Raw genomic sequence first — 144,179 nt, 5'->3', positions numbered from 1 at the left:
CCTAACATCTCCTTATTAAAAATAAATATAAGGAGAATTTAGCATTTTTCTATCTTAGGAAAGGTCATTCCTTTTTATAACCTTTTTTTTTTGTAGTTTGGAAATAAACCAAAGTGAAAGGAAGTTCAGGCACAAGAGGTTACTTTGTAAATCTATCCTCAAAATAAAATGTTGAATGAAGATATTTTAACACTTCCACAAGTACTGAGCTATTTCTTCAGATATGATGATTATTTAACTTAAGTAATCCTAGACTTAAGTATCCTATCTCCTTGTTTGACAAAATTTTTAATTAGTTATAATTGGGAAAAGAGCAAAACAAAAAAATTCAGATCTCAAAACCCTAAGGCAAACTCCTGTTACTCTTTCTCTGGGATCCTATTTCCCAACTATTAAAGTGACACACATTGATGATAAACACTTCACACATACAACACATTACACTGAGGCACTGTAAACACTAAAGACTTGATTTTGGCTCAGGTCATGAACCCAGGGTGGCAGATCCAACCGCGCATCTGCTCCATGCTGACTGAGTGTGGAACCTGCTTAAGATTCTGTCCCGCTCCCTCTGACCCTACCCTGCTCATGCTCTCTCTGAAATAAATAAAAATAAAAATAAAAATAAAAATAAATGCTGAATACAAATGCTGTATTTATAAGTGATACCTTAACCTCCAACTACAAAGTCTAAAAAAAAAAAAAAAAAAAAAGGAAGGAAGGAAGAAAGAAAAGATGGAAGGAAAGAAAGGACTGCCCCCCTTCTCCCTCCAGGGCTGGTAAACACCATGTGTGCGCGGAGTGCCAGAACACTCCTTTTTTAAAGACTAAATATTTTTCCTAGGATTAAATGTAACAGACAGACTTAGCATATGAAAAATTATTCAGGCTCTGCTAAAACATTTTTTAAAGACAGGACCCCAGATTGGCCCAAGAGCTATTGAAAACAGAAGTTATCTGGCACAGAGAACCCACCTTGTTCCCAAAGCCTAGGCAGTTGAAAAAGTGTAGTGTAGCTTTTCCTGCTTTATCTGGGTTGGGCAAACTAACCTTCTAGAAAACTAATCCACAGTTGCTTAACTGTAGAGTGGGCGCACGTGGGTGATTTTGCAAACTCCAAGGCAAGGGCTCCCAAAGAAAGTTTCTTAAAGCGCCTAAGTGCATGCCCCAAGGGAACCCAAGGACGCGACTGGCCTGTCCCCGTATGGCAGCCTGACAGGGTCCCTTAGCCTGTCGCCCCTTACCTCCCGGGCGACTGCGAGTGGTCCCGCGGCGGCGACGCTGAAGACAAGGCACGCGGGACTGGGGTTCTCCAGGAACTCTCCCAGGACCTGCCGGTTTTCCTCGCTCTCCAAATGCTGGCTCCATTTCTCCGCTGAGAGCCCTAGCATCAGCTCCAGGCGGCCGCCGAGAAAGCGCACCCGCGCGTCTCGGGCGAAACTCCGAGCTCTCCTGGCCGCCGCCGCCTCTTCCTCCTCTTCCTCTTCCTCCTCCTCCACCCCTTCCTCCTCCAGCTCCTTCATGCCCACCACCTCCAGGCCAGCGCCCGGAGTTAGGCGAAGGGCTGCGTCTTCTGGAATCCCGAACACCTCCCGGGCTGCCATCACGCACGTCCAAGAGAATGCTGGGTCGGTCTGCTCCACACGCTCGCGTCCCTGCCCAGCCTGGGGTGGGCGAGGACACTTTTCCCCACACGCGCCGCGGCAGACGCCCACCCCCTCCGGCGACTGCAAGCAGCGTGGCCGCTGGCCCACACCTGCTGCTACTTGGCTGCGGGCGTGGCACGCACTGCTAGTCCCACCGGCTGAGGCTCCGACCCAAGCGGAGCTGCGCGTCCAGTTTCCCGGGAGACGGCGTCCCCGCCCCAGTCAGCTGTGGGCGGGGTCAGCGCCCGGCTGAGGCCTTCCGGCTCAGGGCTCCTCCCATTGGGGCGGCTCTGGAGGGCGTGTCCTCCTCGTGTCTCAGCCGCTGAGTGGGTGGCTTCTTCTGCCCAACGACACCTTGTCCTACTGGACGTTCCGTGGGGTTCCCAGGGAGCGAGAGTAACAGCCCATCACTGATTAATATAGTTTATGCAGTGCTGTCTTGTGCCGAGCTCCGCGCTAAATCCTTAGCCTTATTTCATATAATCCCTAGAAAGTCAGGGCTTCGACTGCTCAGTTTGTCTTATGAGCAAGGGAACCAAGTCACAAAGTGGCTGCGCGACAAGGAGAAAGTGGAACCGGCATTCAGACCTAGTGCTGAGGGCTTTTATTCACCTTACTGCAGGTTGTCTGAGTAGTACCAGAAAAGAGCTAACCCGGCAGTGCGACTTCTCTGGTTGTGGAAATAAAGATCTAGGTATTCGAAGCCCTGATTCTGATCCTCGCCTGCTACTTAGAATGTTAATATGCCCAATAAGAGAATGGATAGCGCTCTTTGTGCATTGCAAAGCAGTACTAGAATTATCGTGCAATCCAAAAGTAAATAAAAGATCATGGGAGAAAAGTTCCAGACTAAAAACAGTCCCCATGATATTGCAATGGAAATTCAATATGGCATATTGACATCTGTTGAGTCTATTAAATAAACTTGGATTACTGAAATAGCCAGAATTCTGTGGGAGGAGTCCTTGAACTAAAACTTTTTTTAATGGGTCCGCTTTAATTGTTCATTTCAAAACAAAAACTTCATCCCCATTCCTTTCATGGGAGCTATGGAGGAGTGTTGCCCTCAATCCATTATAATAACTAATTATTGAAGGAACCCTTCTAGCTCAGTCAGTTGACCTTGGGATTCTTGATTTCCAGTAAGTCATGATCCCAGGTGGTAGGATCAAGCCTCCAGTGGGCTCTGAGCATGGAGCCTACTTGAGATTCGCTCTCCTCTCTCCCTCTGCTGCCTCCTCCCCCCCACCCCCCTCACGAACTAGCTCTTTCAAAACAGACAAAAAAACCCTCATTTTGATAAATAGGTGTTTCTAGCAAGATTTAGAGATTCAATTATTTCTCTTTTTGGAATTTAGTCTGATAACCATCTGTAAGCTTTTCTAGTAACATAATCAGATTCCTGAATTAGCATATGCTCCTGGAAAGCCTTTATAATGACTTTAAGCCATTAAGGGTGGTATGTATGGGCCACAGCAATCCTTGATCCTCCAAAAGCAGTCTAGGAATCACTGCAAACACCTTACAATGGACTTAAAAAAAAAAAACTTTAAAAAAATGTTTTTATTTATTTTTGAGACAGAAAGAGACACAGCATGAGCAGGGGAGGGGCAGAGAGAAAAGGAGACACAGAATCTGAAGCAGGCTCCAGGCTCTGAGCTGTCAGCACAGAGCCAGACAAGGGGATCAAACTCATGGACTGTGAGATCATGACCTGAGCTGAAGTCGGACGCCCAACCTACTGAGCCACCCAGGCACCCCTACAATGGACTTTTTAGTGTCTCCCGTCACCCCTGTATTCCAGCTTTGCATCCCCCCCTCAGAAGAGAAACAAACATGCCGAAATAAGAGATGACTTAACTTGAAAGTGAAAAACCACTTTCAGACTCTGAAGAAAAAAAAAAAAAACCTAGATGATAGTGCTAGTATTAAAGTACAATTTTCAAAAAGTTAAATCTATAACTCAAAATACAGAATGAAGACATGTCAAAGATTTATTCAACCCATTATTGAGGAAACCAACAAAATGGTGACACTGGTTCCACAGGGAATTAGAGAAAAAGATTTCTAGTCAGTGGTGAAAGACTGTTGGAATAAAATTACTAGGTTAGATACAATACTTCCTAATGTCCTCCAGGACACTATAATGTTAACTTTTGTTTGAGTTTTTTTTTAAATAATTCCATTTCAGAAATTAATTTACATCTCTAATGAACAAAAATCTATAAATAAAAATAGAACTTTATAGAGTTTAGAGTTTAGTTAACCAGTAGCAAATAATGATTCAAAGAAGGGACATTCCTGTAGATAATTAAGTAATCTTTTGGTGGACCAGTTAAATGATGTTCCAGTGTGACACTGAAAAGACATGCTGCCTTTCCTTTACCTTAGGTAATTCCCAAGTTTTGAATAAATGTTCTTATTAATAGCTAACATATATCAAGTACCAACCAATCAAGGGCTATGTACTGTGCTGAGTTCATTTATCTGCTCTGCAAATATTTATTGAATGCCAAGTAAGTGCCAAGCACTTTTCCAGGGGCTGAGGATACAACAGACTGAGTTCTTGCTCTCATATTACTGGTATAAACCAGATGTATATTGGCTACATGAGAGCTATACCAACTGGGTGCACTTTCCACTCCTACCACTACTGAGTATGGGACTCTGACCAGCTACTTACCTTCTCAGTTTCCTCATCTACAATAGGAATAATAAAATGACAGATTTGATGATTTTTCAGTAAATATTCCCTCTCCCTCATCTTTCTGCTCCTTTGAAGTTGTATTTGACCATATGACTTGCTTTGGTCAATGGGATGTTAGCAGGCATGACACAAAGGCTTGAAATGTGTTTGCATGGTGGGGCTTGCCCTCTTGTGCCCCTGCCATTGTCATGATCAGCACATCCCCAGCTAGCTCTCTGATGCAAGGAACCAACCTGGACCCAACTTGAGCTCAGAGTTAAGTCCAGCTAAGCCTGGTCTAGATCAATCTACTCTCAATCAACCTACAGATACAGGAATAATAATAAATGATTATTATTTTAAGCCACATAATTGTGGTAGGTTTGGGATTCAGCAATAATAGCATGGCAATAGTCAACCAGAGGGTTGTTGTGAGAATTAAATTAACTCAGTTTACATATATGGAAAGTATAAACACTTGGGTCAGTGCCTTGTACACTTAAGCATTACAAGGAGTTTATCATTAGTTAGGGAGTAAAAAACATGAGAAACTAAACAAGCAAAGGTGTAGTATGTTTATTATGTCACATAATGATAGGTTCTAAGAAGAAAAGCAAAGGAGGGTAAAAAGTGGGGGAGGACAATGCTAATTAGTATCAGTGTTCAAGAAAACCTCAGTTTTGAGCAGAAATCTAAGTGAGGAAGTGAGCCACGGATTCTGGGAGAAGACTATTCCATGCAGAGCAAAGAGCACATAGATCCGTAGAGATGATGCTTGGTGTTTGGACAAACAGCAGGGCCAGTAAGAAGGAAAATAGTAGGAGAAGGGGAGAAAGAAGAAACATGCGACCAAATCTTGTAGGGCTACGGTAATGGCTGGGTTATTCTTAAACCGAGATGGTGTGGTAGAAACTGCTAACTGTCCCCAGTGTGCACTCACCCTTTATTCCTTCAGGTAATAGGACACTTACCCCATTCCAAGTTTTAATGGAACTCATGGTCACCCAACTGGAAATTTCATTTCCTAGTTACTCTTGTAACTAATGGAAAGTGAAAGTAATGAGGTACGACTTTTGTGTCATGTTCTTAAAAAGAATCTGCCAACCCTCCGTTTCTTCTCTCTTCCCAGCTTGCTCGCTAATATACGGACATGGTATGCTGAGTCATGTTCAATCACGCAAATAATCATTAAGCATATGAAAAGATGGTCAACCTCCCTCACAAAAGAAAAATATAAATTTAAACTATAGTACAATACTATTTTCTTACTTGCTAGCTTTAAGATTAACATATTCTTGGTATAACTAGGGAAACAGGCACTCACATCACTGCTGGGCATTCAAACTGATACGATCCCAGAGAGTTAGTTAATTTCTAGAAAAATTACATGTGCATTTGCCCTTTGACGCAGCAATCTCTCTTCTAGGAATCTATACACAAAGCTGGTTATCACAACACTATTTATAAGAAGAAAAGCTAGAAGCAACTTATATGCCCAGGAGTAGAAGACTGGTTCAATAAACTACAGAGCATCCAAGCAATGGAGTAATATGCAGCTACAAAAAGGAATGAGGATACCTCTATATGTGTTAGTGGAATGATTTCCAAAATACATTTTCAAGTGCAAAATGAAAGGGAGAGAAAAATCTATATATTTTTCTGCCATTCATCTGTAAAAAAAAAGAGATGCTGTACCCTTGCACCACCCCCCTCCACACACACAGTATTTGTTTATTTTTTGAGAGAGACAGAGAGCATGAGCAGGGGAGGAGCAGAGAGAGAGGGAGACAGAGCATCCAAAGCGGGCTTTATACTGAGAACAGAAAGCCCCAATGCAGGACTCAAACTCACAAACCGTGAGATCATGACCTGGGCTGAAGTCGGACACTTAACTGACTCAGCCACCCAGGCACCCCATATTTATGGGAAAATAAAATTACCATAATGGAAGAATAAGCCAAAAATGTTTAAAATTATTTACACATGAGAAAGGGTAGAGAAAACAAGGACAGAAGCTAGACTTCTGAAAATATACATCATTTTCCATAGTTGATAGGAATCGTGTAAATATTTTACATAATCAAAAAATGAGTTTAAACTTAAAAAAAACCTCTAAAAATAAAAAACGAAATGAACCAAATGAATTTATCTGTATATTGAGTTAATTGGCATAGCCATAGAGAGAGGAACTATTTTAAGTGATTTTAAAACAGTAATTAGTGTATCCCTAAAAAGATAAAACCTAAGAACAAAAAGAAACACACAAAATAAAAGAAAAATGATGTAAAAAAATAATTTTAAATTGTTTTCAGTAAGTATGTTTCCAGTAATTGTGTGGGTAATATTATTATAAAAATGACTATGCATTATGAGAATAAAGCTATCATGGATTGGATTCTTAGATAAATAGACTCTAAGACTCTTTGGGGGATTTGCATGCAGATCACTTATTATGGAGTGTGCTTTAAATGAAAAAAAAAAAAAAATACTTGTAAGGGAATAGAAGAGCCAGACTGGGCAGAAGAAGAAGTTGAGTCGTCAGGAAGTTGCAAGAGAAGATTTGGTTGATCCCATGAGGAGCTCTTAAACCGTGATAGCCCTTTATGGATGTCCCAAATTGAAGCAAGAGAACCACAACTTTGTAGCCCCATATTTCACCAGGAGAAGTGGTATAACCTTGGCCAAGGAAGCATCCTCTGGCTGAAGCAATTTCTGGGGAAAGACTTAGCATGAGGCTTCAACAGGCAATATTTCCAGCAGATGAGTGAATGAGTTCCTTGTTCCTGAGGGGAAAGATCTGGGCAGCACCCACTACAAAAGCAAATGAATGATTATGCTGGTGTCCTTGGAAACCAGGAATTTGGGCAGAGTGAGAAAGAATAATTGACAGAAGACAGATGAGGTTAAGTAAAAACCCTTTAGACTTGATTTTAAAATTAAAGTTTTAACATATAGTCATGATCTCCTGTTTTTTATAAACTATCCATCACCTAGTTTTGCTCACTGAAGAGTCTGAAACAAGAAGTAACCCTTTGCCATGAGCATCCTTGGTGCTTAGACATTGGTCTCTAAATACCATTTTCTACTCATAGAAACAAGGAAACTTTGAGAAACGGCTGTTTCTAGCTGTGGGACAGAAAAAGCACAAGTTGGTTTTGGAACATGCTGTAATAGCAGAAAGCAAGGAAGCTATCAAATACTTATGAGAGTGTGACAGAATTTTTCAGAAGCCAACTTGAAGAGGCTTCCACTACCTTAAATTTGAGCTCCGGTGAAAATAAAAACTACAACAGCTTGAAATGTTTCAAGTATGTGGCAGTCCACGAATATGTGATGGAATATGCTTCCGGCTTCTGCTTATGATATAGAAATTTAAGAAGAACTTCCCTCCCACCCTTATGACAACAGTGACAAAATATGTAGAGAAATCTGCAAAAATCACAACATTGCTTGAACTCATCAGAGACCTAAGATTGCAGGGCGATGAACTACACTGAAGAGATGGGGCATGAGTACTTGATTACCTAGAGGTGATACCTCTAGAATACAGAGACTGTTGGGGCCACAGATGTGAGGAGGATCTGTAGCCACTCACAGGCTTCTTTCCATGGACATGGCAGAATTCTCACTAAAACAGTTTGGTGAGAGCCCTGAGATAACATCCTTGCAGCTCAGGCCTGGAGAAGGGAAGCAAGACCCCATTTCACCCCATCTCTCCTGTCTCTTCTGTGCTAGTTTCCACCAGTATCCCTCATCCTCCAAAGAAAATCATATCATCATACATAAAGGTACCAAATCAACACACTATACATCTAAAACTCACACAACGTCATATGTCAGTTACATTTCCATTTTTATATACAAATAAATACCCTCCCTTGACCCCCACAATTAAGTAATTAATTAATTGATTATTCAACACTCCTTCTATCCAAAAGATGTAGCCTAATTCCCCTCTCCTTGAAGCTAAGACTGCATTTAGTGACTCTTGCATTGAATAGAGTATGGCAGAAAGATTGAATGGTGAGGCAGACATTGAAAAATACTTTCTGGCAAATCAGCTCCACCCTAAACACAAACTAACATTACAGGAATTTGAAGGGGTGTCCTAAGCATAATCAGAGCAACATTAAACCTCAAGCCAGGTCAATTACACACACCATAAAAGAGCTGAAGAATGCTTATGATAAATTCATCAGTAGACTCGACACATCTGAGCAAAGAATCAGTGAACTTGAAGATAGGTCAATAGGAATTACCCAAAATGAAACACAAAGCGAAAAAAAGAGTATAAAAAGGATGACAGGAAATCCAAATGCTGTGGGACATTATCAAACAGTCTCAAACATGTAGTTGGAATCTCGGAAAGAGAGAGAGAATGAGGCCAAATAAATAGTTCTTAAAAAAATGGCTGAGACATGGGGTGCCTGGGTGGCTCAGTCAGTTAAGCGTGTGACTTCAGCTCGGGTCATGATTTTGCGGTCCGTGAGTTCGAGCCCCATGTCAGGCTCTGTGCTGACAGCTCAGAGCCTGGAGCCTGTTTCAAATTCTGTGTCTCCCTCTCTCTCTGCCCCTCCCCTGCTCATGCTCTGTCTCTCTCTGTCTCAAAATAAATAAAAATATTTAAAAAAAATGGCTGAGACTTAATTTTTCAACATTAATGAACAATGCTAAGCATAGTTCTAAAAAACTCAAAGGGCAGCAAGCAAGATACATACCAACAAAGTAAAACGAAGCAAAATAAACAAAACCCTACATACACACCTAGGCATATCCTACTCAAAATGTTTTAAACAGAAGACAAAGAGAAAAATCTTAGAAGCAACCAGATTGCGGAGGGGGGGGTGGGGGTGGGGGGAGGTGGTGGTGGTGTGGGGAACCAAGTGGCATAAAGGAAAGAAGTACAACAGATTTACTTTCAAGCCATAAGATAGTGGAGTGACATCTATGGGAGAAAAAAGGGTTAAACCAGAATTCTATAGCCAGCAACAGTATCTTTCTAATTGAAGAAAAAATTTAGAAAAACGTTCTCAGATCAACAAAAACCGAGAGAATTCATTGTCTGCAGACCTGCATTATAGGAAGGTGGCAGAACAAGATAGAGGAAACCTGGTTTTCAGGACAAATTGTTGGAGCAGTGCTGGAGCAGTAGAGCAGTACTGTCCTCAAAGCTTTGAACTTGTACATAAAAAACAGAAATAACTATTTTTTTTTTTTTTTTACTGTGTTTTGGGCCTCTGTGTTGAAGCGTTTTAGTCTATATTCTAATGTGTGCAGATGGGAGCCAATAAGGGTTCTTTAAGGAAAAGAGTGACATGGTTTCACTAAGGTTTTAAAAGGATGATTCTGTTTGCTGTGACTAGGCAATGAAGAATCAAGGATTATAGCAATAACCCGGAAGAGAGATAATGGTGGTGATATTTAGCAGTGGAAGTGGTGAGAAGTTATGAGAAGTGGTTAGATTTTAAAGGTGTTTTTAAGTTTTTTTTTGATGTTTGTTCATTTATTTATTTATTTATTTTGAGAGAGAGATAGAATGCTAATGGGAGAGGTGCAGAGAGAGAGAGGGAGACACAGAATCTGAAGCAGGCTCCAGGCTCTGAGCTATCAGCACAGAGTCTGACTCAGGGCCTGAACCCAGAACAATGAGATGATGACCTGAGCCGAAGTCAGATGCTTAAACAACTGAGCCACACAGGTACCCCTAAATTTTTAATATGTTTTGAAGATGAAGCCAACAGGATTTGTTGAAAGTGTGGATGTGGGATATACAAAAAGAAAAAAAATTATGGATTAATAGGATTTTTTTTTCTGACAAGAGATTTATTCGAGATGTGCTAAGATAAAGGAACCTGGAGGTAAAACACATTTGAGGAAGGAAACCAGGACGCTGGGTTTGGACATGTGAAATGTCAGATGTCTAGTAAATGTCCAGCTGGAGGTATTGAAATGTCCGTTGGATATATAGTCTAGGTTAAGGGGACAGGTGAAGCTAGAGAAATAAACTTGAGAGTCTTCGGCAAGGGACAATGTTTAAAGTTATGAGACTAGAAGAGATCACCTGGGGTTATCTGAGGACCAAACGCTGGGACTAAGGAGGAACCAGCAAAGGAGACAGAGAAGGAGAATCTAATGGTGCAGGAGGAGAAACAAGGAGAAAGCAGAGTTCTAGAAGTCAAGACAGGAAAAAGAAAAAACAAAAAAGTTTCCAGAAAAAGGGAGTAGCCAACTATACCAAATGCTTTCGACAGGCCAAGTGAGGTGAAGACTGAGAATCAGTTGTTGGACTTACACAAAGTGGTCATTAATGACCTTGAAAAGGGGTTTGTCAAAGGAGTGATGAAGTCAAAAAACTTGGTTGGAATGAGTTTAAAAGAGGATGGAATAAGAAAATTTGGAGACAATGAGTACAGGAAACTCTGTTTAGGAGGAGCAGAGAAATGGAGTAGGAAGTTGGTGTGGGAAGAATTTTCTTTTTCTAGATGTTTTCTTGTTTTCTAAATATATCATTGCACTTTTTTTATGATAATGGTTTACTAGAGAGGGAAACGCTGATGATGAAGAAAAAGGGAAGGGATTGCTGTCTTTGAGCAGGAAAGAAGAGGATGGAATCTAGCGTTACATAGGGATTCGCCTTAAATAGGAATGCAGAGATTTCATCCACAAAAGCAGAAGAGAAGGCAGAGTAAGATATGGGTAGCTTGATACATGGAGGGATGGGAACGTATGGAGGCTCTCTTCTGACTGCCTATTTTCTGATGAAGTAGCAGCAAAGTCATCAAATGAGAATGCCAAGCAGGGAGGAGATGTTCAAGGTTTAAGATCAGTGAAGGTGTGCAAGAGTGGTTGGGGAGACAGGAAAAGTGAATCAAATATGGAAATACAGTAGGTTTGCAGAGTAACACCAAGGGCCCACTTGAGTTTAATTGATATGATTTTCAGTATTTCTTTTCAGCCATATTCAACTGCATGGTTTTTGAAGCTAACTTGCTTGGATTTTACCATGATTGGTTGGTTTTTGTCAGGATAGTTTGATGAAGGGAGATTGGGGCAGGAGAGTTGAGGGTGTATGGAAATTAGTCATTAATATTTTACTACAAATGCAATATCACCTTACACCTGTTAGAAAGTCTATTTTTAAAAAAGATAACAAGTATTGGAGAGAATGTGGAGGAAAGAGAATTCTTGTGCACTGTTGGTGGGAATGTAAATTGGTGCAGCCACTACGGAAAACAGAAGTTCCTCAGAAAATTGAAAACAGAATTACTTGGGATGCCTGAGTGGCTCAGTTGGTTGAGGGTCTGACTTCGGCTTAAGTCATGATCTCAGTGGACATGGGTTCCAGCCCCATGTCAGGCTCTGTGCTGAAGGCTCAGAGCCTGGAGGCTGCTTCGGATTCTGTGCCTCCCTCTCTGCCCCTCCCCCACTCTCTCTCTCTCTCTCTCTCTCTCTCTCTCAAAAATAAATAATTAAAAACAGAACTACCATATGATCCTGAAATCCAACTTCTGGGTATATATCTGAAGGAAATGAAATCACTGTCTATCTGGAAGAGATATCTGCACTCCCATGTACATTGCAGTATTATTCACAGTAGCCAAGACATGGGAACAACCTAAATGTCCATCTATGGATGAATGGATAAAAACAGTTGATACACACACATACACACACACACACACACACATACACATAAGCACAACACACATATATAAAGAAGGAAATCCTGTCTTTCAAGACAACATGAATGGACCTCGAGGGTATTACGTTAAGAGAAAAAAGTCAGATAGAGAAAGCTAAATATTGTATAGTATCACTTATATGTGGAATCTAAAAAAACTGAACCTATAGAAAAAGAGAGTAGAATAGTGGTTACCAGGGCTGGGGTTGGGGAAAATAAGCAGATGTGGTCAAAGGGTACAAATTCCCATGCATAAGATGAATAAATTCTGAGGATCTAATGCACAGCATGGTGACCATGGTTGACAATACTGTCCTGAACACCTGCCAAGAGAGTAGATCTTGAATGTTCTCACCACACCTAAAACAACAACGGAAAAGGTAATTATGTAGACGATGGAGGTGTTAACTAACTTCATTATGGTAATCATTCCTTACCTATATAGGTGTATCAAATCATGACACTGTACATCTTAAAGTTACACAATGTTACCTGTCAATAAGGCTGGAAGAAATATTTTATTAGGGTACCTAAGCTAAGTAAGGAGAGAAATGAGGGGCAGTAAAAAGGTAATAGAATTAATGGATTCTGACATGGAGAAAAGTGAAAAGTTTGCCTAGAATATTCAATTTCTCCTCTGGGAAAGTACGGTTTCTGCTAAACACCTCCAAGGATGAATTCAGACTTAGCATTCAGGACCAGCCTCACAAGTAAGAGTATGTGACTGTTTTCAATCTCCTAAAAAGGTTTCCTCTACCGTTTGCCAATGCCTAAAGTCCCCTCATTTGCTCCAATCACACAATTATTCTGTGCGGATAAGTAACACATTTTCACAACTTTTTTTCAAGTAAATAGAGTACTTAAAAGAGTAGGGGGATACCCAACAAATGAAGGAGAAAAGAGCGCCCTGAGGAGAACAGTAGAGGGAAACAGTGAAAATGGAAGATAATTTATCGATCCCCTGATCCCACCAAAAGGGATATGTCAGGAATGCTTCAGTTCCCAACTGCAGTTAACCAAAACCCAACTGACAGTGGCATACTATAAGGACGTTTATAACCTCACATAGGTGAAAATGTCCAGAGGTAAGAAAAGGAAACATCTTCATTTTTGAGCGGAGAAAACTTTCCAAAGCCTTCCACAAGACTTCCCCTTACATCTAATCAGCTAGAATTATATCTCAGGCCCACATCTAATCCTTGCACTTCTCCAGGAAAATGAGAACTTCTTGGTTAGTTAAGCTAATCAAGGTCCAACTCCAGCCTCCTCTTAAGGATATGGCCACTAGGAGGAGCCTGAACAAAATCTGGGTTCTGTTAGTGAGGAAAAAGGGAAAAGTGTTCATTTGGTAGTTAACCAATAGACATATTAACCGTGTTTTTTTTCTCAGATGCCACTAATAACATAAGACATTATGGGAAATACCACCTTACACTAACGCAATTTCCCATGAATTACAAAGACTTTAGCACTTTTTTTTTAAATTGTGGCTGAACATTAAAAGAAATTTACCTTGGAGAAGCCCTTGACTGAGGCCATCTTAAGATTTTGGAAGGAGAAAAAGAAAAACAGGACAACACTGAAAAACTATGCAATTTGAGGGATTTTATTATCTGGATATTCAGAGATATTGAGACATTGAAACCAGTTGGTGAAGGACAAATAGAACAAGAAACTGCTAAGCCCTAAGATACAAAACAGGGGAGGTGAGAAGGGTGATACACCAATGAAGAGACAAATGCAAATCACAGACAGGAATATCAACTCATAAGGTCAAGATTATTCAAAGCAGATATAAAACAATAGTTATATTTTCTTAAGACTGTTGGTTTTGATTTAAAAAAAAAACAACTTGGGGCACCTGGGTGGCTCAGTTGGTTAAGCGTCTGACTTTGGTTCAAGTCATGATCTCGCAGTTTGTGACTTGGAGCCCCACATCAGGCTCTGTGCTGACAGCTCAGAGCCTGGAACCTGCTTCGGATTCTATGTCTCCCTCTCTCTCTGCTCCTCCCTTGCTCATGCTCTGTCTCTTTGTCTCTCTCTCTCTCTCTCTCTCTCTCTCTCAAGAATAAACATTAAAACAATTTTTTTTAATTAAAAAAAAAAACAACTTAAAATCTTAGCGGAAAGAAATCTTAGCAGCATTACAATGGGTACATCAGCAATGTAAATATAATAGGCAAAAGGAGATTTTTCTGACCTAAATATATGCATGAATTTTCTAGAATATATGCATGAATTTCAGAGTCAAAGGGGGGAAATATAGTAGAAAGCCAAAGGATTTGCAGAAAGAATCATCTCATAGTATTTAGGCAGAAAATACCAAGCTGTACTGGAAATGACTGACAAAAACAAGTAAGCAAGCAAACAACAACCACAAGGCTCTCAGGAAATCCTCACCCGGTACTTGGTGTAATCTCTTCCTGTACCAGTACAATGCACTCTACTTAACATTATAGTTACTTATGCAGCTTTCTTCTCGTTTTCTCATTAGCAACTGAACCAGTTGAGCGCAGGAACTGTCAGGGCCTGTGGCGTTTATTTATTTATCTCCTACAGCATCCAGCATTGACTCTCTAGCAACACTTTTGTTCAAATACTTGTTGAATTGGAGCAAGCCCTTCAAAACAAGGCCAGCAAAAGGAAGGACTTCTGTTCTCGGAGAGATTTTAGTCAGGGCAAACGTGAGGGTCTCTGAAGGAAGACGAAAAAAATAAATCTGTGGAAGGAGATTAATTAAATTGCAGGTGATCCGAACAAGAAAGCAGCTTTATTCTAGGTGCACTCGTTCCAGAGAAGGAAGATTTAGAGATTAAATAAATTCATCACAAGAATATGAAAAGGAGTGAAGCTGTGGGGGGTATAAACACAATTATTTCTGAATATCTTCTAAATCGTATTAAACATTATTATTTCTATTCCTGTCTATCAAGCCTTGCCTTGAAATGAGAGATGAGGAGGAAGCCCTGAGAAGGTGCTGGGCCTCGGGCACAGGTGGGAATTCAGTGAGGATTAGTGACCTCTCCCAGCGCGGAGGCAGCAGACATGTATAATTAAGCCTCTCGTTTGTTTAGCGCATAACAGTTTACAAAGCCCTTTCCTAGGAGCTATCCTACTTAGTGGAGAAAGATGTAAGGAGGAGAGCCGTGTGCTTTAGGTCAGAAAAATCTCCTTTTGCCTTTTATATTTACATTGCTGATGTACCCATTGTAATGCTGCTAAGATTTCTTTCTGAACCAGTAAGCATTGCTTGCTTTTCTCCCTAAGTATACACATGTATATATACACATTCCTAATATGTTGGTAGTGAATTGTTACAGGATATAGAATTCCACATCAAACTAGAACATTCCCAAATTCCGAAGGACAGCGTGTCCTCTTTAATGCCCAAATTCTGTCAGCACCAAAAAGCTGCCACCACTTTCCCTGCAATTCCAGTCCCTTACAAAGAGGGCATCATCTTTGTGACTCTCTGGAAGGCTGCTAAGGGCTGGGACAGGTTAGAGATAATAAAGCATTCTTTCAGTTCACACCAGGGGCCCCTTTCTCAGCCACCCAAGCCCTGCACACCCCCCCCCCCATGCCAACGAGGATGCAAATACAGTAATCCTCCATGAACTTCAGTATCTTTGTCTTAAAATGGTCAGTAAAACTGTCATTGACAAAATCAAGATCTTTAAGAAGACAGTGTGTTTTTGGGGTGGGGGGGTGGTGGTTGGGGAAGGCAGAAGGGAAATCACAAAAATAGCTTAAAGTGTAATTCTTTGTCAATTCTGTGGTACGCGTTTTGCTCACATCTCTAAAATTGGGGCATGTCTTACATTTGTGGTCTGCCCAGAGTCCTGTCGTTGTTACTCATGCCCCACCATACATCTGCGGCAAAGCTTGCAGAGAAATTCCTGGAGTTCTTTTATGAAATGCTGCATCATTAGTGCCGTTAATGTCACAGAAGATGATACTGGTTGAAAACTGAGGACTCCTGGTATGTTAGTTAGCTACTGAGGTGAAACCTGTCCCCAAATGTTGCAGCCCGAAACAACAAACACGTGTTACTTAGCTCACAGGGTCCCTGTTGGTCAAGAATCTGAAGGAGTTTAGCTGGGTGCTGTGGCTCAGAGCCTGTGAGGAGGTTGTAGTCAAGATGGGGTCTGGGGCGGTAGTCATCTGAATGCTTGACTGGGCTGAAGATGCGCGTCAAGCTCACTTATTTGACGGTTGTCCAGAGGTCTTAGTTCCTTACCACGTGGGCCTCTCTCGACGACTGCTTATACCATGGCAGCTGGTTTCCTCCGAAGTGGAGAATCCAGGAGGAGAAGAATTAGAAGGAAGCCACAGTGACTTTCTATGTCCCAGTCTCAGAAGTCCCACCTGGTCACATTCCACTTTATTCTGTTCATTAGAAGCAGTCATGAAGTCCAGCCCACACTCAAGGGGATAGAATTAGGCTCCACTTATTGAAGGAAGGAATATCAAAGAATTTATGAACATAGTTTTAAAATTACCACTCTTGGGCACAAACATGATTGAAAAGTTAGTCACTGAATATGAAGAAGCTATTTCATTTAGATTTTTTTGAAGATTTTATTTTTTTTAAGTAATTTCTACACCTAATGTGGGGCTCGATCTCACAACCCTGAGGTCAAAGGTCGCATGTTCCACTTATTGGGCCAACCAGCCCCCCCCTCATTTAGATTCTTAATGTAGGTACAGGAGAGATGCATGGGAAAATACCTGTCTAAATAAGTCTAATAGAGCTCTCAAGTATAAAAGAAAAATTTTAAGAATAATAAATCATTGTATTGTAGTGTTATTGGCAGGGGTATTTTAGTGATATACAAATTAATATATATAAATCACTGATCATGTCTCAGATTCAATAAATATTATTAACAGGCTTTTAAAGACCAGTGAAAATAAAGTGTAGGAAGCAATCACCTTTGTTGATGTAACAAACCCTTTCTCTTTTAAAATTCCTTTTAAAATTATTTAAGGGGCCCCTGGATGGCTCAGTGGGTTAAGCATCCAACTCTTGATCTTAGCTCAGATCTTGATCTTACGGTCATGCCCTGAGTTGGAACCCAATGCAGGGCATGAAGCCTACTTAAAAAAAAATTACTTAAGGGGCGCCTGGCTGGCAGGCTCAGTCAGTTGAGCGTCCAACTTCGGTTCAGTTCATGATCTCCCGGTTCATGAGTTTGAGCCCCGCATCGGGCTTTGTGTGGACAGCTCAGAGCCTGGAGCCTGCTTTGGATTCTGTGTCTCCCTCTCTCTCTGCTCCTCCCCCACTTGTGCTCTGTCTCTCTCAAAAATAAACAAACATTAAAAAATTAAAAAAAATTACTTAAGTCATCATAATCCACAGAAAATGTATCTTATGCAAATATTACAAGAAGTTTTAAAATCAGTCCTATCTTTAAGTGAAATAACTTTTCCACTTGTATTTGTCTTTGATTTTGTGTGTCTAAGTACAATGCTTATGTAACTGCTTGAGTTTTTCATAAATTCAGCAATTAAAACGATGTTTTGGGGACTGGGTTTTTCTATCCCTATATTGAAAGTGTGAAGAACCCACTGTGCAGGGTTCACATTCAGCTGTATAGCCACAATGGTTATTAAGATATTGAAATAATTCCATGCCAAGAAGTAAATAGGCACTGTGGTTCCTGATCTCTCTACTTCTATCCCATGACTTCCCCAGGATCCAGCAACTGAAACAGTAAAGGCCAGCACTGAGGGGTTGGGTAGGAGTGTGTGGGGATGAAGGGTCAGGGGAACTCTGGGGCCTTCCTCCATCACTACGTCTAGCATCCTTTCTGACCTGATACATGCTGTGCTGTAACTGTTATAAATACTGTGACTATCAAACATGTATCTATGCTAATGAAAACCAATAATTACTTTTATATTTTTGTTTAAGGGGAATGAACTGAACTTGGGAATAGGGTAACTCTTAGTTTGATATCTAAATATGTCTGAATTTTGATTGAGGTGTTGATTCTGGAAAACAAAGCCGTGTCCCCTGGATTCATAAGCTGGATGTATTTTAAGCCAAGTTATATCTCAGCTACAAAAAATTAAAGCAGGAGGGTTACTTGATCTTTTTATAGCTCATAATTATTTTTGGGAGTATTCTGAACAATGCTAGAATTTAAAAACACCTTATATATTTCTAAGTAAGAGATGTAAGTACTCAAATCATAAATCTGACCAGTATTGCCATTACAATGAAATGTATAACGTAAAGATGAATATTTTATTTGAATATATTCTTTAGTGATTATCAGCTCTTTTCTCATACCATTAATTCTTTATAGAATTTTTCAAGATCATGGATTCAAATAAAGATAATATTTAAAAGAAAACTAATATTTTAAAAGCATTTGACAAACAAGGTAACACTTCTCCTGAAAATGCAGAACGATTATTTTATATCTGCAAAATGATCAATTTAATACAATTCTTTAGGTAGGTTTGCCCTTTTATCCTTTTTTTTTTTTATGATTTTATCCTTAAGTAATCTCTATACCCAATGTGGGGCTTGAACCCACAACCTCGAGGTCAAGAGTTGCACACTCCACAGCAAAGGACACAATCAACAAAACTAAAAGGCAACCAAAGGAATAGAAGATCTTTGCAAATGACATATCACATAAACTCAACACACAAAAAACAAATAATCCAGTGAAGACATGGGCAGAAGACATGAATAGACACTTTTCTAAAGAAGACGTCCAGATGGCTAAAAGACAGATGAAAAGATGCTCAACATTGCTCATCGTCAGGGAAATACAAACCAAAACCACAATGAGATACCACCTCACACCTGTCAAAATGGCTAAAATTAACAAGTCAGGAAACAACAAATGTTGGCAAGGATGCAGAGAAAGGGGAACCCTCTTGCACTGCTGGTGGGAATGCAAACTGGTGTAGGTACTCTGGAAACTAGCACGGAGGTTTCTCAAAAAATTAAAAATAGAACTACCCTATCACCCAGAAATTTCACTACTAGTAACTTGTCCAAAGGATACAAAAATGCTGATTCAAAGGGGCACATACACCCCAGTGTTGATAGCACTATCAACAATAGCCAAAGTATGGAAAGAACCAAAATGTCCATCAACTGCTGAATGGATTAAGAAGATGTGGTATATGGATATATAATGGAATACTACTCGGTGATTAAAAAGAATGAAATCTTGCCATTTGCAACAATGTGGATGGAACTGGAGGGTATTATGCTAAGTGAAATAAGTCAGATAAAGATATATGATTTCACTCATATGTGGGATTTGAGAAACTCAATAGATGAACATAGGGGAAGGGAAGGAAAAAGAAGATAAAAACAGCAAGGGAAGCAAACTACAAGAGACTCTTAAATACAGAGAACAAACTGAGGGCTGCTGGAGTGGAGATGGGTGGGGGGGTGGATTAAATGGGTGACGGGCATTAAGGAGGGCACTTGTTGGGATGAGCACTGGGTGTCATATGTGACAGATGAAACACTGGGTTCTACTCCTGAAGCCAAGACTACACAGTATGTTAACTAACTTGAAAATAAATTAGGGGCACCTGGGTGGCTCAGTCGACCTTCAGCTCAGGTCCGTGAGTTCGAGCCCTGCGTCGGGCTCTGGGCTGATGGCTCAGAGCCTGGAGCCTGCTTCCGATTCTGTGTCTCCCTCTCTCTCTGCCCCTCCCCCGTTCATGCTCTGTCTCTCTCTGTCTCAAAAATAAATAAAACGTTAAAAAAAAAATTAAAAAAAAAAAAGAAAATAAATTAAAAAAAAAAAAAGAGTTGCATACTCTACCCACTGAGCCAGCCAGGCATTAACCTATTTTTTTTTTATGTCAAAGTGTACATTTGTAATTAGATACAAGAATAAAAGCAGAATAAAAGGAATTGGTGGACATACTTATATAGATTTTTAATACAAATTGGCATCCCCGTGTTTTGAAAATCATAACAAACAGAAAAACATAGAAAGACCTGAGACTCTTTCCATAGGTCTCTAAACCCTATTCTACTCATGATTTATTCTATAAAAATGGGAAGTAAAATAAGGTTATATATTGTCATCAGCATAGGGCTTATTTTTCTAACAGTCTTTTTGTTCACATAATTATAGAAGTGAACTACAATACAAAACCACGGTAACTTATAAATTTACTTATGACTTATGAACTGTAGTTAGAAATAGACATGATGCTTCACCAAACACGAACGTGCTCGCGCACGCACACACACACACACACACACACACATTTCACGTATGCATATACAAATTTGACAAAGAATAAGCTGACATAAAGAAAGATTCAAAGACCTAAAACAGTTAAGTTAAAGTTGTAACCATTTGCAATATTCCTGAACTGAGTTGGAATCTTTTTTCAGTAAGCTTCCTGTTTGCCTTTAAATTATTTTCCTCAACAGTGTAGTTCAAACTTGTTGTTTCAAACTCAGATTCTCAGAAGCCATGATGCCCTTTACATAACACCATGAATTACCGATGTATTTAATTCTAGCATAAAATTATACAAGCTAGGAATGATTTTACCAGCAGAAAATATAACCTTTATTATGGCTCCCACATCTCAAAAATAATACTACTATCAATAAAATATTTATTAAACCACATTTCATAGCAAGGTAATAAATAATACAATTTAGGCCAAGCCAACCATCTAGAAAGGCATGATTCAAAGATGGATGGGTGATTGAGACAACTTACATTTAATTTCCTCCTCTTCCCTGTATTTGCTTTTGTCTGATCTTTGCTCCCAGGGTCTGACTTCCTGGCTCTCTGACTCTGACTTGAGATGAACCTGTTCATCTTAACTTGGCCCAACATGATCTGAGCCTTGGCTCCTCCCCATGGATTCAGGCTTAATACACTCCCACATCTGCAAGCTCTGGCCAACCGGTCCCTAGGATTGTGGCAAGAGGATCTTGAGGTGCTCTAGAAATCTAGCTGAGGTAGAGATCCAGGGAAACAGGGTTAGTTCAGAAAAGAGGAACAGCATCCCTTGTGCCTGAACCTGGCATGCAATAGGTGGTCAGTAAAGTACCACCTGATTGGAAAAAGCATCCTCAAAAGTCAGCTTGGGAATGAGAAAGCAAGTCAGAGTTAAGAACAGGATCTGGAAGCCAAGGTAAGACACTAAGGACAAGGTGGCCGGACGTGGAGAGCAGGAAGTAGCCAGAGGTGCCCCTGAGGATGACAGGACACTAAGCCAGTTTGGACAATGCATTTATTTATATCCTAATTCCACAAAGAAATCAGAACAGCTATGTGAAAGTAGCTTGGAGCTCATAAATTCTTTTTCTGAGAGACTGAAAGGTAGCTTGTTTAGAGTAAGAAAACCTTTGGAAATCAAATTGCACATTTTCTTTTTTGTGGCTATAAGTTGATAGGAAGCTGGAAAACACAGGAGTGCTTTTTCCCTGAGGGCTCAGATTCATTTTGTGTATTTAATAAATATAGGAAATGATTTTAAATATAGAAAACTTTCCATTCATGTCTACAAAAAAGTTGAACACATGAGCAGCTGTTTTTTTCACCAATTGGTTTGCTTCTCGTTCACTTGTTTGGTTGTCAGCTATCACTTCGAGGTAGGCAAATTGTAGTTGGAACGAACATTTTAAAATTAGGATATAACTGATTTGAAACTCTCATTTTGTTGAATAGCATTGGGAAAAGATGACTATCCTCTAATTTTGAGATAGAGCACCCCAAACTGGCTCATAAGCAGATAGTTTGAGGAAAACATGCAATTGAATCAAGAAATTCCTACTGAATTTCTCCCTTTTTCCTTTTGGGATATTGAGAATTAACTTTTCAATGCATTGTCCACTTCCAAAGCTTTTCAGCTTTTCAGCATTGGTCCAACTAGGAAATATTCCATGCTCTTCCCCCCCACCTTTTGGATTAATTTATAATTAACAATAACTTCTACTGAAAACTGTATCAGAAGCTTGGGAGATTTATCTTTTTTTTTTTTTTTTTTAAGTTTGTTTATTCTGAGCACAAGCTGGAAAGGGGCAGAGTGGGGCAGAGGGAGGGCAGAGGGAAAGGGAGAGAGAGAATCCCAAGCCGGCTCTGTGCTGTCTGATGAAGCTGGACGCTTTAACCGACGGAGCTGCCCAGGTGCCCCTTGGTAGAGATATCTTATTTGGTCCTCTTAACAGACCTGTGAGGCATTACCCTCACTGTGCCAAAGAGGAAAAGAGGATGCAGGACAGTTAATTTGCCCAAGGTTGTGCAGTTAATTAAGCGGCCAAACCAGGAATGAAGCCCACAGTCCTCTGCCTCCTAGTTGGTGATCTCTGCATCACAGGGCTTTGCTGTTACCAGGGAGATCAACCCGCCCCACCGTCACCATCACCAGGCTTTTCCACTCAAGTGGTGAAGATTACAGGGTCTACAGGATGTTGCTGTTCTGCCACCTTACCTCTCTCCTGCTGCCTTTTTGGCTTCTCTAGACTGTCGTGCTTTAGCTACAATCCAACCTTCAGGCTCATCCCTCTTGTTGGATTCCTCTTCCTCCAACTTTTCCTCAGATACTGATTGGCAAGGCTCGTTTCCTCATTTCAAGTTTTGCTCAGGTATCACTCGGGAAGGCTCTCTGGACAATTGCAGCCTTAGCACTCATCACCTTTTTTCTGCTTGTCCTCCCCACTCTGTAATACGTGTGACCTCTATAAGGGCAGGGATAGGGCTTTCTGTTGTTCTCGATCGATCTCTGATACCCAGATTTGTGCCTGGCACCAAGTAAACAGTATTTGTTCAATGAGAGGAGAATCAAAATTTAACCTCTTACCCTTTGCCACTGTTAAGTTTTATAGCAAATTCAGGTCCAGAAATGGGGGGGTGGGGAGGAGGATAGGTAAAAATGCAATTTCATGGAAACTGTTGGTACAAATCTTCAGAGCATTTATTTTAGGCCAAGTGTGTACATTTAGGCCTATCTGTAATTTCTTACGGATTCTTCTTTTTGTTTAAACAGCTTTAGAAACAAAAGTTTTATTTTGAAGTTTGAACTTCTTAACCCACCCCAAATGTTATGCTGATATATATCTACAATGCTACACACAGCATAGATCTTTAAAAATGTTAATTTCATTAAGATCTAGGAAAAAACCCCTCTATGGATTGTGTTTACATTGAGCAAAAATTTTAAATAGTGCCAGTTATGCAAGGGGAGTATTGGTAATTGGGGGAAACACATCTATTGTTTCCTTGAATTAAATTTTTTATTATGGTATTTTTGTTTTTATGAAATATTTCAAAACAAGCGTATGTGAAAATTTTGCTTGACTTTCACCCAATTTTCGTGGTTGACTTCTCTAGGAAATGCACAATGTACTTAAGGCTTCAGTATCTGCACTTAATTGTAGGCCGGATAGTGATACATGATTTAGCATAAAAATGCCTTTTCTGTTTAAAGAGAACAGGTTTTATGTCACTATGGTCTAATAAATGTACTAATTCAAATCCTTACTATAAACAGTTGCACTCTATGTACATGCAAACATAAATTGCTTTTCTGGGCCAAAGTATTATAAGCAGCATTGTGTTTTTTGTGTTTAAATACATGAAAACTTGGAATATAATTAAAATTCTAAAATCTAGTAATAACCCTATTAATTGGAACATTTTTTTTCTTCCAGGAGAAATTATCCCAGCATTATCCAAACTATTAGCTCAGACAAAAATAAAGGTTTTCAAGATCTGTCTTCCTTCCTCTCTTCTCCCCTCCTTCTTTCTCACTATTTGTACTTGAGATTACTCTCAGGTATCCACAAATAAATGATTTGATTGCCACCTGCTGCTAGGAGGAACACAGCTGGAGGCCTATGCTAATTAGCTACTCTGCAAAGAACCAAAATACAGTACCTTAAAAATCCTGCGACACAATTACAAGTTGGTTGTGTGCACAGTAAAGTTATTATTGCTTGGGTAATAAATACAGTTAACACATTATTCAGATATATTGAATAAAGTATTTTGCGCTTCTTGCACATACCTTAAGTTCTTGCATCCCTTAAGCATCTGAATTTTTAAATAAAAATACTCAACATGCGATCCTTTCTTCTGGACTTGAAATCATCCTCACCAACAGCACTGTGAACCACACTATATTAGTCTTGCTCCCAGCACCGCTTCACCTTTCCCTGCTCATTACCCCAAATGTTTTACATCAATAATCTGTGATAAAGTAAAAAACATTACTTTCGATTTTCTTCCATTCAGTCTTGTTCATAGTTATGTGGTTGAAGTCCCAAGAATCAAACTGGTATTATCATACTAAAAATTAAAAAAAAAAAAAAAATTTTAATGTTCCAATTTCACAATCATTTCTTTTATGCAGTATCATCCTGAAGCTTCCAAATGTGACTTTTTCTGGTAAGTTTATCATCTTTAATTTGACACAAATTTCTTGAACAATTTATTCCGTAACTGGTCCTGTTTGGCATAATAGCACAAATTTAACCGTTTCTTGATTCAGTTATTGTTATGAACACACAGATATTACACTACACTGAGCTGTAACATAAACATACCTTTACCTTTGGGCTCTCCTGTACAAGGCAACCTATAGAGCTAGCTCCGGATTACTAGATGTAAAAAGACTCTTTCTGGAGTCTTCTGTCAGTGAGCCAGGGGACTTCCCCTGCTGCCTAACTGCCCCCTCGCCCCCCCCCCCCCCCCCCGTCCCCAGCCCCCGCCCCTCACTTGGCCATATCATCTAATCTGGCCTGAGCTTGGAAATCTGATAAGTGAAGTTGTTACAATAATGTATTCATCATGTTAGTAAGGTTCTTTATGAGATCTGTAGGGCTCTCCCCGGAGGAAAAGACAACAGCTTTTGCTTACAGATTTTGTGGCATTTATGTGGCATACTCTGCTTCTTAGTATTTCTGTGAGCTTAAATAGTATTTTAATTATGTGTTCGTTTTTAGCTCTTCCTACAATTTCCTAACATTTACTGCTTTAAAAACATTTAAGTAAAAAATGTCCTAAATCAAATTTTAATTTCCATAAATGTCTAGGGCAATGGCTACAAATTAACATGAAATCTGCATCGGTGTTCTCTGGCAGTATGTTCAGAGAAATGGTGACCAGATCTTATACCAGGAATTATGAAGAGTTGCCAATACGTTTTCTAGTGAGAAGCATTTACTTCCCAGTGTTCACCGTGATAAGAAGGTTGATACTTCAAATAATTTATTGCTGCTTTATAGTATACATAATTAAATGAAGAAACATGTTAAACTCAAGGGAATTTTTAATAGGTTACTTGCAATTGTTATTGCAGGCAACAACTTGTACATGATTTTATTTCCAAATCCACAAAAAACAAATTTTATACAAATCAGCACTGTAAAAATGTCAATTACAGCCCCAGAGGCTTTGCTGGCAGAATAATTGTCTAAATTCTAGGATATGGGAAACAGGTTTTTTTCTGGATTCATCTTTTTTTTTTCATTTTCTTTTTTTTTTTTTTTTTACAAAAAAAATTTACAAGTGAAATGTTACTACAAAACTTTTTATAAGGAATTTTTGCAAAACATTTACATTTTACCATCAACTATTTCTGTTTTAAAATCATTATGTAGATTTAATACCCTATGCTGCACATCAATTTATGTGGGATGACAACTTAGTGACATGCATAAAAAAACACCACAAGGCATTAAAATGAAGACTTAAATACAAATATTGTTGCAATAAAACAGTTATAAAATTGAAAAATAGGACCTAAACATCATGCTTATCTAAGTTTGACAAATTAACTTTTTCTCCTAGATTACACACTTTTATTACTGCTCTCATGAGAGTGTGATAAATAATGACTTAACATCAAGTTCTAATGTAATCAGCAACACATACACAAACCTAACCAAAGAAAGTATACTGTAAGAAAAAACTATTCTAACACTGGAGTTCTACCATGATAAATACATAGCTTTGCACTGATAATTACAATAAAGAAAAGTTTTATAACGGTGGCAAAGGGAATGAACAGTGAAATGCCATTAAATATGACTCTACTGCACATCTGTGCCCTATTACTTATAACAGCTATATCCCACTGAGTCAAATAAAGGACATTGAAATTTACGATTCTTATAAGACAGAAAAGTGGATTCAGAATGGTATGCAGAACAGACTGTCAAAATAGTTCTCATTTCAGTGGTGAAATGTGCACCTGCTAACACAAATTAATGTATTTTATATGCTATAAAGCTATCCAGATTCAGTTTGTTAAATTTATAATAGGCCTCATTGTTGATTAAAAAATAACTTCCATTTCTGATGAGCATACACAGGTATGCATTAAAACCGGTTCATGGAATAACGGTGCAGAGAGCTCATACTTGGTATTAACAACAACGAAAAGTGTCACTTTGAGGAAACATGATTCAAACATTAGGAAAGTTTCTTTGCATAAAAAAATTTATAGCACTGATTGTGTAGCATAATGATAGATAAAATATATATTTGATGTTTCAGCTCCTATATAATAAAATTAAAATTCACACGACCAAATGCTCCTCTGTACCAAACAAAACAACAAACTGATTCTGATGTTTTAAAGCCAGTTACATCAGTTGTTAAGAGTACATTAAATAAAATATACAAAACAATTTACAAAATCCAACTAAAATTTAAAGACTTTGTTACAAGTCTACAAAAGCTTTAAGAAACTTGAAATTTATAACCACAGTGTAAAAATTTTTTTTTCCTTTAATCTCAAAGCTTTTTTATACAAACTGAAAGCACAAAAGGCCTCCAGCTTTACAGAGCGCTACAAAGGGCTGGCCCGAAGTGTGCACAGTGTAAACAGTGATCGCTACAGTATTTCTCCTTCATCGAAAAGACAAGAAACACCACGATTCTGGAAGAGAATTCGCAGGAGTAGTACTTTTCCTGAAATAATAGAGAAATGCACAAGAAAACACGTACCTTTATTCAAACGGTCCCCAAACTAATAATGTTAATAAACCAGGCAGTTAAAAGTTTTAGTTTTCAAACGGTCAATTCCAATTCCATTATGTTTCCAGGTAAACACATTTTTAAAGTGAGAAATATCTTACTAATACTTAAACCGTTGGTATAATCCAAATTTGTTTCACAGGAGACTTTTGGCCACCTTTCCTAGAAGATCCTTGCATAAACAATAAAATATAATTTTTTTCCTTAGTCATTTATTTGAAAGTTATTCTGATTTTTAAAAAATAACGTGCTTCATAGTATCACATCATTATATATCTGTTAGGCTGTCTCTTTAGGGAAAATTCAGTTATTGGCATAACATAAAGATATTTCTATGTTATAAATTCGTAACCAGCCTTCTAACACAGTACTAGAAATAAAATGGGGTTGGCGAAATTTTAGTAGAGAGGAAAACGGAAATTGTAACGTAGTTAAAAGATAATTTTCTGCTGGCCTTAAAAAAAAAGTGTGATAATTCTTTCTTTGGCTACCAAGTCAAAGCATAAAGAATTCTGCACATTGTCAACATAACTCATATTTACAGAATATGAAACTACAGAATGATTTATACTCTAGGCAAATATTTCCAATATAAACATTTAAAATGAATTTTGTGGTTCAACCTAGGGTTAGGAATATCATCAATCCTAACTTCAAAACTTACATATGTTAGGTTGCCTCATTTTATTTTCCTGAAACTATTATGAGTTTGTTTTAACCACCCTCCCCACCCCAGTATTTTCCTAAGGTTTCAATCTAAAATTTAACCTAAAGTTTAGCTCTAAGTTCCTCTTGTGTCTCCAAATGGAGAAAGTAATTGGACTTCACTGATTGTCTGCATACACACTACTATAATGTAGTGGTAATAAAGATCTGAGATGCATCTCAGATTACTTTTGTGGAACTTACCTAATTCAACTGTTGAAGAATTTCTAACATTTAGAAAAGACGGCCAAAACTATTTTCGGTTGATTTTCCAAAAAACAAGCTAAGGAAATAAAATATTATCCCTATCATCAGTTAACTGTTTTCTGTGCTATAGAAAAAAAATCTACATAAAATTATTACTGACTGAATTTATAACAAAGTACTTCCAAAGAAAACAAGTCCACTTAAGGTCCAGCCTGCAAACTACTGAGGTCTGTCTTTTTAAACATGTTAACACATGATGTTAAGAGAGGGGGAAATTCAGTTTAAAGATTATGTGATATATTTCCAAATGGCTACAACTTATAGTATGGAGGAAATACTTTTCTGTTACCAGTACATCAGTTTGCTTTTTGTATTTCTAAAAATTCAACACTTCACATGTTGACCCCAAATCTTGGAATATATAAAGAAGCCAAGAATGAAAACATGATTGATTTCCTACTCTGTAATCCACTTGACCAGCCCATTTCCAGATTTTCAAAGGTGTGTAAACTTAAGTGCAGCACTAGAGGTCTCTGTTATAAATAACTTTTCAGAATTCTTCCATGTTGGTTGAAACATTGGGAGTTGCTGGGTTTGAATCTTGAGAAATGGCTGCAACTGTGACAATTCTTGGGGAGCCAAGCACCTCTGTAACAGATGAGTCCAGTTCTCCCGAGGTAACAATGGCAAGAGCTGTCCCACCACCTTTCTTATTCTGGTGCGTTTTGACATGTTTGGAGAGATGATCACTCCGCATAAACCTTTTAGAACATTCCGGGCATTCAAACCTCTTTTCACCTAAACAAAAAAACAGTGAATAAAGTCATACATACTTTATTTATTTATTTTAATTTTTTTTAACGTTTATTTATTTTTGAGACAGAGACAGAGCATGAATGGGGGTCAGAGAGAGAGGGAGACACAGAATCAGAAGCAGGCTCCAGGCTCTGAGCCATCAGCCCAGAGCCCGACGCGGGGCTCGAACTCACGGACTGCGAGATCGTGACCTGAGCTGAAGTCGGACGCTTAACCGACTGAGCCACCCAGGCGCCCCAAATACATACTTTATTTAAATGAAATAATAATGTTAAATAATTTCTCTTCTGGTCATACCATACTTTTGTTTAACTTTTGACCAGATGCAAAATACTTTCATTCTGTTTTATTTTAAAACGCTATCAAACAAGCAGTGCAGAACAGGAAAAAGAGCATGTGACTAGGAATCAATGAGTTGAGTTAAAGTCTTGGTTCTGCTAAGAACTGGAAGTAAAAGCTGAAGCAAGTTAAAGAGCCACTCTGTGCCTCAGTTTCCCCATTTACGAAATGAGGATTTCTTTCTTTTTTTTATTTTTTTTGAATATTTATTTATTTTGGGGAGCAGAGAGAGAGGACAGAGGATCCAAAGCAGGATCCGGGCAGACAGTGAGTCTGACGCAGGGCTCAAAATCCAGAACCGTGAGATCATGACCTGAGCCGAAGTTGGGCGCTCAACTGACTGAGCCACCCAGACGAGTTGAAAGTAAGAGGATTTCTAACAGAACCTCAAAAATCTCTTCCAGGTATAACAATATATAGTTCAAGGCTCATGTCTACTCTTTACTACCTACTGTCTCTGTTTCAATTATAATGCCTAGAGGCAAGGGCACCTGGATGGCTCAGCCGGTTGAGTGTCTGACTTTGGCTCAGGTCATGATCTCGCGGTTCCTGAGTTCAAGCCCCGCGTTGGGCTCTGTGCTGACAGCTCGGAGCCTGGAGCCTGCTTCGGATTCTATGTTTCCCTCTCTCTGCCCCTCCCCCACTCATGATCTGTCCCTCTCTGTCTCTCAAAGACGAATAAACGTTAAAAAAGAAATTTAATAATGCCTGGAGGCAGAAAAACTATCTTAGAACTACCTCAAATAAAATCAGTTAATAATTTAATAGTGCACTGAGTTTCTTCACAAGGCAAAAATGAGAGGAGAATACTGCGTTTCAAATTTAATAATTTGTACGTCTCACAGAATAAGGCTGTCAGGTTCTCGTATACAAAGTGACCCTGAAATATGCTCTCCTTAAGATGTAAGATAGCTCCACAGGAACTAACTACTTCTCTGTTTTGGAATAAAAACAAATTAAATGTTACCTTAAAAGAAAAAAGACATTTCACTTCTGTGTATAATGGATGGGGCACAAAAAAATGTGCTTAAGTGGTGTGTCGTCGTGTTCACAACAGATCAACTATTAGCTTCAGTCCTTTCCTCTAAGTTTGTTACTTAAGGGAAAGAAATGTTTTCCAAGTCTGATACTAGGACTTGAATAATAAGGAAATTCAGTTTGGCTGACTTCTTTACTTGGCCTTGCTTTTGACTTACCAATAGAAAATCTATAGGTTCAAGTCCATCCATATCAGATAATTCCCACACATCTTTGTGTTTGCTTCTATTTTCTAAAACAATTACATTGGCAATATCTCATTTAAACTTTCTCTTTCAGTCTTGAAAAATTAAATGAAAGGATAAGTACATGGTTTAGACAAAATTCTCAAAAACATTTATTCTTCCTGAATGCTGATACACAGAAAAGGCCAAAAAATGATTAAATGAGGGTGTTAGGTTAAGATCAACCTTGAACTCCTCTATTTCAAGTCTCCCATTTTACTTCAAAAGAAAAATTCATAATTTACAAATTTTAAAGCTTCAAGATCTTATTTCACATTTTCATTTTATAAATGTGTGAGCTGAGGCTCAGAAATTAATTAATCTTCTTGGGAAATCAAAGAACTTATTAGTATCACAGCAGGATTCAAGGCACTGTATTTCTAGTTTGGGTTTTTAATGCTACACCATCAAAGTGCAATTACAGTCCTCTGTTCTTTTATAACAACAATGGCCAGTAATAATCACAAGAAATCAGGTGGTGATGGCTTGAAGACACAAGATCATTTAGTAAGCCCTGAATCAAATGGGTGATCAACCTGTACAAGGTAGTTGTTTAAGAAGTCTTTGTTAGCTGTGGTGATGTTTGTGAACTCATTTTTCAACAAATATTTGTTCAGTATCCACAATGTGCCAAGCAACAGTGATACAAAAATGAACAAGTGAGAGTCTCTGACATTTTAACATCCCATTACCTTAAGATAGTCATTTGCAACCACATGGAGCTATCAGTAACAATTAAGAAATTCAAGTCCTAGATACTCTAGTGGCAAACTGTAAGATACGTGAAATATCATGGTGACAGCATTTGTATGAGGACCTTTTAGTCTGTCTACTTCTAACTGGTGTGGGTGTCAATTAATTTTAAGCAATGAAAGTTGGCTAGAATCTCAAAATAAGTAAATTACGCTACGCAATTAAACTAATGTTAGGGAAATGACATTTTATTGTGCTATCCTTTTCCACAAAGAAGTGTTTTCTGTGGTGTCAATTTCTAAGTTTCTTATTGTTGGCCAAAATTATCATTACTCTTTATTGCAAGGAAGTCAGAGTTCCTGTACTAATGTAATACAGTATCTTCCTTATATTTATAATTATGTTATTTTATAATTATTCTTAGGAGATTAATACTTTTATAGTTAGTACAAATAAAAACTGAAACTTGATACTAGATTACTTATGACGGGCAGGAATGGCTCCCAAAGGTGTCCATGCCCTAATCCCTTGGAACTTGTGAATATGTTTTATTACACGGCAAGGGATGTAACAAAGATAACAGAGGTTAATATGGGAAGATTATTCTGATTTAACTGAGCGGGCCCAATCTAATCACATGAGCTATTAAAAGCTAAGTTTTCTTCAGGTGGAGTCAGAGTTGCAGAAGGAAAAATCAGAGAGATTAGAAATGAAAGGGATTTGACCTGCTATTGGTGAAGGGTGCCACGTGGAAAGTATGGGAAAGAATGTGGACAGCCTCCAGGAGCAAACAACAGCCCACAGCTGAAAGCCAGCAAGGAAACAGGGACTTGTGTCCTTCAAGAGCAAAAACAATTTGGTGGACAGTGTCAGTGAGTTTGGAAGCAGCTTTTCTCCTACAGCTGTCAGTAAGGAATAGCCCAGCTGACACCCGAGTTTGACTTTGTGAGGCACTAAGTGGAGGACCCAGACCAAGCCTACTCAGACTTCTGACTTAAAGAAATTGTGATACAATAAATGTGTGTTCTTTTGAGCTGTTAAATTTGAGACAGTTTGTTATGGCAGCAATAGAAAACTAAGAGTTACTTAAGTCAGAACCTCGAAAAAAATTAAAGCATAATAAGGAAATAAATGATGGCTGATCTATATGGTTCAAAATCTGTGAAGTATCTTCATTACAGGTACCCAAAGCATGTTAAGGACAAATTCCAAATTTCATTTCTTTTTTTATTAAACTTTATTTATTTTGAGGGAGGGAGAGAGAGAGAACGAGTGGGGCAGGGGGAGAGGGAGACAGAGAATCCCAAGTAGGCTTTGCACCTTGTCAGTGTGAAGTCAGTGCAGAACTTTAACTCACAAACTGTGAGATGATGATCTGAACCAAAATCAAGGGTCAGATGCTTAACCGACTGAGCCACCCAGATGCCCCCCAAATTTTATTTCTACCACAAAATATCAAGAACATAACTCAAACAATTTTGGTTTAACTGAGTATAGATAAAAGAATTGCTTCTTTTACCTAGGTTATTAAGAGAAGGCCATGTTGTATTACATGATGGTTAAAAGGATTTTAAAAGGATTTAAGTAGAAGATTCATATTTAGAAACTACATTAGATTACTTCTTAGCATAATATTCTCAACAGTAATCTCTCTCAGAAAAAAACCTGATTGTCAAATGAAATCACAGATGTGAATGAATGCAATAAATCAGCTCTTTTAAGCTTTATTTGAAGTACCATCAAGAGCCAATTATCTTGCTATCATAGTTCTGCCTTTCATCTGTTTTCAACATGTTACCCTCAAATCTAAGCTAATATAATGCATAAAACATACTTTATGAATTAATGTTATTTCTAAATTTGTCATTTGATAATATATTTAGAAATTAAAATTAGTTTTTTAGGGGCGTCTGGGTGGCTCAGTCGGCTAAGCAACCAACTCCTGATTTTGGCTCAGATTATAACCTCACAGTTCATGGGTTTGAGCCCTGTATCGGGCTCCACACTGTCAGTGTGGAGCCTGCTTGGGATTCTTTCTTTCCCTCTCTCTCTCTCTCTCACTCTGTCTGCCCCTCTGGAGCACGCTCACTCACTGTCTCTCAGACTAAATAAACTTGAAAAAAAAAATAAATTTTTTATATTTAAATTAAAATTAATTTCAGGAACTAAGTGACTGTATTAGTTTCCCTGGGCTTTTGTAAGAAAGCCCATACAAACTGGGTAGCTCCAAATGACAGGTATCTATTCTCTCAAGTTCTGGATGCCAGAAGTCGAAAATGAAGGTGTCAGTAGGGCAATGCTCCCACCAAAGGCTCTAGAGAAGAATTTTTTCTTGCCTTATCCCAGCTTTGGTGACTTCTGGGAATCCTTGGAATTCACTGGCTTGTAGCTGCATCTCTCTAATCTCTCCCTCTGTCTTCACGTGGGAAGTGTCTCTGTGTCGTCTTCCCTTCTTACAAAGACATTACTCAGTAATTGGATTTAGGGTCCACTAGGTCCTAAATCTTAGTCACTGTGTGTAGTATGACCTCATCTTTATTTAATCTGCAAAAAAACCTATTTCCAAATAAGGTCACATTCACCAGAGGTTAGGACTTGAACATATCCCTCTGAGACACACAATTTAACACACGACAGGGACATTTTTAAATGTCTGGCATTTGTTATAACTAAGTAAAAAACATACCCCTTTGCTCATGAATAACTTTTATCAAATATCCATGTGTAGCATATACAGTTTGACCCTTGAAAAACAGAGGGGTTAGGAGCACCGACCCCCATACCTGCACAAATGAAAATTTGCGTGTAACATTTCACTGCCCCAAACTTAACTACTAATAGCCTATTGTTGATCAGATGCCTTACCAATAGCATAAATAATCAATTAACACATATTTTGTGTTAAAAAATATTATATACCGTATTCTAACAATAAAGTAAACTAGAGGGACGCCTGGGTGGCTCAGTCAGTTAAGCATCTGATTTCGGCTCAGGTCATGATCTCACGGTTCATGAGTTCAAGCCCAGCATCAGGTTCTGTGCTGACAGCTCAGACCCTGGAGCCTGCTTCGGATTCTGTGTTTCCCTCTCTTTCTGCCTCTCCCCCACTCATGTTGTCTCTCTCTCTCTCTCTTAAAAATAAATAAACATTAAAAAATTTAAAAAGTAAACTAGAAGAAAGAAAACATTATGAAGAATATCATAAGGAAGAGAAAAATATATTTATAGTACTTTACAGTATTTATATATAAAAAAAAAAATCCACATATAAGTGGACCTGAGCAGGTCAAAACTGTGCTGTTCAAGGGTCAACCATACACAATTTCTTAGTAACAATAACACCATTTATTTACAACCCACATTAAATAAACAATTTTTCAATTTTTTTCTAAGAAGGCTAGTTATTCAAACTGGGAGGCCTGTTGGCTCCTGTAACCCTCGCCTCCAACACCTTTATAACCTATTGGTCCCTCTGGATACTCTTTTTTACCTACCCAGCCTAGAATATCTAAATGAATCTTTCATGAGTACCTTCATTTCTCCTCTGTCATTACCTGTAGATAAAAGTAAATTAAAAGGGGGAGGAAAAATAATTTCAAATAAGTCATGTGGCTTACATCTTCCCAAATTAGAGAAACTAGGAGTAAAGGGAGGTTGAGTATGAAGGACAATGGAAATAAGACTCAAAAAGACTGAGATGATGATTACTATTATTAAGATTTTATTGTTAAGTAATCTCTACACTCAACACAGGGCTTAAACTCACAACCTGAGACCAAGTCACATGCTTCACTGGTCAAGATAGCCAGGCGCTCCACGTAGATTTAGATAATTATTAAAATAATGTGGAAGCTGGGGCATCTGGGTGCCTTAAGTCGGTTAAGCATCTGACTTCTACTCAAGTCACGATCTCACAGTTTGGTTTGTGAATTTAAGACCCGCATCGGACTCTGATGTCAGCACAGAGCCTTCTTTGGATCCTCTGTCTCCCTCTCTGCTCCTCCCCTGCTCGCACGTGCTCACTCTCTCAAAAATAAGTAAACATTTAAAAAAAAAAAAAAAAGTGGAATCTGACCCCCAAAAAATAGGCTTGCAAGGCTGTTCTGAGTGATGGGCTGAGACTTGAGACTTATAAGGACATCAATTTGCATTATGAGTAAGTTTTCATTTCTTCACTCAGCAATTATCTATTTGAATATAGGAATCATATGGTCAGTTTTATCACAAATGCTTTTTTAAAGCAATCTTATCTACTCTAATAGTTTTAACTGTGATCTATAAATGAACAATGGCATCAAGATCCAGATTTCTAAACCCAACTGGGAATTCAACATCTCTGAGATATGCCATTTACATCATTTAAAATATCACAAAATTCATCATTGTTTATTAAAAAAAATGGCTGAATCTTGATTAGAACAGCTAATTTTATGGTATTTTAACTTCCGTAATTCCATCTTAAACTCCCCAGAAGGCCCACTAGCTACCAGAGGGAGAAGAGAGCTGGAACTCTTTCAAAACCTCATTTCCAAGGAATTGCCTTATGTGACCTGTCTAATCTGTCTAGTGGTTCTTTGGAGGGCTTCACTTGAAAACTATTGTACTGAACCTGACCTGGAGGTAGTCCAATGTGAAAAGTCTTTTCAGGGCCAGAAAGGAACAGGTGTTTGTCTAAACAATTGTAGGTAAGTGTTTTACCTTCATGGATGCCCCAGGCAATGGATTAACACTTGGGACAAACAAAAAGACTGAACAAAAAGCTTAAAAGGAGGAGCTGGGAGATAAAATATCCATAGTCGCTTTGAAAAAAAGCTCTGTCATTTCCTTGGAATCTAGATGGCCACATATATACTTTAAAGCATGAGCCTAGGGGCACCTGGGTGGCTTAGGTTGAGGGTCTGACTCTTGATTTCGGCTCAAGTCATGGTCCTCAGGTTGTGGGATCCAGCCCTGCAGTGTCCTATATGTGGAATGTGAAGCCTGCTTGAGATTCTCTCTTCTTCTACCGCCCTCCCCAGCTTACACACTCTCTCTCTCTAAAATAAAAAATGAAATGAAATGAAATGAAAATGGAAATGAAAGCTGTGAGCCTGCTCAGGAAAAGCCTGAGAAGGCCCAAACTCTCATGTGTGCTTAACTTTTGAGGCTCTGCATAAGCAGAAAGTGAAGGCTAAAACAGAGTCGTCAACTGTCTGGGTGAGTACTGAAGGGCACTCCAACATACAAACAAAGAGTGAGAGATTTATTGTTCCAAGATATATAAAGAGAGAATATATGCAGAAAGGATAACTGAAAACTTCCCACATCTGATGAAAAACATTAATGTACACATCTAAGAAACTCCATAAGCTCCAAATAGGTTAAATGGAAAGAGATTACCAGTTAGACATATCACAAACTGCTTAAAGTAAAAAACAAAGAGAATCTACAAAGTAGCAAGAGAAGTGATGCATTACCTACAAAGGATTGTCAAATAATAGCAGCTGATTTTTTTTTTTTTTATCAGAGCTCATAGAGGCCAGAAAGCACTGAGATGATACAAGGAAAGTCCTGTCAACCAAGAATTCTATATACAGCAAAACTATTTTTCAAAAATGAGGAGAAATTCAGATATTCCCAGATTAATAAAAACTTGAAGAATTTATTGCTAGTAGATTTGTACACCTAGATTATTATAATATGTGAACTGTAATCCCCAAAGCAGGCAATCACTAAGAAAATAATATATTAACATTATTATAAAGAAATGACATTAAAATAATACACAAGGTCTATTTATTTATTTAACACCAAATGCCAATAACAGAGGAATACAGGAACAAAAAAGAACCATACAGAAAACAAATACCAAAATGGTGGAAGCCCTCATCAGTAATTCCATCAAATGAATGTATTAATGCTCCAATTAAAAGGCAGAGGTTGCCAGAATAAATTAAAGACAAACATGATCCAACTATTATGCTGTCTAAAAGACGCTCACTTTAAACTCAAGCATGAATGGGCTAAAAGTAAAAGGATGGAAAAAAGATATAACATGCAAACGAGAGCTGAAATAGTTGTTTTAACAGACCAATATGATAAAAATAGTAACTACAAACAAGGACACTTTATGATAAAAGACTCATTCCCATCAAGAAGATATAGCAATCATACATATACATGCACATAACAATAGACCCCTGAAGCATAAGAAACAAAACTGAGAGAAGTGAAGGGAGATAGAAAATTCTACAACATACTTATTCTTCTCCTGTATTCTCCATTTCATTTGGTAGCAGTTATCATTGGTACCAATTATCTCTTTTCTCACATTTAATAATCACCATGTCCTGTCAATTTTATTACACAAACATTTCCTGGAATGGGTCCCTATATATTGTTACAACTTCTGTTTTACTTAGGATCTTAACAATTGTCTTTGATAATTGGTCTCAATATTACTCCCTGTGAATTTATTCTCCATACAAATACCAAATGGTCTAACATAAAAAGATGACTACCTGATTAACTGCTGGAAACTTTCAGGTTTCCTATTTCCTATGGCTGTGGAAGAAAAATTAAATAGTATATAATATAACATCCTACAGTAACTGGCCTCTGCCAACCTTTTTTGTTTAATCTATTGTCACAAATATTATGGTTCCCAAACACTGAACTGTTTATAGGTCTTGACATATGCTACTTTCTTTTTTTGTATGAATTGGATCCTAGATCAGGATAAAAATTTTTTGATTTTGCTTCACCTACTAGCCATGAACTTTGGGCAACTTCTCTATCCAATTCTTAGTTTCTTCATTTAAAACTAGGAATAACAGAGATACCTATTTTATGTTATTGCTCAAAGGATTAAATTAGAAAATGAATGCAAAAAAGCATTTAGAAAAATCCCTGCACACTGAAAGGACCCAGAAATTTTAGTTACTACATTTACTGCCTGTCTCAATTTGTTTACTACTCCCATGGCTTATTCTTATTAATCATGAATCTCTCAACTTGGCTCAAGGAACTAAGTTTGGGCCTTAGTAAAGAAATCAATCAACCTCCTAAGACTTCAGGTTAGTCCTTATTTATAAAATGATAGGGTTGCACATAATCCTTTTTAGAAGTTCCTCTGGCTCAAATCCTATTATCCTTGGAAGAGTTAAGAGAAGTGTATGATATTGAAGCATATGTATGAAGCATATGAAAATAGCTTTGGATTCTTAAAAAAAAAATTTCCCTTTTTTCAATTTAATTTCTCAAAGATAAGACTTTGTCTCACACTTTAAAAACTTTGTTTTAATTTATATACAGTAAAATTATTCTTGGTACATAGCTCTGTGAATTTTGACAAATGTATTAAATCATTTAGTCATCAACAAAGTAAACATATGGAAGAGTTGCTATCACTTCCAAAAATTCCTTCACAAAGCCTTTCTATAGTTAAATTCTCTTTTTCACCCTTTTTCACCCTAGAAAACAATAATCTGTTCTCTGTCTCTATAGTTTTTACTTTTCCATAATGTCATATAAATGAAGTCATATAATAGGTAGGCTTTTGATGCTAGGATCATTCACTTAACATAATGCATCTGAATTTTATCCCTGTGGTTGTGTATATTAATAATGCATTTCTCTGTGTTGAAGGGTGGTACTCTCTTGTATAGATATGTGTTGGTTCACAAATTGGCCCTTTACACAAAGGGCAAGAAGAAACCAAAAGAGGCAGACCATTCCACATTGGTAGGTGCAAGTTTTAACTTACAACAAAGGGAACTTACTTATGAGGCTTGTTTTGGATAGCCTTCAGATGAATAGATCTCTGTACCTACTTGCCAAATCTTAAAAGTTTACACAGAAGTCTTAACTGGGTTCAGTGACATACACTGTCCAGATGGTTTCAACACCGCTCTCTCTCAAGGCTACATCCTTAGAATAGCTCCCAGTGTGGGAAGAGTGGGCACAATGTATATTACAAGGACATGGGAGGGAGGTGAGAAGCCTCTGATTACACAGGTTCAGCTTGCAGGTCAACCAGCAGTCAAGTCCTCTCAATTACCTCTTCCAACAATATAACACAGTTTTTTATCCATTTACCAGTTGAATATTTGGATTATTTCCAATTTAAGGTGATTATAAATAAAATCTGCTATACATATATACATAGCTTTTTGTGTGAACATAGTTTTTATTTCTTTGGGGTGAATACTCAAGAGTAGATTGCTAGGTCGTATTTGCTAAATATATGTTTAACTTTATAGGAAAATTCCAAAATGTTTCCAAAGATGCTGTACCATTTTGCATTTCCAATGGCTTGGCATTCTTGCCAATGCTTCTAATTGTCAGAATTTTGGTGTCCTTGTCTTTAATTTTAGCCATGTTAACAGAAGTGTGCTGTTATTTTGTTGCAATTTTAATTTGCATTCCTCAAATAACAGGTGATGTGGAATATTTTCATGTGCTTTTCACATGTATATCCTCTTTGGTGAAATGTCCAAATCCTTTGCCAATTTTTAAAAACTGGGTTTTTTGTTTACAAATTGTTGAGCTGTGAGAATCCCTTATATATTCTAGATGAAAGTACATGTCAGATATGTTTTTTTTTCCAAATATTTTCTCAGTGTGTGTCTCGTGTTTTCATTTTCTTAAGAAAATGTTTAACAGAGCAAAAGTTTTTGTCTTTATCAAGTCCAATTTATCAGTTCTTTTATGGATTGTACTTTTGGTGTTGTATTAAAAACATTTATTTGTATGAACAGCCTTTTTTATAGATACCAGGGTTTTTCTAAATAGACAACCAGGGTGTCTGCAAATAAAGACACTTAATTCTTTCATTACAATCTATATGTCTTTTCCTGCTTTAGTGTACTGGGTAGGACTTCCAGTACAATGGTGAAGAAGATTGATTAAAAAAAAAAAAAAGAAAAAGCAGACATCTCTGCCTTGTTCCTTATCCTATGGGTATTAGGTCCTCCATCATTAAGTAAAAACTTAACTATAAGTTTTTAACAAATACCCCTTACCTGGTTAAGGATATAACCTTTAATTCTTAAGTTTGCTGAGAGTTCTTATCAAACCAAATGTAGATTTTCCCATATGCTTTTGGTGTATGTATTTAAGTAATCATATGATTTTTTTTCCTTTTCTTGTTAATATGGTAAATTACATTGACTGATTTTGGAATGTTCAATCAGCCTTCATTCTTGGAATAAACACAACTGAGTCATGATATATTAGTCTTTTTAATATATTACTGGACTTGGTTTAATATTTTGTTGAGGATTTTGACATTTGTATTTATGAGGATACTGGTCTGTTAAGTTTTTTTCTTCTTCACTAGTAATGTCTTTCTCTGGTTTTAGTATCAAGTTAATGAAGGCCTCATAAAATACTTGAGTATTCCCTCATTTATTTTCTAAAAATGACTGCAGAATTGGTATCATTTACTGCTTAATAGAGTAGAATTTGCCAATAAGGTTTTCTTTCTGAGCCTAGGGTTTTGTCAAATGTTTTTAGTTAAAATTCAATTTCTTTAATACATATGGTGCTATTCATATTATTTATTTCTTCTTGAGCAAGTATTGATCATTTGTGTCTTTTAAGAGTTGATCCACTTCACCTTAGTCATCTAATTCAGAGTGTAGAATTATTCATAGCATTCCTTTACTATTACATTGTCTGTAGGAGCTCTAATAATATCTCCCTTTTCCATTCCTGGCATTGATAAATTTTCTTGGCCAATCTGGCTAGACTTCTCAATTCTACCTTTTCAAAGAAAACTTAGCTTTGGTTTGAATGATCTTATTTTCTATTTTCAATTTTATTTGTCCTCTTTATTGCTTTGTAACTTCCTGTTTTGCGTTTGATTCATTTGTTTTCTAGCTCTTTAAGGTACAAGCTCATTCTATTTAAGAATTATTGACTTAAAACCTTTCTTTGTTACTAATAAAAGCATTCAATGCCATAAATTCCCTCCAAGCACTATTTTATCTACATCCCACAAATTTTGATATGTATTTTCATTCAACTGAAAATATTTTGTAGTATCCTTTGAGATATCCTCTTGACGCACAGGGTTAGTCAGAAATGTGTTGGTTAGTTTCCAAAATTTGGAGGTTTCCCAGATATTTTTGTTACTGACTTACAGTTTAATTCTATTATGATCTGAGAACATACTTTGTGTGATTTCTATTCTTTTAATTTGTTAAGGTGTATATCATGGCAAAGAACATAATTTATCTTCAAGAATGCTCCATGTACTCATATATAAAATATTCTGTTGCAATTGGCTAAAGTGTTCTATGAACGTCAGTTAGTGCAATTTGACTGATAATGTTCTATATCCTTTCTACTTTTCTGTCTACTTGTAACAATTACTAAGAAAAGAGTGTCAACTCTACAAGACTAATTGTGGATTGGTCTATGTTTCCTTTTAGTTCCATCAGTTCTTGCTTCATAGATTTTAGAGCTCTGTTGTTAAGTGCCTATTGTATTTAGAATTGTTATGCCTACGTGGAAAGTGAGCCATTCCATCATTAAGAAATGTCTTGTCATATCCAGTAATTTTCATTGTTTTATGAAGTCTATTTTGTCTGTATTATACATAATTATTGATTATATTTAAGTCTATCATTTTGGTATCTGTTTTCCATTTCTGTCCTGTTTTTCATTTTTGTTTTTCCCTTCTCTCCTTTCTTTTGGGTTATTTATTATTTAGCATTCTATTTTAATTTATTCTCCTTACCCCCCCCATCTCTGTATTTTTAGTAGCCGATAAAAGGGATTACAATATGCATATCTAACTTTTCATAACACATATACCAAGTTCTAGATTTTCACAGTAAAACAAAGAAGTTTCAACCATATAGACTCTTTACCCTCTCCACTTCACACTGTATTTACCACATATATTACATTCACATACAATGAAATATACCTGTATTAAGATTTTTATTTTAAACAAACATTTTTTAAAAATTTAAGCAGAGGAATAATAGTCTGCTGTATTTACCCAAGTATTTACCATTTATTTTGCTTTTTTTTTTTTTTAAATTAAATTTCTCTGGTATGATTTCCTTTCAGCCTAAAAAACTTTTAGCATTTTTTTTGAGTAGATAAATATCATAAATATTTAGCAGATAAAGATCATAAAATGTCATAAAACATGACAACAAATTCGTAGATTTTCTTCATCTGAAAATCCCTTTGTTTTGCCTTTCTTATTGAGGATACTTTCACTGGATATAAAATGCTGAGTTGGCAATTCTTTTCTTTTTCTGGCCTCCATATTCTCTGAAGAGAAATCATTCATTGTTCAAATTTCTGTTCTTCTGTATAATGTGTCATTTTTTCAGACTCCTTTCCAGATTTTTTCTTTACCTTTGATTTTTAGCAAATTGATTATCATGTATCTGGGCATGATTTCTTGTCAATTCCTGTTTGGAATTCAACGAGCATCTTAAATCTATAATTTACACCTAATAATGGCTGAAGTCTCAGTTCATTATTTTGTCAAAGATTTTTCTACATCACACTTTTCCTCTTCTCCTCCTGGAACTCCAATGACAACCAACTTTGTAAGTTCCACAAGTCCCTAAGACCTAGTTCATGTTTTTCCCCTCATCTTTTTTCTTTTCTGTTCTTTACACTGTATAATTTCTAGTGAACTATCTTCAACTTCAGTGACTCTTCTCTGTTATCTCTATTTGCTGTTGAGCACATATAATGAATTTTTAACTTTGCATAATGCATTTTTTTTCAGTTCCAAAATTACCATTTAGTTCTTTTTTATTTTTTTATTTTTTTTATTTTTTTTTTTAAACTAATTTTTTTTTTTTAATATTTATTTATTTTTGACAGAGAGAGAGAGACAGGGCATGAGTGGGGGAGGGGCAGAGAGAGGGAGACACAGAATCTGAAACAGGCTCCAGGCTCTGAGCTGTCAGCACAGAGCCCGACACGGGGCTCGAACTCACAGACTGTGAAATCGTGACCTGAGCCGAAGTCAGACGCTCAACCGACTGAGCCACCCAGGTGCCCCAATTTAGTTCTTTTTTAGAGTTTCAATTTTGCTTCTGAAAACTTCTGCCTTTCTTTTTATTTCAAACATGTCTACCTTTAGTCCACGAATGATGGTTATAATAGCTGCTTTAAAGTCATTGATAATTCTAACACGTGGATCATCTTGACACAGTCACAAAGTCAACTTTACTTGAGTCATAGTATGTTGAATAATTTTGGGTTGTATCCCAGACATTTTGGATATTACGTTGTGGTGACTTTGCATCCTGTTAAAGAATCCTCTGGGGAATGTTAAGTTTTTGTTTTAGTAGGCAACTGACCTATCTGGTTTCAGACTAGTTCTATCTTGCCCTCTTTACGGGTTCCCATATTAAATCATTTTCAAAGACTTTGTTATGTTTAGGTCTGCTCAGCACATTCTGGCAATCAGGTAGTGGTTTATAAGACAGTTCACTTCTTGAAGCATTTGCTATGGTTCTTTGGGTCTATTCTGTGCATGTGCAGCTCACGGGTGAGCCCAGAATTTATTGTGTTCCATACATGAAATTAGGGAATCACCTTTCACAGATCTCTCCAAAATTTCCCTCATACTTTCCAACTGATATCCCTTCTTCTTGGTTCCTCCTGCCAGAAAGCCAGAATTCTTGAGGCATCCTACACCATTCTGCACATACACAATAGTGCCAGGGCCTTCAGATTAAAATAGCAACGGAGTAAAATAATAATGACCCTCCTCATATTCAACAGAAACCAAGGGCCCCATTTCTGGGTTTCTTTGGCCAGAGATGGCAGGTATTTTCTCAGGTTTTCAGGTCTCTGCTGCCACTACTGCAGCACAACCTACAAATAGAGTTGGCCTCAGGGTAGAGAGGCCTCTCTTCTCAGTTCTCAGGATGGATGTACATGGTGTTTGCTATGTATTACAGCTATTCAGTGCCCACAGGGTCATTGCTAGGAGACAAAGGAGGAAAAATTCCTATGAAACTCACTTGTGTTATGCAATGCTATATAAGTTTTGATTTTATCAAATTTCTGCAGACTAGAATACAGATTATTAAGGAAGAAGATATATCTAGAAGAGAGCCAATCTGTCTTCTATAGAATTGTGTAGAAATATTGGACTCAAAATGGTGAGAGGGAAACATGGAACATAAAAGAGTAAATTGAAGTCTGTACATGGATCATTAATCCTACTATCAAAAAATTGGGTCAAAACATTTGATGATTTTTATCTACAGAAATGTGCCCCCACAAAACATAAATGACTCTTAAATATAGAGAACAAACAGCGGGTTGCTGGAGGGGTTGTAGGAGGGGGCAAATGATCTAAATGGGTAAAAAGGGCATCCTAAATTCATTGTTGCACCATATGCTAACTAACTTGGATGTAAATTAAACAATAAATTAAAAAAAAAAAAAAAAAGAAATGTTGCCCCACAGTACATTACAGTATTTTGGTAATTAGGTATCTTGCATTATAACACAGTATCCCTGCCCAGTTGCCTAAAATGAAAGCCACCAGTTCATAAAACTTCCTTAATCCTTCATTCCAACATAGTTACCAATCACCATCATCAACTTGAATAAAGGCCAAGGACCACTGGACAATTCAGGAAAGCCTATAACATGGGAAAAAGCAAGGTACAGACAAAAAAAAAAAAAAAAAATTACCTTGGAGGAAACATAAATATTAAAAAAAATACTTAGCTGGAAAACTCTGATTTTCAGCAAACTCCTGCATCCATACAATGAGAAGAGTATGCTATAAAAAAGAAACAGTAGAAAAGCACTCTTGGAAAAAAAAAAAAAAAATCAGAAGACATATCTGAGTATAAACTTAAGAAATCTCACAGGAAATTAAAAGGTAAAAAGCCAAAAAAAGCTGTAAGATGTTAAAAAAAAAAATCAATGTAGGGGCATCCCACTTAGACAAAGTAAGACTGAAAAAAGAATAGAGAATAAAAAAGGGAAAATGAGGGAAAAGGTGGAAAGGGGATGAAGGTGAACCCTGAGTGGAAAAGTCCAACAGGTCTGCACAATAAATGAAGAACTATGCAAACATACATAATTATGCAATTAAAAAAACAAAGATTAAAAGAGGCTCTTACAGTTAAAAAAACAAGACAAAACAAAAGAATGGGGGCATGTCAAAAAGGATAGAGGCAGCAATCTAAAACAACTTCCAACTGGCCAAAGATGGAACAATGTGAGCCAGAAAATAATGACAATATTGGATTATAATCCACAAAATAAAATAAATACTCATGAGTCCATGCTGGATTACAAATAAACAAATAATTGGGGAAGAAGGTATAAATCTTCCTTGTATAAGAATCAAAACTAAAAACTGGAGAAGCAAAAAAGGGAAATAAAAAATGGCCTTTAACACAATAAAGTAATTGCTGCAGGCAAGAAACAATGAGGAATACTAAAAGGGAAACAGGATTTTCTTTACAGAGAAACAGGATAATTGCATAGCCTTGAAGAATACGACCTTCCCCCTGCCCTACCCCTTCTCGAGAAATATTTACTCATTACAGTGGTTGTTTTACAGTACATCCAAAAATTCTTTGTCACTCTTCCCTCCAAGAGGTAGAGTTTACTTCACCGCCCCTTTAGTGTAGACCGGACTTAATAACTTGCTTCCAATAAACAGTGTGTGGAAAGAAGAAACAACTTCACAGTGGAGCTACCTGGCACACAATATCTTAACCAATTCACCAACAATAAGATACACGGACATCGTGTACTTCCTGATGCAATGTGATGAAGAAGGGCAATGATACCTGTGATATTCTTCCCAACAACATTTCATAACTTCACTCTAATCATGAGCAAATACCAGACAAACACAAATTGAGGGATATTCTACAAAATACCTAACTTTCAAAAGTGTCAAGGTGAGCCAAAAAAAAAAAAAAAAGTACATAAATAAAAAAAAGAGTAAGGAAATTTCAGATTACAGGAGACTCAACAGCCACGACAAATAAATAGAATGTGGTGTTATGGATTGAATCCTGGAACAGAAAAGGTATCATTTGTGGAAAAGTCTGTAATTTAATTACTAGTATTATACCAATATCAACTTCTTAGTTTTCATAAATTACAGGAATATGGAAGAGGTTAGCATTAGAGGAAGCTGGGTGAAAGGGATGTAAGAACTCTCTATGCTATCTTCACAACTTCTTCTGTAAAACTATTTCAAGGTAAAAATTACAAGTAAATAAGAAAACAAGCTTTTAAAAGCTAACAGGGGAAATTAGGTCACCCACAAAAAAGGAAGAGAAGAATAACAATGGACTTCAAATTAATAAAACAAATGCAAGAAAATGATAGAGCAGTGCCACTAATGTTTTAAGTATCATTTTCAACCTACAATTCTGTTATATCAGCCAAGCCATCTATTAACTGGGAAAGCAATATAAAGACATTTTCAGACAGGGGTCCAGGATGGCTCAGTCGGTTGAGGATCTGACTCTTGATTTTGGCTCAGATCACGATCTCTTGGTTGTGGGATCATGGCCCACGTTAGGCTCTGAGCTGAGCGTGCAACCTGTTTGAAATTCTCTTCCTCCCTATCCCTCCTCTGTTTGTGCGCACATGCGAGGTCTCTCTCAAAAACTTTTTTTTTTTTTAATGAAGAAAGACATTTTCAGACAAATTTACTTCCTAGAGCTTTACTGTAGGAAGCATTTCAGAATGTTTTCTGGCAATCAAGTAAACTAAGAAAAATGAAGAGAGGAGATCTTGAGAACACTGGATCAAAACCAATACAGCAGGGAAGAAAAGTCTCAAGATTATAGTGTGCAGCAGCCTTACAGAAGAATCTGACTGATTAGAAAGCTGGAACCTCCAAGTGAAAGGATAAATTGGACGGAATTAATACTATTTTTGAAAAGGCTAAATAACAAAAGGAGGTGATAAAGTTAGCCAATGCAAGGGTAAAAAAAGGAATTTAGGCACTTGAAGAAAAAAACAGGAAAAGATATATAATCAGACTCATCACATCACAGTCATAACATTATTATTTACTGGTTTTCTACTTTAAGAACTAAGCTACAAAAAAACGGAAACAGTGCTTATTTAAGAGAAAGTAAACATTTTAACATGAAGAAAAAGAGAAGAGAAATAGGTAAGAGAAGTTAAGAGGTGAATGCTAGTATCTCTAACACAGGGTAGTAAGGTCAAGAGACAGTGTCAGGCCGGCCCTCAGTTAAAAAAAAACCTGAATGTCAAAAGATGATGTAAAGTGAGGTAATTTCTTAACTCTTAATGTAAGAAGTCAAGAGACAGTGCCTAATATTGACAGATCAATAACAACATAAGCATATTATTTAGATATACAACAACCATCAGAAGAAGAATAAAAATGTAAGAATAGTTAACAAGACTAAATACAGTCCTCTCGGGGTTAGAACAGGGGATGTGGCAAAGATTCCCCTTAAATGTTTGTAAATGATGTATCTGATAAGGGGGTTAACATCCAAAATATATAAGGAACTCCTACAACTCAACACCAAAAAAAAAAACAAACCTTATTAATAAATGGGCAGAGAACCAGAAAAGACATTTTTCCAAAGAAGACATAGAGATGGACAACAGATAACATGAAAAGATGCTCAACATCACTAATTGTCAAGGAAATGCAAACCAAAACTCCAATGAGCTATCACCTCACAACTGTCAGAATGACTAATATCAAAAAGACAAAAAAATAATTGTTGATGAGAATGGAGGAAAAAGGGAACTGTTGGTGGGAATATAAATTGGTGTAAGCACTGTAAAAAATAATATGAAGGTTCCTTAACAAATTAAAATAGAAATACCATACAATTCAGTAACTGCACTTCTGGGAAGAAAAAGAACACTAATTTGAAAAGACATACACACTCCTATGCCAAGATCTGAAAGCAACCCAAGTGACCACTGATAAACAGACAAAGGATATGGTATATACTGACAACAGAATATTACTCAGCCATAAAATAAGAAAGAAATCCTGCCATTTATAAAAGATGGATGAAACTAGACGGTATTATGCTAAGTGAAGTAAGTCTGATCAAAGACAAAATACCGTATGATTTCACTTATGTGTGGAATCTAAAAAACGAAACAAATGAACAAGCAAAACAAAACAGAAACAGACTCATAAATCCAGACAGCAAACTGGCAGTTGCCCAAAGGGAATGAGATAGAGAGATGGGCTTAAATGAAGGGGATTAAAAGGTACAAACTTACAATTATAAAATAAAAAGTCACAGGGATGTAAAGTAAAGCACAGAGAATATAGTCATAATCTTATACAGTGACAGATGGTAACCACTTACTATGGTAAGCATTTCATAATGTATACAAGTGTCAAATCACTATGTTGTACACCTGAAACTAATGTGTCAACTATCCTTCAAATAAAGATAATTTTAAAAATAATCCCCTTAACATTGTAACCTCTTTTACAATTTAATTTTTTTTAAATATTTTTTGAAGTAAGCTCTATGCCAGGCATGGGGCTTGAACTCATGACCCTGAGATCAAGAGTCAAGTGCTCTGCCAACTGAGCCACCATGGTAACCCTATGACTTGATTTTTAAATACCATATACATGTGACATTTGGAAATTAAAAAGGGGTGCCTGGGTGGCTCACCCAGGTTAAGCATCTGACTTCACCTCAGGTAATGATCTCACGGTTTGTGAGTTCAAGCCCTGCATCATGCTCTGTGCTGACAGCTCAGAGCCTGGAGCTTGCTTTGGATTCTGGGTCTCCCTCTCTCTCTGCCCCTCTCCCACTCATAAATAATAATAAATGAATAAGCTTTAAAAAAAAATTCCCAAAAAAGCAAAAATAATTGGCACTATTTTCAGCAGTAAATAAAAATAACTCATATATTCATTTGTAGTAAGGTACTGAATTTCTACTTAGTGTAGTGGTTGCCCCTTAAGAAAAAAATAGTTCAACAATTTTGTGCATGATGTATTGAAGATGTTCGAAACACTGAAAGTAAGCTTAAAATACATTCAATTCTGATTATTCAGGCTAGTAGGTTACAATGGTATTAATAGTTAAAAAAAAAAAAAGAAAATATGCCTCCAAATCATTAGTAATTTGGTTTTGAAGTATATGTGTATTAAAGTCCTTGAATAAATTTGTTTTGTATATCTGTATGAATGTGGATATGTGAGACAAGACTTTAGAGACTCATTACTTCTCAAATAAAATGATGAAATCACAATGTGCAGTTCCAAATTCAAAGAAAGCGGCAATTTTTCTTGGCTTCTCTAACTTGTCCCACTGCTAATCCACAGCGGAAACATTGCATCCTGTCATACTGACATAAACGGCAGAGCACTTTTTTAAAACAGACATCAACACTATTATGGGATTAATCACACCATATTTGCCAATATCAATGGTGAGGTGGCACTATTAAAAGTCCTAATGCAGGAGCGCCTGGGTGGCTCAGCCGGTTAAGTGTCTGACTTTGGCTCAGGTCATGACCTCACTGTTTGTGGGTTTGAGCCCTACACTGGGCTCAGATTGTGTCTCCCCCTCTCTCTTGCCCCTCCCCTGCTCACATTCTGTCTCTGTCTCTCTCTCTCTCTCACAGAAATAAACATTAAAAAATGTTTTAAAAAATTAAAAAAAAAATCCTAATGCAATACCATATGGAAACCTTTTAAAACTTTTTTCAAACTATGCTAACTCAGGGACTCAGCCACTATTACTAAGATTCTGCCTACTAATTTATGTACATATCAAACTAAGTAACTTTATCACTTTTAAATTTAACTATTTTTTCTTCTCTGACACTATTTTCTAATCCATACAATGGAGCTAATTTCTATCTCAGTGTTACTGTTAGAATCAAATGAGACAATTTATTTCAAACATGTGATGTATGGTAGCTGATCAATACATGCCAATTCTATTTCCTCTTTTGTCCCACATGTACCTTGGTACAAGTTAAAGGTTAGTCTAATTTGAAAATTTATCCGAATTACTAATTTATTCAACAATTAAATACTGAAACCCAGATGTATACAGGCATTCTAAGTAGAGAGGGTGGTTGTTCTATGCAAAACTTAGAAAAAGAAGATGAAACTTACACGAAAACTTTAAAACCATTAGAAGAAAATATTTTTAAAAACTTTATGATCTTGGGATAGGAGAGGATTTCATTAAAAATAAAAAAAGGAGGGGTGCCTGGGTGGCTCAGTTGGTTAAGTGTCCGACTCTTGATTTCAGCTCAGGTCATGATCTATCTCCCGGTTCATGCGATTGAACCCCATGTCTACCTCTGCGCTGGCAGCATGGAGCCTGCTTGGGATTTGCTCTTTCCACCCCTCTTCCGCTTATGCGCATGCTCCTTCTCGCTCCCTCCCTCTCAAAATAAATAAACGTTTAAAAAAAATAAGAAAAACAAAGGACAAAAGAAAAAACATATTTGACTAAAAAATGTAAAACTTCCATGTGACAAAAAATAGCAAGAAGTTCAAATACTAGCAATATAGGGGGAAATTACAACACATAAATCAGTAAGAAAAATAACCCAAAAGAAAAGTGAGCAAGGAAATAATCAACAGAAAGTGAAATATAAATGATCAATCAACAAGAAAAGATGCTTAATCTCATGGATAACCAGGAAAACTGCTACTTAAAAAAATAAGGAAACCAGGGACACTTGGGTGCTTGGTCGGTTAAGTGTACGACATCGGCTCAGGTCACGATCTCACGGTTCGTGGGTTCAAGCCCCGCGTCAGGCTCTGTGCTGACAGCTCAGAGCCTGGAGCCTGCTTTGGATTCTGTGTCTCCCTCTCTCTCTACCTCTCCCCTGCTCGTGCTCTGTCTCTCTCTCTCTCTGTCTCACTCAAAATTAAAAAAAATAAATAAATAAAATAAGGAAACCATTTTAGATATACAAAAATTTTCTTTTTTTTAAAGCAATAAGCATGTTTTTATTTATTTATTTTTTAAAGTACGCTTCACAGCCAACATGGGGCTTGAACTCACAATCCTGAGATAAAGAGTCACATGCTCTACCAAGTAAGCCAGCCAGATGCCACAAACTGACAAAAATTTTCAAAAGTCAACACCAGTCAGTACTGGTGAACACACAGCAAAGTGGAAACTCTCAGTCACTGCTAGTGAAATAGAAATGGTTACCAGCCACTTTAGAGATTCTTTAGCACTTATTTAGCAAAACACATTAAATTCTCTGTGATCCAAAAATTCTATTTGGCACACATGTTCACTGTTCACAGTAGCAAAGTTCATGATAGTAAAAAAAACTAATGATAATTTAAGCAGCACAAGGAATGGATAAACAGTATGGCAGTCATATAACAAAATACTACATAGCAAACATGTATACATACATTTGTATGTACACATATGAACTTGGATAGATCTCAAGACATAATGATAAATGAAATTATGATACTGTATCATTTATGTGAAATTTCACAACACACAAAACGGTATTTTACATACACATGCATGAATAATATATGTAAGAGTATTAAAACTGTACTAGAAACCTACATTTTAAATGCATGGGGGCTGTTGTCTTTGAGAGGACAAAGACGATGTCAACTTTGTAGGATTTGTTTTATTAAAAAATAACAAATATAACATCAACAGCTGTCAATTCTGAGAGGCGTATATTTGTTATATTATTCTTGATACTTTAGTCAATTTTCTAAATTGTTAAAAAACCAAAAACTAATAAAGGTCACCAGTAAGATCATAATTCAACTCTCTTCACCTATGTAAATACTGACGAAAAATAATATATGTGAATTCAACATGCTAAGAATACAACAGGTTAAGTAAACGGAATATATTCCTTGTTATGTAATTACTCTAATAAACCTCACAAAAAGTGGAATAAAACGTATCCTGGAAATGAGGTAACGATTTTGATTTTTTTTTTTTTTTAACGTTTATTTTTGAGACAGAGAGAGACAGAGCATGTATGGGGGAGGGTCAGAGAGAGAGTGAGACACAGAATCCAAAGCAGGCTCCAGGCTCTGAGCTGTCAGCACAGAGCCCGACGTGGGGCTCAAACTCACAGACTGTGAGATCATGACCTGAGCTGAAGTCGGACGCTTAACCGACTGAGCCACTCAAGCGTCCCATGAATTTTGATCTTAAAGAACTTTCATAAAATCAGTAAAGTGAATTGTCTTTCATTTGCATATTTCCAATTTTCATCTAAGCATTAAAAACATACAAACCCTGCAATAAACCAACTAACCTGTATGGGTTCTTCTATGTCTCTGGAGTTCATCACTCCTTGTGAATCTTTTGCCACAAAACATCCAGTTGCATACAAAAGGTCTTTCTCCAGTATGCCAGCGAAGATGTGCTCGTAGGTGAGATGTTTTGCCATAAACTTTTCCACATCCTTCAATATGACAGATATGCTGTTTCTTTTTTCCTGGTTCATTACTGCCTCTAACAAAAACAAAAAACAAACATTAATTATACTCTTAGACACCAAGCTTATAATTACAGAAAAACAAAAGGGAATCAACGTTCTTTTAAAAATTTTTTTTTTTCAACGTTTATTTATTTTTGGGACAGAGAGAGACAGAGCATGAGCGGGGGAGGGGCAGAGAGAGAGGGAGACACAGAATTGGAAACAGGCTCCAGGCTCCGAGCCATCAGCCCAGAGCCTGACGCGGGGCTCGAACTCCCGGACCGCGAGATCGTGACCTGGCTGAAGTCGGACGCTTAACCGACTGCGCCACCCAGGCGCCCCATGGGGAATCAACGTTCTTAAATGATACACTTCTGAATGGTTTTTTAAAATCATGCCACAACTGTAGTTAAAAATCAGAAAAATTCTAATCAAAAAAGGGTTATGTATGAAACTCAAAACTGTTATGAAAAAATGTTAACCTCAGAGAGTTCGTGTTCTACCACGGACTTCATGTTCTTTCCCTAACAGCCTCTTCCCTTTGGAAAAAATCTCTAAGCTTTTCAAGACACTTGAAAATTCTTCTCAAATACCAAAAAAATGGTAATCTCCATTTAAAAGTGTACGGTTCAGAGTTTCACTCCCAGCAGGAAAGAAAGCATGAAGAGCTCCATTGGCCTAGTCCCTAGTGAAACCAGTGAAAAGTATGAAAACAAAACAAATAATATGTGCAGTTCCTGGAAATGGCTCTATGAACATATAGCAAATAAATAAATACTCAAGAAAATTAAGAGTTGGTAAGAAGAGTGAGAGCCTGTGCTATTTGAACCAAGACCCAACCCTCTCTCCCAATTTCCTATCACTTCCCTTGACACATAAACACTGCAGATTGGCGCAGCCAAGAACAGCGTTCCCTTTTCACACCTCCTAGTTTGAGCTTATCTCCCTAGGAAGGGGCAAGAGGTCAGCATTTCTTATTCCACCCCCAGTTACCTGCTGCTGAGGCTGTTTCAGGCAAGTGTGACTGACAGGTAGGGAACTCTCTTCTACCCAAACCCAACTCCTGAGACCTTGGCTCTACCTTGGACAGGGCACAGTGAAAACACTGCAGTGCACCTTTGACTCAGCTCCTTTGTAGTGCATACATCAGAACTTCCAAGCCAGCAGAGGCAAGTCAAGAAAGCCTGAGGCCATTGCTGCTGCCCTGCCACCACGCATTTAGCTCTCAGAGCAGGGATGCCACTCAGAAAGAAATATGCCACTCTCCCAACCCTATGTTCAGGAGCCATGACAAAGAGATGTTGGCTAGAGACAGCACAGCATATAACAGAATTCCAAATCTCTTCCCAAGGAACTGAATTCATTTGCAAACAAAGTGTGGAAAAACTTCAGCGTATGGGTGCTCTTAAAATCAGTGGAGGCGGTTGCAAAATGAAGTTGGGAGGGGACTAATAGATACAATGGAGAAACAGGCAAAACTATGCTCACTAGGCTGACTGAAAGAAGGGAGGGATGAGGCAGCTGGGAGTAGCCCTACAGAGTCCTAAATCTCAAAGCGCAGGCCTGTTGATCTAGTCCTTTAAAAAAAAAAAATCTGATTGGATCACTTTGTAGAGCAATATACATTTCAGGGCTTTGAAAACAATAGAGCAATCAGTGGACAATTAGTGGAGGTTAACAACTGGGTGTGGTTAGGGACAGGACATTAAAGATCTCTGCCCAAACCACTGTCCTCCAGGGTCACTGTAAGCATACCGAATTTTGCATCCACTGAGGAGCAACATACTTCATGGCGACAGTGAGCAACATGCTTCATGGCGAGTTAAGGGAAGTTCACCAAAATAATCCAGCCAGTCACTAAATAAGCAAGCAAACAACAATAAACCAGGGGTGGGGGGATGGGGGTGGGCAGTACTAAGAGTTGCTACAATGTATTATCTAAACCATCCAGCTTCCAACAAAAAATCTAAGACATGCCAAAAATAAAACAGAGGAATATGACCCTTCACTAAAAAAAAAAAAAAAAAAAAAAAAAAAAAAGCAGGCAAGTGAAACTGGGAGAGCAGATTTAACAAGACTTCAAAGTAGCCATTCATAAATATGTTTAAAGAACTAAAGGACACCATGATTAAAGAAGCAAGAAGATATAATGACAATGTCACATCAAATAGAGAATATCAATGAAGAGTTACAAATGGTTAAAAAAAACTACCAAGAGGAAATTGTGGAAATGAGAAGTACAACTGAAATGAAAAATTCACTAGAGGGACTCAAAAAAGGGAAGGAATAGTAAAATTAAAGATAGATCAATAGAGACGATGTAACTTAAAAAGAGACAAGAAAAAGAACAAAGGAAAATGAACAGAGTGTCTGAGAAATGTGGGACATCCAAGTATCGGTGAGGGAAGGAGGAGGAGGGAGAGGAGAGAGAGAAAAAGTGCCACAGAAAAAATATTCAAAGAAATAATGACTGCAAACTTAATTAATTTACTCAAAAACATGAATCTACACATGCAATAAGCTCAACAAACTCCAAGCAGGCTAACTGCACAGATCCACAAGTAGACATCTTACGTACTAAAAAATCCTGAAACCCAAAGACAGGACAAAATCCCGAAAGCGGCAAGGGAAAAATAACTCCTCACTTACAAGGGAACTGCAGTAAGAATAAGAACTTGCTTCTCAGCAGAACAATGGAGCTTAGAAGGCAGGGTGAAAACATATTCAAAGTATTCAAAGAAAACAACTCAAACAAGACTCTATCTAGCAAAACTACCTTTCAGAAATGAAACAAAGATATTCCTGGGTACACAAACACAGAGAATTTGTTTTGAGCAGACCTGCTTTGCAAGAAATAGTAAAGGAAGATCTTCAGGTTGAATCAACTGGATGTAGAAAGTAATTACACAATTAAGATGCACACAAACAAGCAAGAGATCACCAGCAAAGGTAATTATGTAATTACAAAGGACAGTGTAAGTGCGTATTGCTTGTCTTACCTGATTTGAAAAGTAACTTTAAAAACACTACGTGTAAAATGTATTGTTAAAGGCCATAACATTACAGAAATGTAATATATTTAATATATTTGCCATTAACAGCACAAAGCAGGGACGTGGGAGCAAAACTCGACTGGGCTAAGAAAATGATGCCAGAAAGGAACTCAAATATCCAGAACAAACAGAGAACTACTGATAAAGTTAACATAGCAAAAGTTATATATGCTTGCTCATCTTCTCTCAATTTCTTTACGAGACATTATATAAAGTAATAATTATCATAATGTATTATTGGGTTTGTAACACAGATGGATAATATATATAATAACATCACAAAAAGAAGTAAGCTATAAAGAGAGAACATTTCCATAATTCACTGGAATTAAGTTACTATAAATCTTAAATTGATAATGATCAATATGTATATGATGAGGCCCAGAGCAAGTACTATGGAAATAACTCAAAATAATATAAGTGAAAAAATTATTAACAAAATTAAAGTGCTATAGGGATGGCTGTGTGGCTAAGTTGGTTAAGCATCTGACTTCGGCTCAGGTCATGATCTCCCAATTTGGGAGTCTGAACAGCTCAGAGCCTGGAGCCTGCTTTGGATTCTGTGTCTCCCTCTCTCTCTGCCCCTTCCCCACACATTGCTCTGTCTCTTTGTCAAAAATAATTAAACAACAAAAAAATTTTTTTTTAATAAGTAAAAAAATAAAGTGCTATATATTATATTCGCTTAATGAAAAAGAGAGTAACAAAAGAGGAAAAAAGACATGACACACACAAAAACAAGCAAACTGAAAGACAAATTCAACCATATTAATAACATCAAATGCAAATGGATTACACAATCCATTCAAAAGACAGATTTTGTCACAGTGAATTAAAGAAAAAACAAAAAAACACTAAGATCCAAACTACATGCTGTCTACAGGTGACATAGGTCACAAAGACTGAAAGTTACAGGGAGATTAAAGTAAAAAAGATGGAAAAAGATATGCAAACAACCACCACAAGAAAGCTGGAGTGGCTGTACTAATAATACCAGACAAAATAAACTTTAAAAACAAATGTTATTGAAGACAAAGGGGGAAATTTTATAGGGCTAAATGGGTCAATCCATCAGGAACATATAACAATTATAAACATACGTGCACTTAGAGTAACAAGAGAACACCTAAACAGATGAAGTAAACTGACAGAAATGAAGGGAGAAAGAGACAATTCAACAGTAACAGTTGGAGATGTCAATACTCTATTTGCAATGATATTTTCATAAAACAATTAAGCAGAAGAGCAACAAGGAAAGAGAACACTTGATAAACTTGACCTAACAAATATCCATAAAACACTCCACTAAACAGCAGCAAAACATACACTCTTCTCAAGTGAACATGTAATGTTCTCCAAGATAAATCATATGGCTAGGCCATGAAACAAACCTCAACAGAAGACAGAAATAATGCAAAGTATGTTTTCTGACCACAATGACATAAAACTAGAAATTACAGCAGGAAATTGGAAAATTCACAAATACCTAGAAATTAAATAATACACTCCTAAACAACCAGTGGGTCAAAGAAGAAATCGAAAGGGAAAGCAGGAAAAAGCCTGAGATGAATGAAGATACAACATAACCAAATTTAAGGGATACATGTAAAGCAATGCTTAGAGAGAATTTTTTAATTTTAGAATTTATTTATTGGACAGAAAGAGAGTACACACATGTGCACAAGCTCACGTGAGCAGGGGAGGGGTGGAGAAAGAGGGAGAGAGAGAATCCCAAGCAGGCTCCACCCTCTGAGTGCAGAGCCCAACTCTGGGCTTGATCTCCTTAACTCCAAGATCTTGACCTGAGCCAAAATCCAGAGTCAGACACTTAACTGACCTGAGCCACATAGGCACCCCAGAGAGAACTTTTTAGCTGTAAATGCCGACATCAAAAAATATCTTAAATCAATAACCTAACCTTCCATCTTAAGACAACGGAAAAAGCAAATTAAATCTAAAATAAAGCAAACAGAAGGAAGGAAATAATAAAAAATAGAGCAGGAACTAATGAAATAAAGAATACGAAAACAACAGGGAAAAAAAAAATCAATGAAACCAAAAGCTGATGTGACTTGACTTTTGAAAAGGTCAACAAAATTGAACAAGCCTTAAGGCAGACTGACCAAGAAAAAAAGAGAAGACTCAAATTACTAGAATCTGAAACGAAAGAGGACATCATTACCAACCTTACAGAAATAAAAAGGATTATACAAGAATACCAAGAATAACTGTATGCCAATTACTTAAATAACTTAGATGAGATGGACAAATTCCCAAAAAGACATTAAGTACCAAAAAGTGATTCAAGAACAATCAATCAGAAAAACCCTTAAAAGTAAACAGATAAATTAGATGAATTAGTAGTCAAAAAATACCCATAAGAAAAATACCCACAAGCCTAGGACTTAGTTTCACTGATAAATTCTACAAAACAGCTAAAGAATTATTCTTCACAAACAGTTCTTCACAAACTTTTTAAAAAATAAACTGGAGGAAACACTTCCCAAATCATTCTATGAGCCCAATATTATCCTTTCCAAAAGTAGACAAAGACATTACAAAAAACTACAGACCAATATCTCTCACGAACACAGATGCAGAACTTAACAAAATACTAGCAAACTAAATATAAATGTGCATGTGTGTGTGTGTGTATAAAATTACATACCATGACTAAGTTGGGTTTATTCCACAAATGCAAAAGTACTTTAACATCTGACAATCAATTAATACCAACAGAAAAAAGATAGAAACTACATGATCATCTCAACAGATACACAAAAGCATGTGAAAAATCCAACGTCCTTTCATGACAAAAACAAAATGAAGTAGGGATAGAAGGGAGCTTGCTTAATTAAAGGCATATAGGAGAAAGCTCAGAGCTAGCAACATACTTAATGGTGTAACACTTAAGATCAGGAACAAAACAAAGATGTCCACTTTTGCTACTTCTATTCAACATTATACTGTAGATTCTGGATGGAACAATTAGGTTAGAAAAAGAAATAAAAGTCATCAAGACTGGAAAGAATGAAGGAAAACTATCTCTTTTTGCAGATTACATGATCTTACATATAGAAAAACCCTAATGAATCCACTAAAAAAAAAACTATTAGAACTAATAAAAAGAGTTCAGTAAGGTTACAGATACAAGATTAATATACAAAAATTAATTGTGTTTGTATACACTTGCAATGAACAATAAAGAAAAAGATCCATTTATAATAGCATCAAAAAGAACAAAATACTTAGGAATAAATTTAACAAAGAAGTACAAAACTTATACTCTGAAAACTACAAAATAGTGTCAAAAGAAATCAGAGAAGATCTCAAACAAACTGACAAGCTGATTGATTCTAAAATTCACGTGGAATTGCAAGTGTCTCTGTACAATCAAAACAATACTGAAAAAGAGTAACAAAGAGAACACATAGTGCCCGATTTCAAAAGTTCAGAGAAGGACCAAGTAATCAAGACTGTGTGGTAGAGGCATAAAGACATATAGTTCATTGGAATAAAACCAACAGTCTAGAAATAAACCTATTTGGCTTATATGGCCAACTGATTTTTGACAAGGGTGACAAGACCATTCAATGAATGGGGAGGGGAGAGTCTTCAACAAATGGTGTTGGATGGATCCTTACCTCACACCATACACAAAAACTAACCCCAAAACCGATCAAAGACCTAAATATAAGAGCAAAAACTATAAAACACTCACAAGAAAATGAGGAATCTCTGTGACCTCAGATGTGGCAATGGATTCTTAGACAGGACACCAAAAGCAGAAGCAACCAAACACAAGGCTGAATTTCATCAAAATTAAAAACTTAGGTGTTTCAAAGGACACTATCAAGAAAGTGAAAAGACAACTCTCAGACTGGGAAAAAAATATTTGCAAATCATGTATCTGATAAGGGACTTGTATCTAGAATACATAAAGCTATTACAATTTAACTTAAAAAATCTAATTTAAAATAGGCAAAAGATCTTAATAGACATTTCTCCAAATAAGACACACAAATGGCCAATAAACACATGAAAACACACCTGACTAATGAAGTCATCAGGAAAAAGCAAATTAAAACCATACTGAAATACCATTTCACACACACAAGGAAATCTATAATCAAAAAGCCAAATTATAACAAGTGTTGGCAACGAACTGGAACCCTCATACACTGCTGGTGGGAACGTAAAATGGCACAGTTACTTTGGAAAATAGTCTGGCAGTTCCTCAAGTGGCTAGACTTAGAGTTACTACATGGAGCATTAATTCCACTCCTTGTCCACTCCTTGTCCATTTCAAGAGAACTAAAAACCTATGCCACACAAAAATTTGTATAAAAGTGTTTATAGCAGCATAGGAGCCAACTGGTGGAAAAATTCCAAGTGTCCACCAAAAGATAAATGGGTAAGTAAAATACTGTGTATCCATACAATGAAACGTTCATTTGTTCATTAAAAAGAATGAGGTACTAATATGTGCTAGAATATAGATAAACCTTGAAAACGTTATGCTACGTAAATGAAACCAATCAAAAGACCACATATTGTATGATTCCATTTATATGCATGTCCAGAATTGCAGAAAGACAGAAATTTGTTCAATGGCTGCCTTGAGTTGGGAAGAAAGGGGGCCGAGGGGGTTGAGGGCTAAAGAAGTCAGGGTTTCTTTTGCAGGGTATCAAAATGTCCTAAAATTGTGATGATGGATGCACAACTTTGTGAATATACTAAAAACCAATGAAATGTACACTTTGAGTGAAACTGTACAGTATATGAATTTTACATCCATAAAATTAAAATTTTTGCATAACAAATGAAACAAGAAAGCCACTAAAAAAAAGCAGAAGGCAGAAGGTGCAGGACCGCTAAAACTCCATTCCTAAACTAGCTCAATTTAATCCCTGTAATAACAATATTGTATCTCAACTTCTGGGCTACAGAGCCAGTGACATTCTAGTGATCCAAGGACCCGGCCAATGGCTTGGTTTACCTATTTTACGCCTTCCAGAGAGATAAAGTTGGTAACAGAGCATTTACCTTCCTTCTCCTTCCCTACAATTAGGACAGGAACAGGCAACTCTTCGAAGCCTCTTGCCAGGCTGCACCTCTTGATCAGAAGCTTGCTGGCCTTGCTGCAAATGCACTTGTGTGAGTTGGTCAGGACTAACAGCACCTATCGTTGCGTTAGCAATTCCTCCAACTGCTACAGTTACAGGAGCTATCGTGGCTTGTTGGACCTTTACTCCATCTTGTCCTTGCTGCTGACCTAAAAATTGGGGGTGAGGGGGAAAGAGTATTATAATGTTTTCTATTTCTAAAGAAAGGATAAAAAAAAATTCCATGTGGACATTTAAAAACTACCATATTTGTTTTAATAATCTGTGTAAAATACAACAGCAAAGGGGTTAATGATTTGTATTATGCAAACCCTCCTAAAATACAATATTCTTATTAAGTAGTTCAGGCTGCCTCTCTGTCTGGTTGGTGGGACTACACATAAATCATTTAACCCTCTCATGGCTTTAATTTCCTCATCTGTAAAAATGAAGACAACAATACTTGCCACCTACCTACCTCACCAAAGTGCTGTGAGGATTCATGAGACATTATTTGAAAAGCACTCTGAGATCCTCAGATGAAGGATGCTGTATCCATTTCCACAGTAAACAACGTATCTCATTCACTCCAAGAAAATACAGGAGTAAAAAGTAACTAAACTAATGATTAAGTTTTATAGATATTTCTCATTCCTAGATACTTTAGGTTAAGCAAACATTTCTTTACTAAGGAAATCTTTTTTTATTATACACACTGAGTTACGTAGTTTTTTAAAGTGTAAAACCACCCATGATTATTACAGACTATCACTATAATCATAAAATAGACATTTAGGACATTACTACTTTATTCACTCACGTAGCTCAGACTTCACCTCTCAGGTTAGTACATATACCAACTTGACTTCTTCACTTAGGGAAAACTATGATAAATAATACATAATAGGACACAAAAATATCTCCTGTGAAATGCACAGGAGTATGCCTTATAATCATCCTTTCTCTCAACACAGTTCTTTCTCCACATCAGTTTTGGAAGGGCAGCTAAGAAACACCTATTTATAAAGGAATGTTCCCACCTGTGAGAGTTGATGTAAGAATTAAACAAGTTAAATTTTTATAAACTCCTTACCACAGGGCCTGCCACAGAGTTCATTATTGGTTATTTGTTATTATTTGTTAGCTATTATTACTGCTACGAGCGTCCATTGAGTTGGGTGGCAACACCAGAATAAAATATGGTAGCAGAAATAAACACAAGAGAATTGGGTATAAAATAAAGGGTTTATTTCAAAGCTGCATATGTAGTACTTTAAACATTCAGAGCTATCAAGAAAAGATAATAAAAATCAGCAAGTGAAAACTAAACCTCTAATTCTCCTAGCCAAAGTCAATCTCATTCTCCTCTGTGTATTCAAAGCACTCTGAAACCTTTGGTGCAGCATCAATATTTGTAATACAAATAAAAAAATATGTATTTTGTCATTGTTTTAGTAAGGATACATATTTTAGTTTTCCTCCTAACATTTAAATTTTTGATCATCTTTGAATTAACATGGTGTGATAGGTAAAACAGTGCAAGTAAAATCCAAAGTTCTGAATTCATGTCCCATTTGGTGACCGTGCACTTGGATACCCTCAAGTTATCTCACCTCTAATAATGCTGACCTCCCTTAAATTCCTGTCCCTTATCTACTTCAGAGAGTTCTTTCTGACAATCCTAAAGGGTAAAGACTGTAAACTATAAAACAATACGTACATGTAAAGTATAACTATTATGTCTCTGTGTGTCTTTTGAGTACTTAAAAGTTGTACATATTCAGTAAAACCAGATTCCTTACGGATGCCCAAGGCGAAGTAAACTTTTCAAACTACTTGTGTATCTAGAGTCACAGTGATACACATACTCCCTGTTTACTGCAAAATAAATGCACTTATAGAAACAGGAATTCTACCTGAACCAGCACTATACAAAATCTTTATAGCTTGGTCCCTATGGAGTGTGGGTATTTTAATGTGGTAAGTATTCTTTACATTCCTTAAGTCATGAGATATTTCTGGCCATAATTTTTGCAGCTATTGCTCATACAACACTTGGTCATGCCTTTCAAGTTGCAAAGGTATTAGATGCAATGGTAATGCATGTCTTTCATTATGTCAAAGAAGTGCTAGGAATCCCCTGATCACTGGCTGCTCATTTTCCTCAGTTCCTTTGATCATTTCCTCGATAGACTCCTCAAGTCTCCACATTATGGGCATTTATCTGCTCAATGCCTACACAACTTGCCAAGTTAGTCCAATGAATAATACCAAATACCTGAATTTATAGATTTAAGTCTGACCAACTCTCTTGACTTCTTCACCTAGATGTCCTAGATCATTCAAGTTCAACATAGTTCAGTATTACTTTTCTTTCATTTCCACTGCTGCCAGTCAAGTATAAGCCACTGAACTCCTTACCAAGGCTTCCAAGGCCCTGCTCAAGTTTAAACCCACCCTGTCAGACCTCACCAATTATTATTAGTCTCTCCCCTCTCACTCTGCCTCTGACACAGTAACCTTTCTTTCTAGCCCTCAAACAAATCAAGCTCATTCCCTTCTTACGGCCACTGCATATACTCTCTCGTCTGAATGGAAATGCCGTGCCACCTAAATCTTTGCACAGCTGACTCCTTAGTAATATTCTAAGTTCAAAACTCTCCTCTTTAGAAATACCATTCCTGACCACATCATCTAAAACGGTACCTTTTAGTCCATTTCTGTATCATCACCAAGTTTTGTCTTACCTGGTTTAAATTATCTTATCCTTTTTAACTTTTTTCTATCTTTGCCTCCTCATTTCTGAATGTTAAGTGCTATGAGAAAAAGGATCTTGCCTGTCAAGTTCACTGCTGTTTCCAGCCCATGGAACACCACCCAACACATAGTAGCCACTCAGGAACAAAAGCTTAATAAAGGAATTTTTAAAAATTAATTCATCTTCAAAACTGCTCCTACTAATGTTTCTGTTTTGATAAGTGCTAATTACTACCCTCCTTATTACTACACTCAAAACAGTAAAACGTCAACTTTTAGGCTACTTCTCCTTTACCATTACATCCATGTGATAGCTAAGTTAAAAAGTGCATAAAAGGGTGACAGCTCTTGGATTCATCTTATCTTTCTATTACCAGAACCATAATCTCGGTCCAGATCCTTGTTACTTTGTGCCTCTACCAGCCTAAATGGGACCCACATCTCCTACCTCATCCTTCAAACTGCTTCCAGAAATTTAAAAATGCTCACTAACTTTCAGTCATTCACCATCGGCCAAAGTCTGGCATTCAAAGGACTCCACCACAAAGACTTAACTCCTGGCTCACAGACTTCCTCTTCGTAGCCAAATCCAATGTGAATTTTCCCACTGAGCAATACATGATTACCCTGCCTCATGTGACACAATCAACCACTCTTTCCTTCTTAAAACTTGACTGAAGAAGCTACCTAATTTCCTACATTCTGAGAAACCCCTTCTTCTTTGTTAGCTATTACCAGCATTTAAATCTAAGCTTCTGTCACGTTTTTATTTTTAAAAGATTTTATTTTCAGGCGCCTGAGTGGTTCAATCAATTAAGCTTCCAAATCCAGCTCAGGTCATGGTCTCGTGGTTCATGGGTTCAAGGCCCGTGTCAGGCTCTCTGCTGTCAGCACAGAGCCCGCTTTGGATATTCTGTCCCTCTCTCTCTCTGCCCCTTCCTCCTTCCCCCTTTCTCTAAAAAATAAATAAGGATATTTAAAATTTTTGAAAAAGAAAAAGAAAAAAGAAAATAAAAGATTTTATTTTTAAGTAATCTCTGCACCCAGTGTGGGACTCAAACTCACAACCTCAAGATCAAGAGTGACATGCTCCACCGAATGAGCAAGCCAGGTGCCCCTGTGTCACATTTTTAAAAGATTTATCCACATTGGTTACCTTTACTCCTTTCCCATTCTTTCCTCAAACTACTAAAATTCCATGTTGAACCCACCACTCTACTAAAATCATGACAGAACTAACAACTTCTTCATTCATAAACCCAAAGATACTCTTCTTTTTGATCCTGTTTCATGTCTCTGGAGCACCTGAAGCTGCTAATCCTACACACTGCTTGAAATCCTACACGCCTGTGCTTCATTGGTAGTACTCCCACTGGTGTTCCTCCTACTTCTCTCACCATCTCCATGCTGATATCTTTCTTAGGCCACTTTCTGGTTTTCCGTCGTTTCTTCTAACTCCCTCCTTGGGTTATCTCATCCGCTTTCGTCAATTTTACTTCTATTTTAAGCTGAGGTCTCTCAAATCTGTATCTTTGGCTTAAATATCTCTCAAGTGTCAGACTCTTATTGTCATCTGCCAGGGAACATGGCCAACAGCTGTCTTGCAGGCGATGTGTCCAAGAATCATACAGGTTACCCTCCTCTCCTAAACTAGCTCCTTCTCATTGCCCAAACTGAAAACTTGGAAGTCGTTCTTAACTCTCCTCCATCTCCTCCATCCCCACAACAGTAGCTATCATTTTATGCTTATTTACTGGACATCTTACAACTATTACTTCACATACTCCTCACATCCCAATGGACTGAATACTACTGTCCCAATTTTAAGCTAAGAAGACTGAAGTTCTGAGAGGTACATAAAACACCCAAGATCACAAAACAGCTAAGTGACAGAGCTGGGATTTGAATCCAAGTTTAGCTAACTCTAAAAGCTATTCTCCTTCCACTGTATTACTTACATTGACCAGTAGTCTTGTTGAGTATACCTTTTCAAGTATCTCAGATTTGTCCATTTTCTCCATCCCTATTGCCTATACAATAGCACAGGTCCTTATCACCATTATGCCAGTTTTGCCCTTTCCAATCCCATACCGCATATACAAATGGGTTCCCGAAAAGTCTATGAGTCTTCAATGAATTCACAATACAGTCAACATTTCTTGGCACAGTACATAATCTAGTTTTCGCTTACTTTTATAGCTTCATCTCAGTACTCTTCCTCCATTCCCATTCGCAACACCAGCTACATTGAACTCCTACTTCTTCAAATGTTCCATTCTTGATTATCTCTGGGTGTTTTTACTAACCCCCATCCCAAATCTCCATCTTTGTTGATCTTGGAAAAGCTGATTCATCTTACAGAACTCAATTCATGTGTCATTACCTTTGGGAAGTCTTCCTGCTAAGCGTCTTTCTGAATCTAGGTCAGATACCTCTTCCTTCTTTTCACATAATATTCTGTGCATAATAATCTTGTTATATCCGCAGACAAATTATATGGTGAATGCAGATACTATAAATGCTTATTTGTTTTATCTTTCTAAAGGATCATATATTATGGTCTCTGAGAAGCTAAATACACCTCTCTTTGTTTTCCATTCTTAAAAACGTATTGCCAGGGTGTGTCAGACTTAAGAACAAAGGACTGGCCCATGTGCTAGTGGCTGCTGTCACTGTGTTGAGCTGAAATTTCTCCTCAACTGTCACTTTTTTTAATAGGGTAAGTTGGGTACAGCATGATTTAGACACTAGGCAATGAAATCCGCATTAATGAGACCACCACTGCTTATAATTCAATCAGGATAATAAAAAAAAATAAGCACAGGAAAAAGCTGTTACATAGGGAAAACGGTTGGTTTGTTGCAATGACTTTCTGTTCAATTTGTCAAGGAAAAATAACAAAGATGTTTAAAAAAAGATGGTAAATATAAGAAGCTGTGCCAATGATAGTGCTGGTGAAAATGGGAAAAACAAGTAATTATAGAAACTATACATTTATGGCTACAAAACACCTTCACTATTAAAATGTCTGAAGGAAAAAGCTATTAACGCTCTTTTAAAACTCTTGTCTCTAACCTCTCTGTCATCACTTAAACTGTTTCATAACATGATCTTACAAATAACTCAGAATTTCTTGGAAATATAACTATGCATCACGATGGTACAGTGGGTGACCCTTTCTTTTCCTTCCATGCTACCATAGGTAAAAAAACATTCCAAGGCTGCTTGGAACAACCAAGCTATCTTTCCTATTCCTTTCCTTTTTTGTTCTGCTCCCTTTTTCAAACGTAGGAACTGGGACAAGGATAACAGGGACCAGTTGGTTGGCAGGTAGCATGGTATTAGAATGTTAGATATTTAAGAACATCTAGAATGGGTATTTGGGAGAAACTTTGTTTCTTGCACATTTTCCTTTAGCACCAGCTGGAATGGTCCTTTGCCTCAATACAGTACTAAGAGACTTGAATTTAAGCTTCAGAAAGGAAAGCAGATTTAACTAGTAAAGAAAGACAGCATCTTCCATATAGACTAAACCTAGCTCTCTGAATTCTGAGATGGAGGGGCCTACACCTAAGCCAATAAAGTGTTACTCTGACTTGAATTTCAGTATACCTAGCTCCCTAAGAGACCTTAGGGAGGGAATTAGAATCTGAGTATTCCTGCTGCCTTTTATCAGATAACCCTCTCATTCCATCACAATATTAATCACAAATTATTTCTAACAAAAGCTGCTCAGAACAGAGGGCCTCTGTGTGGTTTTATGTCCTTTGCCCAGCAAAGTTCCTGGCACACTGGAAGTACTCAATGAGTGTTTCTTAAAAAAGTGAATGGCAATCTAAAATCCATACAAACACAGCAAGCATTCTTATGAAAGTAGGCCAGCAGCAGATCACAAGGCCACTACTAGATGACACCTACCTTTCAAAAGACATGGAACACGGGTGGTAAGACAGTAAGAAACCGGATAAGGTGGACATTCACCACAATTCTCTCCTGCTTCATTGATCTGGAATTCAGATCATTTAGGAGTACATCCCGAAGTATAAATCACAACCTGCCACTGAAACTACTGTTTCTTTTCTCTCAGGTATCAGCTTTAGCCCAGAATCTGTGTTACCCACATTCAACAAGATCTTTTTTGAAGAGTATAATAAAGTCTACTTTAAAAAATAATTATAACCAAATGACATTTAATAAAATAGGCTAAGATTTCTCCCCTTCCACATATTTTGAAGAAGGTAAACATAGCTTCGTATTACAGATACATACACTTTAAGTTTTTTCTTCTGATTTTAACAACACATGCTCACCACAGAAAAGAATTAAGGAGGAAACAAAATCATCCATATAGTCATTACCCACAGATTATCAATATTATCATTACGGTGTCTGTGCTTCTACTCTGTTCTGGCATTTTGATAATGATGCAACTCTACTAATAAACAATTCTGTTGCATTCTGTTCTTTTTTACTTAAGAATATAAGTGCTTCCAAGTTATTGCAAATTCTTTTAAAATAGTGTAATGATTGTATAATATTCCATCACATACATATACCACAATTTACAAAACCATTACCCTAGTATTAGACATTAACGTTATTTTGACACACTCCAAGTAACGCAAAAGCAACATAAATAATGAGCAACGTGAACAAAAATATTTGTTTTTATTACTTCCAAGAGATGGAGTCCTAGAAGTGAGATTATTAGGTCAAAGGATATGAAACACTCTTAAAACTTTATATACACATTAAAAAATTATAGAGGCATATATAAAGAGTTACATTCATTTATATTTCCACTGAAAGTATATAAGAATACTTTTGCATACCATGCACAAGAGAGATTCAGTAAGATTAAGAAAAAAACTTAATAGACAAAAAATTGGTATCTCACTGTGGTTTTTAACAAGTGATTCCTACTCTCACCTATAGTATTCTATATATTGTGAAGGTGTAAGTCAATGTGATAGGGTAAATAACAAATCTGTATGAGAAAAGAAAAAGAAACTCTACAAAATCAACAAACTATTAGAACAAATAAGACATTTCAGCAAGATGGCCAAATACAAGATCAACATTAAAAACCAACAGCTTTCCTCCATAACAGCAATAATCAACTGAAAAAAATAAAAGAAAATGGGACGCGTGGGTGGCTGAGTCAGCTATGCATCCGACTCTTGGTTTACGCTCAGGTCCTGATCTCATGCTTTTGTGAGTTCAAGCCCCGCATTGGGCTCTGGACTGGCAGTGCAGAGCCTGCTTGGGATTCTCTTTCTCCCTCTCTCTCTGCCCCTCCCCCACTCGTGCTGTCTCTGTCTCTCTCAAAATAAATAAACAAAAATAAATAAATAAAAGGAAAAAATATTCCATTTACAACAGCAATAATAACCATCAATACCTAAGAATCAATTAGAAACATGCAAGGTCTTTCAACGTTTATTTATTTTTGGGACAGAGAGAGACAGAGCATGAACGGGGGAGGGGCAGAGAGAGAGGGAGTCACAGAATCGGAAACAGGCTCCAGGCTCTGAGCCATCAGCCCAGAGCCTGACGCGGGGCTTGAACTCACCGACCGCAAGATCGTGACCTGGCTGAAGTCGGACGCTTAACTGACTGCACCACCCAGGCGCCCCAGAAACATGCAAGGTCTTAAGGAAGAAGACATAAAGGACATAAATTAAGACCTGAATAGAAGGAAATATATGTTTCTTTAACGTTTATTTATTAATTTTGAGAAAGAGAGAGACTCTGAAGTGCATGAGTGTATGCCTTCTAATGATCCTTTCTTTCAACATAGTTCTTTCTCCATATCAGGTCTGGAATAGCAGGGGGGAAAAAAAAAACAAAAAACAAAACAACAACCCAATTTATAAAGGAATGCTTCCAACTCCAAGAGCTAATGTAAGAATTAAACGAGTTAATTTTTACAAACCCCTTACCACAGCGCCTGGCACAGAACTGTTCATTATTTGTTAGCTATTATTATTGCTGTGAGTCTCCATTGAGTGGGGTGGCAACACAAGAATAAAATGTTACTCTTCTGAATAATACTAAAATGAGTCTTAACTCAGACTGTTGGGATTTATTTCCTCTACAGATGAAACTTGGGAGTCTGCCTAAACAAATGTCTAAGGGCCTCTAAACGTATACATAGGAAAGAATGTAAGTCTTGTGTTTCAAATAGTTTTCAATAAATAATTATACTCTGAAATAGAAACTGGTTTGCTTTATAATGATTTAAAACAGACAAGCAGAGTGTATATTCCTAAAAATAAAAAGATAACCAGGTATGTCTAGGGCTCAGGGACAGGGAAGAGAAATGGGAAGTGACTGGTAATATGCCTGGGGTTTCTTTATGAGGTTATGAAAATGTCCTAAAATTAGATTGTGGTAATGGCTGCACAACTCTGAATATACTAAAAGCCACTGAATATAAATTTTAACTGGTTGTAGAGTATATGACTTATACCTCAATAAAACTGTTCAAAGTGGGGGGAGGGTAACTAGAAAAAAAAATCTACTTTTCGTGGTTCTAAATCTCTTTAAACTAGTGGTTCTCAACTGGAAGTAATTTTGTCTTCCAGGGGATATTTGACAACGTCTGGAGACATTTTTGGTTGCCACAACTGGGGGGATCATTACTGGTATTTAGTGAGTTGAGGCCAGGGATACTTCTGAACATCTTCCAATGCACAGAACAAATTCCCCAATCAAAAAATATCTGGCCTAAAATGTCAATAGTGCTGAGGTTAAGAAACACTGATTAAAATGAGCTCCCAAAAAACTCAACTAACCTTCATGACTCTCATATACTCATAACATAACTATAACCAAAACAGAAATTATGAAAATATGGTACATTTGTAGGATACCCATAAAAACTACATGAGTCTCCATAAAAAAAAACAACAACAAAAAAAACAAAACAAAAAAAAACCACTACATGACTGAATTAAAGTCTTTACAAAGAGAGTAAAGTAAAAAAAAAATTTTATAATGTCCATAAATTTAGGAATGGGGAGTGCCCACATGGCTCAGTCAGTTAAGCATCCAACTCTTAATTTCTGCTCAGGTCATGATCTCATGGCTCTTAAGTTCCAGTCCCATACTGAGCTCTGCACTGACAGTGCAGAGCCTGCTTGGGCTTCTCTGTCTCCCTCTCTCTCTGCCCCTTCCCTGCTCCTGCCCCCTCTCTGCCTCTCTCAAAAATAAATAAACATTAAAAAAAATTGGGGAATGGGCTTTAACACATTTGGCGGATAATGGACTTGGACAGATCCCTATAGTATAGTGGCAACACAGAGAATAACATACTGAGTTTGGGAATTATGCTCATTACCTACAAAATACGTTTACTTTATTCAAGAACTGTAACAAAGTCTTGTCTATAGACAAACTGTAACTTGAGAATATTAAGAAATTATTCAGTGCTCTCTATACTTTTTTTATATAATTTTTTAAACTTTATTGCATTCAGTATAAGCTACCATGAAGGCAGAACTTGCTTTTTAAAATTTTTTATTTATTTTAGAGAGAAAGAGCATGTGTGGGGGAGGAGGCAGAGAGAGAGAGGGAGGGAGGGAGGGAGGGAGGTAGGGAGGGAGAGAGAGGGAGAGAGAGAATCTTAAGCAAGCTCCATGCTCAACACAGAGCCCGAAACAGGGCTTGGTCCCACAACACTGGGATCATGACCCAAGCTAACATCTAGAGTCGAATGCTCAACTGACTAAGCCCCCCAAGTACCCCTCTCTGAACTTTTTAAATGAAGATGAGCTATATTAGCCACTGACTTTCAAGATTATTTACACAGCGTGGGACATACACAATTTTTAAACCAATATTGAGGTTCTGAGTAGGCACAACAGATAGTTTAGCAGATTTAGTTAAATTATAGATTTAACAAAGCTTTGGACTCAGATTTATCTCTGAATTCTAATCCTCTCTAGTTTCTTTCTTTGAGGGCCTGGGAGTGGTGGGAATTAACTGAGATAATGTAGTGTTGTCTACAGATGAACTATAACTTGAGAATACTAAGAAATAACACTTAGTATGACACACTAAGTACAATGTCTGCAATATAATAAACACTCAACAGAAATGTTAACTTCACTACATCTAAAATTGCACAATTTTATTAAGTACAAATACCTAATAACAGTCAGTCAGATTTTTATAAATCTTAGATCTTTGAATGAGAACCTAGGGTACAAGTGAGATTTATTAATTCAATAAACATTTCCTGAGTACCTGCTATGTGCTTAACACTGCTGGGTAAATAAAGATGACTACAATCTGACCTGAAACTCACCTGTAGGGATGACGAGCAAATAAGTATAAATATATATAACATTAAAAAAATGAGTAAGATGCTTAAGTAGTACAGAGGAAAGCGATATAATGTCAAGAAGAAACAATGAAGGCTTCATGGAGAAGAAACCGCTTACTGGTAGAAAGAGTAAAGGCAAATAGGAGAGCCACAGGAAGAGTATATTTAAAGGCGTAACTCTGAGACAGCATATTGCTAGAGATTAAAGTTCAAGGAAGTGAGGCACTAAAGAAAGAGTTGGAGGAACAGATCAGGAAGGGTCTTATTCAATTTCTTACAACAGTGACTTTTGGCGGTGGGCGAGGAGTGGGTCCTTGTTAAGGTATCACGCCCATCCCTCCCATCCCCAATTCCGACAACAGCTATAATAATTATTTATGTTTACTAAATGGCCAGAACCATTCTCAACTAGTTTACACTCACACTCTTGTCATCTAATGCTCTCTCCGAAGGCTCTGAAAGATTATATAAACTTCCCATCACATAGCAAAGCCAAGGTGTTAACCTAAATCCAGAGCCCTCTAGTCCTCTATAGGCTATACCATCCTCCCTAGAAACCAGAAATCTTATTTGGGCTTTGGAGGCAATAGAAAGTTATAAATGGTTTTAAGTAAGAAACTAATTGGTTCAAGACCACATTAAGACACAACACTGCCAATTACTCTGAACGGAACTGAGAATGGAAGTTCTATTCATCATTTTTAAGTAAGACCTATAGAAGATCTATCATATCTTCTACATTACATTACAGACATGATTAAATCAGTATGCTGATATGACCTTTGATCAAATTAGATAAAAAAAGGTGCTTTAACCTGGGCATGCAAGCTGGTGCAGCCACTCTGGAAAACAGTATGGAGGTTTCTCAAAAAACTAAAAATACAACTACCCTACAACCCAGCAATTGCACTACTAGGCATTTATCCAAGGGATACAGGTGTGCTGTTTCAAAGAGACACATGCACCTCCATGTTTATAGCAACACTATCAACAACAGCCAAAGTATGGAAAGAGCCCAAATGTCCATCGAGGGATGAATGGATAAAGATGTGGTATATACATACAATGGAGTATTACTTGGCAATCAAAAAGAATGAAGTCTTGCCATTTGCAACTACGTGGATGGAACTGGAGGGTATTCTGCTAAGTGAAATGAGTCGTCCAAGAAAGACAAAAATCTTATATGACTTCACTCATATGAGGACTTTAAGAGACAGATGAACATAAAGGAAGGGAAACAAAAATAATATAAAAACAGGGAGGGGGACAAAACAGAAGAGACTCATAAATATGGAGAACAAACTGAGGGTTACAGGAGGGTTACGGGAAGGTTACGGGAAGGTTATGGGAGGGGGGATGGGCTAAATAAGGGGCAGTAAGGAATCTATTCCTGAAATCATTGCACTATATGCTAACTAATTTGGATGTAAATTTAAAAAAAAATTAATAAAACAAGTTAAAATAAAAAAAAACAACAAAAGACACTTCAAAAAAAATGGTGCTTTAACCAAAAATAGGTATAAACGTAACATGCGGGGTTTTCATTAACTTTTATTTAAAAAAAACCCAACTAGGTCAAGCTTCATTTACATGCCAAACATCTCTTACAATTAAGGATCAGAAATTCAACAATGCCTAAAACATAGTAGGCTGCAGTTCTAGAGTAAATACCCCAATGGTATATATATGTAAAATCTGCCTATCAATTTTGATGCTTGAAGGTGCTGCTCTTTTGAACCTGGAATTAGGAAGGAAAGGCAACACCAGACACTTAGAATCTGCTACTGGTGAGGAGTGGTAGGTGTTACTTAAGCTTTTTTCTTCCCATTGAAAGCCCCAGACAAGTTGCCATTATTCATGAAGAGCAAATGTGGACCATGAAGAACAGATGTGGATTACATTTTTAAAATGTAGGGGCGCCTGGGTGGCTCAGTCGGTTAAGCGGCTGACTTCAGTTCAGGTCATGATCTCACAGTCTGTGAGTTCAAGCCCCGCATCAGGCTCTGTGCTGGCTGCTCAGAGCCTGAAGCCTGCTTCTGATTGTTTCTCCCTCTCTCTCTGCCCCTCCCCTGCTTGCTTTCTGTCTCTCTCTCAAAAATAATAAACATTAAAAAAAATTTTTTAAAACCGTAGCCTAAACATCATGATCTGATACCTAACAAATTCAAGAAAGTGTAAGGAAGAAAGAACATATTCCTAACAGAAGGAATCACTTAGAAGGGACATTTAAAAAGAATTAAGAAGCAAGCACAAAGAGTGCTGATTTTAAGAAAATAAACAATAGTGGACTCCAAACTTTACTACATAATGCCACCAGGAAAAATACCTTAACTTCACAACCTAATACATTTATTTATAACTAACATGCATATAATAAATGCGTATCAATGAATACATTATAAAATAAACATAAGAAGTAGACACTTGCAGTTATTTGATCAGAAAAATAAACTCAATATTTTCTTCCTACTTTCTGTTTTAGAGATGTCTTTCAATACAATATGAGTAAGGCATAAACAGAAAAGTATTAAAAAAACAAACAAAACCCACCTAGACACACACACTGGCAGAAGTTTACCCATGGAAACTGCAAAAAGCTCACAGCTAAGTTTGCTCAAACCCATTGTATTCATATGGTTTGAGATGTTTATGACTGATTTGGAGATCTATCTAAAAATGCTTAAGGAAAAAAAAAAAGCACTGTACCCAAGAATATGGAGAACTGGTGGCTGCCAGAAGGGAGGGGGTGGAGAATTGGCAAATGGGTGAAGGAGAGTGGAAGGTACAGGCTTCTACTTATAGAATGAATAAGGCATGGGGATGAAAGGTATAGCATGAGGGATGCAGTCAATGGCATTGTAGTAGTGTCGTGTGGTGACAGATGGTAGCTACACTTGTGATGAGCAAAGCATAATGTAGAGGGTTACCTACAGAGTTGTAAGAATCACCATGTTATACACCTGAAACTAATGTAACATTGTGTGTCAACTATACTTCAATAAATACCTAAATAGTAAAAGCAGCACAGTCATCATGGGAGATTGTACATTTCCCAGAAATGTCACACCAAGATTTGACAACACTGCTAAAGTACATCAGCATATAAAAGTGCTTTGGACAAGAAGGAACATTAGATTGAAACAGTCACTGTGAAAATAATTTTCCTTACAGAATTCCACCTGCAGCATTATAACTAAAATTTAATTAATTTCAAATGTTCTTCTTGAGGAAATCTGATGTCATTTTTTTTTAAGTTTATTTATTTATTTTGGGGGTGGGAGGGGCAGAGAGAGGAGAAGAGAATCTCAAACAGGCTCTGTGCTGTCGTGTTGTCAGTGCAGAGCCCAAAGCAGGCAGGGATCGAATCCATGAACTGTGAAATCATGACCTGAACTGAAAGCAAGATTGGACACTTAACTGAGTCACCCAGGTGCCCCTGATAACATTTTTTCTGTTTGGTATAGCATATGGGAAAAAGTAAACAGTAAGAATTTATCATTTAATCTAGTACTATCATATTAAAAAAACACTAATTGGAAGGCAAAAATATTCTAGTTACTAGATATAGAAAGATGAACTCTATATTAACAGATATAGCTTCAGTCCCGAGGAAAATCGTTAACAACCACATCAGGTACCATGTTAAGCACTTTCACATATTTCACACATAACCTGCTGAGACAGGTTATTACTCCAAAAGACTATCTACCTCCTAATGCTCTGACTTTATGCTCACCAATTAATTCCGATTATTACTTGGTTTCTCAGGTCCCTTGACACCAGGAATAGAAGATTAACAGCCTTCCAGTAATTGGAAAGATTTATCTCTTAGCTTATATTAAAAAGAAAAAACAGGGGCACCTGGGTGGCTCAGTCTTGGTTAAGCATCCAACTCTCGATTTTGGCACAGGTCATGATCTCACAGTTCATGAGATCAAGCCCCATGTCAGGCTCTGTGCTGACAGCATGGAGCCTGCTTGGGATTCTCTCTCTCCCTCTCTCTCTTGGCCTCTCCCTACTCATGATGTCTCCCTCTCTCTCTCTCAAAATAAACAAACCTAAAAAAAAAAAAAAAGAAAAACCAGTATTCTAGTTCATAAATCAGCCTTTTGTCAACCCTGATTTCATAAGTCAATTTCTCTAGGATCTGAACCTGAAAAACAGTTCTTGAAATTTCAAAGACACAAACTAAATCACAGACTATTTTGACTCTATCAGATAATACTTTAGGAAGCCATACTCTCAAATAGGTAAACTACCTAATCATCTTAACTACAAATAATTACACACACACACACACACACACACACACACACACACACACACAAATGCTTCAATAATGCAATACATAATTTAACTTAAAATGCTGACAACTTTTTAAGTTTTTATAAACAAGTATAGTTTGCAAATTATACAAAAACACAAAACACGTATTAAGTCAAAAGGATTTAATGTGCCTGTATAACTCTGGGAAAACAATGTTACAGACCATCAAATTAATACCCCAGGAACTGGCAATACCCTAGTCTCATGAGAAAGGTAACAGTCTTATGAGAAAGGTCCCTAAATGGCTAACAAAAAATATGACGGTGGCTCTTAAATCAGTTTCAGTGTGTCCACTTATTTTCTAAAGCCCATGTTTCACAGAACACCATATATATATATGATATATATATATATATATATATATATATATATAATTTAACTTGGAACAGTACTGTTCCTACAATCTATCACTGGAATAATGATTTTTTAATGATTAAAACCTGACTCTAGTTTGTAATAAAAATTAACATTTTCAAAAAAAATTACATTTTCCTCTAAAATTACTTGATTACAGAATATTATTAGGCAGTTCTCGGGGTTACAAATTAATAACTGGCACACAAATAAAAGGTCTCAATTTTTATTCTTCCACATCATAATTTAGAAGGTCAATACACAAATAATCCAATGGATGAAGCAGCTCTGCTCCATGTATTCAATACAATTTACTATAATAAGCAATTACTGAGTGCCTCCCATAGGTTAGGAATACACAGATGAACAAGGCAGGAGCTGAGAAAAGCTTAGTCAAAACAAAGACATACATTTATCTTTGACTCCTAGTTATTTCGATTTATTCTGGCCTTAATCCAGATTAAGGATCAACTCTTCTCAACTCTTTGTCTACACAGGGAAAAGTTTACATTACAGAATCCCTTCCCACAGGGCAAACAACTGACCCCAAAGGATGTGAATATTTCCTTTAAAATTTCAATATTAAAAAAAAACCCAAAAAACAAAAAATTTCCCTACATCCCATTCATTCTTTATTGAACCATACTCATTTAAGAAGGTGGTAGAAAAACAAAACAAACAAACAAACAAAAAACAAAGGAAAATCTGACTACTTCTACACGGAATTCTAATAGTTTTTAAAAATCTGAAGTTTGTTTCAGTTCTTCAGAGGTAGACAGAGTTACCATAGATTGTCCTGAACTGAATTATAGCCATTATCACAAACTTTATTCCACATTAGGCTCTCTTACTTCTTGAAAATGAAATGCATAAAAGTTTAATAACTTGAAAAGTTTGCAATTGGAAACCTATGAAGGTTTTGAGGAAGGGAATAGGAGTACATAATCAAGTCTGGGTTTTAGGAAAACTCCAGAATGTCAAGCATGTGACAGAAAAGCTAGAGGCAATGAAGCTATTCTACTTTCTAAATGACAAGGCCCTGGAAAAGAACACTGACAAGAGAGAGAACGAACTAGATATAATAATAATAATAATAATAATAATAATAATAATAATAATAGCTACTAAAAAAACTTCTCTATGTTCTAAGCACTGTGCAAAGCACTTTACACCTATCATCTCACTAAAGTAACATGATTATTGACATTTTATACATAACACTCATCTAGAAAAACACTTGATTAAGGTGCACCTGGGTAACTCAGTCGGCTAAGCATCCGACTTCAGCTCAGGTCACGATCATGAGTTCGAGCCCCACATCAGGCTCTGTGCTGACAGCTCAGAGCCTGGAGCCAGCTTTGGATTCTGTGTCTCCCTCTCTCTCTGCCCCTCCCCTGATCATACTGTCTCTCTCTCAAAATAAGTAAACATTGAAAAAAAAATTAACAAAAAAAAATACACTTGATCAAGATTTAAGTGGCAAAACCAAAACGTGAATCAAGGTTTAATTGCAAGAGTCAGGCCTAAAACTAAAAATCAATGTTACGAAAATCAAATCCGTCTATAAGAATTCTAGTCTGGGACAGGGAAAAGATGATTAGCTGAGACAAAGGAACTCAGCAAGAGAAACAGGTTTGAAAAGGAAAAGCGGTTCTAGGCTCAAGCTGTCTCCCAGCTCAGGGGAGCCTGGGTGGCTCTGTCGGTTGGGTGTCTGACTTTGGCTCCAGTCATGATCTCACAGTTTGTGGGTTCGAGCCCCGCATCGGGCTCTATGCTGACAGCTCGGAGACTGGAGCCTGCTGCTGATTCTGTGTCTCCCTCCCTCTCCCCCCGCTTCCCCTGCTCCTGCTCTGTCTCTCTCTCTCAAGCAAATAAACATTAAAAAAATTAAAAAAAAAAAAATGTCTCCCAGTTCAAACTCTGTCACCAATTAGAACTGCTCCACTTCCAAGAAGTCACGCTCAGCGCTGTTTCGTCTTTGACTGCTATCATTTAACCTTCTACCATCCTCACTACCAACACTTTGGAACTTCATCTCCATTCTCCTCTTGTTCTCTCATCACGTGACTGGACACACATTCTCCATCCAGCAACCTTCCTGACTTCACTTGGCATCCTTAGCTAATCCGTTGCCTCTTTGAACCTCTATCCCATACGGTGCCAATTCTCCTCAGAAATCCCTCAGAAAACAATAGGCTTTCATCTCTTACTACTGCCTCAGAAAACATACTCAGTTTTCCCCTTAGCCTCCTCTCTCTCTGGTTCTTCCCTTTCCTCTGACTCTATGTTCCTACTCAACCAACCTGCTTAAAACTAGATTAGCCTCCTCTCATCCATATCCAAACTGCAATCCAAAATGTAGACGTGACCATGATACTCCACTTCTTCAGGCCCTCTGAAGGCTCCCCATTGCTTTCAGGATACCATTTAAACTCCATGGCAAGGAAAGAATCTCTGTAACGTGCGCTTGCCACCATGACTACAGCACATGAACTCTTGGTGTGAACACACAAAACTATCTGTGTTCCCTTCCCTGATCAAATCTGCTATTTTGTGACTCTGCCTTTTGCCTGGAATCCTTTCTCTGCCAACCTGGTTAATTTCTAGTCATTCTACCTGAGCCATCCTGTATCAATCATCTCCTCGAGGAAACATTCCTCACAAATTTCCTCATTTGATTATACAGTAGACTTTATGTATCCACAGAAAATGAGTCCTGCTGTTTAAAGCATTATCACAGTATATCCATAACTCACTGGATTTCTAACCCCCAACATTCCTGCTCCAATTATATACCTACACATGTTTTAATAACTTAAGCATCGTGGTGTCTATACCTAGGCACAGTACTTCATAAATAATATGGTCTCAATAAATATTTACTGAATGAATAAATCATAATCATAGTCTTAAAAAGCTGTTATCCCAGCACCTGGATGGCTCAGTTGGTTGAGTGTTGGACTCTTGATTTCAACTCAGGTCACGATCTCACAATTCACGGGATAGAGACCCAGAGCTATTAGTGCACAGCCTGCTTGGGACTGTCTCTGCCTCTCTTTCTGCCCTACTCCCTCTTGTTCTCTCTTCAAAGTAAATAAACATTAAAAAAAAAAAAAAAGACTTTAAAAAGCCTTTCTCAGACCCCAAGATACTATCCTCTTCCTGTTTTCATCAAATTTTTCCAAATGTGCCCTATACTTGCTACGTCAGTATTTTCACCACTCATTCACTTAAATGCTTTCAATTTTGCTGTAGCATCTCCTAAGTTTTGTAAAGTAGTTCTAGCCTATGGATCTTTCTGCAAGAATGAAAATGTTCTGTATCAGGGCTGTCCAATATGGCAGGCTCTAGCCTGATTAGAGAGGTCCAGTTTGTATTGGCTATTAGCTACTGAAATGTGGTCAGTGTAACTGAGAAAATGAATTTTTAAAAAAAAAAAATTTTAATGTTTATTTATTTTTGAGAGAGAGAGAGCAAGCAAGCAGGGGAGGGGCAGAAAGAGAGGGAGACACAGAAGGCATAGTAGGCTCCAGGCTCTTGAGCTATCAGAACAGAGAGTGATGCGGGGCTCAAACTCGTGAACCGCGAGATCATGACCTGAGCTGAAATCGGCCACTTGACTGAATGAGCCACCCAGGCGTCCCAGTGAATTTTTAATTATAATTAATTTTACCTTAAATAGTCAAATGTGGCTGGGGCTTTCGTAATGAACAGCATAGTTCTCGGGTCTTACCAAATGATCCAGACACTATTCATGAACTCTTCCCAACGCTTACTCTCCAAGTCATCCTTTGAACATTCAACACTCTCTGAGATTCCTCTAGCTGTTGACATACCACCTGTTCTCTTCCAATCTCTCTGTTTTCACTTTTCTAGTTTTTTTAATGTTGATTTATTTTTTTGAGAGACAGACAAAGCATGAGTGGGGGAGGGGCAGAGAGAGAAGGAGACACAGAAACTGAAGCAGGCTCCAGCTCTGATCTGTCAGCACAGAGCCCAACGTGGGGCTCGAACTCACGGACAGTGAGATCATGACCTGAGCCAAAGTCAGACACCTAACCGACTGAGCCACCCAGGTGCCCCATCTGTTTGAATGGACAATCTCTTTTGTCCCCAAAAGACTGAGTGTAAAGCCTAAGGCTAGTTCTCATCCTTCTGACTTCAAACTCGAAACTGCTCCCTCATCAATTTCACACACCGCCATAATTTCAATAACCATCTGTATCTACAAGACTTGCAAAACCAGATGCCAACTCTAATCCCTCTTCTCAGATTCACATTCCAAATACAAACTGGACATTTCTAACGAATGTCAAAGTTAACAAATATAAAAATTCAGGCTCATCACCTTCTTTTTCTCAATGTCATTTCTTTTAATGGTGAAATCACTCTCACCTAAGCTCAAACTCTTAAGAATTACCTTAAGTTGGGGTGCCTGGGTGGCTCAGTGAGGTAAGCTTCCAACTTTGGCTCAGGTCATGATCTCGCAGTCTGTGAGTTCAAGCCCCACCCCACATCGGGCTCTGGGCTGACAGCTCAGAGCCTGAAGCCTGCTTTGGATTCTGTATCTCCCTCTCTCTCTGCCTCTCTCCTGCTAGCCCTCTGTCTCTCTCTCAAAAATAAATATAAACAAACAAAAAAAAGAATTACCTTTATTTTTCTTCTCCATATTCATCAATCATATCCTGTCAATTGTTTTCTTGAATTCTCTTGAATTGCACACTTTACACCCAAGTTCAGATTTCCCATTACTGATATCTGAACTAACACTATGGTCCCAACACTGGCTTTCCTGTTCCTCCTAGGTCTACTAGATAATAAAACTAAAACACCACTTTATAAATGAAATTTCCTTTCCCCTAATCCTTCAAAAATATACATATTCACACACTCCTTCAATGATTTGTCACCTGTCCTTAATCTGACACTGCCATTCTAAAATCAGACTTGTACCAACCTTGCCAACCTCATCTTCTACCATTTCCCTCAAAGTCTCCACTAACTTAAATGGCCTACCAATTTTTTTCTTTAATATGTAAAGCATATTCCAGCTTCCTCTTTTGCACCTCTTGTTTCTTCAGCTTATAATGTCTTCCCTCTTTATTTGTGTTTTTGGGGTGGTGAGGGGAGGCTTTCCTTTCCCTTAAGAATTGGTTCATGCCTCCAAGGTTTCATGAAGCCTTTCATTTCTGCCCTATCTCTCAGTGGCTTCTTCCTGCTCTTAATTTCAGTATTACTGCCTTTTACCATTCAGTCTACTTTTAGCACATAACACTGCGTATTATTTCTACATACGATCTTTAATTTTAATGAACATTCTGTCTCCTCAACTAGAACAGAAGCTTTTAGAAAGCAAAGACTATGTCTTATACCACCCTTTTATGTTCTATGAACTTAGCCCTGTGCCTGTACTTAGTAAGAACAAAGGAATAATCACAAAAAAATAGGTATGTTGAGAGGTTGTAAGTAACAAGAAAAAGTAAATCAGCAACCAAGAACACTACTAAATGTATAAAACAGGAAATAAGAGGGGAAATAAGCAGTCTAACATGAGAGCCAAGAATATGGGAAAAGGCAATCACAGAACCAGGCATTAGTGTAATAACCACCTAAAAACAGCAAAATCTTGTAACAATCATCATCAAATGCCTCTAGGTTTTCCTGTTATACAGGCAGTTCATTCAAACAAGCAATGCTCAAAATAAATAGGTAAAACACAGTATTTGTGTTTTAAGTAATTTTTTTTTCCTATAATGCTATTTATTTTAACGAAATCCTATATATTAAGGCGAGCTAGTAGTTTGTGCAGGTGGGTAGAAGGATTTCCCAAACATCAGAATGAAGCCTTAATTGCATAGAAATTTATAGCTGATCTGTCCAGCCCTGGAAATACAGAACTGGCACCCAGTGCTATGAGGGTACAGTATGCCCTGTCAGTTCTTAAGGTCACAGCTTAAAATAGTTACACAGTTCAGGGCCAAAAGAGGCTGGGCCAACACTCTTAGGCTGTCATGGATCAGTCTAACCCCACAGATGTCTATTTTAAGCTACATCTCTAAACAGCAAATTGAGCAACCAGGAAATACTAGCTTTCTACTTTCAACTGCAAATGAACAAGCCATAGATTTTCTTGAAAAATGTGGACAGGATCATTCCAACCATGTGAGACCCAACTTAGATTGTCTACCGTGCAATCCAGACACATCTTCAGTTGTAGGGAATTTAGTTCTAGTCATCTGTTTTCACTTCCAATACAGATGAGAAAACTATCAGCACATCTTTGTGGGGAAAAGAGGATTTTTAAAAATTACACTGACTTTCTTGGTACACAAATAACTTTTAGCATGTTTGGTGGGGGGGGGGTTGGTTAGAACACAGGTAAAAAAAAGGTTTTATTCACTTACATGAATTCACAATGATTCTTTAAAAAAATTCATTTATATAAATAAACTTTAAGAAACAGATCAGAGAACTATGTGCATTTGATAGAAGAGACTAATTTAAATAAAGATATGTGAAGACAAGGAAAAAAATAAACTTTACTGTAAAATTACAGTCAAAGCCCAATACTTTTAACAGAGCTCTACATTGCCTCTTCAAAAGTTATTAAGAACCTTTAAGTGTAACTATTTTGTCCTTTTAATTTCTTCTTCACAATAAAGTTCCAAAAGACCATTAATTTACAATACCTGTATTACTGTTTTAAATTAGTGGTTTACTTCATTCATTGCTCACAGCTAAGATCTAAAGATTATTTCCACATATATGCACTTGATTATGATATATGGCAATAGACACGAAATAAATTACCATAAAAGAATTACTGAAAAGAAAAAATAGTGGATCACATTTATATCCCTTTCCTTTGACCATATTAGGGAGTTTATTATTTTATATTTCTATTGTGCTGTCCTTTGTAAGAACTCAATGTGCTTTATCAGCTTGGGCAGACAATAATCTATTCATTATCAAAGAATACTCTTTGCCACTATCAAAGAATACCCTTGATGATTCTGAAAAGGAAAGGAACTTGCACATTTCTAGACTGAGTAAAGACTATATAAACTTAAGAGAATAGCTTGAAAAAAACAAAATTACATTTATTTATTTTTTAGGAAGCCTAAAAAGTTTCTGGCTTAGGTTGTTCTAAAAGGCTACCAGTAGATGTATATCACATTAAAATTTTATTTTCAACTAATAAAAATTTTGAATGATTTTAAAATCCTAAACAAAAAAGTGCCAAATTTGGCCAGATTTACAATATCTGGAGTATAGCTCTCTGGCTGAGTATCTAACATTTCAGTACAAAAAGGAACTATAGTGCTAAAACACAAGAAAAAATTTAATGGTTTAACGTTAACTTTTATTAGCAGTTACAAAACACAAGGTCAATTTAGAAGTGAACATATCAGGGGAGCCCAGGTGCCTCAGTCAGTTAAGCGTCCAACTTTGCCTCAGGTCATGACCTCATAGTCCATGGGTTCGTGTCCTGCGTCAGGCTCTGTGCTGACAGCTAAAAGCCTAGAGCCTGCTTCAGATTCTGTGTCTCCCTCTTTCTTTGCCCCTCCCCGGTTCATTCTTTCTCTCTCTCTCTCTCTCTCAAGAATATACATTTAAAAAATTAATAAATAAATGTGATACAGATCATTACATAAGATCAGAAGATTTTATATTAGCAGAATATGGAGATTTTCATGCTACCAGAGGATTAATAAAATGATTATCTTTTATTCAAATTAACAAAAAAAGGCAAAGCATTTCCAAAAGGTAAAATGCAAAGTTTACAATAAATATCAGTCCTTCAAGTAATTGACAAGTTTTGAAAAATGCCCACACACTTATGGAAAATGAAATCGAATCATTAAATATAAAACAATTTTTTCAACAGACCTACAAATCTTTAACTAAGCAGTGACTACATGCAAGGCATTGCCTATAGATACTGGAAGAAGCCAGGATGATCACAGTACTAGCAGAGGTAATACAGTGGACCATTACTTAGCTCCACTCATAGCTGTTTGTTTTCCACTACAAAAACTGAAAGCTATGGCAATAAGCACATTTTAGAGCCTCTAGGAGATCTGGTACAACAGCTGGCAAAAAAAAAAAAAAGGTAGACAGGAAATCTGTCAGGGAATGGAAAACTTTTTTGAAAATCCAAATGAACTCGATTATTCTTTATCGCTCTTACATGACTTAAGGTTATTCTATAATGAAGTTGCTAAGTGCTTTATTCTATGATCAAAAACTAAAATTTCTCTTATTCAGAAAATTAGAGGATCCCTGGGGAGCAGGTGACATGCAATTCTAAAATAAGCTAGAATGACAGATTTTCATGGGCAGAGGTTCAACAATCTTCTTCAGTAAGTCATACCTTGTTCAATTACTTAATGTATTTCTTTAATTTAACCTAAATTTCACCTTCCAACATAATTACATTTTGTTCAGTTTCCTAAAGAAATGGACAACAATCACTAGTATCTGTATGGAGAACCAGTTTAAAGCCACCTTTCAGGCTTTCCTTTCTTTGTTTCTTTGAAAGTGGAAAACCAAAATTGATCCAATATTTACATAAAGATCCAGCAAAACAGAACACAGCAGAAAACAATTTCACCACAAATCTTGTATATTTACTTCCTAATATTATGTCTACTGAAAAATAAGAAACCAAAAAACCCACTAAGAAAAACTCACTATAATACACTGTTCTCTCAATTTCTCCTCATATTATCTCATTCACAATATAATTACGTGACCCAGTCAAATTTATCATTAAAAGTACAAATACTAGGAAAATGTGTACAAGAAAATATCTAGTTTAAAAGCCATCACAAGTTTCTAAGCTTGTGATTCTAACAACAAAAACAAAATTAAAAAAAAAAAAAAGAGCTGAGATACAATATGGGTGAATTCTGAACATAAAACATCCAGATTTGGATGTAAAATATCTGAATATCTGTGCATAAAATATCTATTAAAATAGTTTATGAAATAAATAAAATTTAAGTAAATACATCAGATGCTAGATGAAAAAAATATATAAATAGGAACAATTACTAAGCAACCAAACCACTGCCACTTGGGACAGGAGAAAACAAAATTAAGATCTTATTCCCTTGAGAAAAGGAAGAAAAATTTGCCTATAATTTTCTTCCTAATAAAAAAACTTGTAACACTCACACATCTATTTAAGCCTGAAAGAGTCAGACCTAGGTTACCCTGGGTTTGCCAACAACTATAGGTATGATTTGGGTAAACTATATATCCACTTTGGGCCTTAATCTTCTCATTTACAAACAAAAAGAGCTGAACCAAAGACGGTGTGTAAAGGTAGCTTGGAAATCAGAATTTGTCATCTTTCCATGAAGTTTTAAAAAGGTGTATATACATACATACATATTTGTGTATACATATACATACATATGCATGCACACATTTAATTACCTACACACATACATATCTCAGTATCATTCTGAATATTCATATTACTTCTTAAGAAAACTTCAAATTTAACAATATTTAATACTATTTCTTAATAAGATTCTTTGCCATAAGCATTATAAAATAAATCAGCAGCTCACTGTTTTAAATATAATGTATCAGTAGAAAATGTGAGTATAATAAGGCTAACAGATGAGAAGACCGGCTTGGAAAGACAGTTTATTATTCACAGTTCCCAAGAGGAAGGGGCAAGCCATGCCACAGGGGGCTAAATAGGAAAGTACCAGGGTTAGTCAGAAGGCAGACAGAGGGATTAGAATGAAAGACAAGAGCCACAGTAAACTATGGTTTCCACAGGAAGGAAAAGGCAAGACAAGGGAAAGAGGTTTAGAATTGGCTAGCTTGAATAATTTCAGAGGGCTCAGGAGGTATAGAGGCTGTCCCTGGTTGTCTGGTACCTGGCCCTGGGGTGGGTAGGACAGGCAGATGGTGGCCTGAAGTGTGAGGGCCTATCAAGGATAGATTGGGGAGTGGGGTCCAGATTGGTTGGTTTGTATTTGAAAAGCATACACAAGGGGGGAGTTGTTTACTATCTCTAGGAAATGATTAATCCTGGAAGGGGCAGTGCCCTCCAGGGGCAGCAAGACCCTAGATGTCAAAGCATCAGAATACAGAAAATAAAACCACAATTAACACATGCAATTAAGCTAAATAACAGAGAAGTCTCATTTCTGCTGGGTATTTATTGAACACTCAGCATATATCAGCATTGCACTATACACTTCAGATACAAAAATGACCATGTGGTAGAAAATGAGACTGCAAAATGCTAAATACACACACCTGTTAATTTAGAAGAGAAAGGATAAATTTATGATTAATAATAGTTTACATCTATTTAATACTTTGGTATTTATAAAACATTTTCACACATCACTCCTCACACATTAATCCTCAGAAAAACTGTGCAGTAGGCAGTTTAATATTCATTTTACAGGTGTTTACTAATCGCTCAAGAAAGCTGAAAGGCATCACTGTATCACGCACAGTAACTGGCAGACCATGGGACTGAAGCCAGGTCTTGATTCTTGTCCACCACTACTTTCACCCACACCACAACGTCTCCTTCATTTTAAGTTAAAGCTATAGTATTATTGTGTAGAAAAAAATAGTTACGGATTCCTAACCACTGAGGATTAACTGCTCACTGGCCTTTACTGTAACAACTGGGCTAGCATACTGAAAAGCATGCAGGATTCTTAATAACTAATGAAACATAAATTCCTTACTGGAGTACTTGTAATAGTATTTGAGGGCACAATTCTGTGTTTTTCTTTTGAACTTTTGTATAAGAGTAGAGTGCTAGACCTCACATAACCTAAGACATCATTTCCAAAATAGCTTTTATTTCTCAGCAATCAGGGGTAACTAAACATATACTTTTAAAAGTGCTTCCATAAATTTAAATTTATTTACCAAGTAGAATCCAAGAAAATATTATACTTAAAATTGTTTTTGAGGGGCGCCTGGGTGGCTCAGTCAGTTAAGCATCTGAATTCAGCTCAGGTCATGATCTCATGGTTCGTGAGTTCGAGCCCCACGTCAGGCTCTGTGCTGACAACTCAGAGCCTGAAGCCTGCTTTGGATTCTTGTCTCCCTCTCTGTCTGCCCCTCCCCCACTCAAGCTCTATCTCTATCACAGATAAATAAACATTTTTTAAAAATCGCTTTTGAAACTTCTGTTTAAGAAAAATCCATTTTATCATTACTTAATTTTTTTTTTTTTTAATTTTTTTTTTCAACGTTTTTTATTTATTTTTGGGACAGAGAGAGACAGAGCATGAACGGGGGAGGGGCAGAGAGAGGGAGACACAGAATCGGAAACAGGCTCCAGGCTCTGAGCCATCAGCCCAGAGCCTGACGCGGGGCTCAAACTCACGGACCGCGAGATCGTGACCTGGCTGAAGTCGGACGCTTAACCGACTGCGCCACCCAGGCGCCCCTATCATTACTTAATTTAAAAAAAATCATCACAGATGACATTCTACAAAAGCATCTTGACATTAGTACAATCCAGCATTTCAAGTAGTACTTTCTTCCCAAGGTAACAACTGGAACCTCTTATTAAACTCCATGTGCCGGTAGTTGTGATGCTGAAAATGGCATTCTCCCTGCTATAATACTTTCAAGCTTAAAATTCTAAAGTTCCAGCAGATGAAGATCCTACTGCTCTCATGAGACATCTTTGGTCTACAAATCAGCTGTCATATGCTTCACCTTCTAGAATAAGCAGTAACAAGTTTTCTCCTTTGAAGCCAAGATATTCAAAGATCCACCTAACTCTTCTACTTCTATATTTCTAGATTTTACTTTATTGTCCCTGATGCAGGCATCTAAGTCATGAGGTAGTAAGGTAATAAAATAGGTAGGTTGGGATGATTACTGTTAAGTTGGAGAGCAAGAAGGCAACAAGGACTGTGGTGAAATTGTTGGTCTGAAGATCAGAACCTAGCTTTTGGGAAGGTTAGGAGGTAATGGATTAAAGGGCTCTCTGTGAAGTCACTGTAGCTGCAACATGAATTCTCACAGGGCTAATCTCTGCTGCTTGTTAGCTAGAGAAGCTCAGACCTAAGCAAGCATACTCCCTGGCTTAAAGGGCAGCTGGTCTTTGACCAGGCATCTTCCATGTCTATACCCACTGGCAAGGGCATTTTGAGTAGTCAAATGAGCTCCCAGATGGCAATCTGAATGCTCAAGGGTTTAGGGGCCTGGCCCTCATTTTTGCTGTTGCTAAAGGCTAGGCATGTGCTTAGTTTAAAAGGATGGTGGAGAATCATTTTCTAAAAATTCTGTAAATCCTTACTAATAACCCAAACTTAGATAGATGACTGACCTTCAAAGGACAAAAGCGTTAGACTCAGTATTAGATGTGGCCTCGAAAATTTGCCAAAACAAAAACAAAACCTTACATATGTGGAGATACTGACATATCTCATTCAGTTTTACTCCCCAAAGTAATAAACTTGACTTAAAAACTAGAAACACTGGTAAATGGTATTTTCCCTGAGTTTTCCTCTTGGCTCACTGAAATAAAATTTAAGTTCAATTTGGTTTCCACAAACTTGTGCTTAAAATTATACAATTTTAAACACTAAAAAAGATCTCAAATATTTCACTTTACAAAATACATTCACAAACATTTTATTGTAACAAAAGGAAAATACCAAGACCGCCAATCCCAAAGGTGACACAACTATTTAGTGGCAGAGTTAACCTGCTACCCAGCAACAGAGCTCTTTTGTTAAATATATCATGGTTACCTCTGCTCATCAAACTGCTTATGGAATAAAACATGTTTGCCTTCCAGTTTGAAAATTATACATAGTTATCACTACCTGTTCAGATAGCCACCAAAGAATCTTTTCTTTTTTTTTTTTTTTTTTAATTTTTTTTTTTTTCAACGTTTATTTATTTTTGGGACAGAGAGAGACAGAGCATGAACGGGGGAGGGGCAGAGAGAGAGGGAGACACAGAATCGGAAACAGGCTCCAGGCTCCGAGCCATCAGCCCAGAGCCTGACGCGGGGCTCGAACTCCCAGACCGCGAGATCGTGACCTGGCTGAAGTCGGACGCTTAACCGACTGCGCCACCCAGGCGCCCCCCAAAGAATCTTTTCAAAAGCACACTGAAAGCTGTGAACACTATGATTTCAACAATCAAGTTTTCTTTGTGACTTGGGATAAGGGTGGGAGAGTGGGAGGAAGTATGTTATTTTTTTCCGAATTACCCCAAAATGAGTTGGTAGACTTGAAGGATAATGATGAAAGAACAAGGAAGGTGACGAATAGGTCCACAAACAGAGAATATAATCTCAAGTTTTTTCTCGATGTTTATAATGATTAAATATATATATGTAAATGCATACACACACAAACTTATAGACAAAATGAACTCAATCACATCCTTTCAAAATATAGAGACTATAAACTTACCCCATTCTCGTATACTATAAATTTACTCTGGTCTATCAATCTCTTGTAAAATGTAAATTGGTCTTTAATTTTCTTTGATAATTGGTTACTTTAAAAATGGGAAAAAAAAAAAAAAAAACCTTTTAAAAACTTTTCACAGAAAGTAATTTACCCAGGGTGCCTGGGTGGCTCAGTCAGTTAAGTGTCTTGACTTCTTGAATTCAGCTCAGATCATGTTCCCAGGGTCATGGAATCAAGCCCCATGTCAGGCTTTATGCTGAGCATGGAGCAGACTTGAAAATTCTCTCTCTCTCTCTGCCCCTGCTCATGCTCTCTCGCTCTGTAAAATGAATGACTGAATGAATGAATCCCAGTGCCAAGGAGTAAGAATTTTGAAGCCAGATGGAATCTGAGTTCTTTTCCCAACATACCCATGTATTAATTCTGTAACGCTGGGCAAATTATTTAACCTTTCCTTTCCTCATCTATTAAAAATAGCAATAATCTGGGGCACCTGGGTGGCTCAGTCAATTAAGCATCCAACTCTTGATTTGAGAACGAGCCCCTTGTCAGGCTATGCTCTTGGGATTCTCTCTCTCCCTCTCTGCCCTTCATGTGCAAGGGCATGCATGCACTCTCTCTCAAAAGAAATAAATAAACTTAAAAAAAATAGGAATAATCTAAGACTGAGATAAAAAAGAACTCACCTATAATAAAGTATAGGACCCATGATTACAGAACGTGTCTATTTTGGTTCCCCACTATCTAGAACAATGTCTGGTATACAATGGCAGATATTTGAATATTTCTTATTATTTATCCACTAGACAACAATAATAAAGTTAAAGCACCATCCCTGTCAAATGAACTAATACACGAAAATGACAAGAGAATTATCTAATTAACATAAATTCTATACATATAATTCTTATTGTTTTGGGGTTTTCTTAAAGTCATTTCTTAGTATTTCCTTCAGGAAGTAAATTCCTGTCTATTGATATGTCACATGCTGATCAAGAAGCAACTCATGAGGGGCGCCTGGGTGGCTCAGTTGGTTAAGCATCTGACTTCAGCTCAGGTCATGATCTCACAGTCTGTGAGTTCGAGCCCCACTTCAGGCTCTGTGCTGACGGCTCAGAGCCTGGAGCCTGTTTCAGATTCTGTGTCTCCCTCTCTCTCTGACCCTCCCCCATTCAGCTCTGTCTCTCTCTGTCTCAAAAATAAACATTAAAAAATATTAGAAAAAAAAAAAAGCAACTCATGAAATACAGACTTCATAAAGCATACACTTTTTTACATACCTGATATTTTTATTAGTTTTTGTATCAGCATAATATAAATAACATTAAATTAGTATAAATATTAATTACCATATACTGATTATATTTAATAATGCATGATATATTTATATTGTTACATATTAATATTACCAATATATTAAATATTAATATTACTATATTATAAATATTAATGAAAATGAAATATAAGACTCCTCTATGGCTTATATTCTTAGACTCTGTCTTTAAAAATTCACTCAAAATTGATTTATGGTACACATATATTTAATGAAGGAAATGTCTTTGCTGGCCTCAAATTCCCAATCAACATAGGATACACAAAGTAACACAATCTTTTTTTATTCTAATCCTCTTTATGGCATTTATGCCCTGTCTCTTGAAAGGAAGATGAAGAGTAGACTGCTCAGCTATACAGAAATCAATGCCTTACTGAATACACTACAATAATTACAACAAATTACTTATAATAGTTACTTAGCTGTAAAGGTAGGTGAATAGTCCTATTCACCCAGAGCAGCCTTATAAAAAGTACTTTCACTTACTAGCTGTCTAACATATTGGCTGTATGACCTCGGCCAAGATATTAACTTCTGATGGCCTTGGTTTCCCATTTTATCAACCGAGGTCACCATCATTACCTTCTTCAAAGAATTGCAAAAATTAAAAGGGTTAATATATATATAATATTTAAGCAGTGTGTGATACACAAAAAACAATGAACGAATTCCACAAATGATCACAGGAAACACACACTGTAGCACATAGAGCATATACAGTGAGAGACAATTTAAGTGGTAATGGACAAAGTGCAAGGTCCTACAGACAAACTGTGTCTGGATTTTGTGACCTTGGACAAGTTTGTACCACTCTAGGCGTTAGGTTTTGCACCTGACCAGAATGCCTAACTTTATAGGGTGTTCTGAAGAGTAAATGAGTCAATACATCAAGTGTAGGATACGATATCTGGCACACTATAAATATGCAGTAAATGTGACCCGAAATATAAAACAAGCATAGGAGTTAAGAACCCTTTTACTTAATTCATTCATAAAAGAACACTAAATTAATTTCGTTCCCCATTAGAACACTACGGAAGAGGGAAGTCAGTCCCAACTTATTTTACAAGGAACACATCAAGCCTCACAATAAAGATGCTGAGTACCTGATTGCTGAATTTAGGAACGTAGGCTCCCAGCAGAGAAGCCATGAAATGGATGAAAGCCTATCAAGAGGTTACCAGAACCATTTATCTGCCCTACCATTAAAATCAATATAGGTACTGACATCCTGCCAATGAGAACAAAAGATGACAGAAATTCTAGAAATAAAAATTCAATGAGATTTAACTTTATAAAACTTCATTAATTAAATCACAACTAGGATAAAATCATATTACTGCTTCAACAAGCACATTATCATAATTTGTAGTATTCATGACAAATAATCTGTCGAATGTTAACGTCTCCAATTGGTTCATATGTAGATTTAAATACAAGGGAAAATGCAGAAGATTTAAAAACCACTTTAAGTAGAATTATTTCTCCTATATAAATTCAATTAGTATTTGTCATCATCTGCATCTACCCTTTTCTTCTTCCCTCTTCTTCCTGAACTCGTTGGCCTAGACATCCTCAACTACAACGAAACAAGGATTTTCCGCCCCCTCTCCCACTCCCACGCCAGGCATAGGTACCCACTTACCACAGCACAGATCACTATCTGGTTCCTATACTCCTGTGCAAAAGCAGCTCCGCTTCTGTGAACAAAAAGCTATGGTGACTTGACTCATTATTTACAGAACTGTACTAAACTCTCTCTGGCCGTATTATTAATTCAGAGGAACATAATAAATTCAGGGGGACAGAAACAACCTGTAAACTGTAAGTACTTTTGGATTCTCCTCAAAACTGCCCTCATTGCTAAGATTCTCACCTGCAATTTGTCTACCAAAACACAGGAAACAATCAGATGTGAGTTCCTTTTGTTTCATTTTACTAACCACTTTTCCTTTTATGATCCTAACTCTCTCATTCCTTTTTTAAGTATGCATCTTGAATCTATTCCAAGGACCTATTGATCTCATTCTCCTATGAAATCAAAGTTCTCCTTCCCTCTAGTTTAGTATCAGGATTTTAATGTACCAAACGATATCCATCAATACGTAAGCAGAAAAATACCATATAGCATATAAGACACAGCTTCTGCCCACAGGAAGTTTACAATTCAACTTTAATGTATGTTAATATTTCTTGATCCCAGTCTGAAGTTTGCAACATTTGTAGAAAACTCCTCAAATCAATTTCCAAACTGCATGTAAAATCCAACATAACCTACAATGGCCCTCCTCAACCTGACCTGGCAAAATTTTAGTAATCCATTCCCAGCTCAGTTATAACCCTCTCCATAAAAACATTTCCAGAACCCTAGAAGAAAGCAGAACTAGTGTTTCTTTCCTGTGGGCCTCTACAACCTCACTCATAGCCTTTATTAACCAAATGCCATGTTGTAATTAAATTAACTATATATTCATCACATTCTATTGTCTCTAAGATGCAGGGATTGTAAGGAAAAAAAGATTCCACTAATTATAACATGCCTTTGACTGTAAGGTACATTTCAATTTTGAAGACGTTGAAATGTTAAAAAAAAAAAAAAAAAGTATCTTTTGGCAGCAAAGAAATAAAATACAGTATGTCCCTGCAAGAGATCATATATTCTGAGAGCATCAAACATGTCTCACTTCATCCTCAGTTTCTCAATGCCTATTATGATACTTGATACAGAACAGAGAAAAAGAACCAGCAAATCTGATGTTTTTAGCTAACCTGTTACCACGTCTTTCAGGTCAACATTCTCTGTACTAAAGGGAAGTTTGACAACCTGTGTTTTGTATTAAGCAACTTCACTGCCACAGTCCTTCTAAAGGCCACTGTGAATTCATGACTAAATTACTCCAACGACGTACTTTCTCCTGGGCTCCTAACTTTTCCACACTTTCACCTAGAGAGAAACACTTTAATAGTATCATTTGCTTCCTAAATCTTTCCATTCAATCGCTTTCACCCAGAAGATTCACGTGTTTGAAACTAACTTTTAGTATTATTTTGGCAGAGTCCCTTCTTCAACTAAATGTTAGGAAACAGTCCAACAAACACACAACTTCTCTGAAGCAGAGGTGGCAGGCCGCTCACGTGGCATACCTTGAGCCTCTCAGTGAGACGGCTGGCTGCGATGGAGCACAGACAGATGGAGCACAGACGAGGGAATGCCACTCGCTGTGTTAGCCACACGCCTCCATGTGAGCGCTTTATGCTTTTCAAGTTCAGCCGCTTGGCTCAAGACACCTCTGTCTTCACTTCTCTATCGTCAGTCTCAAACGTCCACTTTCCAAACCAATCTCCGAGGCCTGGTTCAAGACCTATCTTCCACACTGAAAGCCTTCCTCGTTTACTCCAATCCACTGATTTCACTTGTCTCTGAGCTCTCAAAACTTGTTTTCCAGATCTCAAAACCTAGTATTGAAGGATAAACTCTCATATGCAACTGTAAATGCCCTGTAATTGTTTCATGAATGTAAGCCTCACCTCCCCAACATGAGCATCCTTTTAAGACAGGTGAATACTTTCGGAGTCTAACACAGACTGAGCATGCAGCACTTAGATCTCTTAAAATTAACATACTGCTTTTTTTTCCACCTATAGATACACCTCTCTCCATCCTTAGTTGCACTGCAAAGGTTTCTGATATTCCTTTTATACAACTTTCTTATCTGCATCTGATATTTAACTCCAGCTAATATCCGTATCAAAAACTACTCATTCTCCCACTTTACTACTTCACATTCAAGTGGATGAGAATAGAGACTTTAGCAGCTTCCAACTTTCATATATAGTTGACCCTTGAACAACATGGATTTAAACTGCACGAGTCCACTTACACACAGATGTTTTCAATAAATTCAGTACTATAAATGTATTTTCTCTTCCTTATGATTTTCTTAATAACATTTTCTCTGGCTTAAGAATACAGTATATCATACATACAACATAAAAAATATGTGTTAAGTGACTCTGTTTATGTTGTAACTAAGTCTTCCACTCAACAGTAGGTTATCAGTAGTTAAGCTGTGGGGGAGTCAAAAGTTATATGCAAATTTTCCACTGTGTGGGGTCAGCACTTCTAAGCCAGATGCTGTTTAAGGGTCAACGGTATAGTTTTCTTCATAATAGTTAAGCTTTTTTGTACCTATTATGTCATCTTATCTTTGCAACTCTACGAGGTAAAAAGCGAAGGAATTAATATGACCATTTTACAAATGAGAAAAGGAACAAAACTCCAATTATAACATGTTTGTCCAGGATGGAAAAGCTAATGGGGAGCAGCACCCAAGCAAAAATGTGAGAGTTCTAATTCTTGGTCCTGTTGTATTATAAATTTTAAAATGTTTTCCTGCTGCCTGCACATCTCCTCAAGCAGGCTGTGAGCACCCTGCCCAGGCACCCCCAGTATGATAAGGGGGTGGCCCCTGCCTTGAGTTTCCCTTCCTACCTTCCCCTGACTGGGACCTAGTAACATTTACATGCCTTTTCTTATGTACTCCATCCTGACCACCCAAGAAAAGCATCTGCCCATGGGTCCTCGCTCTCTCTGCTCCCCACCTGCTTGGCTGAGCCAGCTCCCTTGGTCTCCCCTCCCGTGTGATCCCCTCTCAGTGTACAGTGACAGTCTCTCTAGGACATGTGAGCATAATAAACTTTTTTTCCTGTGCCTCTCCTGTGTCTCCTCTTTGGGCCACACCTGAATAGCACCTGGAACACAAAATACCTGTGCTCTAGGAAGCCTCTCAGTACTGATGTCTGCAGCAATAAAACTACTACTTACACCACACCACTCATGAAACAGATAATCGCTACTCCTAACTTTATTATTGTACCTAAGGAAAAGAGAACCTTCATATATCTCAAGTAACACTTTCTCTATTTAAAAGAGTCTCAAGTCTCAAATAATTTTTTTGAAGTCTTTATCCTCTTTATTTTAGCAATGGGTTGTGGAAAACTGTGATTTTATCTTGACGTGAAAATATTTCAACGCACAGTGATCTTGCCTGATGGATTTAGTATTTTCTGCATAATTTTTAAAAAATTTTTCTTATGTTTATTTATTTTTGAGAGCGAGAGAGACAGAGCATGAGCGGGGGGAGGGGCAGAGAGAGAGGGAGACGTAGAATCCGAAGCAGGCTCCAGGCTCCGAGCTGTCAGCACAGAGCCCCACATCAGGCTCAAACTCACAGACCACGAGATCATGACCTGAACCGAAGTCGGACGTTTTAATCGACTGAGCCACCCAAGTACCCCTGAATCTTTTTTTTTTTTTTTTAAACACCTATGTGCTAGATATTCTGAGCCAAAAAGAAAGACCTACTGGATCTGTTCACTCCACTGGGTAAATTAATAAATTCGAAGTTGTAAGTGCATCCAGAGTTTGAACTTTATTAGGATCCTAATTTTCCAAATGCTCTCCAATTCCACTAAAGTAATCACATTGTTGGTACTAAAGTGACAGTATCAGAAACATGACTAAACATGGCTAAAGAGCTACTGAGATGAAATATCCTAACTACAAATTCAATGTTGGACGACAAAGTACATGTTTAAAATACTAATGCTTTGCAGTCACCAAATAAAAGTGCAAATAACAGAAAAACATCTTAGAGTGCACTAAGTCTAACAATAAAGAACAGAAATCTATTTACAAAGTAAAATATTACATTTATTGCTTAAGAGAATTCACCTTAATTATACTCCCTCTGTAATAAGAAAAATGATAAATGTGACCCTCAACCCCCACCCTCTAAAATCCTTAAATACTTGGTCAGTCATGTAAGTTTAACTAAGACTTCCAGAGAATTCTCACCATATGCTGGATGGAAGTACCCAGAATAGGACCACATAATCAAATATTCATAGAATCTTCAATTTTAGAAGACTTGCAGTTTACCTAATCAAACTTCCCATACAAGAAATTCTTCTACATTCTGCAGTGTCTCTGATAGATGGACATCCAGCCTTTAATACAGGAAGGTCACTACTTCATGAAACAAACCATTCCATTACTTTACAGCACTAGTCCATTTGTGTATATAGACATATTCTTCTATTGATTTCCAAGGGTCAAACAAAACAGATTAAAAAACAACAACAAAAACAAAACTTTTCCTATATCGAAAGACAGCAGTCACACTTCCTCTTGTTTTAACAATAAAACCCCCCACTCTTCAATGATTGCTAGTGTGAAATGTTTTCCGCACTCTGCATTCCAGGAATCCCTTCTGATACGCTTGCCAGTTTGTCAGTGTCCATTTAAAATGTGCCACAACTAGCAAAGCACACAATATTGCAGAAATGGTCTGACAAACACAAAGTAAAGGAGGAGCTTTACTCTAGTCTTGATTCATATCAAGCCAATAAATCCCAAATCACTTTCACATGTCCTGCAGTCAACCTAGGTTTTTCATCTTGTAGGTATACAATTTCCCCTACCCTTTTAAACAGAGGATCTGTTGTATTTATCTTGCTAATTCTGACCCAGCATTCCAGACTATTAAGATCAGTTCGAATCTCAAGTCTATCCCCATCATAATTATTAGCAAAGTCTCCCAGCTTTGCCTCATCTTTAATTAAATAGGCCATCCTTCAGTACAGTATTTGAAAAAAATATTTAACAGGATTGTATCAAGGATAGAAACCTATGCCATAATACCAAGGACATCTACTGAAATAGACAATCATTTCTCATACAATTGAGAAACCAGGTATGAATGAGCCTTTAAAGACATCATGACTATCAATGCTGAAATCAAAATATATTGTGGCAGCATTATTTCTTTTCTATACTCATCTGAAAACCTTAGCAAAAGAATACATAAACCTAGTTTCTTAGTGAAGCCATATGGGTTCCCCATGATCCCTGAATTCTTTTTTAAATGCTCAGAAGCCAACTACTGGATAATTCACTCAGGGCCTTTGTTAAAGATGTTATCAAACTCATCTGTTTGCACTATAGGATGTTTTCAAACAGTGAGGTGCTTATTCATGCTCAATTTTTCCATGTGCATAATTTTTAAGTTACTGGTACTGGCCTGAAACTGAATTTGAAAGTTCCTTCTGATCCTAGGATGGCATTTATCTGGATCATTCTAACTTCCAAAAAGCAAATAAATGTCCCTTATCTACTCACTAACTTTGCACAAATAATCTCAGTGAATACAGGTCCAGTTATTTTAGTTGGAACTGAATTTTTCTTGCTGGTTGACAGAAGCACAGCCCAGCAGCTGTCTTTTCTCCATATTACATTATTTTGCTCAGGCAATACGTGTCTTTTGCTGTGATCTGAAGCCTTACAAGTTGTTTAAAATTATTTTAAAAGCCTACTTTATTATGAGTTTCTGCTTTCCCGACATTATTCTTAAAATGTCAAGCTGCTCTTTGTTTTCATTCTTTTTTTTTTTTAATGTTTATTTATATAATTTTGAAAGAGAAAGAGAGAGAGAGAGAGGCAGAGTGTAAGCGAGGGAGACACAGAATCCGAAACAGGCTCCAGGTTCTGAGCTGTCAGCACAGAGCCCGACGCAGGGCTTGAACCCACGAACCACAAGATCATGACCTGAGCTGAAGCTGGACACTTAACCAACTGAGCCACCCAGGTGCCCCTCTTTGTTTTCATTCTGAATCCTTTGTCCTTCCTTCTACCTTCCACGTATACTATTTTAAAATCTGAGTTTAACAACAAGGTCTCCACACAGCCACACTAGTTTCTATTCACCATTTCTTTTACTACTTTTAGTCATAATTATTTGTCCGTGCTACAGAATGTTAGAGCTAGAAGAAACTAACTGCAGAGTCAGCATTTCAATTTTCAAAACCACTTACCCTTTACAGGTCTTAAGTTTACCTACAGACACAAAAGGATAAAAAATAGCCTTTACCTCTGAACTCATCCTTTTATCTTATGTCTCCTAAACAAAAGACTCGGAATCAATAGATGATTTTAAATCATGGCTCTACCACTAGGGCAAATTTTTTCTTTTTGTTTTTTTTTTTTAAATTTTTTTAATGTTTATTTGTTTGTGGGAGACAGAGTGAGAGTGAGTGAGAGAGAGAGAGAGAGAGAGAGAGAGAGAGGGAGGGAGACAAAGTGCCAGTGCGGGAGGGGCAGAGAGAGAGACAGAATCTGAAGCAGGCTCCAGGCTCTGAACTGTCAGCACAGAGCCTGACGCAGGCCGGAACCCAGGAAAAGAAGATCATGACCTAAAGCAAAGTTGGACACTTAACCTACTGAGCCACCCAGGCACCCTGGATGGCAAATTTTCTTAAAGAAATTAAAACTCATGAGGCTATCTGTAAAATGGGCACAATCAGACCAGCTTACAAAGATATTGAGGATTTTAATGAAATAATATAAAATACCTAACCTAGCACCTAACAAGCTCTAAGGTAAACAATAAATGTTTGTTTTATTCCTCCACAAGTCTCATTTAAAAAAAAAACGAAACAAACAAACAAAAAAAACGGAGGCACCTGGGTGGCTCAGTCGGTTAAGCATCGGACTCTTAGCTCAGCTCAGGTCATGATCTTGGGTTCGTGAGTATGAGTCCCCAGCATTGGGCTCTGTGCTGATGGTGTGGAGTCTGCTTGGGATTCTGTCTCTCCTTCTCTCTGCCCCTCCCCTGCTTGTGCTCTCCCTCTCTCTCTCAAAATAAATATACTAAAAAAAATTTGTTTTTAAATCGATACAGTAGCTTGACAGCCTGAGGATTTGCTTAACCTACATATAGAGTTTACCAATCTCTTTAGTTCTGAATTTGCTCTTTCAAGAAAGTACAAAACAATGCGACTAAAATTCCAACATTAAGCTCATTAACAAGGCAACCTACAGAATTGTGCTTTTTACCGACACTCTATTCAGTATACTAAAGCTGAATATCCAGTGACAACAGACAAAATCTATCTGGGAGAACACAAAGTCAAGCTAGATACTCTCCATCTCTGGTCCCTAAACTTCAACTATATTTACTCACTAGCAAAAGATCTGAATAACAAAGCCAGCAATAGAGCAGAAAGACAACTAGAGCAGCAGTCAAGATTCTAGTGCTCACTTTGCCCAAAAGTACAAGAAAGTCATTCAACTTTTCTGGGCTTCAGTTTCTTCATTTCTAAAATACCACTAAGGAGTGAGGGTAGGGGAGAGACGCTCAATTATCTTCAAGTTACCTTAATTATGGTTTCATTAAGCCTTTATCTCACCACACACATACATAAGCAATTTGTGGTTCAACAGGTTTCCCTTTGCCACAATCTGCTCATTCATTAGGTAGCAAACTGACAGGCATTATGAACATCCAATCGTAACTAAATCAAGAGAGTACAGAAAAGCCCACATAAAAGTATGGTTTGGTATCAGGCCAGGTTCCCCCTTTCATTGTCAATTCTTACTATGTCATCCCCAAATACTTAATGTAGGACTGTGAAACTTCTGAAAGCCTATTTCTGCTTTCACTTGTAACAGAAAAATACAAAATCCCTTTATAAATAGACTTTAGCAGTGATATCCAATGGCTACAACTGGTAAGCAATAACATCAAAGATCCTTTCAAACTAAAATTCTACCATCTTGTAAATCTATGTTATTTCTATGAGATCTATGTATAGCACTTTCCCCCTATCTTCTTTCTTAATCAAGCCTCCTTTTCCTTCTCTTCAACTTGCTTTTATGCCTACTCCAATATTCCTTAAGTATTACTTATTATATGTTTCCTGATTCAGATTCAAAAAGGAGATAATTGGGGTGCCTGGGTGGCTCAGTCAGTTGGGCATCTGACTTTGGCTCAGGTCATGATCTCGTGGTCTGTGAGTTGGAGCCCCGCATCAGGCTCTGTGCTGACAGCTCGGAGCCTGCAGCCTGCTTCGGATTTTGTGTCTCCTTCTCTTTCTGCGCCTCTTCCATCATGCTCTGTCTCTCTGTCTCTCTCTCTCAAAAATAAATAAACGTTACAAAAATTTAAAAAAAAAAAGATAATTAAAACTCTATCTTCCCTTGCACCCCCCTCTATTCTGAAATCCCCTAAAAGATGCCCTTTTAAAAATTAATGCAGCTCTACACTGGATACCTTTTCATCTTCCATGAAGAACTTAAAAACTGGCAATGATGTTGTTATGTCATCATCGACAAATCTTAAAGGTCATGCTATATGTTATCTAATGGGTAAAATCAACTTGGTAATTCAGAACCGAAATCACTTGTACAGGGTACAAGATGTAAGTTCTTCATAATGAATTCTACATGTAACAAACAGTACTAGAAGATTTTAGAGAAATAAAATTAGAAAAGCAAACCTGACTTTCTAAAAAAAAAAAAAAACAAAACAAAAAAAACCCCCAAAAATTAACAACCAAACACAGCAGGCATACGTATAGCTCTACACACAAATATGTATATATGTTTATAAATCCGTATACAAGTATAACACATGTATACTTTAAGATGCCTACTAAGACAATCCAAATTAATAGAATAACAAAAGAAATATTAGTATTAAACTTCAAGTCAATTTCTACTTTTAGCAGCTCTATAAAAAAGTATGGTGTGGGTACCTGAGTGACTCAGTGGCTTAAACATCTGACTCTTAATTTTGGCTCAGGTCACGATCTCAGGGTTGTGGGATGGAGCCCCACTTTGGGCTCTGCCCTGACAAGTGCTGAGTCTGCTTAGGATTCTCTCTCCTCTCTCTCTCTCTCTCTTTCTCTCTGCCAACTCCCCGTCCCTACATTCTCTCTCTCTCAAAATAAATAAATAAACATTAAAAAAAAGTTGATTGTACTAGATTAAGTTTCCAAATTAAATATATATATATCAATTCTTTTCTTTGCCCCCCTTTTCCCTACTTATGAAGAACTAGCCTTCCTATTGATGATTCCCAGGTTTCTAAATCCAAAAAGGTAAAGGAAGGTTGGAGAGTCAAGTTCTTAAAGGGCCAGCAACATCTTATCTTCAAGTTTGAACTTCCTTTGTGTAAGAATTAGCCTTAAAATGTTAATTACCACTAACATTGACAAAGAAATATCCATCCATCAAGCAAACACAGGTTCTTTGGCCAATTAAGGCCAAAACCAAAGAAAGTCACTAGCCAATGCAAGTTAATTACAGATTTAGATATCAATGGTCCCTACATGTTCTAAATTGTTTAAGAAGGTGTAACTCCTAATGTTCATTTTACCTAGGGCTCTTTGACTACCTGAGCACACTGTGCAAACTGGTAGTCCTTTTAGAACAAAAATCTTACTTTCCTCACTTAGTTAAAAGATGTTCTTAAACCAGAAAAATGATTCGTTACCTGTGCTCTTTAAAAGGGATTTCTGCTTTTCCTTCAAAGTCAAACTCATAATCCAACAAGGAAACAAAGTATATAAGTATGTAAGGGCAACATGTACTTAGTTCCTACTATAATTCCAACTAATTAAATGCTAGATACTCAGCCTGGAAAGTCAAGATTCTGAGAGGAGACCAAACCACAGAAACACATTATGTCGAATTCAATACCATGGCAAGAGATTCCCCCTAAGTTGTCACTAACATTCTCTTTTCATAAAATCAAGTATGAAGCTCCCTAGCCTCAAGAACTGGTTTCATTTGATCTACCTTATCCAATTTTTTTTCCTATCCGTATCATCCAGAACCTTCCCGTATCTCCAAGAGTGACACGAGGATGGATGGCAGATAACTTTTAGCCCCTGGGTATTGACTGAGTCATTGCATTTTGTCAAAGCCGACTATTAAGAATTTTTTCAAGGGACACCTGTGTGGCTCAGTCAAGCATCCAGCTTCAGCTCAGGTCATTATGTTGCAGTTTATGAGTTCAAGCCCTGCGACGGGCTCTGTGTCTCCATCTCTCTCTGCCCCTCCCCTGCTCTCTCTCTCTCTCTCTCTCTCTCTCAAAAATAAATAAAACATTAAAAAAAATTTTTTTAAGAATTTTTTTCAAGCCTCGTAAAAGCTGTCATGAATATTTAGAGCAAAAATTTTCCCCACGAATTAAACAAAATCAATACTATTTGGGGGAAGGAAATAGATATATAAAACAGTCAAAAAGTAACAAAAAGTAAATGGGGACACAAAGTAAAAGATCAGAACTTACAGGACTCATTTATAAAAGGGATATGTATGTACTTTTTGCTCATTCTCCCTCTTCTACAGAGAGTAAAGCACCTGGTGTCTACTGTTGATGTCTTAAAAACTCAAAGCCAAAACACATTAATGAAAATAAAGCCATTTCACCAGCTTCATTAAAACCACTCCAGGCCTTGCTCCCAATTCCAAACTGCTATCTTCTCCATCACCTTCTATGCCTTAATTCAGCAAACATTTGTCAAGCACCTACTATAGCAAAAAAATAAAGTAAAAATCTATGAACGAGTCTCAGATGAACTGCATTGACTTGCAAAAATTGGTACATTTCTGATCTTTGTAACATGGTTATCTTCTTAAAATGATTGAGCATATCTATTTGAACATAAACTCTTCAACATCAACAAAATTTAAAATCTTTGGTTTCAAGAGAAAAAAATCCAACTACATAAAGTTTAAATTTCCTTATACACTTAAGCGACATTCAAATCATGTAAACTCTTAAAAAAAAAAAAAAACCAAAAAACCCAGAAAATGGAAGACTAAACATACCTATTGGGAGTACTCAGCATGTGGCTAGTCAATACATGCTTGTGAAATAAAAACTGTGAATTCTTTTTGTCATTAAAATCCATTCTTTGAGGCATACATGAACTAGGTCCAACACCCATCTGCTTCCATATTTTGCTTTATGGTTCACTAGTAATGATTAGATCCTTCCTTGGTTCTCAAATTTCAACGAGAATTTAGAATGACCTGGAAAGTTTATCTGATAGGCAAATTCCTTGACCACACCCCCAAAAGTTATAGTTCCAGAAAGTGGATGCTGCATTCATAATAATACAACATTCAAATAAATCTGAGTTAGGTGGTCAGAAGATCATACTCTTAGTATCAATGACTCACCCTCATAATAGACAAGGGGCTGTAACTGATACCAATGAGAGTACATAAGAATTGACTATTCCTGACCTAACTTATAAATTACTCAATTCTCTTAAGCATAATTCACAACTAATGCTTAATAGGCAAATCAAAATTTAAGTGAACTAACTTTTGCTTTGATAATGCAAACTCAAACAATCCACCAAAAACAGATATTTTTCTCAAATACTTAAGATACTGTCAACGTTTAGGAAAAGAACAGGAAGAAAACAATCTATGGACTGTAATACAGAGAAACACTTATATAATTGTCCTGCAATAGTTTTAGGGGGAAAAGTACCACACTCAAAATACTCTTTGATTAGGTTACTGTCCTGTCAATACAAAAGCCACTAATCACGTGGCTATTTAAATTAAAATTAAATGAATTAAAAATTCAGTTCTTCAGTTGCACTAGCCACATTTTAAATGCTCAAGAGCCGCATATGGCTAGTGGCTAACACACTGGATAGGATGTACAACACTTGTTCATCACAGAAAATTCTACTGGAAAGATCTGGTTTAGAGGTTATGGGCATCTAAATATAACATGTAATCTCTATTCTTCCTGACAAGAGAGCTCTATTTGGCAATTTCCAATCATAAATATGTACAACTACTTTAGGTATTAACTGTAAAACAAACAGTTTAGCATAATTTTTCTGAAACTTATTTCTAGAAAGGTCATTAAAAAGTGATGTGCTCATTCATATTATCAACATAAAAATATTTAACTAGAGACCTGACACTATCAAAGGCATGAAAACCACAAGTAGGTTTGCACCTAATCAGAATCAGTAAAAAGTGTTTAATTACTAGAAAACAAAAAGTATTAGGTAAAATAAGACGTCAAGAAAATTTAAAATACTTAGTAAGTCTGGTTTCGCAAATACTTCAGAAATCTCTTTACATACATAACAAACAATTGCTTTATAATTGGTTTTTAAAACGACCTTACTACAATTAATTCAAGTTAGTGACATTTTACTATTTTCATTCTTAATTGCTTTTCAACAACTTCACACTAAAAAATGCCTAAAAATAACAGAATCATAAGATTTATATACAATTTTATATGCGAATAACTACTAATACAAAATCCTGAGAAAATGCTGGTTTTAACAGAAAAGTAGACATAAAAAATTAATCAATTTGCAACTTAAAACTGTATCTCTAAACTGCATCAAAACCTAGTTTAAAACAACACTGTAAAAAAACGCAAAAGCATGAGCAACAAGATGCTGAATGAGAAATAACTTCCAATTGAAGAAAAAGTTAGACTTATTACAAAGCAGAATTAAAACTTCAACAGATTCACAACCACGTATTAATTCAACTTTCAACCTACTTTCTTTTAAAGATACAAACATCTTTAACATCTTTTTTAGTAGAGTTCTTTCTGAAGAGTTCAAGTGTATTCAAATATCTCTAAATTACAGAAGACAATTTTGATTCTAATCAGGAAGTTTTGCTCCATGGAAAAATAAGTTGATAAAACTGTCTAACAAATATAACTTCTACAACCTAACATTAAAATGTACAGACGCGAATGGGTCACACGATGACTAGTTACGGAAGTTAACATTCCTGTCATTTTAGATTCCCTGTGATTATGTTTATGTCAGAGGTCTTCAAATCTAAGTTAGCAAAGAAAAGCAGTAACTTATTAAAAACTGTATGAAAGGATCTTACAGAGAAAAGATTGTAGTAACTTACCTGCAACACTAGTGATTGTAACCGGAACTCCTTGAACTTGAACACCTGCAGCACCCAGGTTGGCAACACTCACTGTCTGAAGGTTAGGCACTGATGCAAGCTGGGCAGTATTCAAAGTTATTGGGGCACCAGCAACAGCCACAGGAGCAATTTGAGCAAGGGTTGTGCCACCACTTGAAGACACTGGGGTGATGGTTAATTGTTGGGATAACCCAGCATTCTGAACTTGCAAATTTGAAAGACTCTGAATATTCTGAACCTGTACAGTTTGCCAACTGATTTGCCCTGAAGGTGTTAAAGTTGGAGCCCTGATAAGCACCTGAGTCGGATTTACTGCTTGAAGTTGAACATTCTGCAAAGGCTGCTGCTGGATGGTCTGAATTGTCTGCCCTGACTGAAGTTGAAATGACTGCGGCGGAATAGCCTGAATAATCTGTTGCTGAGGCTGTTGGATCTGGATCTGCTGTAAGATAGGCTGGCCTACAATCTGCACCTGCTGAAGAGAATTTGATTGATCCTGTGTGTTCTGTATTCCATTAGACTGAAGCTGACTGGAGCTCTGCGCTTCAGACTCAGTAGCAGCAGGTGTTTGAGATTCTTCAATAGTGCGTTCAGAACTACTGGCTGATGTGCTTGCATACTGGCCCGTGTCTGCTGAGCTCACTAACGTGTCACTGCTTGTCAGAGATGTCGAAGCAGTGGTTGTGCAGGTAGTGGAGGAGGAGGGAGATTCCGGCATAGTACTGGCAGAAGCGGTGGTAGTGGTGGGTGTGGAAACTAACTGACTCCCGTTGGAAGTCCCACTATCAGTAGTAGTAGCAGGCTGGCCAACCTGTCCAGTCCCTCCTCCAGCAGTCACGTTGTTTATCACTGGCAAAGCTAAAGTCACTCCTCCAATGTTAATTGGTAGGGTTGTTACAACTTGAGCCTGAGTACCAGGAAGGGTCTGTAATTGCAGTGGTATTGAAACACCAGGTCTAATTTGGACTGGAACGGTCTGATTTGCCAGGTTTTGAGCAAGAATATTCCCAGAAGCTGTCCTGTTAGCAGCTGTGAGTATAGCTTGATTATTACCTGCAGAAATGAGCTGGATTTGACCCTGCAAATCCTGTAGAGATGAACTACTAGCTGGATTGATTTGAATCTGCTGGCCTTCCACTGTCTGAAGTTGTGGAATCACTTGGTACTGGACACTACCACTCGGATTTTGTACTTGTATGACTTGAAATTGACCAGGGGCGGAAGAATTACCTGATTTCGTTTTTGTAGGAGATGCACTCCCGTTATTACTGCTGGAAGAACTAGATGAACTAGAAGCTGGTTGAGAAACGTTATTTTCTTTTGAAGCAGGAGGAGTGGAGGCAACAAGTTGCCAAGTGTTTCCAGCAAGTTGTGTTGTTACCAGTTCTAGCTGTTGTGGTTGATTTTGAAGTTGCACCAATCCTTGGCTTGGATCTATAATAATTTGTTGTTGTCCAGTTGCTTGATTTTCACCAGGAGTCCCTATTTTGCTGCAAGTAGCTGCCAGTAAAGCCAGAGGAGAGGGCTGAGAGTCCTACCCAAAAATGAGATGATAAAGGAGAGGGGGAAAAAAAAGTGGGCGGATTTAGTGGAGGCCAGTAGATGGAAGGGGTTTGTTTGTTTGTTTGTTTATTTATTTATTTATTTATTTTGACAGCTCTACATTTCAGAACTTACTTAGGCAATGACAGAAATCAAAAAGAAATAGTAACAAGAGCAAGAAGATAGAGGAAAAAAGGAAACAGATACTGTAATATAAAGTTCAAATAAAAGGAAATTTCTAAGAAACTTTTGTAAAGTATATTTTCATAAACTCAAAATGCCCTTGGGAAAATACACACCGTTTTCTACTGGTCTGAGTTCCTGATGTAATTTTAAACAACGTTATCCCTTAAACATGTGAAATCTTTATGAATTTACAATTTAACTTCCTCACTCTCAGAAAGATGCTTTGAGTGGATGAACATTTGTATTCTGTTCTTCAGTTCTGGGCAATTAAAGGACATAACTCCCTCTCTCCCCTTATGTTTCGTGATGAATTTTTTTATGTTTGCTTTTACCTGGGAGCCTGAGGTTTTGGGTTTTTTATTGTTATTCTCTGGCTCAGAGGTTTTCCCTCCTTCTGTAGCCATCGCCGCTGCTGCTGCTGCCGCCGCCGCCTCCTCCTCCTCCTCCTTCTTCTGATCTGCAACAAACCCCCCCCCCACGACAACAGGTTATTAGGATTATTATTATTCGTCTTCCCCCTCTCCTCCTCTTCCCCTCCCCCCGAACATTAATCTCCATAAACCCGCGATCCACGCACACCGGCAGGGGGTGGGGGAGAAGGAGGGAAGGGAGGAGGGGGATATCACAAAACGTGGTTTGAAACCCGACCCATCCGCTCCAGAGCAACACCCAGAAGGTTGTTCTCTCTCAGACATTAAGACAAAACACAACCCTCCTTCCCTCCCCCTGATACCCTCCCTTCCTCTCCTCCTCCCCTTAAAGCATCTCAGCGGCCCCGGGGGAGGGGGGAGAACCGAGCAGGGTCTGGGGAGGGAGGGAGGGAGGGAGGCGGTGAAGGAGACCGAGGGGGGTGGAGAATACGTACCGCTCATCCCGCATTAACAGGACAAACCCTCAGACGGAGACACAGGGATAGAGGTGGGTGGGGGTGGGGGCGAGGCGGGAGGAGAGGCCGGTCCCGCCCGCCCGCGGTGGCTCGGAGGAGGCTGTAGCTGGCACAGGCTCTGCCTCTTTTTCCGCGAATGGCCGCCGCTGGGCTGTGGCGTAGCAGCTCCTCTCTCCGCCCGAGCCCGGCTGACTCGCCCTTGATTGACAGCGGCGGCGCGCGGCGCGGGCGGCGGCGAGGGCTGGGGGCGGGGCCAGGGCGGTGCGAGCCCGGCCGACTCCCCACCCCCCTCGGCCTCTCTCCGCCGGAGCCGCCGACTCTCCACCCCTTCCCCCAGCGGATTGGCCGCCGACCTGCCGGGGGCCGGGGCGCTGGGGCCGCCTCCTCTCCACCCCCTTTCTCGGGGTTATTCTTTCAGCCGCTCTTCTTTTCCTCCTTTGGCTTCTCCGGTACTCCTTCTCTCGGCGTTCTAGCTCAGGCTCGCTGCCGGTAGGCCCTCCATACAGCCAAACTTGTTGTCTCAGGATATCCCGCCCCCTACTCATTTCCCAGCGCCCTCCCCTCAAAAACCTGCTCCAGCATCCCTCGGAACTGCCACTAAAGGAAAAAGTAGGGCTGTCGCTCAAGGGAAGCGAATGGGTCGGATGAGGGGACGTGCGGACCACCGACGGCTTGGCGCGCCGGGTGAACTGCCCGCTGCCCCTGCGCAGGGAGCATGGCTTTCCTGAGGCGCATCCGGACCCGGGCGCCCTTTTTCCCTGGCTCGGTCCCCATTGGCTGAGGCCCTAGTGACGCGCGCTGAGTGGTGGGAGAAAGGGGGCGGTTCGCTGCCGCAAAGCCTATCGGCCCTTGTAGTTTCCGGAGGCCGCGGCGGCCCCTCCGAGGCACCGCCTACCCTCCCGCCCCCGACCGAGGCCTGGCTGCGGAGCGGAAAGCTGCCCGAGGGGGCGGTGGCGGCAGGGCGTGGCCGGGGCCGAGTGGGAGTTGAACTAAGCGAGGGGGAGGGGGAATGGGTGTTGTTTGCCTGGGCCTATCCGCCGCGCGGGGCTGCCCAAACCACCTCTGCCACCGCCTCCTCGGCTCCAAGCCGCTCCCCGCAGGGAGAGCTCACACCCGGAGCGCTTGGCGATTGAGCGGGCGGCGGCGTGGGGAGGCGGGGTTTGCTGTCCTCCGGGTTTGAATGAACCCGGTTTCTAGGAGCCGTGCCTTCGCCTTTCCTTTCTTTGCTTACCTCCCTCTTTCAGGCCTTCCGCTTCAAATACGAGGCCTGCTATACCACAGAGAAGCATCTTCCATTTTATTTGTTGTCTCTAACTGGCTTCTGGAACAGAGCAATGACCCGCCTTCTAAGGTTGCATCGTGTTTTGCCAAGTAGCCCTTGTGGTTGGCGGACTTCTCACTCTTACTGGTCTCACAAGATTCTGGAGGCGAAGAAAAACCCAGCTCCGTTTGGGTCAGCCCTAGTCACAGTTCAGCATAAGCTTCTGGGCAGGTGGAATTCACATCTGGCTGCACAAAGCATTTTAATGTCAAATGCACTTGAGCAGTCTTCAAAGCTGCCCTTCAAAGTCCTGAAGTCAGGATGGTGCCGTGGAATATAATAGGCGGCTGATTAAGTGTACCAAAGGTGGAAGTGAATCGCTAATGTAAACATTGGCCCTGGGGACAAGGTGCTCTTACACACCCAAGCTCACAGTCACCCATTCCCATTTAACCTGGGCTCACACAGCTTTGAGCGTTGTTGTCTCCTCCTTGAAGCCTAGTATGTTGCAAGGGCGAGGAGGTCCCAGGTGCTACACTTGACTGGCATTTCCTTTGCTTGTTAAAATAATTGCAACATTGGCTGATGACAAAGCCAGCAGTGCAGAAAGACAAAGCACTTCAAATAAAGAATTACATAGTATTGTCTACCCCTTCTTAAAAAAAAGAGACTAAGATCCTTAAATAACCTGCTTTCGACCCCACCATGTACAATACAGAAACTCAAAAGTGCTTCTTGCATTTACAGATAAACTCTATCCTCAAGTCATTTTTTTTTCTCCAATTCATTATGATAAATGAAGGAAGACATTCTGCAGTCTTATGAATTGGGACATTCCTTGGCAGTTTTCTTACAAAACCTGCTTCAGAGGGACAGTGTCACTGACTCTGAACCACAGATTTTAAAAAGAATGCTTAGGGGCACCTGGGTGGCTCAGTAAGTGTCCATACTTGGCTCAGGTCATGATCTCAGGGTTGGGGTTCCGGTCCTGCTTCAGGCCCCCCCATGACTGAGTGTAGCCTGCTTGGGATTCTCTTTCTCAGTCTCGCTCTCTGCCCCTCCCCCACTCATGCTTTTTTTCTCTCTCAAAATAAATTTTAAAAAATTAGCTGAAAGAATATAATTTAAAAATATATAAGCAAGGGTGCCTGGGTGGCTCAGTTGGTTAAGTGTCTGACTCTTGATTTCAGCTCAGGTCATGACCTCAACAGTTCCTGAGATCGAACCCTGCATTGGGCTCTGTGCCGACAGGGCACACAACCTGCTTGGCATTCCCTCTCTCCCTCTCTCTTGCCCCTCTCCTGTGCGTTCTCTCAAAATAAATAAATAAATACTTAAAAAATAAATAAATAAGAATGCTTATCTTTTCAGTATGGATCTACAAAGTATTGTAAATATTCTGTATCCTATAGATAGTGGTAATCCTGGTATTCATGAAACATACTGTAGAGGAGGAAAGATAATTTTTCCTCTACCCTCTGATTTCTTAGAAGAGACTTCTGTAATAATTGACAACAGCAAGGAATTCCAGAATTTTATTAACATGTATACCTCATGTATGCATGGGAGATACCCAAGAAAAAATGAACAACTCCCCAAAATAGCTTAAAATTCAGAGTTAAATATCGTAATGGGGAAGGGGGATGTAGGCCTCTTAGGGGGAGGGTAAATAATTTTTAGGAAACACAGATTGGCCTGTAGCCAAATAGATGGAAGGTATGATAGTTTGTGAAAGTTTTCTGGGTATGGTATAGACTTGTAGTCTCCTCTCCTGTAAGTCAGTCTTCCCTGGTTGATGAAACTCCCTGGCCGGGGGGGGGGGGGGTGCAGAGGGAGGTTATGAAAATTGAGTTCCTTTTAGGGGCTATGTCTTTAGGCAGATAAGGGGATTGGAGGGAGCATCTCTCTGTATTTGCTGTTTTTCAACTGCATACAGCTCAAAATAATATGCCAAAGTAGCAGTATTTTGGAATGGCACATTCTGCTACCCTTCAATAGTTATCAAGGCCTGCTTTCTATCATGGACCAAAAGCTTCTCATCCATGGCTGAGCCATAAGACCTGGGGCAGGTGATCTAAATTAATCTGTTCTCAGGCACCAGCATTTTGTCTAATAGAAGGTTTATCTAGATGAGACAGTTCCAAAATTATAGTCATTCTTATACCACCTTCCTAACTTAAGCTGTGAATCATCTGTACTCTGATATACTTAATATTTTTCTTTAAATCACTTTAATTTTAGTCTTAATATAATTAGTTTAAGAAGTTGATGTCATCATGGTAGGTGGAAAGCCAGGATCATTCTCTGTGTAGGTAAGTGTAAATAGAAATTCAATAAAATTCTCAGCTTTAGGCCTACGAGGCTGGTCTCTTGGAGGAAGTAGTTTGCTTAAAATGGTTCCTTCCTGGGGTGCCTGGGTGGCTCAGTCGGTTGGGCGACCGACTTCGGCTCAGGTCATGATCTCATAGTCCGTGAGTTCAAGCCCCGCATCGGGCTCTGTGCTGACAGCTTGGAGCCTGTTTCCGATTCTGTGTCTCCCTCTCTCTCTGACCCTCCCCCGTTCATGCTCTGTCTCTCTATGTCTCAAAAATAAATAAATGTCAAATAAAAAAAAAATTTTTTAAAAATAAAATGGTTCCTTCCTGGGGTGCCTGGGTGGCTCAGTCAGTTTAAGCATCTGACTCTTGATTTTGGCTCAGGTCATGATATCACAGTTTGTGGGTTCCAACCGTGTGTTGGGCTCTGCACTGTCTATGTGGAGCCTGCTTGGAATTCTCTCTCTCTCTCTCTCTCTCTCTCTCTCTCTGAATTTAAAAAAAAAAAAAAATTTCCTTCCTACACTCATATTGCCCATAGAATAGTGGTTCTAACACTATTTTATACTGACCTAATGTGTATACACACACACATACATACAAAGAGGAAAATGAGCATTTTTATTCAAAATATTTAACAACACTGAGCACTGACTACTCACATAAAACACTGCCTCCAAGATCTACCAGTGTCCTAGAGGACCGCTGCCATGCATTACCCGTGTAGTTTCTGAGTGGAGAGCTCCAAAGAGTGGAGAAACAATGTTGGACATGGGGAGGGGACTTAGACACTCTTTATTTGTCCAGGGGAAACAGTTTTTAGAGCCATATTAATATATATTCGTTGAATGTCAAACAATCATATTAACTGAAGCGAAGCTTCAGGGAAAAAAAAATACTTAGGTCTTCTTACTCTCCCTACTTAAAAAAAAGAAAAAAAATCTAGTAGTATCCCAGAATTTGAAAAAATAGTGTCCTATGGACTTTTTTTTTTCTCCCTACCACCTTTGTGGAGCAGAAAGTTCATATTTCCAGTTACACTGCAGAACAAGCCTAGAATCTAGGTAGATTTCCTGTGCCTTTAGAATTGCAATTCTGAATCAATCTACATTTGGAACAATGTTGCTGGAATTTTTTGTTTGTTTTTGTTTCTGGAATTTTTAACAGGTCTCTTTCAGATATAAAATATTTTCTGGTCCCCACTTTCTAGGACCTGGTATTTCTCAACTGACCTTTCAATCAATAACTCTTGAATGCTCAAAAGATCGCAATGAAACCACCAGTCTCCTTTTCCCCCTCCCTGCCAAGAATAGCCCTTAGCTCTCTGAGGGCAAAGGCCAGGGCTTTAATCCCCTGTAATGCTGAGGATACATTGAGTAAGACTTTAATAAATATGCTTATAGATGAATGATACAAGCAGCTCCAGAGGATACTTGAATATTATAGGAAAAGAAACAGGTGACTTGAATGAAAGCGACCAATTCTGAGCATTTCCACCAGGAAGCTACTTGCTGAAACAATTAAGCTGTTTGATTTTGTCTTTGAGAAGCAGAAAGCAAAAGTTTGGAGAGGCCACAAACCACAGAAAGATCAAAATTTAACATTCACCTCTCCTTCAAAGTGTGTTAACTGAGAATGTACACAATTAGGAAATGGACATAGGTTCAATGAGCATTTTGTTTAGAACAAGTAGCTTCATTAGTACATCTAGGAGACCATGCATAGTTGCTATCATAATAAAACCCTGGTAAGGTACAGAACCACCTTAGTTTTGTATTTAAATTTAAATTTAAAATAAAATTTAAATAAATTTAAAATAATTTAAAAAGAAATTTCTTAAATACCAGTAATAATTGTTTTCAGGAAGCAGAGAAAGTTTTAGAAATGTAATTGTAATGTAATTAGGGCCTGGATATAGAACATTTATGGGGAAATAGGTACAAGAGGTGATATACATATACAAGCCTTTTAAAGTAATAAATTACGTTTGTAACCAACATTGTCAAAAAGTGAATAAAGATAGACCTTCAGACTGTGTTTTCTCTAGCAAGAGTTGATGGCATTGTTGTTCCTCATATGCACTTACAGCTGTTTCATGGTTTGTTCATGTAAAACTTACTAAGATTTAACTTACAGTTTTTAAATGTGTAATGTTTATGATTTTAACCCAGTTATATTTATTGTTAATTTATATAAGAACATAATTAATAATTATTGGCAGTTAATGCATATAGTATAAACATGTATTCAATTTTTTATATCAATTTATATGTGTAAAGGAGTATGAGGCTCACTGTTACCACAAAATGGAAGATATTTGGTTAAGTGTGGAAGTTAAGACATAGATAAATTAATTTTCTTAAGACTGCATATAAAATTAGTGATTAAACATCATGGAAATATGCAGCACAGATGCTCAGTGTGTTTGCAATTGTAACTTTCCAAAGCATGCCAATTCCATATGCTCAATTTATATTTTTTATTAATAAAAAAATCTTTCATGGGATTTTTGTTTAAAGAATATAAGCATTACAATAAAACTACTTGGATTTAAATTCTGGTCTGCCTTTACTAAAAGTGCAGCCTTAGACAAGTGACCACCTCCTCTGAGCCTCATTCCTTTGTCTATAAAATGGTGAAGATGATAATATTACCATCTCATAGGATTGTGCCAAGAATCAAATGAGATTAAAAGCTCTAGGACAGAGGTGCCTGGCTGGCTCAGTGTGTAGAGCCTGCAACTCTTGATCTCGAGACCGTTAAGTCTGAGCTTCATATAGCAGGTAGAGATTACTTAAAAACAAAACCTTAAAAAAAAAAAAAAGTTCTTAGGACAGTCTCTGCTACATGGTAAACTCTCATTAAATGTTACCTATCATTTTTATCATCATTATTAATATTAATAATGATAATTACTTTCATTATCATTATTAATATTATTGCTAAGATATATTAGTTGCAACAAGCCAAACACAGAGTAAAAACCTCTTTCCATCTGCCTCCATTCCAAACACTAAATTAAGCAATAAGTAATTGGCAAATGCTTTCTCACTTTTATCTGGCTTACATGTGTGCATTTAAAAAAAATTTTTTTTAATGTTTATTTATTTCTGAAAGACTGAGACAGAGCACGAGTGGGGGAGGGGGAGAGAGAGAGGGAGATACAGAATCTGAAGCAGGCTCCAGCCTCCCAGCTGTCAGCACAGAGCCCAATGTGGGGCTCCAACTCACGAGCAGTGAGATCATGACCTGAGCCGAAGTCAGACACTCAAACAACTGAGCCACCCAGCAGCCCCTCATGTGTGCATTTTTAATGTAAAATTTCATGCATGCACGCAACCTACAGAAGTATATATGTACTCGCTTTTTTTTACTTTAATATATAATGGTCGTTATCTCCAGTTCAAAATGTAGAAATCAAAATTACTATTTTCATAGAATTTACTGTTCTGCAGCATGAATATATTTTATTCAATAAAAATATCCCTATTGATAGCTTTAAGTTGTATACTATTTTCCCCCCAACATAAATAACTTGCAATAAACTTACTTATATTAGTACTTGCTAAGATATTCTTTTATGTTAGTATTTTGTTTTAGCAGAAAGATTTCCAACAGTGGGAATGCTGTCCCTAGGTGATGCATATTTAAAATTTTTATACATACAGTAAAATCATTGTACAAAAAGTTATTTCATTTCACAATTCACCTGGTAAGTGTGAGTACTCACTTCCCTATAATTTCTCTAGCACGGATTATTCTGGCCTTGTAAATTACTACAGCTCTAATGGGTGAAGAGTGTATTTACCTGGCTATCAAGTGGTTGGGCCTCTTTACATTTGCTTAGTGGCCAAGTTGCCCATTGCCTTTTTAATTTCCTATGGTATTGTTTTTATGTTTTTGTTATCAATTTCTAGGAACTGAATATATATAGTAATATTAAGCATTTGCTTATCATTTATATTCCAGTATATGTCTGTGGGTTTTTGCCATATATTCTGTATAATAATATATTTTGTACCCTATTTCAGAAAGGATAATACCAACCTAAATGAATGCTTTGCCTAGCTCATTAAAATATTCTTTGCACATGGATAAGATACCTTTTGTACTGTTTAGGTAGAATGGTTTGCTCCACTAGAGTAGGAGTGGATTATTATCCCACCCATACCCTCTATCCCTCCACAACCCACCCTTCCCCGATTAGGTGCACACATGATCCTAAACGCACAGGAGAATGCCCAGACTATCATAAGCATTCAATATATATTTATTTAGTTAGTGAATTTTAAAGTTTCAGTACCTGATCTGTAAAAATAAAATAAAGTGACCCTGTCACAGCAAATTGGCTGGAATTATTTCATATCAAATTTGGAAGATATTTGGAATGGTTTGAATTAAAACCGACTATGAAATTCATCAAGAGTGGGTTAGAGATATGTATACCTACAGGAGCACCCTAAATATTATAAGTAGTTATTCTCCCTAGTAGCTGCAAGCGTTAATTTTTAATGATGATTATGGATTCTCTCAACTATCCCAAGGACAGCTAGTAATAATAATATTCAGCTCAATTTTCTTATTTATTTTCATTGGTAACATTTTTCTTTGCACAAGGATGTGAGTCATATGTAATAAAATAGTGAAATATAAGTTGATATAAAAACCAGGCCTGGGGTGCCTGGGTGGCTTAGTCGGTTAAGCAGCCAACTTCCACTCAGGTCATGATCTCACGGTTCATGAGTTCAAGCCCTGCGTCGGGCTCTGTGCTGACAGCTCAGATTCTGGAGCTAGCTTCAGCTTCTGTGTCTCCCTCTTTCTTTGCCCCTCCACCACTCATTCACACACCACTCGTTTGCGCACTCCTCTCTCTCTCTCTCTCTCTCTCTCAAAAATAAACGTTAAAAAAAAACAAAATGAAAAAGAGAAAACAAATATGATCACCAATAGTGTCAACAGATAGGTTTTATCTGAGCTTTAATTTTGACGTTGAGCTTCTTAGCAGCCAGAGCATGTAAGGAAACACAATTAGTTGTACAATTCTCATTATTAGAAAACAGGAAAAAGGAAAAAAAAGAAAAAGAAAAGAACGAAATGCCGGTTTCTCAGAAAAAGTAAAACTCTTCCTGGCTCCAAAGACTGATAACTGTTTTGAAAATGCCACTTCAAAGTTAGGGTTGTGAATTTGCCATTTTAAGTATTTACAATGCTTGGAAGAATTAATTATATTAAATTTCAGAATGTGGTTTGAAATATTTAATGAATTTAATTTCCTATGTGAGATTATTTAGACAAATTTTATGTGCTTGAAATTAATAGAGCATGAATCAGAGATCAGGTAAAAATAATCTTATTTTATTCAAATACTTCTAGATTTTGGAACTGACCAAAAATAAATAAATAAACAAACAAACAAATAAATAAATAATAAAAATTGCCCAAGAAGATTGAAAGCCTGAGAAAAAGAATTATGACTTTAATAAATTTAATGTTAATTTAAAACCCAAGAATCTATAAATTTATTGTTCCAAACTGTCCAAAAGTCTCCCTCGGAGATTTAAAGAACTCACACTAATACCCCTAAAATCACTAAATGAGTCAAGTCAAAACCAGATATCTGAGAATTCATGTCAGTGCCAAAGATTTTAATGTTTACATTTTCATTTTAGTCCTTCTTTCTAGAATATCAGGAGCAGTTATTTACCGAGGCCACTCTGTTTTGTGATAACACCAAATCCTTTCTCTAAGTATATTAGCCAAATAGGGCTCAGGGGAACAAATAGCTAGGTAGTCTAAAAATGAATTCAGAGTTTAAAGGTCTGGTATAAAGAAGAGGTAAGGAATATGAAACTTAGTATTCATTTTAAATTGCTCAGGATTGTTTTCCAGGCTGTCAAGCTGCTACTCTTCCTGACTCCCCAGATTCTTGTGGTGTTATGAAAATGCAGGTTTATTAAGGACATTAATAATGGAGTTCATGCAGTTTGGCTAATAAACATTCTAGAATTAAGGGAGGTCAGGCAGGATGCACACTGGCTACTTTAGAACTTGGCAGGAAGTGCTGCCATCTTGGCTCCCAGGCCAGTTGCTTAACTACCTTGAGTTTCCTCATCTATATGTAAAATCTTCATAATTATTCCTTCTATACAGGTTATTAGGAAAATTACATGAGGTAATCTCCATGGCAGGCACTTAATAATCTGAATTTCTTTCATTTCTAGTTCACAGTTTTTTTAATTATCCTTCACAAAAATTAAGTCTTCATTTTGCTATTCTTCTTGTTCTAAAATATAGTGAGCAATCTAAGTGAATGAAAAGTGTTTTCCATGAGCAAATAGCCCCCGGGGTCATCAGTGGCCTTTTTGGGCCTCGGCATCTATATGTATTTATTTTTTTAAAGCAATCTGCTATAAAGCTTTCAGAGAAGAATTTAATTAAAATGCAATTGGGGAAAAAAACGTCTCCATTTATGTCCAAAAGACTCTGACCTCTGAAGTTTACTAACTTCCCTACTTAAAAGACTGAGTGAGGAGTCTTTTCCGACAAAAGTAAAAGGCATGAGGTAGATAGGAGGGAATCTGGTAGATATAAAACAGTGAGGAAGAAAAGTGGGGAAAAGGGCAACCAGAGAATGAAAGCTGAAACCTTCAGGGAATACATTGTTTGGCTTCCTTCCAAAGGTACATATCACCTGAGTGCGATGTGCTCACTCGGTGTATAAGATACATGGGCTTAGGGCACTTCTCTGCTGCTACATCACCAGAAAAGGAAAGAAGGAATCCTAAAAATAAATAAATAAATAAATAAATAAATAAATAAATAAACAAACAAACAAACAAACAAACAAACAAATAAATAAAAGAAAAGGTAAAACGATTGACAGAAATTCATGTAGAAAAGAATATAAATAGCAAATGTGACAAAAAAGGAAAAAAAATCATAATTATCTCGCTCACTGAGCCTTTCCTATGAAGATTTTTTCCAAATCTTGAGAAAACCTAGATTAAGAGTATGAACTTGGAGGGGGGAATGCCCACCAAGGGGTACAGACATGGTCATATTATATGCAGGGACAGTAGATGTGCTGTCTTCCCATAACATGTGTCTGGAATGTTCCAGGAAGCCTTCTTGCTAAGTCCTGCTAAATCCAACTCCCAACAGATCATGTGATGTGAATAACATCACCGTGACAAGAAAAGCAGGAAGCATCTCTTAAGAAGATGAAGGCTGGGGAAAGAAAATAAGGGTACAACATGATTGGGAAGTTACAACAAAGAGTCAAATATAACAGGGATGATAAATTTCCACCGTGGTAAACGCAAAGTCCTCAACAAATAGGTATAACAAGGAGGTTGCTTTATTCTGTCAATCAAGACACACCTAGAATGCTCTTTAAGAAGGAGATCAACAACTAGAAAAGAAGGTGGTGGGCCAGGATGGCAAGAGGTGAGAAACAATTTTAAGCATTGAGGATGACTTGGGAGAAGATACTATAATAGCTTTTAGATACTATCAGATCTGTCAGATGGGGAGGAATTAGGTTTACTTTATGTAGGTTCAGAAGGCTGAATTAAGATCGATAAGTGGATGTTGTTACTGTCCAGAGGTAGATTTTGGCATGATATAAAAAGAACTTCCAAAGAATTAGAACTATCTGAAATGAAACAAACTCCCTGTGGGGCAGTGAGCTGCTCTTAATTGGAGAAATTCAAGTACAGGCTGAGCTACTACTTACTAGGAATATTGTAGGAGATTTCTATATGTGATGGCAACAGAAGCAGATTAAGACTTTATGGAATCCCAATTTTTTAAAGTTTAGGGAACCCTTTTAAGAACAAAGAATAGGACACCTGGCTGGTTCAGTTGGTAGAGTGTGTGACTCTTGATTTCAGGGTGGTGAGCTCAAGACCCATGTTGGGCATGCAACCTACTTTAGAAAAAAAAAAAAAAAGATTACAAAACTGTGAATAAAAATGAGAGAGCCATGGAAGGTACTTTTACAAGTCAGGAATCTTTGAAACTTAAGCATCAATAGCTTTGCCAAAAATTCACATCAGTGGAGTCAATTGATAACAAACAAATGTGCAATTTAAATTTGTTTTTATTTTCATTAAAAAAAATTTTTTTTGAGAGAGAGGGGGTGGGGGAGAGAGAGAGGGCATCTTAGGCAGTCTCCACGTCCAGTGCAGAGCCTGACGTGGGGTTCAATCCCACAAACCATGAGAGCATGACCTGAGCTAAAATCAAGAGTCAGGCGCTTCTATCAACAATAGCTAAATTATAGAAAGAGCCCAAATGTCCATCAACTGATGAATGGATTAAGAAGATGTGGTATATATATGCAATGGAATACTATTCAGAGATGAAAAAGAATGAAACCTTGCCATTTGCAACAACGTGGATGGAACTGGAGGGTATTATGCTAAGCAAAATAGGTCAGAGAAAAACAGATATCATATGATTTCACTCATATGTGGAATTTGAGAAACTTAACAGATGAACATAGGGGAAGGGAAGGAAAAAGAAGATAAAAATAGAGAGGGAGGCACACCATAAGAGACTCCTGAAAACAGAGAACAAATTGAGGGCTGGTGGGGGATGGTTAAATGGGTGATGGGCATTAAGGAGGGCACTCTTTGTGATGAACACTGGTTGTCATATGTAACAGATGAATCATTGGGTTCTACTCCTGAAGCCAAGACTACACTGTATGTTAAAAAAAAAAAAAAAAAAAAAGACTACACTTTATGTTAACCAACTTGAGAATAAAAAACAAGAATAAAAAGAGTCAGGTGCTTAACTGAATGAGCCACCCAGGTGCCCCTAAATTTGTTGTTGTTGTTTTTTAAGCTATTTAATTTTTTTTAACGTTTACTTATTTTTTAGAGAGAAAGACAGAGGAGGGACAGAGAGAAAAAGAGAGGGGGAGACACGGTGTCTGAAACAGGCTCCAGGTTCCAAGCTGCCAGCACAAAGTCCCACACGGGGCTGAAACTCAGGAACAGCGAGATCATGACCTGAGCTGAAGTCGAACACTTAACCGACTGAGCCACCCAGGTGCCCCCCTAAATTTGCTTTTAAAGAACAAGTCTTCTCAATTTTGAAATAATTATTTTGCTATCTTTGGGACAACATGGAGGTAGTAGAAGGAGAAGTGAAATTAGACTTACCTAGCCTAACTCTTGTGTTTTCATAACTGGATAACCTTGGGCAAATTACTTAACCTCTCTGAGTCTCAATTCTTTCATCTGTCCAATGGAGGTGATCTCTATTTTGAAATACTGTTTGGAGGGTGCCTGAGTTGGCCCAGTCAGTTAAGCATGGGTTTGAGCCCCATATTAGGCTCTGTGGTGACAACTCAGAGCCTGGAGCCTACTTTGGATTCTGTGTCTCTCTTTCTCCCCTCCCCTGCTTGCACTCTGTCTCTCTCTCAAAAATAAATAAACATTAAATATATATATACATATATATATACGTATATATATCACATATATGTATATGTATATATGTGATATATATACGTATATATATTATTTTGGAAAAATTGAATAAAGTTCTGTATGTAAAGCACTGGTATATAGAAATTGTGTAGTTGCTGACAGCTAAATTGAAGGACTAATAAGATTTGGGTGATCATAAGGAAAGGCTTTACTTTTTTTTTTTGTTTTAAGTTTTTATTTATCTATTTTGAGAGAGTGAGAGAGAGCATGCCTGTGTGGGGAGCATGAGCAGGAGAGGGGCAGAGAGAGAGAGAGAATGGGAGAGAGCAAGAGAATTCCAAGCAGGCTCCAAGCTGTCTGTGCAGAGCCCTAGGCAGGGCTTGACACAGGGGGAGGGGGGGGGAGGGGGGGACTCAAGGCGGGGCTTGAAGTCACAGTGAGATCATGACCTGAGCCAGAATCAAGAGTCAGACACTTACTTAACTGACTGAGCCTCCCAGATGCCCCAGGAAAAGGCTTTAAAAAATTACATTTAGGGTTGTCATCTGCCATCCTGAAGATAATGAGTGACATTGTTCCACAGCTCCTCCTTTAAGACTTGAACTGTCACCAATGTACACTGTTCACATTAGGCTTATTTGAGACAACTTTAGCTTTTGGGTAGACTAGAAAATCACTCACAGGACTGATTGACTACTATAAACATCTTTGTCCTCCTCTACACTCTTTCAAAATCTGGAGTCAGAATGAAGGACTGGGACATTTCTTGTTACTCCATTTCCAAGAAGCAGGTTGGCCAAGGTCAAGTGTACTCAGATGGGTCACACTATCTAGAGGGTAGTAACTTAGCAAGAGTCCTTGTGCATCACTCAACTCTAGGTCACCATTTATCTGGAAGACTCTTGCTACTCTAAGAGAGGACCTTGGCCAGCAGGAATAGCATCACCTGGGGCTTGTTAGAAATGCAGAATCTCAAGCCTACCCTTGTATTGTAACAAGATCACCAGGTCATTTGATGCACAGCAACGTTTTAGAAGTGCTAATCTAGACTCGAAGGCAACTGGTGCTGTGTGGTTGAAGTCCTCTCCTTTGGGCTCCTGAATGCATTTTGTTTTATGAGGTTAGAGAAGGTGGGAAGAAGCAAGGGGGTTACTTGCCTCAATTCCCAGGGAGGAGGCCCAGTCCACCTGATTCTCGTTGACGTTTTACACCTTGGGGTGTCTTCCTTTCCTATAACTCATGAGATTGGAATAGTTCAAACTTGAAATGGCAAATTATACGTGAGAGAAAATCCAGCCATTTCTCTCTAAGAGACATATTTTTCTAAGAGCCGAACAGAAAAGATGGGACCAGGGTATAGATCCGATGTCAGATCCAATGTCAAAACCACTTTTCCTCTTCTCCTTTCTCATCTATCCCTTCCACTGCCACCTCACACCTTTCTTCTACTGGCTAGGCAAAATAAACCAGGGAATAAATTATTTGGGAATGACTCCACGAGCCCTGGGAAGATCCAAGTGGCAGACCCAAGCAGCGCTGGGACTCACTGTCTACATCTTTATCTAATTGGTGTGTTCTGAGTCTACCTTTCCTAGCCTTGGCTGTGGTCTTAGAGAAAAGGAGAAAGAGGAAGAGTAAACCTGCAGCCTAGACAAAGTGAGCCCCCATCTGTCCCAGATCCTCCATGTGTCCCAGGGTGCACTGGTATTTGGGAAGGCTTATCTAATACCAAAGGACATGCCTTTGCTAGCATTGACTCTGTGCATGTATTAATAGTAAATGCCCAGTTAGCACACACTCATACTTATATATAAGCACTTCACATACATTTACTCATTTACTCCCACAGTAACCCTACAAGGTAGGTACTATAGTTGTTCCCATTTTACAGATGTGTAATCAGAGGCACTCAGAGTTTACATAATTTGCAATGTCACCCAGAAAAGAAGTAGTAGAACTGGGGGGATTCAAACCCAGGCAGCTCAAGCCAGAGACCTTGCTCTTAACCTGCCTCTCTGTCAGGAATCCTGTAGGGATGGTTGCCCGGTGTGGCTGTTCTCACTCCCCCAGCCAGTTACTGTCCTAATCGCATTACCATTCCCTACAGAGCTCCATTGTCAAAGCACAGGAACAGGTTTTAAACCACAAAGATGTGTATGACTGTACTTGTTTGTTTAGTACACCAACCAGATTTGCAAACGAGGAAAGGAAGTGTATCAAGGGCTCAGAACAACTTCCCACAGCACTAGTAGTTACACACACACACACACAAAAAAAAAAAGGCCTTGTAAGATAATCAGGATAATCCAATCAACGTGAGACAAAGAGTTACTCTTACCCTGAAGCAAACTTTCTAAGGGTAAGATTTTCAAAACGGAACCAATTAAATTTGTTTCCTGCCCTGAACCACAGTTCCTTCTTTGGGTAAAGCAAGCTTGCTGTTTAAAAAGTACTTTCACAGATGTTTACTCCTTGATCTTTATGGCACCCCAAGAGGTTAAGTGTCTTGCTTAAAATAACATACAAACCATGTGGCAGAGTTTAGACCATAACCAGGTCTCCTGAGGTAGACACCAGAGCCTTCTAGCTTCATCCCACTCTCCTTCCTTAGTGGTGAAAGTAGGGTGGAAAGAGGTATGAGAACCTCATATTTTAAATATGCAAATTTCAAGTCACCCACACAAAAAAATACTAGTAAGTATTGAGGGCTTTATTATGCACCAATATCAACCTAAGAATGTCACATGGCATAATTCACTTAGTCATAATTAAATCACAATAAGTCAATGAGAAGCATATTATTATAATCCCCACTTTGCTCATAAAGAAACTGAGGTGTGGAAAAGTTAAATAACTTGCTTAGGCTCACCTTCCCAGCAAGTGGCAGAGCTCATATTCAAACCAGGACTTCTGATTCTGGAAACTCTTATCCACCAAGCTCTCTGTGGCTGGAAAATTAAAATTGAATTGTTCAACAGAGATCCCAACAGCATCAGTCCACAGAATCATCTGTGAATGGAACAGGAGAGTACGGGGCACCTGGGTGGCTCAGTCCACTAAGCGCCTGACTATTAAGGCTCAGGCCGCGATCTCATGGTTGTAAGTTTGAGCCCCACCTCAGGCTCTGTGCTGGCAGTGCTGAGTCTGCTTGGAATTCTCTCTCCCTTTCTCTCAGCCCCTCCCCCGCTCGTGCTGTCTCTCTCTCTCTCTCTCTCTCTCTGAAAATAGATAAATTTATCTAAAAATTTTTAAAAATGGGAGAAGGCATAACATGTTTATGGTAAGAATACGTAATATTTCAGTGTCATTATGTTAAACCATTTGAAGGAAAATAGAACTATCATTTGGGTATCAGCATGGAGTATTAATAATTAATAAATTAAAGTGGAGCAATTTATATGGTCTAAATACCTTCTTTTATGTTTATTTTGTTTATTTATTTATTTTGAGAGAGAGAGAGCATAAGCAGGGGAGGGGCAGAAAGAGGTGGAGAGAGAAAGGATCCGAAGCAGGCTCTGCACTATCATCCCAGAGCCTGACGAGGAGCTTGATCCCATGAACCCCAAGATAGTGACCTGAGCCAAAATCAAGAGTTCGACGCTCAACCAACTGAGCCACCCAGGTGCCGCTGATCTGTGTACCTTGTATGTGTCAGGGTTTCTGTCAGATAATATGGGGTCTGCAAAAACAACAAAACTTGCCCTGCCTTCAAGAAGCCTACAAGGAAGCTAGAGAGACAGCAAGGCACCATCACACACACACACACACACACACACACACACACACACACACACTTTCTTAAAAATTATGCAACCCAGAAGGTATAAATAAGAGTTCGATGCGACCACTGAAGAGATGTCACAGGGCAGTAGGTGATTAAACGATAAGTGAATTCTACAGTCAATAAGCACGAAGGGAGCATAAGGCAAGGAACAAATCTCTAGCCTGGGGGTGTAAAGGAACACTCTGTCCTGGAGATAAGGCTTGAGTTGGGTCTTAAAGGATGCCAAAAATATGAGTAGTTCTAGGGGAAGGGAAAGACATTCTGGACAGATAGCAGTTTGAGCCTAGGTGTGGAGGCAAGAAAATGCTGGAAGCTCACATTTGAAGTGGGGACAGTAAAAATTAAGCCTGACAGCACCTGACATGATTTTATTGCCAACCCCTCACCCCTCAGAGCTGCTGCTGTGGAGATCTCTTGGTAAAGTGCCCTGGTACTAGCCAGTGTCTAACTACTCACCTGAGCCCTGTGAGCACAGGGCTGCCAGGGAGCCCTTGGTAACACATCCATCCACAGGATGGGCAAGAAATCTTCCTCCCATACCCCAATGGCTGCTGTTGTCTCTCATGAAAATTTCTTCAGAAGTACAAATCAATCCAGATGTACAATCCAAGGGCTGTTGGTTCTAAGTCTTTTGGGAACTCTAAAGCCAACAAATGTCACCACACCTCTAATCCCTGTTCTCGTCTTGGGAAACTTCCCAAAAGGCAAATTCCTCCAATCACCCGTTCTTGCTGTGAGGGGTTGGCAATAAAATCATGTGAGGTGCTGTCAGGCTTAGTGTCCCCATACTGGTCCAGGCTTCCTCTCACTGATCCATTGCCCCACCAACACTTTGCAGAGTTCTCACTGGACAGCCATTGCATGGCAACGACCCCCTCGACATGCTCCCATGCCTCCCTCTGCACCTTCCCCTGCAACTCTCTCACCTACTGCCTTCTCACAGCCCACTGCCACTGCCTTCATTCAAAAAGATATTTATGTACATCTCCTGTGGCATATAGCAGTGAACAGAATGACACTGAATCCTGCCTTCAAGTAGCTTCCATATTTGGGAGAGCGTTGCTAGGGGGAACAAAAACTAAATGTGTCAAGTCAGATGATGATGAGTGCTCTGGAGGAAAATGAAGAAGAGGTATAGAATATGGACTTCCTATAGGAATAGGCACAGGAGGAGAGCAGGAAGGTCTTGCTGAGCAAGTGAGAAGTAAGCAGTAAGCAGAGGAGGGATGAGCACAGCCCTGGGGAAGAGCTGTCCAGGCATAGCCAAGAGCAAGTGAAAAGGGTCTGAGGCAGGGACAAGTTTTGCATGTTTGGAGACAGCAAGAAGCTGGTGTGGCTGGAGCGGGATGGACAGGAAGAAAAGTAGTATGAGATGAAGTCAGAGAGGAAAGATAGGCAGGACAGCTAGTGAGGGCCAAGGTGGGCATACTGGAGTTACTCAAAGGGAGGTGAGAAGCCATGAATAGACAATTAACATGATCAGAAGTGCATTAAAAACAGCAAAAAAAAAATCAACCTGGGGTGCCTGGGTGCCTCAGTGGGTTGAGTGTCCAACTCTTGATTTCAGCACAGGTCATGATCCCAAGGTTGTGGGGTCAAGCCCTACACTGGGCTCCGTGCTAAGCATGGAGCCTACTTAAGATTCTCTCTCTCTCTCTCTCTCTCTCTCTCTCTCTCTCTCTCTCTCTTTCTCTCTCTCGATCTCTCTCTCTCTCTCTGCCCCTCTCCCACTCACACATGCTCTCTCTCTCTCTCTCTCTCTCTAAAATAAAAAAATCAACTCAACTGCTGTATGAAAAATAGATAGTAGAAGCAGGGAGATGGTTTCTGAATCATTCTTCCAGTTTTTTGTAGACATTTTGCATCTTTTAAAAAAAATTTTTTTTTTTAACATTTATTCATTTTTGAAAGGCAGAGAGAGACAGAGCGCGAACGGGGCAGGGGCAGAGAGAGAGGGAGACATAGAAACAGAAGCAGGCTCCAGGCTCTGAGCTGTCAGCACAGAGCCCCACGCGGGGCTAGGACTCACTGACCTCGAGATGACGACTTGAGCCGAAGTCGGCCACTTAACCGACTGAGCCACCCAGACGCCCCGACATTTTGCATCTTTACGGGTCATGTCATCCAGTTGTAGAATCTTCTTCACCTGACCATTACCTTCCAAACTCTCCTTCCTCTCCATCATTCCTGAGGACTCTAAGCCCTTCTTTCACAGTTTTCTTCTTCTCCCTAATACTTGCCACCAACTAGGGGAATTCGCCGGACACCTTGACGCTCCGTTCAATTCACTGGCCTCTCAGTTCATTGACTTCCTCGTTATCGCAAATACCTTCACATCGTTCCCCCAATTAGCCACTAAGTCTCACTGCTAGGTCAAGATCTTATCGTCATCTGGGTTTGATCTGCTTCTGAAGTCATAAAACAGCATATTCCTTTCTCAAAGGCCAATCTCTTTATCTTTGCGCAGTTTCTTACTTACTTAACTCCTAAGTTAGCTGGTTACCAACTTCATGGAAAACACCAGTTCATTTGCTGTTCCCTCTATCATTCCTGCTCAGTCTTTCTACAATCATCATGGATGGCTGTTTCATACATTCCCTACACTCTGCAAACCTGATTTGCCCCCTCAGTTCCTCGGGCAAATGAAATCCATCAAATCCCTGCCATCTTATTTGCCACATCCATCTTCTCTCTTCCTTCTAATCCCCCAGAATGAGGTTAAAGGCTTCAGTTTCTCAGCCTCTTTCACATTAGGCCCATTGCCCCACAGCCCCTCCCTCCACCCTCTCCTGACTCTGCCTTCTTCCCTTTAGCATTTAAACTTGTTCACACCTCTCTTATCTGAGAAACACACACACATAAAGACTCCAAGCACTACCCCCAGCACACACCCTCCTTTGCCTCTTGCCTTATCTTTCTCTCCTCTTCACAGCCAAGCTTATTGGAAAAACCATAAATCCCCTTTTGTGTATACTTTGTCATTTCTCATTGAGTTTGACTCCTGCATTATTCACTGAAACTCCTCAATCTACTTCTACCAGATTTCCCCACGAAGCCTCATCCCTCTGCGCCCACTTTTACTGATTGGTCCCCACACTCCTGTGATACTTTTCTCTCCACTACACTTCTACTCATGGGGTTTGTTTCAGAAACTTTTCCAGCTTTGGACTGCCTGGGTGGCTCAGTCGACTTCAGCTCAGGACATTATCTCTCGGCCTTTGAGTTCAAGCCCGAGCCCTACAGCAGACTCTGTGCTGACAGCTAAGAGGCTGGAGCCTATTTTGGATTCTGTGTCTTCCTCTCTCTGCACCTCCCCAACTCGCACTCTGTTTCTGTCTCTCAAAAATAAATAAACATTAAAAAAAAAAAAAAGTGGGGCGCCTGGGTAGCTCAGTTGGTTGAGCGTCCGACTTCAGCTCAGGTCATGCTCTCACAGTCTGTGAGTTCGAGCCCCATGTCGGGCTCTGTGCTGACAGTTCAGAGCCTGGAGCCTGCTTCGGATTCTGTGTCTCCCTCTCTCTCTGCCCCTCCCCTGCTCATGCTCTGTCTCTCTCTGTCTCAAAAGACAACAACAACAACAACAACAATAACAACAACAAAACTCTTCCAGTCTCAGAAAAGCTATTTCTAACACACTCACTCCCTACACTCTACCCCAAATTACTGGGTAAAATGCGCTCTGTGCTGGCATAGCAGCTTGAGCTTATTCTTTATTGACATTAATCACACCGTTTGGAAATTTCTTTTTTACTCTCAAGCTTCCCTTGCAAGACCATAAACTAGATGAAGTCAAGGTCTGTATCTATATCACAATTTCTCATATATTGAGTATGTGCTCTTTTGAATTAAATTTACAGAGAAAGTTGAATTATGAGTAACAGCATATAGAATTTGGGTTTTCATCTCTGCATATTAAAGAATAATTGAGAGTTGTTAACCAAAGGTGTGACTTGATCAAAGGGGTAATTTATTGAGTCTCTTTCATTTCTCTGTTCTCTTTGCATCTATAAACCTTCTCATTTTATTGGGCCCTGTGAAACCACTACCGTACTGTGTGCAAAATTGACCTGAATCTTAAAGTCTTACCCATTTTTCAAGATAGGGAGTAGAAGCTGATAAGCTGGATGGAGAAAGTGCAAGGTTGGGCAATTTAGTTTAGGACATGTGTGGGACAATCAGATGGAGATGTCTAATGGGCAGCTGAATAATTGGGGCTATGCTCAGGGAAGGTCTGAGCTGGGGACATATACTCTGGACCGGCAAAATGTACGTAGCAGCTGAAACATAAGACAGCGTGTGCTCACCAAGAGAGAGCATGTGGAGAAAGAAGAGTAGAGGGCTGGCATGTGGAGTCCCTGAGGACACAGACATTTGAAGGATGCCAAGAGAAAGGAGACCAAGAAGGAATGATCAGAGAAGAAAGAAAAGAACCCCAGGAATGACATACGCTAACCAAAGTCTGCACCCTTTGGTGCAAGTCTTCCAGCCTGTTTTCTCTCTCTGTCCTCCAGGCTCTGGGCTGAAGAACGCTGACCTTGCAGGCTTGAAAGTCCTGAATGTGCACACAATCTTATTTTAATTGGTTTCTCACCACTGGACAGAAATAGTTATCCTTGGCAAGTCCTACCACACTTACCCCAACAGCTATCCTAAACCTTCACTCTCCCAAGGACACTAATCATTCTCTATCTCCACTCTTTTTTTCAGTAACAGCTTAACTGAGATATAACCATTCAATATACCCATTTAAAATGCATAATTCAATTTTTTGAAAAAGTATATTCACAGAGTGGTGCAACTATCACCAGAATCCATTTCAGAACATTTGTCAGTCCTAAAGGACGTCTTGTACCCTTTAACTGTCCTATCAGCCCTATCCCACAGCCCTCCAGCCCTGGGCAATTTTTCATCAGTCTATTTTCTGTCTTTATAGACTTGTCTATTCTGGACATTTTATATGAATGGTATCATACAATATGTGCCCTAACTTGATTCCTTTTCAGGAAGACACATACCTGAATAATATTCCATTGTGTGAATATACTATATTTTCTTTATCCATTCATCAGGTGATAGACATTTGGGTGTTTTTACCTTTTGGCTATTATGAATAATGCTGCGTGAGCATTTGTGCACAAGTGTTTGTGTGGACATATGTTTTATTTCTCTTGGGTATATACTTAAGAGTGGACTTTCTAGGTTATATGGTAACTCTATGTTTAGTCACTTGACAAACTGTCAGTCCCTTTTCCAAAGTGACTTCCCCATCTTAAATTCCCACCAACAGTGTAGTGTTATGAAGGTCCCAATTTCTCTACATCTTTTCCAACCTTTGGTTTTTAAAATTTTAGCCATTCTAGTACATATGAAGTGATATCTTATTATGGTTCTGATATCCCTGATCACTAGTGATATAGAAAAAAAATTCATGGGGCGCCTGGGTGGCTCAGTCGGTTAGGCATCCAGCTTCGGCTCAGGTCATGATCTCACAGTCTGTGAGTTCAAGCCCTGCGTTGGGCTCTGTGCTGACAGCTCAGAGCCTGGAGCCTGTTTCTGATTCTGTGTCTCCCTCTCTCTCTGCCCCTCCCCTGTTCATGCTCTGTCTCTCTCTGTCTCAAAAATAAATAAACGTTAAAAAAAATTTTTTTTTAAAAAAAGAAAAAAAATTCATGTGTTTACTGGCCATTTGTATGTCTTCCTTGGAGAAATGTTTATTCAGGTCCTTTGCACATTTTCATTCGGGTTATCTTTTATTACTGAGTCGTGTATTAGTCTGCTTGGGCTGTCATAACAAAATACCAAAAGACTGTGTGGCTTAAACAACATAAATTTATTTTCTCACAGTTCTGGAGCCTAAAAAATCCAAGATCAAGGTCTGGCAGGTTTGGGTTCTGGTAAGAGCTCCCTTCCTGCTTTGCAAATTAATTCTTTCTATTCCATGGCCAGTTCTCTGAGGAAAAAGAGACAGAAAGAGGGAGAGAGGGAGTTTTTTTGCTGTCTCCAGTGCTAATGCTATTGGTTCAGGGCCCCACCCTTGTGACCTCATTTAACCTTTATTACATCCTTAAATGCCCCATCTAATGGGCCTAATGCCCATAGAGCCACACTGGGCATTAGGCCTTCAATATAGGAAATTTGCAGGGACGCAAACCTTCAGCTTATAACAAGTTGTAGGAGTTCTTCAATTTGTTCTAGATACAAAATCCTTACCAGATACAATTTTTTTTTTTTTTAAATTTTTTTTTCAACGTTTTTTATTTATTTTTGGGACAGAGAGAGACAGAGCATGAATGGGGGAGGGGCAGAGAGAGAGGGAGACACAGAATGGGAAACAGGCTCCAGGCTCTGAGCCATCAGCCCAGACCCTGACGCGGGGCTCGAACTCACGGACCGCGAGATCGTGACCTGGCTGAAGTCGGACGCTTAACCGACTGCGCCACCCAGGCGCCCCACCAGATACAATTTTTAAATGTTTTCTATCATTCACTGGGTTGTTTGTTCACTTTCTTGATATTCTTCAAAGCACAAAAGTGTTTCATTTTTATGAAGTCCAATTTATATATATATATTTATTTCTATATATATAATATATATAATATTATATATATTATAATTATATATTACATATATTATAATTATATATTATATATATTTTAATTATATATTATAATTATTTATATATATATTGTTGTTGTTGCTTGTGGTTTTGGTATCATATTTAAGAAATCATTACATAATGCAAGGTCACAAGGTTACTCTTTTGTTTTTTCACGTGTTGTTCTACTCTCATAGTTTGGTCCTTCGGAGCACCTATTTCAAAGTAGTGAAAGACTGGGTTTGAGCCGTGCTTCCTTCTCTATCAGTTGTTTAACCCTAGGCAAAGCGTGATTAACTTTTCTAACTTCTCTGAAGAGAAGGGGATGAATAAAAGAAATATACTTCAGAGGAAAGTTTTCAGGCTCCGCTGAGTTAGTATTCATCAAACTCCTAACACAGTGTTTGGCACATGTAAGGGCTCTATCATTGTCAGCTGTTAATGACCACCAACTGTAGATTCTCAATATTTGCTTACCTGCATCTTAAATGTCTCTGCCTTCCCTACACTTTCATATCAGAGCAAGGGTGTAATTGACTTTCAAGTTATTTATTGCTAATACTATATAATCACAATTGTATTGTTTAATGTGTCTTCTATTATCTAAAACTATGATTAATACTTTCCAAGAACTAACTTTTGGGTGCATTCCTATATTTGTGTAATGCAGGATGTCACATTATATTGATCATTTTAGCATTCCCATACAAGCTGTGTTTTTCATGAAATGTAATTATGGCAATTTTACATTGCGTTATATAAATCAGAGTGTAATACAGCTATTAATTTGGATAATAACAACAGCCTATTTATACAGAATAAATGAAAAAGAAAAAACCCCACCAAAACATTTTGTTTCCATATAATTATACAGTACATTTATTTATGGAATAAATGACCAGCTAACAGTATAATCTACACTGAAGCCATAATTCTTCATGAACTCGGTTGGGAGTTATTCGGAGCAACGACTCCATTTTCTTCTGACAGATCAATAATGTGAACCATAATAAAGTATGTTTTCAAGAGTCTGGCTAGTAAAGTTCATTTCCAGTCTGCTCTGGATCATGGTTCTCAAACTTCAGTTGCATCAGCATCATCTAGAAGGTTTGTTAAAACACAGATGCTGGGCCCCAGCCCCAGAGTTTCCACTTCAATAGTCCTGGGGTGAGGACCTGAGAATCTGCCTTTCTAACAAGTTGCCAGCTGTTGCTGATGCTGCTAGTTGGAGTCCAGACTTTGAGAACCACTACCCTAATTAATACACAATTAACACACAGTGGGAATATCTGGTCTACATTTCTAATTTGGCCAGCATCCATGGGATTCCATGGGTCTCTAGACACCATCACATCTACTAGGGCTCTCTAGAGGAGCCATGGAACTCCAGACATCTCACAAATTCCTTGGACTTCCAGATATAGTTAGGAACATTTAAAAAATTTGAGGGATAGCACTTCTTAAATTTCTAGGAAAGCATCAGGTCTGTGGAGACTCTGTTGATTCCTGAGTCCAGACCATAGAATTAGTCTGCAGCCTAACTAATAATGTGCTTGGTCCAACTGATTTTGTTTTGACTTGTTCTCCATTGCAGGGCAGATCCTGTAACTGGCTTTTAGCATCCTACCCCTGTCCAATTATTCCTTCGTAATATTACAGGTCTGTTATATACATTCCGAAGTTTACAGCCATTTCAGTGGGTTTTATGATGATTATAATTTGCTTCCTGATCCCTCTTATATTAACTTTTTTGGCTAACAGTTTTTCTTTCTTTTTCTTCACTAGTTGTTTTGTTTTTTCTGCCAACAGAGGTAGGCATGTGACTGATACTTGGCCAATTTTCTTGGTCATGTTTGGAGTTGGAGTACAACCACACGAAGCAAAAATTAGTGGAGCAAAATTGTCTTTCATATAGACTACCAGTGTGGACTACTCTGGGACCATCATTAGCTATTATCTCTGTAACATGGAGATTGCCAACATACAAAGACAAGCAGAGCCAAGAGAACTTGATGATATTGTTTGAACTTGGATTAACTCATGCGTGGGAACAGAAATACCATTATTATGGATTATTTGAGCCAATATATTTCTATTCTAAGTAAGCTAGTTTAAGCTGGGTTTCTGTCATTGCTAAAAAGTCCTGACTATATAGATCCTGAAATTAACTACTGTAGAGGGAAAATACATTCCTGTGTTTCTCCTCTAGTCTCAATACTATACTCTACTCTCAGAATACTTCACCTCTGACCCTTCTGGTCACCAAACATGTGGCAATATTTCTCCGTACTAAGCAATTCTCTGATTCTCCCAACACCAGCTGGGTGTCCTACAATTTAACTCAACTCTGACACTATATATCTTGAGTTAGCATCAGTTCCCACCATTATGAGTTCAATCCCACAAGACTGCTCCTTATCTCCCTTCAGATGTCAAACACAAGTCCATGCTCTCATCTGGGCTTCTGACCTATCAACTGGCTATAAACATGATCCCCTCTTCAAGTTCAATTACTTCCTAGAATGGCTCACAGAACTCAGGGGGAACATGTCACTTACTATTAATGATTTATTACGATGTTAAAAAAAGAAAGGAAAAGAAAAAGATACCAATAACAGGACCTCAGTGGCATTACTTGCTCCTAAGACAGCAAACCAAGACTTAACTGACTGAATGTGACCTTTAACCAGTCAATGTGGAATTTCCTGACCCCACTAGTGAGGTCATCTGCTCTTCCCCCAAAGGAAGGTGATCTTGCCTGAAATGATGCTTTCTTTTCTTTTACTAATAACTTCCTGTCCTGCCCCGTTTCTGCCTCCCTTTTGTACAGCTCCTAGGAGCAACTTTCTATTGTTACGTGGGAGGATGCCCAATTCAAGAATCACTGAATAAAGCCAATTAGATCGGGGCGCCTGGGTGGCTCAGTTGGTTGGGTGGCTGACTTTGGCTCAGGTCATGATCTTGGGGTCTGTGAGTTGGAGCCCCTCATTGGGCTCTGTGTTGACAGCCTGGAGCCTGCTTTGAATTCTGTGTCTCCCTCTCTCTCTGCCCCTTCCCCATTTGCACTCTGTCTCTCTCTGTCTTTCAAAATTAATAAATGTTAAAAAAAAAAAAAACTAATTAGATCATCAAATTTACTAATTTGAATTTTTGTTTTTTAACATAAAGGATATTTCAAAGGATACAAATAAACACCCCAATGGAAGAGATGCATGGGGCAAACTATGGAAGAAAGGCATGAAAAAGATTCTTTGCTTGACCAAATGTTAGGTTCCCCTGAACCTTCTCTCCTACAAGGCCCATCCCTTGGGCTGTACTGCCTTGTAGAACACCCTTTCCACAGAATCCAGATAAGTCATTTTAGTGAGAATTCCCCATTCTTGATATCCAAACTCTGAACCCTCACTATTCTGCAACCCCCCCCCCCACACGCACGCACGCACACACACACACACAGCACACAGACGATATTTGAGCACCCTGGCCTGCCTTCTGCAAGAATCATGTTAGGTCATTTCAGCTAGAATCTCCCAGAATTAATGTCTGCTATTAGTAATTTCCATCCACCAGTGCTCCTCCCTTCAACTTGTTCCTTGGTTATAATTCTTCACTTGTTCTGGTTGTATTTGGAATACAGCCCAGTTCTATTCTAAGGAATTTCTCTTCCTCTATTGAAATAGTTTTGGGGTTTTTTTTGTGTTTTATTTTAAATAAAATCTATCTCTATCACTTTAACTTCTATTCTCAGCTCATGACATGGAACCCCCATGGCCTCTCCAGGCATGCTACTCTCCCAGCACCTCTATGTTATTAACAACCCAGAAGCTCTGTGAATCTCATCCTTTTGCATTCTTATGGAGGCTTTATTACAGAGGCACAATTGATTAAATCTTGGCCATTGATGGTTAATTCAAAATTCAGTACCCCCCACACCCATCCACCCAGAGGTTAGAAGGTGGGACCCAAAGCTCAAATCCCATAATCAGGGAGTTGGTTCCCCTGGCAACAAGACACCATCCTTAGGGGACTTCCAAAAGTCATCTCATTACCATAAACTCAGGTGTAGTTGAAAGGGCCTTGTTATGAATAACAAAAGGTGCTTTCACCTTTATCACTCTGGAGCAGTTTGAAGAGGAGAGACCAAAACAAAAGACGCTTCCATTGTTCCAATCTTTGAGGAAATTCCGAAGGTTTTAGGAGGTTGGGACCAGGAATGAGGAATGTAGATCAAATATATATTTCTTATTATAAATCAGAATATCACAACTACTAATCAAAGATAATTTTTTCATGAGAAAAGGTTGAATTATGCCCATAGAATACAACCAGATTACATTTGTAGTCTGTAAATGAAGTGTTGACCACCCTATTTTGAGACTTACTTAGTTACTACTATTACTAAAAACTTTTATTTATTTTTATTTATTTATTTTTGATTTAACTTTATTTTTTAAAATTTACATCCAAATTAGTTCATATATAGTGAAGCAATGATTTCAGTAGATTCCTTAATGCCCCTTACCCATTTAGCGCATCACCCCTCCCACAACCTCTCCAGCAACCCTCGGTTTGTTCTCCATATTTAAGGGTCTCTTTTGTTTTGTCCCCCTCCCTGTTTTTCTATTATTTTTGTTTTCCTTCCCTTATGTTCATCTGTTTCGTCTCTTAAAGTCCTCATATGAATGAAGTCATATGATTTTTGTCTTTCTGAGTGACTCATTTCACTTAGCATAATACCCTTCAGTTCCATCCACGTAGTTGCAAATGGCAAGATTTCGTTCTTTTTTGATTGCTGAGTAATACTCCATTGTATGTATGTGTATATATATATATATATATATATATATATATATATATATCTCACATCTTTATCCATTCATCCATCGATGGACATTTGGGCTCTTTCCATACTTTGGCTATTGTCGATAGTGCTGCTATAAACATGGGGGTGCATGTGTCCCTTTGAAACAGCACACCTGTATCCCTTGGATAAATGCCTAGTAGTGCAATTGCTGGGTCATAGGGTAGTTCTATTTTTAGTTTTTTGAGAAACCTCCATACTGTTTTCCAGAGTGGCTGCACCAGCTTGCATTCCCACCAACAATGCAAAAGAGATCCTCTTTCTCCGCATCCTCACCGACATCTGTTGTTGCGTGAATTGTTAATGTTAGCCATTCTGACAGACGTAAGGTGGTATCTCATTGTGGTTTTGATTTGTATTTCCCTGATGATGAGTGATGTTGAGCATTTCCTCATGTGTTGGTTGGCCATCTGGATGTCTTCTTTGGAGAAGTGTCTATTCATGTCTTTTTCCCATTTCTTCACTGGATTCTTTGTTTTTTGGGTGTTTAGTTTGGTAAGTTCTTTGTCGATTTTGGATACTAACCCTTTATTTGATATGTTGTTTGCAAATATCTTCTCCCATTCTGTCGGTTGCCTTTTAGTTTTGCTGATTGTTTCCTTCGCTCTGCAAAAGCTTTTTATTTTGATTAGGTCCGAGAAGTTCATTTTTGATTTTGTTTCTCTTGCCTCTGGAGACATGTTGAGTAAGAAATTGCTGTGGGCAAGATCAAAGAGGTTTTTGCCTGGTTTCTTCTCGAGGATTTTGATGGCTTCCTGTCTTACATTGAGGTCTTTCATCCACTTTGAGTTTATCTTTGTGTATGGTGTAAGAAAGTGGTCCAGGTTCATTCTTCTGCATGTCACTGTCCAGTTTTCCCAGCACCACTTGCTGAAGAGACTGTCTTTATTCCATTGGATATTCTTTCCTGCTTGGTCAAAAATGAGTTGGCCATACATTTGTGGGTCCATTTCTGGGTTCTCTATTCTATTCCATTGATCTGAGTGTCTGTTCTTGTGCCAGTACCATACTGTCTTGATGATTACAGCTTTGTAGTATAGTTTTTAGTCTGGGATTGTGATGCCTCCTGCTTTGGTTTTCTTTTTCAACATTGCTTTGGCTATTTGGGGTCTTTTCTGGTTCCATACAAATTTTAGGATTATTTGTTCTAGCTCTGTGAAGAGTGCTGGTGTTACTTTGATAGGAATCGTGTTGAATATGTAGATTGCTTTGGGGAGTATCGACATCTTAACACTATTTGTTCTTCCTATCCAGGAGCATGGAATCTTTTTCCATTTCTTTGTGTCTTCTTCAATTTCTTTCATAAGCTTTCTATAGTTTTCAGTGTATAGATTTTTCACCTCTTTGGTTAGATTTATTCCTAGGTATTTTATGGTTTTTGGTGCAACTGTAAATGGGATCAATTCCTTGATTTCTCTGTCTGTCACTTCATTGTTGGTGTATAGGAATGCAACCGATTTCTGTGCATTGATTTTATATCCTGCAACTGTGCTGAATTCATGAATCAGTTCTAGCAGTTTTTTGGTGGAATCTTTTGGGGTTTCCATATAGAGTATTATGTCATCTGCAAAGAGTGAAAGTTTGACCTCCTCCTGGCCGATTTGGGTACCTTTTATTTCTTTGTGTGGTCTGATTGCAGAGGCTAAGACTTCCAATGCTATGTTGAATAACAGTGGTGAGAGTGGACATCCCTGTCTTGTTTCTGACCTTAGTGGGGAAACTCTGTTTTTCCCCATTGAGGATGATATTAGCATTGGGTGGCTCGTATACAGCTTTTATCATTTTGAGGTATGATCCTTCTATCCCTACTTTCTTGAGGGTTTTTATCAAGAAAGGATGCTGTATTTTGTCAAATGCTTTCTCTGCATCTATTGAGAGGATCATATGGTTCTTGTCCTTTCTTTTATTGATGTGATGAATCACGTGAATTGTTTTGTGGATATTGAACCAGCCCTGCGTCTCAGGTATAAATCCTACTTGGTCGTGGAGAATAATATTTTTAATGTATTGTTGGATCTGGTTGGCTAATACCTTTTTGAGGATTTTTGCATCCATGTTCATCAGGGAAATTCGTCTATAGTTCTCCTTTTTAGTGGGGTCTCTGTCTGGTTTTGGAATCAGGGTAATGCTGGCTTCATTGAAAGAGTTTGGAAGTTTTCCTTCCATTTCTATTTTTTGGAACAGTTTCAAGAGAAAAGGTGTTAACTCTTCCTTAAATGTTTGGTAGAATTCCCCTGGAAAGCCATCTGGCCCTGGACTCTTGTTTTTTGGCAGATTTTTGATTACTAATTCGATTTCCTTACTGGTTATGGGTCTGTTCAAATTTTCTATTTCTTCCTTTTTCAGTTTTGGTAGTGTATATGTTTCTGGAAATTTGTCCATTTCTTCCAGATTGCCCATTTTGTTGGCATATAATTGCTCATAATATTCTCTTATTGTTTTTATTTCTGTTGTGTTGGTTGTTATTACTAAAAACTTTTAAAAGAAATCTAAGTAGTCATAAAGAAGGACCAAAGATGTCAAGAGGGTCACTGATTTATTGTTAAAATTATTAGGATAAATATTAGTATGATTTTCCTAATATGCCATTGAAAATTAATAATCTCAAATGGTGTTTGTAATACGGAATTTCTAATTGGAAAATATTGTATATCTCTACAAAGCTCTCAAATTTACATACCATTGTTTAACTGACATAAATTCATACTACTCATAGAAGTGTCATTAGCATGGTTATATTTACCTTTGTAGTAGATGTTCAACTTTATTCTGAAGAAATCAGAGTTAAGCTAGTTGGCACACTTGCAACAACAAAATGGTAGCTACAGATGATTCATTTAAGACTGATGATGAAATCTACCTTTGAATTTGTCTTTTTAAGAGCTTTCATGAATTACCAATATTATATTTTACTCAGTAGTGAACAAGTCAATGCAATTGTTTTTGTAGAATTTAGGCCTTCGGTTGTTTTGTTGTATAAGTGAATACTTTCCATTTTGGTTTACAGGTCCTCTTATGATAGGAAAAGATAGGATAAAATAGGCAGAGAGGGAAAGGATAGGACCTGAGGTCCCTGGGTGGGAGAAAAACACATATTTTGGAAAAATGCTGGGAGTGTCTGACCTCAGCAAACCCCCTCAGGCTTAAGGTTCCTCTTAAGAAAGTAACAGACACCACCTACTCCCCTCAGGTTTCCCTCAAGAATTTGATCAAAGACCTGACTAAAAATAAGTAGACCATAAAACCTATGACCCATAAGGAAGGTATGGCCACAGCCAATCAAGAATGGACTACACAGCACCTAGAGTTATCCAGCCAGTAAGGGTAGAACTTGAGAAGGAACAAGGGGGAAGGGGAGGGGGGCAACTAGAACCTTATAAAACAAGGACCGTTGCCTATTGTTGGTGGGCATTCACTTCAAATGTCCCCTCTCTGTAAAGAGAGAGTTTTCCTACTACTCTTACTTTCTAGTGTTATATTCTAATAAACTTTTGCCCGCTGCTCATTTTGTGTCCACCTCTTCATTTTTTGAAGCGTCGGGACAACAAACCCCAGATCCTGCAATACTCTCTCATGATACCCAGATAATCTGAACTCAGTCCCACAGCCAGCTGCAGACAGAGCTGAATACTTCTCCTTCTCCCCATTTGAGGCTCTCATAACTCTGCCATTTGCCCTTCTACGCCGACGTTCTCAGCAGTCTGTACAAAAACTTGCCCCTGATTCCTGCTCTGTGGAGCTTCTGCTATTCAGTTACCTTGATCTAGTGTAGGATATGAAGTGGGGTTGGGGATAGGGTGCTTCATAATCCCCAGACTACTGTAACTCATCAAGGATGATCTTCTATCTACTTACTGGAGGGGTATCTAAAACCCGATTGAGGAAAGGTTGTTTGAACTTTAAAAATTCAATTCATATGTCTGTGTTAAAGTAATTAACCAAGGAGGTCATTAGACAGAGATGGTGTTGATACCTCAGCAACCTACATAAGCAAACCAAAACCTAAGCCAGGAAATGCCTTAAGGCTAAGAAATAAAAAACTATAGGCAACCAATCACAAACAGTCAACTAAACTTTCTAAACAAGGCAAGTGCTTAAACTATAGCCAATCAAAAGTTTTCTTTGTTTTTTTTCTGCCTTTTCTTTACAAAACTCTTTGCTCTGGCTTCTGCTGGGAGAGTACTCTTAACCACTTCCGGTTTGGCCCTGCCCAATTCAAATTGGTTTTTGATTTAGAAAGTTACTAAAACTCTTAGATAATACGCCTCAGGTTATCTTTTAATACATGTTATCATACCTTTCTTAAGTTATGCATTTTTATTTCTTTTTTTTCTTTTAATTTTTTTTTTTTTTTTTGTCAGAAAGAGGGACAGAGCATGAGTGGGGGAGGGGCAGAGAGAGAGGCAGACACAGAATCCGAAGCAGGCTCCAGGCTCTGAGCTGTCCGCACAGAGCCCCATGCAGGGCTCAAACTCACAAACCTTGAGATCATGACCTGAGCCGAAGTCAGATGCTTAACCGACTGAGCCACCCAGGCGCCCCTGTGAGTTTTTGTGTCTTAAGAACACAAAATGTGAGAAAGGGAAAAAAACAGAAAATAATAAAAAAGATCAATCAACAGGCTCTGGGCTGATGGCTCGGAGCCTGGAGCCTGTTTCCGATTCTGTGTCTCCCTCTCTCTCTGCCCCTCCCCTGTTCATGCTCTGTCTCTCTCTGTCCCAAAAATAAATTAAAAAAACGTTGAAAAAAAAAATTAAAAAAAAAAAAAGATCAATCAAAATGTCAACTGTCAAGATTTAGACAGTAGGCGAAAAAATAAGGAAAAATTTGCCTATAGTTGTCTTCTTTGATTCTAAGATAATTAACAGCAAATAATGCAATTGTGCATGTGTCTCTCTGTTCACAAAATGAATTTAAGGGCTATTTTCTCTAGTGTGTGGTATACACCTCAACAGAGAGCCATCTCTGGTTTTAAAGCTATGGAGAATTTGTGATTTTAAGAATAGTACACGGATGGGGTGCCTGGGTGACTCAGTCGGTTAAGCATCTGTCTCTTGATTTCAGCTCAGGTCATGGCCTCTCTGTGGGTTCCAGCCCCACATCAGGCTCTGTGCTGACAGCTTGGAGCCTGTTTGGGATCCTTTGTCTCCCTCTCTCTGCCCCTACCCCCTCATGCAGGCACACACACACTCTCTCTTTCAAAAATAAATAAATAAACATTAAAAAAAATTATACATGGAGTCCCCCAGAAAGGAAAGCACTTTAGACAATAGTGCTTAGAGCTTGAAATATTGAGCATTTATTCCTTTCCCCAATCCCGCGGAATGCTTCTCACTTGCAAAGGCAAGTGAAGGGCTCAGATTCAAAAACTATAGAGAAAGTTTTCCTATTTCCCTTCTTGATTGGGCAGAAAGTTACTAAAAAAACAAAACAAAATTAAAAAACCAACATCTCTTAAAAAAATTTTTTTTATTGTTTATTTATTTTTGAGAGAGTGAGACAGAGTATGAGCTGGGGAGGGGCAGAGAGAGAGGGAGACAGAATCTGTGGTAGGCTCCAGGCCCTGAGCTATCAGCACAGAGCCCGACATGGGGCTTGAACTCATGAACCTCAAGATCATGACCTGAGCCAAAGTTGGGCACTTAACTGATTGAGACACCTAGGCTCCCCTAAAAAACCAACATCTTAAACTTCTCAATCATTAATAATAACTTATACCAGGAAGGCCAAAACTACAACAAATCAAATAAGTTTTGTTCATTCTTTGGCCCTAATATCTACAATTCTGTCCTGGTCCCATTAATTGGGGGTGGCAGAATATTTGGAAATAAGCTTTCATTGAACTACGTAGGACAATGAGGAGAAAGGAATTTTGGGGTATAATATTTTTACTATAAGAACACTTCAGCAATAGAGGAATCAAGTAAGGCACACTATTGCTGCAGTAGAGACATGGACCACATATTTAGATTATAGGAGAAAGACTTAAAAGAGGTAGGACTTTAAAATAAAGTATGGGGAACTCTTTTAATTAACATTTTGCAAAGGAATAAAGATGGTATAAAAATTTTTGTGATGGATTCTCTGTCAAGGTCAAAAGAGCAAATAAAATATTTATACTCTTGAAGAGGAACCACTTTATAAGCATTGTCTGATTCCTGGAGAGAGACACTCCCCATAGCACGTTGGCAACTGCCTTGATCTGCCTAAGATAGCTTAGATACTGCACTGAGAATTTATCTAAGATAAAATGGAATCATTTGTAAGACAATTTAAGATTTTTGACCTACACTTTGCCAGAATGATAGTACACAAGAGTAGCTAACATAGTGTTTTGTTGTCTGTTACTGTGGTTTTAAAGAACCAGAAAGACTTCATGGAGGTTCTCAAGCAAATGAAAGATGGGGGCTGTGCTTTCTATGTGGAATCATCGCTGGAGAGATACGGGTATAGTCCTTCAACTTAATTTTTTCCTCTATCGAATTTTTCAATAGACTCCACTGAGTGGATTCTTTTTCCCTCACAAATACATAATGAAATGAACGATTTAATTAAAGGGAATCAGTTCATTATATGTAGTATTATCTTACAGAAGGCTTATCACAAATGCATTCATTCCTCAAATTTAAAGAATCTCTGTAATGTTTTATAAATATAACATTGATTGTATTGAATTATTTTAAGTAGCTCTGCAAAATATTTTAGAACTTAATACCATTTGGTGTTTTATAATATACTTACTTCCTGGTGATTTCTTTTTTGCATTTACTAAGGTTGGGTTGCTAACTATGATTTTGACTTATAATAATAATAATTATTATTTTATTATTATTTTTTAAATGTTTACTTATTTTGAGAGAGAGAGATAAGAGTGAGCAGGGGAGAGGCAGGGAGAGAGGGAGAGAGAATCCCAAGAAGGCTCTGCACTGTCAGCACCGAGCTCGATACGGGGCTTGAACTCACAAACTGTGAGATCATGATCTGAGCTGAAACTGAGTCAGAAGCTTAAGTGACTGAGCCACCCAGGCACCCTATCATAATTTTTTTAATCCATAATATGTGTCTAGGTGGCTACTGTTTCCTTTTTGGTAATGTCTACAACGTTCCAATGTGCCCTAGTTCTAATTCCTAAATTTTTAGTCACAAAAGAAGAATAATTAGGATTATCAGTTGGAAAAAGAAAATGTAATAATTTTAGTTATTTAATTTTCTGACTATTTAATAAATACATTGCTAATTTAGTACTTCTGTGACTGTATCTAGTCAATAATACCATCATCTAACCTGAGTATTTTGATTCAGGTTGATGATTTGCTTAATTCAACTGAATTTATCCAAGTTCATTTATGTGTTATTTGCTTAACAAGTGGATGAGTTAAAGGT

General features: G+C 38.1%; 2 protein-coding genes across 2 annotated transcripts in view; both read right to left on the bottom strand.

Annotated features, from left to right (window-relative positions):
- The window catches only part of DNAH11 (dynein axonemal heavy chain 11), a 359,611-nt gene extending 357,764 nt beyond the window's left edge, over window positions 1-1,847 (bottom strand). Inside the window, exon 1 of the mRNA XM_030308072.1 lies at window positions 1,245-1,847. Coding sequence (XP_030163932.1) covers window positions 1,245-1,604 — 360 coding nt within the window. The 5' untranslated portion in view covers window positions 1,605-1,847. The remainder of the gene's footprint in view (window positions 1-1,244) is intronic.
- Window positions 1,848-26,166: 24,319 nt separating this feature from the next.
- Window positions 26,167-108,729, bottom strand: SP4 (Sp4 transcription factor). Its single transcript, XM_030308070.1, has 6 exons — window positions 108,520-108,729; window positions 107,987-108,111; window positions 105,906-107,460; window positions 60,551-60,779; window positions 52,287-52,486; window positions 26,167-28,719 (listed from the first exon to the last, which is right to left on the bottom strand). The coding sequence occupies exons 1-6, from the start codon at window positions 108,524-108,526 to the stop codon at window positions 28,472-28,474; spliced, it is 2,364 nt and encodes a 787-aa protein (XP_030163930.1). The 5' UTR covers window positions 108,527-108,729; the 3' UTR covers window positions 26,167-28,471.
- Window positions 108,730-144,179: the final 35,450 nt, after the last annotated feature.

This window comes from Lynx canadensis, chromosome A2 (genome assembly GCF_007474595.2).
Source record: "Lynx canadensis isolate LIC74 chromosome A2, mLynCan4.pri.v2, whole genome shotgun sequence".
NCBI lineage: Eukaryota > Metazoa > Chordata > Mammalia > Carnivora > Felidae > Lynx > Lynx canadensis.
The sequence above is the reverse complement of the archived record's forward strand: the minus strand, read 5'-3'. Positions and strand labels throughout refer to the sequence as shown.

Bases quoted from the DNA above. Each gene is read 5' to 3' on its own strand.
- SP4 (XM_030308070.1), bottom strand. The intron at 107,461-107,986 runs GTAAAAGCAAAC...ATTTTTGGGTAG, and splicing joins CCAAAACCTCAGGCTCCCAG to GACTCTCAGCCCTCTCCTCT. The intron at 52,487-60,550 runs GTAAATGCTCTG...TGTTTTTGTTAG, and splicing joins TGTAGGGAAGGAGAAGGAAG to AGGCAGTAATGAACCAGGAA.